Genomic DNA, 144,179 nt, shown 5'->3' on the forward strand with positions numbered 1-144,179 from the left:
GTCAGCAAAGCTGGTTCCTTCTGGAAGCTTCAGGAGAGCATCCATTTCCTTGCTTTTTCCAGCATCTACAGGCCCTTTTCATTCCTGGGTCATGGCCCCTTCCCCAATCTTCAAAGCCAGCAGTGAACTAGCTTTCAATCTCTTTCAGTGTCTGTTGTCATATCACCTTTTTCTTATTCTGACCCTCCTGCCTCCCTCCTATAAGGACCCTTGTGATTACATTGAGCCCACCAGATGTCCAGAATAATCTCCCCATCTCAAGGTCCTTAACTTAATCACCTCTGCAAAGTTCCTTTCACCATGTAAGGTGACATATTCACAGGTTCCAGAGACTGGGCCATGGCCATCTTTAGGGGGCCATTAGTCAATCTACCAAACCTCTCACGAAGGGCAGACCAATAATTTTCTCATTTTAATGGAAAGAAAAACAAATTCTAGTTTTGTGTCCGTATATTTGATACTAAAACTCTTTTTTTAAATCTTATAAATAAATCCATCAAACCTCAGCCAGCTTTGACAAATAAAATCCCCTTTTCTAGACTTTCTATACCTTTCTATATCCATTCAGGTTGTAACCTACACTTCCTTCTTTCTCATTCTGGAACAACCAGTCCGTTTACTTTAGGAAAAAATTACTTTTTTTTTTTTTTTTTTTTAACAAAACACATCCTGCATACCTCAACTCCCGGAAACATTCCCCTGATTTTACTGAGCCGCCATCTTCCCGGACCTCCACTCTCTTCTGTCTTTGCTGTTACAAAGTGGGAGCCGTCTTCCTTCTCCTATGTTCCCATGAAGCCTCCTCCCTCCTTAGGGACCCCCAGGCATCTGTGATTCCCTTCTCTTTCTTGTATCTTCAACTTCTTTAACTGTTCCTTCCCACAAGCACTTAAACGTGCTCAAGTCTCTGCTGTCTTCCAGACCCTCTCTTGACCAGGCCTTCCTCTCCACTTCCCTGTCTTGAAAGTGCCACCTCTACTCATATTTTCCCTCTCCATAGCTCCTGTTCACACCTTAAACCCACTGCCGTACGAGTGCCTCTTCACCCATCACTCCACTGGTACGGCTCTCTCCAAGGTCACCAAAATCCTCCTGTTGCCACATCCAACCGGTAACTTCCAACCTTGTGTCACTTGATCCTACTGTAGCACTAGACTGCTGACTATTCTTTCTCTGGAAATGTGTCTGTGGGACATTATGCTCTCCTGGTTTTCCTCCTATCTTTTGACTGCTCCTAGATGGCCTCCATCTAATGAATTAGCCCTATTATCCAACCAGTTGCCTATGTCAAAAGCCAGGTTTTCATCCTATATTCTATATTCTCCCCTACCATCTATATCCTTCAAATCACCAATTACTGCCTTCTAGATTTTTTTTTTTTTCCTAACTGATTCACTTTTTTTCCATGCCCCCTAGTTCAGGCCCCATTTCTCTTGCCAGCATGAAAATAGCCTCCCGCTGGCCTCACTACCTCTAATCTGGCCTTCTTCCCACCCACACTGCATGCAGGATCAGAGTGATGTTTATAAATCTAAAGTACAGGGGCTTCCCTGGTGGCGCAGTGGTTGAGAATCTGCCTGCCAATGCAGGGGACACGGGTTCGAGCCCTGGTCTGGGAAGATCCCACATGCCGCGGAGCAACTAGGCCCGTGAGCCACAACTACTGAGCCTGCGCGTCTGGAGCCTGTGCTCCGCAACAAGAGAGGCCGCGATGGTGAGAACTCTGTGCACCGCGATGAAGAGTGGCCCCCGCTTGCCGCAACTGGAGAAAGCCCTCGCACAGAAACGAAGACCCAACACAGCCAAAAATAAATAAATAAAAATAAATAATTATTAAAAAAAAAAAAAAAGTCTGGGGAAAGGTTTGAAGCTAGACTTTAAAAATAAATAAATAAATAAATACATCTAAAGTACAGATCTGAGCTTGTCACTCCATGGCTTAAAGTTTCAATGTTCATTCCACCCAACCTATCCCCACTGCCTTCATGTTGAAATCCAGTCTCCTTAACATGGATGATATGGATCTTCAAATACTGGAACTTTGTTTATCCTTCAACCTTATCTGGTGCCAATTTCCCTCTGCAATCCTGCCATTTGCGACAACATGGATGGACCTTGAGGGTATTCAGGTATTCTGCTAAGTGAAATAAGTCAGACAGAGAAAGACAAATACTGCATGTTCTCATTTATATATGCAGAACCTAAAAAAGATGAACTCACAGAAATAGAGAGTAGAATGATGGCTGCCAGGGGCTGCAGGTGGGGGAAATGGAGAGATGTTCATACTATATCTAATGTAAATATAATATATATAATGTACATATAATATATCACATGTGTAATGCACATAGAGATGTACACATCTAATGTACAGCGTGGTGACTATAATTAACAGAGAGTAGATCTTAAATGTTATCACCACACACATACACACAAAATCATAATTATGTGAGGGGGTGAAGATTTGAACTAACCTTATTATGGTAGTCCTTTTGCAATACGTACATGTATCTAATCACCATATTGTACACCTTTAACTTACATATGTTGTATGTCAATAATACTTCAGTAAGTCGGGAAAAAAAAAATGACAAATTAAAAAAATAAAATTCGCCTCTGCAAGCTCTAAGCTGTATATACTGTATATTCACTGTGCTTTCCTGCATTGGGTGCTATTCACATGATTTTCTCTGAGTATTTACCCCCATTTTCAACCGGCTAAATCTTATTTATACTTCATGTCTCACTCTTCTGTAATTGCTGGTTTTTTGTGTGCCTTTCCTGGACCACAGGCTCACTGCATGCAGGGGCCATGTATTGGCCCAATGTCTCATTCCCACGGCTTGTGCCCAGTAGTTATGTGCTCTCCATATGTATTTGTTGAATAAACAAAGTTTCAATGAGATTCAGAGCAGGTTTTGTGGGTATGAGGGTGTGGGAAGGGTGAATGGGTGGGAGGAGCATTTAAACAGGAGAGTTACAGAGTTCAAGCTTCAAAGGTAGAATCTTGGTGACTGCAGAGACCAGGATGGGGCTTACCAAGTGGTTGGTGAGTGGAGTGGAAGTGAAGGTCACTGGGGCAGAGAGTACGAGGGAACCATGACCTAATATATCAGATGAGTGGCACTTACGTTGCCCTGGAGAAGTCAGGCACAGGGTGGGGTGGGGAGGGAAGCTGTGACTCAGGCTTCAAAGTCCTTTCACGAGTGGTGTGATTAAGGCAGGGAGGTGCCTTTTTTCGATGGCCCAGCTTCAGCCGAGGAGAGGAAGGGAAATGAACGTGATGGAAGAATTAACACAGGACCAACACGGACTCCAGGAGAATGATGACCCTGCCGTGTGACTCTGAGGTCTGTGGACATAGCATGGGAGAGTGAGGGGCCTCTGTAGAGAGGGCTTCAAGGTGAAGAGGTCAAGGAATTTCCAAGAAAGAGGTCATGCCTCATACACTATACATTATAGAATCTATTATATAATACATATATATTATATTAATAGAAAGTGCTTGGAGTCCAGTAGAAGGATTGAGAAGATATCTCCCCAAGGGCAAATTCAAGTGCTCAGATGGTCAAGTGGTCAGATGCTGCTGTTCCTTTCACTTCGGCTTCAGAATTTGTTACAAACTCCTTTTTCCAGAAACTTCTGCCATCTTGCTGCTATAATTCTCAGCTGCAGTGGACTTATCCCAGTTAAGAGATTAATCTGGAATCCTGCTCTGACCCTTAAATCAAAGGAATCCAAACCTAGCATGTGGGATTATCCACCCCCATGCATTCTTTTATTCTGCGGGAAATTGGGTCCCTACTTGTTTTTGTGGAATGTCAGCACAATAAAGGCCACCTTTTGGGGGACTGCAGTTAAAAAGAACTCTCCTCTTAAAAAAAAAAAAAATGCTGTGGGAGTAAACTCCTCATTGAACAAAGTTTCAAAATTCGATAAAACTTGCAGTCTGCTCACTGAAGAGGGTGAGATGCCTCCCTTCCCTGGTAACTAGAGAGAAGCAGAGGCAGCCTCAGGAAGCAGCTTGCTCAGGGCTTGTCATCAGTTGATTTCTCTCTGAGCCTAGACAGCTATAGTTTTTCTAATAGCTTCTAATATGTTTGAGATCAATTGTCCTTGGTTGGAATGAACTTCACTTGTAATGTGTTATTATTTTACTTATATTTTATACTTTTTATTTAGGTTTTTCATATATATATTTTCACTGGCAAGATTAGTCTGGTTTTCTTTGTGTGTGTGTGTTGCATTTATTGAGGTTTTGGTATCAAGGCTATAACCAGAATAAGAATAATCCTCCCCCATCCCACCGCCAACTTGTTAGAAATGCCAAATCACAGGCCCCACCCTAGACCAACGTAATCAATATCTGCATTTCAGCAAGATCCCCTGGTAATGCACGTGGACCTTAGTTTGAGAAGCTGCCCCCCAGGCCTTGTCATTTACCAGAAGCTGCTTCTTCCATAGTCTCAGGGTAAGCAACCTGGCTCTCCTCCTTTCCAGCTCACTCGGCCTATGGCGCTGATCACACCATCCTTTCACCCATCATTCCTTAGATCCTGCTGCCACTTCCACAGGGTCTCTGCCCTCCCACGGCTCCCACCTCCTCCCCCATTTCCTCATTCCTTCCTATCCAGCTCGGAGGCAACAGTCGGCAATTATTATTATTACTTCCTTGTATATACTCTCCCCTTCCTTTCCCCTTTTTCTCTCCATGGAATTATCTAACAAAAATAACCCCGGCTGAATCCAAGCCCCCACCATCCTGTGCTGGCACCTTCCCAGCAAATTGTGGCCTCTGAAAAACAGACTAATCCCGCTGACTGGCCCTTCTGTACACCTTCCCCTCTCCCCTCAAACTTCCAACACCTCCACCTCGTCCACGCTCTAAGCTGATGACCTTGCTTCTATTTCCCTGAGAAAAGAGAAGCCCTCAAAGGGAACATCCACACGTTCTGGCACCTCTTCCCCGGGGCTGCCTGTCCTCCGTTACTGTGAGGGAACGCTTGCCTTGCTGGTCTCCAAGGCCAGACCCGCCACTGTGCGCTGCAACCTTCTCTTCTTGCTCACTCAAGGATAACTCTCCAGAAAATGCCGCCCCTCCCCAGCCATCATCAAATTTTCCCTCACGACTGAATCATTCCTGTCAACATGTAAGCTGGCTCTAACAGCTCCCATCCTCAAAACAAAACAAAATGAAATAAAACAAAAAATCTGTTTTGACCTCACTTTCCCTTCTGGCTACTGCCCCATCTTTCTGCTCTCCTTTAGAACAAAGCGTCATGAAAAAATTGTCTGCACCCATGGTCTCTCATTCTAGAGCCCAGTTCTCTCTACAGAGGTCTTTCTAGGTCTTATTCTTTCTAGAGAGCACTCCTGTCAGGCTTTGCCACCCACTTCTGCTGAAACAGCTCTTCCCAAGGCCGCTAGTTACCACTGTGGCACTGACACCAACGACCAATCACCACTACTAATCTTACTTGAACTATTAGCCACATTCAGAGCCTGGATCCATCCTCCATCCCTGATCGTCCAGCATGTGAACCTCTCCTGGGTCTCCTCCTGCCACGCTGGCTGCTCTCAGCATCCTTTGCTGGTTCCTTGTCATCTCCCTGACCTCTCAATGTTGGGGCCTTGGCTCACCCTTGGCCTTGTCTTTTATTAACCCTCTCTCCCTAAAGGATCTCACTGAGTACTGTATTGAGATTTTACTTACTCTGAGGACTCCCCCAATTCTATCTCCAGCCCAGACGTCTCCCCCAAACCCCAGACTTCTACATCAAGCTCCCTCCTTGGGTGTCTCACAGGCAGCTCAACTTAATATGCCCCCAAATGTATTTCCAAGTTCCTCCCTTCATATCTGTTTCTGTTTAAGTCTTCCCCATTTCCCCAAATTGTATCTTCCAGTTGCTTGAGAAAACAAAAGACAAAAAACCCCACGAAAAAACAACTTAGAAATCAGCAAAATCAGGCTTCCCTGGTGGCGCAGTGGTTAGGAATCCGCCTGCCAATGCAGGGGACACGGGTTCGAGCCCTGGTCTGGGAAGATCCCACATGCTGTGGAGCAACTAAGCCCGTGTGCCACAACTACTGAGCCCATGTGCCACAACTACTGAAGCCCACATGCCTAGATCCTGTGCTCCGCAGCAAAAGCCACCACAATAAGAAGCCCATGCACCACTACAAAGAGTAGCCCCCGTTCTCCACAACTAGAGAAAGCCTGCACGCAGCAACAAAGACCCAACACAGCCAAAAATAAATAAATAAAATAAATTTATTTATTTAAAAAATCAAAAAAAAAAAAAAAGAATCCGCCTGCCAATGGAGGGGACATGGGTTCGAGCCCTGGTCTGGGAAGATCCCACATGCCATGGAGCAACTAAGCCCGTGCGTCACAACTACTGAGCCTGTGCTCTAGAGCCTGCGAGCCACAACTACTGAAACCTGCATGCCGCAACTACTGAAGCCCGCGTGCCTAGAGCTCATGCTCCGCAACAAGAGAAGCCACCGCAATGAGAAGCCCACACACCGCAAGGAAGAGTAGCCCCTGCTCGCCGCAACTAGAGAAAGCCCGTGTGCAGCAATGAAGACCCAACGCAGCCAAAAATAAATAAACAAAAAATTTTTTTAAATGAATAAAATCTATCTTTAAAAAAAAAAAATGCAGCAAAATCATGTCAGCTCCCCCTTTTAAATGTGTCTAGAACACGACCACTTCTTTAGTCTTCCACTAGGCCTCGTCTGTCTTCTTGTCACTGGACTATTTCCAAAGCCTTCCAACTGGTCTCCTGGATGAAACTCTCAGGCCCTTCAGGCTGGGCTTCACACCACAACCAGAGTAATTCTTTTGAAATGTCAGACCACATCCTTTCTCTGCTCAAAACCCTCCAAATAGCTCCCGCTCTCTTTCAGAGTAAAAACCAGTCCTCACTTTGGTCTATATGGCCTCCCTCTCTTCTTATCTCTCCTCTCTCGCCTCAGGGCTCTTGCCTTGCTGGGCTCCAAGGCATTCCCACCTCAGGGGCTTGGTCCTTGCTGTTCCTTCTGCTTTTCCATACTCATAGCTCACAGCAGGCTCTTTCTTCAAGTAGCTGCCCCCTGTGGGAGCGCTATAAATAACAATACCCTGCACTCCCTCGCCTCCTTAGCCTGTGTGCTTTTTCTCCATAGCACTAAAAACCATCTGATGTCATATATATGTTGGTTTATTTGTTTATTGTTTGTCTCAGGAGCAGGTAATGTTTCATTCACTGCCCCACCACCTAGAACAGTGCCTGGCACACAGTAGATACTCAAAAATAGCTGTTCAGTTACAAATTAAAAGCAAAGCAACAGAAAGAAATGAAAATATACATGTATGGCATTTTTATGTACCAGAGTCTGTTGTCAGAGCTTTGCAATGCATTATCTCGTTCAACCGCATAAGGCTATGGTAACTGTGCTATTATACTTTTGTGTGAGTGTATGTGAAGGAACGTAGGAATAGGGACAGGAAATAGCCCATAGAGACTAAATGGTGGAGTTGAGATTTAAATTCAGGCTGTTGAATCCTATTAATATGGGTCATTCGATCACTTTCTACACTCTCTCTCAGAGGATGCTAAAATGAGAGTTATCTGTCCCTCGAAAGTAGGAAGGAATGAGTCTGCACAAGTCAGCCCTCGGCCTTTAGCAGAAATAGAGCTTTGTTAAGAGTTCAGGAAGTGGTCGTAGACAGTGGACGTAGGAGTCCTCCACGAAGAGTGCTTAGACTGACGAGACCGGGCTGAGCACCAACATCTAAGCTGCAGGTGAAAGGAGAGGAGGAACTCTCCTCCTCTGCTTCCGCTTTTCTCTGCGCCCCCTCCCGCTGCGGCTCGGCGCGGACTCCTACGCCGCGAGTCCGCCCGGCCGCCCGGGGGCGCCCGAGGCCGAAGGGGGCGTTGCGGCACCGCCCGACGTCGCGCCCTCGGCGGCTGCGCAGACGCACGTCAAAGCCGGGCTCAGGCCGGGAGCGGGGAGCGGCGAGGCCTGGGAGAGTCTGAGCCTCCGGGAGCCGGGCGAAGGCGGCGCGCGGCCCCGCAGCAGAGCCGCAGCCGGAGCGAGCGAGCGAGAGCAGCAGTGCGGCGGCCGCCGCGGGAGCCCCTGGGCCGCCGTCCGCTCGCGCAGCCGCCGCCGCCGCCGCGGGATCCTGTCGCCGGGAGCAGGAGCGGGCGGAAGACAACGGAGGGGCCGAGCGCCCGAGCCGCGCCGCGGGGACCGAGCGAGCAGCCCGAGGCGGCGGCGGCCGAGGACGGGGACGGCGACGACGCGGAGGCGGAGAGGGAGCCGCCCGGCCCAGCCCCGTGAGTGACCCCCGGCCCGACCCTTCTCGAGGCGCGGACGCCAGCCCGGCTTCCGCCTCCCTGCCCCGGCCCGTCAGCGGCCCCGGGGCTGCCTCCATTTTCTCGGGTGGCGGCGGCGGCCCCGGCCCGGGAGTCGGCGGGAGCGGCCCGGCCTGCCCTCTCCGCCCGGCCCGGGCCCCTCGCGGAGCCTTCCCCCCTCGTCCTCGCCGGCGCGGCGCCCAGGGGCCTGCGGCCGGGTCTCCGGAGGCCCCGTGCTCTCCAGCCAGCTTTCCGCGGTTCTGTGGCGGGGCTGGCGGCGTGGGGGCGTCTGCGGCCGGAGCCGGGAGGACAGGGGAATGCGGGCCCGGCCAGCTGTCACTCCCACTGCACAAGGGCTCCGGCCACCTCGCTCCTGGTCCCTGGTAAACTTCCTGTTATCGGGAGGCGGATAGCATCTCTGCGATCTTCATTTCGGGAAAATGCCTAACCGATTTCTGGTTAGGAGTTGTGCGGCCGGAGCGTTCCCGAGTTCGGTTGAACCAACCTGCGCGCTGAGTGCGTGCAGGCGCCCTGGTCGGTCCGCGCCGGAGGGATTCAAAGGGGAACCCGGGCCCGCGGTCCCCTCCCCCGAGGAGCTTACGCTCTGGTGCAGGAGATAAGGCGAGTACACAAATAACCACGATACCGGGAAGGAGATGATAAATCCTGTGAAAGAACTACAGAATGCTAGAAAGGTACCCAGAGAAGACCGGACTGATCGATCACTTCCGCCTAGCAGAAATCTGGAAGGCTTCTTGGGCGAGGCGGTACAAAGCGGGTCTTGAAGGCCCGACGGGATTTGGGAGAGAGGAGGGTTGCAGAAGAGAACGGTATGTGGAGGAGCAGCAAAGCTAGAGGACAAAGGTAAAAAGGTATAGTCTAGAAACAGTAGATAGTGCAGTTTGTTGCGTAGGGCCACGGTGGGGACTGGGGGTAGGCCAAAGAGTTGCTGGGGGGACAGATCATTGAATGCTGTAGAGGAGCCGTTTGAGCGGCAATTTAAAGAAAACTTAGAGCTCATTTCTCAGTGACTCATGGGCCCGGAAATGTAAGCTAGGGGATATTAAGGGTGCTCTTGTGAAAGAAAGGAGAGAAAGAGGCCCAGTAAAGAGGTGACATTCTGTGCCTTGAGTATAATGCAGTTTGAGATCGATTTTGACAGCTTCCCGGATATTCAAATAAATCCACGTCCAGGCTAAGCAAAGTACCTTTTGCAAAAAGCTTCCTTAGATATCAGGCTCTTAAGAAGTAATGGAAAGGTGTGTATAAAATGAGGTGTTTCTGTTGGTGCAGTTCACTAAAATGCATCAAAACTTCTCGCACTGTGTATTAGGTGTCTACATTTTGGAACTACTGAACTGAACAGAACTTAATTCTTTGAGATGGTTTTTGTGTAAGGCATTCTAAACTGATGCTTTAAAAAATCAGATTGTCACTAATAGAAAGTTGGACATAGAACCTTTTCTTAGAAAGGTAAAAAATTCTTTATTAGTTTTTAGTTATGAAAATATTTATAGGAGAGCCAGAAATGAAAGTCTGTGGCTTTATTTTGTTCCTTTTTTCCAGATTACTAGCAAATAATTAGCACCTTTATTCGAAGTCTAGAAATATGGTCTATGGAAGCAGCTTAGAACCTGTGTTGGTTTTGTAAGGACTTATTTGTTGTTTGTTTATATGACAAGTGAATGCCAACTTTTTTCGGTTAAAAAAAAGACTTGTAAAATGCAGGAAGTACTGTAAAATTTTTTTAAATTATCTTCTGTAATCTTACCACTTATGTTACTGTTAACATTTTCGCATATTTCCTTTTCAGTCTTTTTATGATTATTTTTTTCTTTACATAATGAAATAAGCTATATATATAGCTTTTATTAGGCTTTTCATTTTTGTCATTGAATATCTTCATATAAAAATACTTTTACTGAAGTGTAAGGGAAGTCTTTCTTCTTAAGTGTATTTTTTCTGACAAGATTGCTTTATTTACCTCAGATAAAATGCAGTAGTCATGCTTAATAACTGTTGCTGTGGACGGAATTTTTTCTAAAGGCTTCTTGTTTGAAGACTATTTTTTAACTTCTCTGTAAGATTTGGATCCTATTGCTTGTTGAATAAAGAAAGGTTTTATTACTTGGGATGTGTGTTGTCATCAGGTATGGAAGAGATCACACATTTCTGCTATATGAGTGGATGTACTTTTTTTTAAAAGGTACTATAAAAAGATTACTTTCATAGCTGGTATAATATCTCCTATACACTGTGATGCACCTCCCCTTCCCACTCCACCCCATCTCCCCACTGCCCCTAAAAAATAGTCTTTATACTAAGGCCATCCATATAGGTTAACTACTTTTTGATCATAACATCACAAAGATTCAGGCTAGATGTGTTTCATTTTTCTGTCGGTATTTCTTTAGTAAAATATAGAATTTGTTGTGAAATAATTTGCTGCTGTAACAAAAGGGACTTTTTTTTTTTCAAGGCAGGTCACTTTAGTTCATTAGCAGGTTCTTGTTTAAACCAGTTTTTTCCCTTGTGCTTTACAATCTAAACTATTAATGAGGTCTCTGTTTCTCTTTCTAATGGCATTTAAAGTGTGATGCTGAGTTAGACTGTATACATTTTCATAAAGTTACTGTAAAAGAAGAGCTGAGAAAGCCCAGTTTAAGTATGGGGCTTGGTTTTATAATCTGGTCTTATTTTTATTTATTTATTTTAATATTTTTGGCCGCGCCCTGAGCACGCAGGATCTCAGTTTCCTGACCAGGGATCGAACGAACCCACGCCCCCTACAGTAGAAGCACAGAGTCTTAACCGCTGGACCGCCAGGGAAGTCCTAATATGGTTTTATTTGAATCTTTATTTGTATATTGCAAATGTGTATACCACAAGGCATCCTTTATTACTTCTGAATATTTACTAAAGTATTTTTCTTTTGATCAACTTTTGTAGGTTATAGATTTCTGTAATTACTGCCATATTTTACCAAGCGTCTTTTTCCAAGAGGAGTTGTTCATTGATCATTCACAGTTATGCCATCTGCCATAAAATCCAGACACAAACCCAAATCCCACCCCCTACCTCCGCCCACCTCACCTCAGCAGGCAAAAACAAAATCCGGTATACAGCAGGATTTCATCATTTCAGGTAGTGTCTTCTGGTTACCTTTCTGGTGATGTCTCTATTTTAAACATCAATTTCCCTCTTCCATGGCTTCTTTTATTTAGAAATTTGATTTTATGGGTGTTGTCTGGTGTTAATAGAAGCAGGAGTCTGATAGGTGGATTAGTGTGTATAATGGCAAAATGTTGGTAAAACTTTGTTGTGTGATGAAATTGTGGAAAAGAAGATCAAATCTTAGAACCTCTGTGTTAGGTTGCTTATGATTTGTTTTGTTATTTAATTACTGAGATATAAAGATTTTGTATTTGTGTGAATGCAGATCAAGCCAAGTAGCCTAAAAATTGCATAACAATTTAGTCATCAGTCTATAATTTGTTTTTTATTGGAGAGAAGACTAGTATTGCAGCCATCCTTAATTAAAGAAGGAATTGATCTATGGGACTTCTTACTTTGTGTGTCTCACCACTCAAATGACTATCCAGCTGGACCCTAATCACTACCCTGTCAGTCCAGAGTATGAGGGCAGAGCACAGTGAGGCAAATATTTGTACCACCAGCATTTATAGAGTAGACTTGTCTGGGAGTAAACGCTAAATGTTTGTTCTGCTTCTGTTTCTTAGGCCTTCCAAGGATTCTGAAAAGAGTTATTGCAAGACTAGGTGGCAGATGATAGACTGTGGTGATGAAATTAAGGTTAACAGCTTATTGCAGTCAGCATTTTTGGGGGGGGGGTGTGCACACGCATGTGTGTGCATATGTACGTGTGTGTGTTGTCCTCCAGTGTGATTTGTTTTCTACCCCACTGAGCTTCCCTGGCGCCACTGTGCTTTTAACTTTTCTCTTGAGATAGAAGGGGTGAAGGGATGGCAGATTGTGGTTTTTTAGCAACTGTGATGTTAAGTTGGCAGAGGAAGGAAGAGTGGCATGCAGAGAATTGCAAGAAGTCAGTCAGGTGTGAAGTAGCTCCAAAGGAGGGAGGTCAAGCCTGCCCTGGCCATTTATGTTGGCAGTGTCTGGCACATACCTATTTGCATAACCCTTAATACATTGTGTCTAATTTGAGATTTCCATACTCAGAATACAGTGTTTAAGTTGTAGGTGTGTATGTGCTTCTTTATATGTATATATATATATATTTTCCTGTGCATGGTTACAGAGGCAGAAAATCTAGTTAGCCAATATTTAGTGACATTCTGGTTTTATATGATAATTATTTCTTAGGAGCATTATCCAGCAGATAAATTTTTATAACCAAGGAAGTATGATAATGTTAAAACATCACAACACTTTGATTATTTTAATAACACGTTTGAGAAACAAAATACACATTTTGTAGCTTGATCTTAATTAAGTTGCTGCTTTATAACTTTGTCAAATGAACTGTAGTTTGTTCTTTTACAGGGTACCATTAACATGTTAGTCACTGTTCTCTCCCTCCACAGTAGATTATGTATCAGCTGTATTTGGACACAAGGAAGAAATAGCATTAACAGTTTTCTGTTTACATGTCTATAGTTTTAAGGCCCACTCTGGGATTTATAGGATTCTGAGAGCCAGTATTACCTGTGATTAAAAGCACAGATGCAACCAGACTCCTGGATTGTTGAACCCTCAGCCCTCCTATGGGCTCTGTAACTTTAGACAAATTCCTTCACTTCTCTCTAGCTTAGATTCCTTGGATAGGAATGATACCATCTGAGAAGATTGTAGGGGGATTAAACGAGTTACTGTGTCTAGAGTGCTTAGAACAGGGCCGATTCATACTGAGTTTTGGGATGGTGCTGATGCTACACTGTTTCAAGTAGAAGAGAGCTTTAGGAACCCTGTAGTCGGAATGGTTCTTCCTGACCATAACTGGAGTGGGGTGTGGCTGACTTTGAGCTGTAACTGGTGGAGTTTTCTGCGAGGTGGAGTCACTTGCTTAGGGTTGTGCTGCTTATTAGTTGTAGGACTGATGCAGAGTCTGGTTCTTTGTTCTTTATCCAGTTTGCTTGAAAGAAAGTTAGTTTTATACTTTATGCAGTAATGTCTTCTTTGAATTTTTTCACTAGCATTTACAAAGATTGTATTCATATGTTAAATGCTTTATGGCACTTAATCGTTTTTTTAAAGGTGTTTGATATACTGATGTTTATAATCAATGAGGTAGCTGGCAAGTTTTTTTTGGAGAGGGGGTAGTTGTATGAATATAAAGTTGAAGTAGATGAAGAATCAAGTGGTATTATCCCCCAGCATCATTACAGATGGAAGCCAAGGTGAGGGCATGTCCAAGGTCACACAGACATTGCACAGTTGAGCTAGGATTTGAACCCAGATCTGCCTCACTTCAAAATGTGTGCTCCCGGAAACAGTATGACTCTCATATGACATAGTTTTATTTCAGTCCATAGGGTTTGGGTTTCTTGCTGACTTTTTTTGATTTAGTACTTTAGAATGAAGGTTTGTAAATATACATAAGAGGGTATTAATAGGTTTCTAGGCAGCAACCACATGTTGTAACGCAAAATGAGATGTTTTCTTCTAAATGCTCTAGTTGTATAGAGTCATAATTTGATTAGTGGTTATTAGGCCAGTAAGTAGTGTTTATTTTTCATGTTGGTCTTTTAGAGAAGGTGAGAGGCCTTGTGTTATAGTGGGCAATGCAGAAGCCTGGGAATTGGAAGATCTGGGCTGGGTCCTGACTCGTTCACTAATCATGTCACTCTGGGCAGGTCTTTCCACCTCTCTAGGCTTCAGTCGTCCCATTATTATACTACGGGGACCAGACCGAAAAGCCCTTTCAGTCTCTTTTGCTCTTATTTTCAGTGATCCTGTGTGTAAGCTTTCTGTAGGCTTTTTCCCCCTCTACCGGACACCTCTCCTTTTGCCTGTGGTCTTGAAGTCAGTTTCTTTACTTGAGCTCTGTGGCACGTAACCATGCTTTTACATTTTTTCTTCTGGTTGGTCAGGTGCCTCGTGTTATTTCACAGTGCAGTTTCTGCTTCAGGTAATGTTACATCAAAATGTATTTATTTTTCAAATTTTCTTCTTTTGTACTTATGAATAAATGGTTACAAACTAATGTTATGTGGTTGTGAAGTACAAGCTTAGTAAGTTAACGATTAACAAATCCTCAAGCCTCACATCTAGTTTCACTGTCAACTTTTAAGTATCAATACTATATGTTGTGAAGTGTTATGAGCTGTTTGTTTTGCAGAAAGGAAAAATATTAACTAAAGGCAATGTGAGTGGAAAAGAAAAGACCAAAAATGTAGAAACAGATTTGAAGATGTGAAGAACATGCTCAAGATAGTATTCTTTGGTTATAATTGGTACTAATTCTCCACCTGTGAAAGGGTGGTAGGCTGGCTTAGATCATAGGATGGTTTCTAGCCCAGGGTTCTGTCACTGATAAGAGATGAGAGTGATATTCACCACCCCTGAGCATTTGTAACTCCTCAAAAATCTATTCTGAATTAATTTGTTCCACAGGCAGTCTTTATTGCCCATTATGCTGGGTCCTGTTCTATATGTCAGTCTCAGAGGTTTCCTAGTCCAGGTAAACAACTCTTCCCCTCTTTGATGGCATGTTATCAGCCAGTTTACTTTTTCTGGATTCTCCAGCAGGGAGACAGAAACTCAGGTCATTAAAATGATCCTTGCAGATCGTTTGGCTGTCTGTTTACAATATGGTTTTATGAGAGATTAGTAGTTGGTAGGAGAGGTTCCAGAGAAATTTTAAGTTTAGAACGCACTGGATTAAAAACAGTTAATCAGTTTTTATTTTTTGATGATGGTCGTGTTATTGTTTTTCTGCAGAGCTTTTCAGAGTTTTTAATGACGTGCATTTTGACTGTCCAAGAGGGAAATGTAATGTACAGTATTTCCCAACTTTCGAGTTTATTTGGTAACAAGAACACCTCCTTTCCCCAGGAAATACCCACAAACACCTTGAAGGAGGGTTCTGTTGGAACATAATTTGGGAGAACCTCCTATTTCCATACTTAGTAGTATGGAATTCAAAGCATTTACTTTTTAATTGGAATGATTACTTACAGCAAGTTGGAATTCAATTAAGGTTGGAATAATTTATTTTCAGTTTTGTTAAGTAAAAGAATGAACACTTTATATGAGTGGCTTTTCAAGCCCACCCCCTTTTTTTTAAAACTTCAGCCCACAGTGAGAAATTCCATTTTTAATCAGTGACCCGGCACATATATAAACACACTGTCAAAACTGAAAAAGAAGTTTCATGAAACAATACTTAGACCTTCCTATGTACAGTGCATGCGTTCTGATACTTTTTATTTTGTTCTATTTTTAGATGTATGTTATTAGTTACTAAAATAATTCACCATGCAATTTGAGAAACACTGTGAGGTTACATGAATTTATAAACTCTTAAGATTTAGAGTTAAGATACTGTCAAGACTGTTTTGTGAGTGAGAAAACTAAAGCTCAGCCTAGAAGAGGAAGGGCTCTCGCTTTAGAATTCCTGGATTTAGATTCTGATTGTAGTTTCTTGGGCGGGGTGTTCAGTGTCCATTCTGCCTCAGCTTTCTCATCTGTAAAATAGCAAGAGTAGAACCTAAGGATGAAGTAGTCTTGAGGATTCGAGGATTCAGTAAGAAGCGCTTTGCATAATGTGTCTGATATGCTTTAAGTGCCCAATACCTTTTAGCTTTTATGATAACTGAAGTTCTAAAACTCCTTCTGCACCGTACACACTTTCAAAAATATTTTAGGACTTTGAAAGTGTTAAAGTGGCCTTCAGGTGAACCTGAACTCTTTTTGATCTGTAGCTGGATATATCATTTGTTCTGATATCAGTCCTTTGGAATGGTAAGCTTTAAAATAGCCGTAAGGACCCACTTAAAGTTGATTTGCCTCCTAATTGTAAATGGACTCATAATTGCTTCATGCCATATTATTGTATTTTTTAAACTATTTTTAACAGTATCTTAAGTTTAGAATAGTTTTTCTTTATAGCATGTAATTAAGTACAAATAAGTACGTACCTACATCAGTGGTTAACTTAGTATTCTTATAGTTGTAGTTCACTAAAAGAAGAACAAGGTAAAAGTTGTTCTCTCCTGTTTTATCTCCATTTCTGCATTTTTTAAGTTCCCCCATCCTCAGTATTTTATAATGCTACTGAGGGTTTAATTTTTGTGTCCTGACCTAAGAAAAGGAACATTTAGAGGGTATTAACAATGGTAGGGGCCAAATCCAGTTTGTAGACTGTTCTCCATTGTCCTGAACTTAGCTGGCTGCTTCAGTCATTTTTGTCACCTATTGAGGCATTTACATTGTCTATCCCTAATTAAATTTTCTCCTGTTGTTTCTTTTATTGCCCATTTGTCCTCAGTATGACCTGAAGTTTCTGAAATGAGAGGTTCTAATCAGCATCACTGAGGCAGACCAAGTCAGTATTAAAGAAGCATAAAGATTCTGTACTTGTGTAAGTAAGAGGAATGAGGTAAAAAGAATAAATGATTACTAACATGGCACATATATGTTACCTGCTGGTATAAAGTTTAAGACGGCTATATATGTTTACCTCATTTACTCCTTTAATAATCCTATTTTCATTCCCATATTTTCAGTTGAGTAAACAGAGAAAAAGAAACTAAGTAATTGGTCTGAAATCATACACCTAGAAAGGGGCTGTAAATTTGAAACCCTGGTCCCAGAGGGTGCACTTGTATCCCACCATACTCTGTTGCCTTCACCACAAGGTATTGAAATGTAGAATCATTCTGGAACATAGGAAATTTCTGTTACAGAAACAGATGAGATCAAGTTTTTTTGGTCAGGATGTGTGATATCCTAGGACACTGAGAGAACTTTCACATTACTAAGTAGCTGTCAGTGGTCTTTGAGGAGCTGTGAATAGAGAGAGCTGTGCAGGAAGAGGAGAGAAGCTAATGTACTGTTCTTCCAAAAGAGGAAAAGGTGGAATCCACAAATCATAGACAATGAACTTGATGATTGCTGGACAGATTCCAGAAAGGGGTGAGTCCTTAGCAAAGTGTCGACTTCTAGAAGCTACTGTCCATTTATTAACTATTTCTTTTCCTAATAGGATTCTGTTAATTGTGTTGGATAAGGATGTAGCCAAGATACGGATCCGTAAGGATTCATAGTTTCATTCATATTTGAGATTGTCTGAAAAATGTTAAATCATATAATTTAAGTTGGAATATTTTTTAGGACTTAGAAGTCATTTTGATGTCTTTACGAGATCATTTTACTTATGTTCATTGTATTAGAATATAGCTTTATAATAATACACTTTTCCTAGGCTGCATCTGGCAAATCAGTCGCAGATACAGTGGCCCGCATCCCTGTGCCTTGCCTTCTCAAGTAGGCGAGAAGGAACTAGAACTAGTACCATCTTCCTGTATGTGCACACAGCAAACTAAATACTTCCTAGTTTTATATTGTTAAAATCATTCACCCCTGTTCTTTCAGATTGGTCATAACCCATTTGTTTACTCAAGAGCTAGTCTTGCTCTTGTTCCTGAAGACTGCCTAGTGAGTGACTGGAAGTAAGTTGATGGAAGAGGACTGGACAATAGGGGAGTGCACTCCGTCCTCACAAAAGCTAAAACCTTATGTGAGGGGGTGGTTAGCTTTTTTCTCTTTTACCTTATGAAAGCTCCCCCACTTTTAAAATTAAATGTAGTGAGGGATGAGTGTCCTTAGCCTAGGATATCATAGGTGTTTGGAAAGGGCACAGCTATCTTTTGCAGATGCTTTTGTTGTTGTTAAGAAGAGGAAGGAATAAGGAATAGGGAAGAGGAACAAGGCATAGCAGTGCATCCGGAAGGAAGTGACCAGAGAGAAAGACAGTGGCTCTAAATTTGTATGTCACGTGCAACTTTGAAAGAGCTAATGATAGAAGTGGAACTGGTTGCTTTTAGGAATTGTCTTAAGAGCTGCCGCACTTGAATAGATTGTTAATCATGGAATATATTACATGTATATTAAAGGCCGTGGCCTCCCACCCAAAAAAAGGAGGGAAGCTTCAGACCTCTATAATATAGACAGGATAAGTTCTTTTAAAAATCTTGAAAAACTTATCAATAAACTATCTCATTTATTCTAGATTCTACAAAAATACCAGGAGGTATAAAATTCATGTTTAAAAACCAGCATGAACTCTTAAAAACATAATAAAATATAAGAGAGACAACCTGCCAAGACATTACAAAAGAAGAAAAGTATGTTTCGATTTCACTTGTGGAAATAGCCATGAAAATTCTCACTAAAACACCAGCAAATTTAATTAAATAGGAAATTCTCTTAATTAAAGAAGACAAATAATGCTTGGTATTTACTGTGTGCCAGGCATTGTTCTAATATATTATCTCAGTTAACAGTCCTCAAAACAGCCCTAAGAAAGAGGTTGTTATTATTACCCTAATTTTATGCGTGAAGAAATTTAGGCCAAGAAGTTAAATTATCTGTCCAGGGATAAATTGCCAGTAAGTCACAGAGCCTGGTTTTTGAACCCTTGGGGTCTGGTATCAGCATACATTGAACATGCGGTATCATACCAGTATGTGCCAAGATAACAATGCTAATTCAACAGTTCTTCCTGATTATGAACTCTTTAAAAGAATATCTGTTTTAAACCAACAGCAAACAACCTACTAAATGGGAAAAACATTGGTGGAATTCCCCTTGAAATCAGAAAATGAAACAAGCATGCCATACACCTTTGATGTTTGATATTATCCTGGCCAATGCAAGAATGCATCAAATAAAAGGTATAACTGCTTGAAAAAAATGGTGGAAAATAGCAATATTTGCAGATGTTGCAATCTTAAACCTAGGAAAACCAACAGAATCAACTGAAAAACTAAAAGTGAGAGTTCAATAAGATAGTTGCATACCACATAAAGATATTTAAATGTTGGCAGCATTTTTCTTGCTAGCAATACCCAGTTATAAAAATACTGGGAGAAAAATCTCATCATAGCAACAAAAAATAAAATTCCTAAGTTGGGGGGGTTGATACGAAATGTTTAGGATCTCTGAAGAAAACTAGTATAAACTTAACTGAGTGAAAAAAAGACAAGAATGGAGAGTTACCATGTTCTTGAATGTGAGTACTGAATGTTATGAAGCAAGAAAATTTCCCAAGTTAAATTAGTGTATTCTTGGCCAGAGAGTACAGTCAGATTTTTAAAAAGTCAACTTAGGGAGTTCAGCGAGAGGTATATATGCACCTAATACATAAGTGAAATCATCCATCAGTGGGGAAGGAGGAAGGATTGTTTCGCAAAAGATTTTTAGATAATTGGTTATTTGTTTTTTGGGAAAATCAAGTTTGATAATTAAGCCCTTTATGAAAATAAATCTGATGGGAGAATGAGAAAACAAATAAAAACATAAATTAGAACATTTATCTGAATATTTATCAGACCTTTGGATGAGAAGCAGGCTTATTTCCATTGCTGTCAAGTGATTGAAAGGGAAAAAGCACTAAGGCAAATATGTGAAAAAACTTTGCATGATGATAGACAAAAGGTTAATATTTACTTCAGTATTAGTAAAAGCTCATACAGACTGATAACTGCCATTTATTAGTAAGCTCTCCCTATGTTTTCAGTGCTACCCTGGGCATCTTATTCATGTTAAAAATTTAATAGTCATCCTATCATTTTGTAAATAATGGAGACTCAGAAGGTAAATATTTTGCCCAAGAGTTTTTGTGCACACTTCTACTAAATGGCGGGTCTTGGATTACAACTTGGGTGTGATGAGAGCTTATGTTCTCAACTCTTAAAAAGATGTTGTTTTTCAAACAGGTTGTAAGACTAAAAGCACTAGATAAATGAGTAGTCAATTCAGATAGCAGCTAAATAAAAGAAATTCAAATAAACAATGGGGCAGAGGCTATTAAATAGAGATTTTAAAAACTGATAATGCTTTATGCTACTAGGGTTGGGTTGAGACGTGAGATAAGGCAATTTTATGTACAGCCTGGCCCTCTGTATCCACAGGCAGGGGTTGAGCAGAGTTGGTTCCAAGGACCCCCATGGATACCAAATTATGCCCTTATGTATAAAATGGCATAGTATTTGTCTATAACCTTTGTACATCTGCCGGTATATTTTAAATCATTTCTAGATTACTTATAATACCTAATACAATGTAAATGCTATGTAAATGTTGTAAATACAGAGTACAGTTAACCTTTGGGGCAAACTAGATCAATTGCATCAGCTTGTTCTGATCCCTTCAGCAATGAGAGCAGGATAGGATGAGTCAGGATATTTAAGACATAGGGGAACTGGCAAATTGTTGACTACCTGGCCTGGAGCAGAGTGGTGGGAGATTCAAGAGTTAAGTTATTCCATGACATGGGCATATTCTTCCTGGTGAATTGTAGATGTTTGCTGATTTGGAATACCAAATATTGCTAAGAAAGACTTATTTTCATCATCACTGACAAATATTTATATGCAGGTGACCCTACTAGGCCTTGCTGTAGGTGGAGGGTGCTTTGCCTTTGCTAAATCAGAGTAAATGAAATAGAAAAGTTGTCTGGTCATAGGGGAGGCAAGATAGCCATAGTTTAGTAGGCGTAACCAAACGTCTTGGTTTGCCAGGAAAAGTCCAGGTTTATGCCTCGCATAATTATTCATTGTGTCACCCTTTATTCCCTGAATTGTCCTGGTTTGGATGATAAATTATGTCATCTAACATTTAGCAATTGCAAAACTAGCTGTCCTTGGACCCCTTCCCTGCCTTATTTACTTATTTATTTTTTTTGATGCTTAAGGAGCAGGGTTGTCTCTCATATCCTCAGGTGTCTCCTCCTAAAGTAGCCTGATTTTTGAGACATTTATTCTGGAGCCATGGCAGCTATCTGATTCTTCTTTTGAACCAAAAGACTTCTCTCTGAATGAGAACTCTGATGTTGTAACTCTAAAATGTTCTGCTTTGCCTCAAGTCAGACATTTGAATGGAGACATTCTAAGTGTAAACACCTTGTTTTTGCCCAAATTCCCTCTTTCACTCTTTCTCCACTCATACGTGCAGCTTCTCGGGAACTATTGAAGAAAGGAAGTTGCGGAGTTCTAGTTTTTAAATGGTTGATGTTGGATGCCATATAACTCTGAAAAAGACTTTTTTTAGAAAAAATTTGTTTTTGAGGTATGGTTGATTTACAATGTTGTGTTAGTTTCTGGTGTACAGCAAAGTGATTCAGTTATACATATATCCATCTTTTTTCAGGTTCTTTTCCCATGTAGGTTATTACAGAATGTTGAGTAGAGTTCCCTGTGCTATACAGCAGGTCCTTGTTGATTATCTGTTTTATATGTAGTAGTGTGTGTCTGTTAATCCCAAACTCCTAATGTACCCCCCCACCTTTCCCCTTTGGTAACCGTAAGTTTGTTTTCTATGTCTGTGAGTCTGTTTCTGTTTTGTAAATAAGTTAATTTGTGTCATATTTTAGATTCCACATGTAAGTGATTTCATGGTATTTGTCTTTCTCTTTCTGACTTAGTATCTCTAGGTCCATCCAAGTTGCTGCAAATGGCATTATTTCATTCTTTTTTATGGCTGAGTAGTATTCCATTGTGTGTATATACCACATCATCTTTATCCATTCATCTGTCAGTGGACATTTATGTTGCTTCCATGTCTTGGCTATTGTAAATAGTGCTGCTGTGAACATTTGGGTGCATGTATCTTTTCAAATTAGCGTTTTCTCTGGATATATGCCAAGGAGTGGGATTGCTGGATCATATGGCAACTCTATTTTTAGTTCTTTTAAGGAACCTCCATACTGTTTTCCATAATGGCTGAGCCAATTTACATTCCCACCGACAGTGTAGGAGGGTTCCCTTTTCTCTACACCCTCTCCAGCATTTGTTATTTGTAGACTTTTTTGATGATGCCCATTCTGACCGGTGTAAGGTGGTACCTCATTTTAATTTTAATTTGCATTTCTCTAATACTTAGTGATTTTGAGCATCTTTTCATGTGCCTATTGGCTATCTGTATGTCTTCTTTGGAGAAATGTCTATCTAGATCTTCTGCCCATTTTTTTTTTTTCTGCCCATTTTTTAATTGGGTTTTTTTGTTATTGTTACTGAGTTGTATGAGCTGTTTGTGTACTTTGAAAATTAAGCCCTTGTCGGTTGCATCGTTAGCAAATATTTTCTCCCAGTCTTTTCATTTTGTTTATGGTTTCTTAAAAGGACTGTTTAAAGAGATGATATACCTGTATTCACTACACTTATATATTTATGTAATCTTTAATTCTTAAACTTTCCCATATTTCTTCCACATTTCAGAGCAACTGTTTTCAAGGGAAAGAGCAGGGTTTCACAAAATCATCTTGAGAGTTCAGTTTAAGATGTCCATGGGAAAAAATTGCATTTAATTTGCATTCGCTTATATAATCTTGAGCTTTATTCTCAGTTTGTGACAATAAATGGACATATCTATTTACACATTTTCATTTTTTTTATATTACTTCCTGTGTCATTTAATGACACATTTCAGATCTCCAGCCCCAAAAGTAGGTATGTGGAGTACATGGAAGAGTAAAAGATGGTGCCACGCTCAGTCTTCACTACTCCAGTTTTGGCCTCTAAAAGGTTGAGAGAGCAATGTCTAAGCCCTACCGTTACTAGAGTTGCCTTTCTGAGGCACAGGCCTGGAGCAGTGATGCCTAGGAAGTAGCCCCTGTGTTACTTGGAACTCTCTTTCTTCCAACAAGGCAGGGATTTAGTGAAAGTTTATCTCAGGGAGGAGTCCAACACTCAAGGCAGAAACGCACTGGGGTCTCACCAAGAGTTCTCACCAGGAACACAAACTCTATTGTGAGTGTCCATCTGCCACAGCGTTTCTTTGTTTACTCACTGCCGTGGCCCCCCTCCCCCCAACATCCTCTCTCTGCAGACCAGCTTTCTCCACCTGATAGAAAGCCTGGCCACCTACATTTCTTTCATGGAGCTTCAGCCCCTCAATAGACACTTTAGCCCGGGGTCTACCTTCCCCTCTAGGTTACTTTGCTGGGGACAGCAGGGGTATGGTTCTTATAGGACTACAGCACCTCGTACTGGAGCTGTGTTAATGGTGTGGGGTGGGAGGGGCGGTTGCCAGAAGGGGATGGTGCTGGGGACCTTATGACCCTATAGAGTGACCCTATGATTTTCCCAACTGTGAGGATTGTTGGGATTCTTATCCTCCTATCTGATTTGTTTAGGTGTCCAAGATACAAGTTCTAAAGGACTTTTTGGTTATTTGTCTGCCCTGAGACCACATATTTCTTGCTATTCTTTTGTCCTTTATCTTTCTTTTTAGCCTTAAAAGCAGGCTCCCTCTTAGCTCCTCTGGCCATAGATATCCTCAAGGCCCAGAGGAGTCTGTAAAGAATTGGCCCATAGTATCCTAAAGGAAGTCCACCTCTGACTGAAAAGCCACTGCATTTGTATCAACAATCCTGGAAATACAGAAGGAGCGGCTAGGTGTTCTGCTTTTAGTCTAAACCAGCAGTGTTTGTTGATTGAGTAGCATTTTGATTTATCTCATCATTCTCAGTTTGTTTCAGCTACAGTGAAATGCCCTTTGCCTCTGCCCCCCCCCACCACCCCAAATGCCCTGACCCCTAGTTGTATTCTTGTTGTTTTTCCTAATTTCCTAGAAGACATTGGAATAGAATATAGAATAGAGGTTTGGAAGTACAACTCAGCCATTATTTTAATTTATGAATGGTATTTTTTACACTAGTTGAATAGAATACATTTTGTATAACTGGCTAAAAATATTTTCTGTGAACACAGCCATTCAGACCTTGTGTCTGTAAAGCCTCAGATAATAGGGGCTTGAAAAATATGTTGAATAAACTTGGAAGTATTTTTTATTTATCCTTACTTACCAAACGACGGGGACTGAATAGGAGTCGCATGCTGGAGTCAGAGCTCTTTGAGTGATGGAGGAGCTGTAACAGCCATCTCTCATGTTAGAAAAGAGGCCGCGGCCATTGTTATTCCTAGAAATTATTTGACTCTGAAGAACAGTGATGGAAGTACTTTATTTTGCTGCACACCACACACATTGATTGCCTCAATACACTTTCCGTGTTTGACTTAATTTAGTAATCTCTCCCCAGAAGGGATGTCCCCTTAGCAGTGTTACCTATTTCCACCTGAGCGAGAAAATTGACGCGCTAGATCTTGCAGTATTTAACAAGTTTATCATGGTGGTAAGGTTAAAACCACACCCTTATGTTAAGATTAGCTAGTTATTTTTTTTTCATGTTTCTTGCCTTCCATTTTAGGGAAATGGAAAAAAATAGGGGTATGTTTCCTTCTCTTTTCCCCTTTCTGTCCCATCCTCTCCCTCACCCCAGAGAATTAGATAAGGAGCAAAGGAAAAATAAGGAAAGACAAAATGATTCCTGGGGCAGGGTTAGTACACAAATAAATGCATGTCTTTTACACAAGCTAGGTGGGGACCACCCATTTGGCTTTGAGTTTTAGAAGCCAAAACAAAGAAGAAAACAAGATCAATTGCAAGGCTGTGTTCATGAGATAAAAAGTAAACCAGCCACTTAGGAGAAGCATACTTTTTCCAGGAATTGAGACCCTGTGGATCCTTTATTAATGAAGGCTCTGGGTCCTTGGTACACTTCTCTCTGTTCTCTAAAGTGTCTGTAAAAGTACCCAGTTCAAGTATAAGACATCTTAGTACAAGACATAGGAATAATGTTAGAGTGGAGCACAGTTTAATTAAATCACTACTTTTCTGATACTCTGTAGCTATGGAAATGACCCCCTATAATCATTCATGCCATTGAACTTTTTATGAAAATTGAGTACCAAAGAGGTCCAAGGTTATAGTTTTCTAGTAACTACTCTGCTTTAACAATTAACTGAGGGGGCCGGCAGCACTAATCATCTGCCTTTGAAAAATTGAATAGTTTAACCAGGACTTGATTTCAAATCTAGTTGTATAAATTGACTTGGAGGCCAGGTCATTGAATTCCTCAGAAAACAGTCTGTGTCCAACATGCAGACATGTTTTTTGGTTTTTAAATTTTATTTTATTTGGCTACACCGCGCAGTATGCGGGATCTTAGTTCCCTGACTAGGGATCCAACCCATGTGTCCCCTGCATTGGGAGCATGGAGTCTTAATGAGTGGACAGCCAGGGAAGTCCCCCAAACATGTTTAGTGGATAGTGTTTTACGTCATAAGGTAGTAGTTTTTTTTTAATTTGTTAAATTTCTGACACAGAAGCCCAACATAAAAAACTGATAGAGGTGAGATGTTTGGGCTAGAGATGAGGTGGATCCTCACCTGCTCCAGACCTTAGGGCAAGGTTTAAAAGCCACTGTGAGATTCAAGGCTAACACCATTTTAGTTTGGAAAAACTTCAAGAAAGCCTGGATCACCAGACTCCCACTTTTATGGAACAAACTCACCCTGTGTGCCCCCTACCCACAGAATACCTGCAGAAAGCCTAATTTTAACATTTAACTCATTAACTTCCTGTTTAAACCACTGTGATTCTGATAGGTTGGTGACATGGTGAGCAATAACCCAAACATTTGGTAGATCAAGTTAAAAACTAAGAAGGTGGATTTTTGAGGCCATGTAATCATATTCACTTGAGTTGGTAGCATTCTTCTGCTGAAACAGTAAAGGAAAAACAGAATCCCATGTTCAGAATTTTTGTAGAAGGAAATAAGTTGTTTCTTTTTTTTTTTTTTTTTTTTGTCTAAATCATGCTCCTGGCTGATGTGCTTCTGTAGAGAAGTTTCCTTTCTTCAAACGTAATCACGCCCCTGAGATCAGGCAATAGTCTGTTATTTTTGTCTTTCTTTTTTATTTATTTATTTTACTTAATTAATTAATTTATTTATTTTTGGCTGTGTTGGGTCTTCGTTTCTGTGCGAGGGCTTTCTCTAGTTGCGGCGAGCGGGGGCCACTCTTCATCGCGGTGCGTGGGCCCCTCACCGTCGCGGCCTCTCCCGTTGCAGAGCACAAGCTCCAGACGCGCAGGCTCAGTAGTTGTGGCCCACGGGCCCAGTTGCTCCGTGGCATGTGGGATCTTCCCAGACCAGGGCTCGAACCCGTGTCCCCTGCATTGGCAGACGGATTCTCAACCACTGCGCCACCAGGGAAGCCCCGGAAATAAGTTTTTAATGGAAGAAAATGTATCCTTTGTAGCTTTTCCTGAATGTTTTGCGGCCTCTACCTAAAACTTAACTTTCTATACTCCCTTGGGTATAAGATGTCTCTGTTGTGCATTTTCAATACAGCTTTCATATTAAAAAGCAAGTTTTCCATTGTGACTATATTGTGATGTCAACACTCACCTAAAAAGCACCACTCCATAAAGTGGGGAATGTTCTTTGAGCAATAAAAGAAGCCATGTGTTTATTCTGTAAACAGCACTTAAGTTTACAGTGAGTTCTGTAAACGCACTGCCTTCTGCCTTCCTTTTCATTCGACACTTTTTTAACCACCAGAGCTTGATGAAATTACAAAATAATTTTTGTTTCCTTATCAGAGCTCAGATTGTTGCATAAAGCTCTCTAATCAATTGTAATACATTTTCTGACTCTTATCCAAATTTATTCTGTCTACAGAATGCAGCTCAAGAAGCGTCTGCTCTGTTGAAGTGTGAGACCTTCAGCGCACAGTGCCCTGTCTGTCCTCTGAGCTTGCCACTCGGCTCTCTTATTTGGGTTTTGTCATGCAGGGTCTGGTGGCATGTATTAGTCTTCCATAGATTTCACTCTTCCTGTGTGTGCCTTGTCTCCCTAGCTGTATTCTGAGTCCTGGAAGAATTCCTGTGTGTACCACATGAGGCATGACCACATCTTTTGGTCCATGAGCTGAGTTTTGGCTGTAGGATTGAGAACTTTTTCCCTCCAAAAACACAAGCAAGAGTTTTTATATATGATCATGCCAATCAGGTGACAAATGAATTCAGTTACTTCCTCTGAAATAAAATGTTTTCAGCCTCATTATTTCATCTAGAGTTTTTCTCTCAACTCAGGATCAAGCCTCCATATGCCTGCCAGTTAGTGTGTTGATTTGGAGGGGTGGAAAGGAATGTTGACTGGTTAGAAGAATTCTCAGAGAAATCATCTTTGGGTAAAATGTTCTACATGATCCTCTAAAGGGCCATGCAACTGTGTATTCTGTGACTCTAAATATTTCTGCTGGAAAAAGTCTGTTTACACTGAATACCACCATACGGTGGCCTTTGAGCAGTTTTAAAAGAAAACAAACCTTCAAATCTCCAACTATGGTGCTTCAGCTCAGGCTGGTTTTGTGGCATGTTTGTGCTTTTGTGGGCATTTAGCCAGAACAGAAATAGCAATGCTGAACCTTGAAGGAGAGTGATTTTCCAGGTTTACATCTGATCCTCTAGAAATAAGTTTTAAGGTTATAAATTTTAAAAAGGAGTTTTTTTTCAAAATACAGTTCTTAATTGGAATGACTGAAAGGAAAAAAATAAAAATCATTTCAATACGCTCAGGTGTAACTTTTTAGAACCACAGTATTTTCTTACTTTTTCAATCTAAATTCTTTGACAAAAAAATAATTTTGGAAAAGGCTTTTATTTTTCTTGTTTGAACTTTGTTTCAAATTTTCTCACTTGTTTACTGTTCAAGTTTTGAATTACACAATTTTTTTAAGGAATTACCATCTTTTTAAAAGAGCAGGATTGGCTATTTGCTTTTTCTTCTTTACCAAACATGGGTGAGGCTGTGATGTTTTCTCATGGTTATATGGACTGTGCTTCCACAACCTTGTGGCAAAGTGAGTAGTAAACTTAACCAGAAGAAAAATGGATTTATAATTTTTTCCTTGAAGATTAATGGTTTCACATTTAAAAATGTGGACACTGATTAACCTTTCATATTATTAAATTCAGTGCTAATTTGTCAAGGAATAGTTGAAGTTCATGTTTCTGAAACTAATTCTAAAACTATGATAATGTAACTTAATTCCTTAGAATATCTGTGAATGAATCAGTGTAGATAAAATTAAAGATGGCAGATCCATACTGATAAAAGGCCTTTAACATATTCATGGAAATCAGTTAATTAGTCATGTATTACAAGTATTTCTAAATAATGCTTTGTAATATGTAACTATGATTTCAAGTCTTAAACCAAGTGATGAAATCTTTTTGCCTTGTGATAATTTGAGAAATTCAGCATTGTGAATAAGATAGCTATCGTTAGTAAATGAACTACTCAGGTTGATTATAAATGTTTTACAAACTTCCCGTCCCATCCTGTCAGTTGGTTATGAAATCAACTTAGTGGGCTGTGACTAGCATTTTAAAAGGGAGGGAAGGGAGCAGGGGACTAGGATAGAATAAAATAGAATGGAGAATGTCAGTGTAATTTTACATAGTGAGGATAAGTGCTGTTTGGTGGTACTTTGTGTGTGTGTGTGTGTGTGTGTGTGTGTGTGTATGTGATACATATTTTTTATGTACGAATATATGTGTGTCTTGAAATCAGAGAAATCTGTAAGCTATCGCTGCTAGTGGTAATGAGTTAGGTGGCCTGGTGACCTTGTGGTTGTTTAAATGACTGTACACACAAAATAGATAGTTAGTGGGAAGCAGCTGCATAGCACAGGGAGATCAGCTCGGTGCTTTGTGACCACCTAGAGGGGTGGGATAGGAAGGGTGGGAGGGAGATGCAAGAGGGAGGGGATATGATGATATATGTATACATATAGTGATTCACTTTGTTATACAGCAGAAACTAACACAACATTGTAAAGCAATTATACTCCATTAAAGATGTTAAAAAAAAAGAAAACCGCTAAGACTGATGTCAAAAAAAATTTAAAAATCAATGACTGTACACACAATACAAACTGATGGCCGGCTTTAATTGGAAGGTTCCAGTATTTGTACTGTGCTTTTAACAGGGAATAAAGGAAGACCTGTGTGACTTGCTGAACAGATTTGTATTTGACAGGAATCTGGTAAGGAAAACTAATAATACTCTGGATAACAAACTAGAGATCCAAGAAAAATTTTGAAATGTCAAATGTATATTGAATCTAAATCAGAAGCAATTTAATAGGAATAATTGTTCAGTCCAGCAGGTTATGTCCCAAAAGGCAGTAGTAAACGATGGGTGAGGATGTGGTTCACTACAGAACATACAGGTCAATTATGTTGCTCAGTAGAGAGCTACCATGTAATGTATCAAAACTATTAATGGAGTTTAAGACTACATTTATGAAATCTATGGATAGGTAGTCTTGGATCATGTGTGGAGTACAGGGTCTGGTTTGGAACACTACACTTCTAAGAGGGATGGTGACAAGCTGGAATCCTGGAGAATAACTGAGGGGAGTCCTCTGATTGAGTCAGCTCCTTCAAGTTTTATCTTCTTTATCTGTAGCAAAAGCACAACTGGATACATTTTATAGGGATTTGGCTGCCAACAGTGCTAAATGTAACGCAGACTGAATGGGAATATTACGGCTCTTGTTCCCAGACAGCTCACAGGCTAGCATGGTGATGGTAATTTATATATTAATATGTCTGATTAGGCTGTTCAAAGTGCTTTGAGTTCTTCTTTCTACATGACATCTAAAAATATTCTCAAATCACAGATTTATATTTTTGAAAAATATATCATTTAAATGTTTATTTGGCATCATCCTTATTTAACATGTATTTTAGTATAGTTACCATTTATAAAGAATACATTCTGTACCACCCCACCCCTCAATAACTTAATTAGGTGGCTATTGGAGAAAAGTCACTAATTCATGTTACTATAGTGGATTTCTTGATTGATTTTTCTCACAACTAAGCAGTGCTAGTGTGAAAGTTGCCTCACTGTCAAACTGGATATCATAGTGAGGTTTGTTAAATTAGATTCTACTAGAACTAATTTCAGAAAAGGATACCATTGTCTAACTGTAAATAATGTCTGATATCTATAATATGAAATCTTGCATCATAGTCAGTGTGCAGTTACAAGCCTGATAGGAAACCCAGAATTCGTAAAGAAAAAGATTATAGATAAAGCTATAAGAAAATGAGAACTTTGTACATTGACAAAAAGTTGGAATGCAAATGGCAAACTAACATATTTGCAAAAAAAATAACAGCCAAAGGGATAATATTCATAATTATAAGTATCCTATCAATCAATGAGAAAAAGACTCCAGACCCAGTAGAATAATGGGCATTAGAGAAGTACAAACAATTTTGCTAAAGAAATACAAATGGATAATAGGCATGAAAATGCATTCACTGTCATCAGTGATCAGCAATTCAGAGAATTAAGTTGATGTGTGGGGAAGAGAAGGAGGTCAAGAGAATAGCATTTTTAATCTGACAGACTGGCAAAAATCAAAAGGGTTAGTAGGGCTGGTTTTGGTTGGCTGGTGAGGAAATAGCTGCCGTCATCCACTGTTGATGACAGTGTAAATTGGCATAAGCTTTTGGTACAAGTTAAAATCTTTGTGTTTTGACCCCCAGGCACTCAGAGTCTCCTTGGCTTCTTTTATTCTGGTATCTGGTATACAGAACATTGTGTGGTCTTTTTGGGGCCAGAACAGCTCTTTACTTAGTCATTCTTTATAGAAATTGCTTCCAAAGGTGGGCCAGTCAGGGATCATTTCTTTTTTTTTAATAAAGATGAACTGACACATACTCAGTGACTGTCCTGAGTCAGATAGGTCTAGCTAGTAGAGAGAAAGACCAGGAGTTTCTTTACCCTCACTCATTTTATGTGACTTACAGGAAAGAGTAAAGCTGGGCAGACAAGTTGGGCACAGAAGAGGTATACAGTAACGCATTAGAAATAAAACCCAAAGCCTATGACCGGAGTAATTTTGCTGAAATAGTTACAAAACAGTCTGTCCTTTGGAGAAATGCTGCAGTGACCCCCTGCTGACTCAGAAAAGAGCTGTGTTGGTCCAACAATTTCAGCTATGAAGAGAGTATATATTTACTTCTATGATGAATTTAGAAGACATTGTTAAAGGTATATTTTGTGTGGAATTATTGATATAAAATACCAAGCTATGTTCATACAGATAATTGAAATGTAAGGACATAGACCTCAAGTTATAAAATTTGATTTTATTTATAACATTATTAAGTGGGTTTGGAACTTGATGTTCATTTAGTCACAACTAGAAAAAAAAAAAACATTTAGAAGAGTAGTCCCATTCATGACACTTATTTTAGTCCTGAGCAAACTACCTTTCTTTTAAACAACAAAAGATATTTGAAACCTATTATGGGGCCAATACTCAACTGGAGCAAAAAGCAGATGTATATAAGAGCAAACTTTTCTGCAGAAGCCAGGTTCAGTTAGTACGCGCGTGTGTGTGTGTATTTTTAAGGTTAAAATTTAAACTTATAAGAAAGAAGTCAGAGAGCTCTGAAACATGATACAGTCTTAACTCCTAAGAATTACTTAGCTAATTCCAGTTTGGTTAAAATACTTCCAACCATATCTTTAAGTGAATTCTAGAACTGTTTAAGTGATTGTTTATATGTGCCCTGCCCTGTTCCAGAAAGGATTTAAGGTAGCTTGAAGTATTCTGTTGTACTTAATTATCATAATTTTAGTCTTGGAAATCCATAATGACTGCATGATACACTGAGATTACCACAGTAAAACTTGACACTAGTAGTATGGTTCTCTCAAAAAGTGTTTGAGGTTTAACATGAGGTTCCTGTTTGTAAAATTAATACACATATTTTTTTTTTAAACGAGAGCTGGTGCTTTAAAAAATCCTTGTAAAATTACTTTTGTCTAAAAATTACTTTGTCTGAAGCAAAGCTCTCTCCTATAAGCAGGTGTCTCTTGCTTTGTTGTTCAAATAAAGAATGAACTTTATCATTAGAGCATATTTCATAAACATAATTTGACATTCACATGTTTAGTGTGAGTAAAAGAAACTTTCAAGGGTTAACAGAAAGCCTATTAGAAGAACACAAAAGTGAAATTATTTCTAAACATTGTATTTACTAAGCCCATTTCATTAAGTTCTCGATCTGTAATTCATACATAACAAAAGCTATTAATTTAAAATAGGAATTTTTTCTAGAAATTTAAAGTTATGGGAATACTATTAAAGATTGATTCACCTAGTGATTATTTACTACTTTTGATTACCAAAAATAATAAAAACAACAACAAAAAACAAAATTAATGGTCCATATGATGTATGTAATTGGTACATTTAGCTTTAGGGTCATGGAGAAAGTTCCACCAAGAATAGTCTACCCTAACCTACACTTCTAAATTCTGAAAATGTTAGAGATTTGAGGTCTCTAACAATCTCTTTTTAAAAAATGATCTGGAAAAAAAAATATTAAGCATATGCCTAAAGGAGCTTTGTTTTAGTTAATATGACATTTTCCCAAAAGATGAGTGGCTGGAGAAGTTCGTGGTCACTCAGACCTATACATGTGTTTGGGAGATTTTAGTTGGAACTGGAAGGTAGTTCCTAGCTCTCTATGCAGTGCACTTCTGATATTTAATAGAAAAAAGGAACTTGGGTTGTCAACGATGAGCAATAAAAATCCTCTCCAAAGCATATGGAACAGAGATATGGGCCAATTTTTGTTTTTTGTATTGTGGGGGTTTTTTCCGGGGCGGGGGGAGGGGACAGTCAAGGGTATCCTTTTCATATTTATTTAACTCATAATAATCTTAGAAACTGCCTTTTGTCTATTTGATCAGAATTTGAAGATCAATATTTTTAAAAAGACACTTAGTGAACATTTATTTCTGATTACTTTTTGATAATTAAGTCATACTTCCATGTTGTACATTTTGTGATACTTGATCTGTATGTAAGATGACAGGACAAATAAGTACAAAGAGAATTTGAAGTCAAAAGACTTGCCTTGAATTCTGATGCACACGTTCAACATGGGATCTCAGGGCTGACCTTTTATGTGAATCTAAAGACGTACAGCAAGTATTTACCATAGAAATTGGGGAAAGTGGGAATGGGTAGTTTCATGGATAGAAAGTGTTGGATTTAGAGAATACACATCACAGTGTAATGCCCAAGTGATCAGTCAATTAAGTTCATTCTAATTTAACATTAATAAAAAGTCAATGCAAAAAAGTTGTGAAGATCCAAAACAGGATGGTTCTACAAATCGTGCCACAATCTTGGGAACCCAGATCCACCCTTTCAGTATTTCATCTTGGTTAATTACATGAATCTATTACACTTTAGTCAGAATTTTGCCGTGTTTATATTCATGGCACAAACAACATACAAGTGGCAACATATAGATTGGAACAGTTAAGTGAGCAGGTGTGGGTCCAACTTTGTACATAGCAATAGCTGGATTATAGGTGCTTACCTAGATTTCCTGCTCACTTATCCTCCAACACCGTCTAGGTGGTGGCCCCGAACCCTGTTCTGGCTGGGTTTCAGATTAAAACTCTCTGGTTAACTCCTGGTTGTTTATGTATCAATTGTTTCTGTGGCCTTTTTTGTTTTGAGAACTGTTTTTCACTTCCAGTCAATACATGTGTCTGGAGTCTTATGCAAAGCAATATGCCAAATGTTACGAGCATGTAACATGTTGGCTGGTATTCAGTTTTGCCACGTTCAGTTTTGGGGCTTCCAGACTCATTGAGGGTGATACATATGTAAATAATAAAAGCACACTATAATCAAGATTTTGAGAGCTCAGGAGTGTGAGGGGGAAGGTTACTGTGGGGGTCTTCATGGAGGAGCTGTTATTTATAAGTGGAATTAGATTCGGGCAGGATTGTGGACAAGCAGAGAAGGGGGGCATTCCCAAGGGGGGGATACTCATGCTGGCATTGCTGTAGTTTTCCACGAATTTCAGGGAGGGGCACTATAAGTCAGCTGTTGAAGGCATTGCCTGTGTACCTGTTTCCTCTTTAGATATTCTTTTTCTGTGCCATCAGCAGATAAGTTTATTTATTGAATTACAGTGGACAAAATGACAACACGTATACATTGGAACAGTTAAGTAAGAGCTGTGAGACTATAGAGGAGAAAGGGTTGTTTTTATGTCAGAAACATGGTTTAAGGTGATCACTTTGCAGTTATACATAAATTTAACTTTGACCGTTTAGGCAAATAAAAGGGAAAAAAGCAAAAGCAAAGCACAATGGACATACCAATTACAAGAAACCTAACAATTCTTTAGAGTAAAAAATGTTCTCTATTACTGATTTTTAAAAATTATGAAAATGTTCAAGTATGTCAAATACTCTAGTATAATGAAGTTCTAGCTCCAACAGTTACTAATATTTTGCTCACCTTGTTTCATCTATTCCCACCACCTTACTGTTAGGGAGGGGTGGTACTGTAGTATTTTGAAGCAAATCCCAAATCACCTGTATTTCAGTATGTATGTCTAATTGATAAGGATATTTTTTACATATCTACTATATTATAATACCTAACAAAATTAACAGTAATTTCTTAATTATCCTACCCAGTATAATTTTCCTGACTTGCCCATGTATCTTTTGTATAGTTGGTTTATTTGAATCAGGCTCCAGAGAAGAGCCACACATTTGACTATGTCTAGTGAGTTTCTTTTATTACTTAACATTCTCCACTGCCTTTCCTGCCCCCCTGCTCTGCTAATGCTATTTGATTTGCTGCAGAAACCCAATATTCGTCTTGTCGAGGGGCCCTTGTTCTGGGTTTGACTTGGTGATTCCATGTGATGTTTAACTTGTTCCTTCATCCCCTGTGTTTCCTATAGACTGATAGGTCTAGGAACTTGATTAGATACAGTTTTTTTTTAAGTGGAGGAAAAGAGATCAAATATTTTTATAGATGGACCTTTGTACTTCCTACTGCATCCTATCATGAGACACATTGATGTCTGATTTTCCTATTTTTAATGATAAATCAGTGTTCCAAGTTATCAGCTCCAACGTATCTACTATGAAGTTCTCCATCAACCTTTCACCTATGATTTTAATGGCTGTTGATAATTGTTGCCTAGATCCCTTATTTCATCAAGGATTACAAAATGATAATTTTCTACTTTTCTTTCTACATTTATTAACTTTGTGAATCTTCTATAAAGAACTTTCCCTTTCAACTATTTGGTTACCCTCAAATACAGGCTACGCAGTAAAGACAGGATAAATGTGCCATTCCCTTTCTTTTATTTACCAGTTTTGGGGGTATTGAGTTGTTCTCACAAACTCTAAGGTGACCAATGAATTTTCTTTTTTAGTATTATAATTTTCATGGGTTTTTTTTTTAGTAAAATTATTAGCACCTTTAATTTTTATTTATTTATTTATTTATTTATTTGGTTGTGTTGGGTCTTCGTTTCTGTGCGAGGGCTTCCTCTAGTTGCGGCAAGTGGGGGCCACTCTTCATTGCGGTGCGTGGGCCTCTCACTATCGTGGCCTCTCTTGTTGCAGAGCACAGGCTTCAGACGCGCAGGCTCAGTAGTTGTGGCCCACGGGCCTAGCTGCTCCGCGGCATGTGGGATCCTCCCAGACCAGGGCTCGAACCCGTGTCCCCTGCATTAGCAGGCAGATTCTCAACCACTGCGCCACCAGGGAAGCCCTTCATGGGTTTTAATGTTTTATATTAACTGTATTATAGTTACTTGTACTACTATTAAATACATAATTTATATATTATATATGCAAATTTTAATTTGCATGTCAATTCATTGCAATAATTTTTCTTTTTTATGCCAAAATTGTACCATCTTAGGCCTGTGGGAGCCTTTCAGATTGGCTCCTGTGTCTTTTTTGGCAGGACCTCATCCATCTTTGCTTTCTGAGGTAACATGCCCTAGGCTCGGCTCATCTTATATATTTTCCTGCTCCTTCATGGAGCCCTGGTTCCTTTTATTGGGAATGATCTTGTACTAATTTTTTTTAATAGCACTTTTATAATCAGGAAAAAACTGTACATGTACATTGTAAATATTTAACATTAAGAAAAATTTAATATAGAACACACATTCTCACTACCCATTATTAACCTCTGATTTTTTTTCTCTTAGTCAACATATGTGTTTGCATATATAGAACACATGACTATTTTATATACATATATACACCCATATGTATATATGGTGCATATAAATATGTATATGCACCTTTGTATCTAAAGTGTTTTCAGTTAAAAGGAATTGTGGGCATTTTTTCACGTCAGTAGAAATCTTCAGAAGAATTGATTTTTAAATGAGTTCACAGTGTTCAGTTATATTTCCTGGGGCTTTTTCCCGTTTTTTCAACTGTCTTAAGTAATGATTCAGCTGCCATCTTGGTACATAAATCTAAGAGAAGCAGGTTTAAGAGAGAAGCATTTTTAAGTCTCCTGATACATAGTGAACATATTCATTGTCATATGAAAGACACTGGTTCATCTGATAGATGGTGCATTAACAGTTGGAGTCAAAACCTTGGAAGTCCTTTCTCTTCCACTTTCCTAACTAGCTTCATGGTGTTTGAACAAATTATTCAATATTTTTGTGTCTTAGTTTACTTATCTATAGAACAGAAAAAAAATAAAACTTAGTAATGAAGAATCAGAGAGTTCTACTCTTTCCTTGAGAATCAAAAGATAGTTTGCTCATTCTACAGATATTCTACAAGTGTGTTCTAGACACTGTTCCAGTGTCTGGGTATACAACAATGAATGAGTGAAACAAACAGAGTCCTTTTCCTGAGACATATAATGTCAGGTAATGGTAACAAGTACTGGAAGAGCAATAAAGCAGGATAAGGAGACGAGATTAGGGGAAAGGTGCTCTTTTGGAAACATTGGTCAGGGAAGGCCCTGTGAGTAAAATGAGGGAGAGAGCCATGGTGATCTGAGTGAAGAACTCTCCATGAACAGTATGGGGAATGTACTTAGGCCGGGCCCAGGAATGTCAAGCCAGACAGTGTGGCTAAAGCCTAGAGTGTAAGAGATGAGGACAGAGAGCAGTAGATCACAAGGAGCCTTGCAGGCCTTGGTCAGGAGTGTGGATTTTATTCTGAATGAAGTGAGAGGTCACTGGGGGAGGGATTAAACAGAGAAGTGACGGGGCTTTGTAAACTGTGAAGTGTAGTGCTATAGGAGAGATCTTACATTATTTAAGATACTGCTACTGTTACCACCATGGCAACCATCTGATTTACCATCTAGGCTATAAAAAAATGTCAGTCTGACTCTTGCATAGTATCCAGTGTTGCACATCATTGGCCCCTGAAAGTCTGATCAAGGTATATTAATTGCAAAGCACACTTTACAGGTCGTCTTGTATGCTCTTAAACACTTAATTTTGGTTTTGACATAGTTGATGATGAGCTATGTATATGGTAGCTTTGGTAATTAACCAAAGGTCCAGCTGCTTCTTAAAGCTATCCATGGTTTATTTTAATGGCGCTGAGTCATTGCATCTTGTTTGCAGCTTAGAAGGGCATGTAGCGTATCCTTCCAAAAACTGAATCAGAACTTTTAGATGCAGGTTTTAAAAGGATAAGATCACTCATTTTATATTGCTGTACAGTCTGTGTGGATACCTTTTTTAAAACCCATTTTGGCTCTGGAAACAGTAGTCATGAATCAGATTTTAGAAGAAAAAAAAAACCCATGTAATTATGCTTAACTGCTGTTTATTCAGATTTTACCATATGCAGATGCTGTTCTAAACACTTGAAACACATGCAATTCTTATACCAAGTTGTTAGGTCGCTATTGTTTCTCCCATTTTAGAAATGAGGAAAGGGGGCTTAGAAAAGTCTAAGTCAGCTAAGGCATGGTGAAACCAGGATTTGAACCCGGGTTATCTTTAAAGCCCATGTAATTAACTACTGTGCCTTATATAATTGCCCTACCTTACTATATGGGTAGTCTAGCACCTAACACAAGATCTGGCATGTTGTAGATATTTAATATTTATCTGAATCAAGTAACATTAACCCTAGAAGCAGGGGATTAGGTCTCAGAGCCAGCTATCTAAAAAATGGGTTCAGATGTTTACTACATTTCACACTTTCCATGACTGCTTAATTAAGTACCTTGATAGTCCTCTACAACAGTCTTATTATTGTACGTGGGGTTTTTTGTTTGCAGTTTTTGCATTTGACCACCAAGTTTATGAGTCAGATCTAACATACATGTTAGCACAGAGTCCTATGAACTCAACTGTCTAGGAATGTGGTGTCATTCAGGAGCTTTTCTGTATTATCTTAAAACATATACACCCACATCCATATATGCCAGAATGTTGTCTTCTTGAGAGCAGACACTCTTGGTGCCTTAAGTTTGTGGCACATAGTGAGTGCACAGTTGGTACTTGAATGAATGAATGTCCTAATTAGTGGCTTATGGACCATTTGACTACTTTTCAGTATTTATCAGTATATAGGTGACTAGAGTTAGCTGCATTTAGGGGTTAGGGGTATGTTGCACGAGCCCAAAGCAGTCAGATTGCCTAAGAAGGTCAGTGCCTAACAGTCCTAACTAATGGTGTTACCCTTCTAGTTTCCCAGTGGGTGTTCTGTATGTTCTCCAGCAGTTTCTTGGTATGGAGCTTTGTACTCTGAGGAGTATTAACCTAACAGACCAGTGACTTGAAGTTTTTGTGCTTTGTAAGATGGAGGTGACCATTTCTGCTATCATCTGGTCTCCATCTGTTTTAGAGAAAAGAGTAGAGTCCCCATGCAAAAGACCACAAATATAGAGCAAGTAATAAAAAGAAAAATATATATCAAACTGTTAATACTAGCTGTCCCTATAGGCTTTGCAGGTCATTTTCACTTTCTACCTTGAGTAGTCCTTTAATGTTTGAATTTTGCATGATGAATAGTGTAACCATTTTTTAAAAGCTGGAAGTTTAACACTCAGTGATGGACATAGATGCAGGAGTAGATAGAAAAACTTCAGTTATTCTGACTCCCAGCCTAGCCCTCTCCTCCCTACCCCAAGGATATAGAAGCTAGCTAAGGACTATGCTTATGTGAACAGTGGCACAAAAAGCAACCCCACCCACCTTTTTAAAGTGGTTTCAGTGGGTCAGTAAGTGTCCCACTCATCATGACAACCAAATTTTCAAGAACATCTCCTAGGGGTGATATTGGCCCCATTGACAACCACTGCCCTTTGTGGAGAATAGAGGGTCTACACTTGATGTCTGTAGGGATAGAGAGATTTAGAAAACAGAATTTACTGAAATTGTGAACTGATTATATGGAAGAGTTAATGAGTGGAAAGAGTCTGCTATGGTGACCAGGTTATGTGATTGGGTGAACAATGGATCCATTCACTGTGAAGGGGAATTTAGAAAAACAAGCAGGACTTGGGGATGAGGTTTGAGTTGCCTTGAGGACATCTATCGGAGCAGCGGTTAGAAATGTAGGCTGACTGGTCGGGGCTGGAGGTAGATTTCAGGTTGTTGAAAACGTGGGTAGATGAGATCACTCAGAGAATATAGGGTAAGAAGACAGCCAAGGTAGAACCTTAAAGGACATCAGCATGGAATAAAGATGAGTCATTGAGCTAAAGGCAGAAAGAAAGGGCATTTGGAAAGACAGAAAAACAAATGCGTGACACCTAAGGGGTGTAACAGTGCTAAATGTTCATGCAAATTCCTTTCATGCAGATTTAGCATGTTATTTCATAAATATTAATTTTAGTTTAAAAGCATGCTAAATTATTCCCCACCCCTGTCCTCCCTCCTCCCAATTTTCAAGTTAAATTTCCCCTCTAACTCTTCTTCACCTTTGGGATTCAGGCATACACCACTAAGTACCCATCAGGAGCAAGCTTACCCCCAGTTTGAGAGATGGTAGGTATGGGTTTCCACAGCCCTCTGTAATGCTAACAATGGCTGGCTTTCTGCCAATGGCATTAGTAGTTTTGACTCAGCCCAGGGAATCCTACTGAGGTTTATTATGAACCAATTTTTTTTTGAAGGGATGGGGAAATTAGTATTTGAAAACTAAATGAATTTTTTCAATTATAGTATGTATTTTTGTCCATTTCCTTCATGAACTCTAGTTGTCTGAAACATAGTTTAGGCAAAACACAGTTTAAGGAAAAATTTGAACGTACAGAATAGTTGAGTGACAATGAAAACCCATATATCCATCTAGATTTAAAAATTAAGATTTTTACCGTATTTGCAAGTCTGTGGTACTCTGGCTTAGAGGTAGTTGGCATGTTTAGGGAACAGAAAGGACCTCAGTGTGGCTGGACCTCTGTGCGAGCCTCTGTGGGCTGTGCGAGTTGCAGGTGGGTAAAGCTATGGTAGGGAATTTGGATTTTACCATAAGGGCAATGAAAAGTTATTGAAGGGCCTTACTCAGTGAACTCTTGCTGTTATTGTTCCCTAGAATTCTCTCAAACACTTATGACAAAGGAAGAAAGTGGGAAATGAGAGTCAGGCAGGTGAAAGGTGTCTTGTAACCGTCTTATCCCTTGTTTAACCATTGCTACTTCCAGCTTTGGCATCTCCATATTCTCGGGATTGTCAGTTCCAAAACTCAGACATGTGCCTGGGTGTTTCACATCCTTCAAGGACACAGAACCCTGTGAATAGTTCTGCTCGATGGTGGACCAGGCCCCTTTCAAGGCACCGTCTCCACTCCTGGGAGAAAGCAGTGTGGGCTGGAGAGTTCACTCGCAGTGGTGCCTTTGCTATCATTTGAGCACTGTTGGAAGGTCATGAGTTGTTCTGTGAAGAGATTCACTTCTATTGCTTGTAAGGACTGAGGTAAGGAGACTGAAGCTTCATGCTCAACCCTTAAACTAAGTTTGTATGTGGTTGTTCATGTGGATTTCAGGTTCTTTATTGTCTCTGAAATTAGTTAGTGATTCATGAAATCTAGGTTAGTCATCCGTATTTTTTTTAGCTGTGTGTGTGTGTGTGCACATGCACATGTGTGTAACATTAAATAGCTTTCTTACTTATAGATCATGATCAAAGTTTGCTGGTTTTATTGGCTCTGACTTTGGAGATGAGTAAGATTAGTAAATTGGCAGCCTTACTTTTCTGTGTCATTCAGCCTTCCATGGAAATGTTTTATGAACAGTACTTTTTATGTATTAAGGATAGATTGTTTTATATTATTTATTGATTTCTTTCCACTTAGTTTTATGTTTATCAAATTATACATGTGAAATTGAAGGGTGCAAATAGTTACAAAAAGGGCTTGTAAGAAAAAATACCAGTCCCCCACTCTCTTCCTGCTCCCCAGAGGTACTCCCTCTTCTGATAAATTGTTTTGGGATCTTTCTCCCCATCTTTGATGAACATGCTTATATGACACATCCATGATTTCACCCTATTACTCCGAACATTTGCCTCAATAGCTGCTTTTGTTTTCTTTATTAAAGTCAGTAACACGATAAATACTTAGTAGCTCTGTGCATATTAATCTAACATGTTTATTAAAACTTTTATTTCTTAAAGCATTTCTCAGCCTTTTAGCAATGTGCTAGGCACATGTATTGGCTACCTACTTGGTCATCACTTAGCAGCCATTCGTGAATTTTAAACTTTTCTATGTTTTCAATTAATTATTTAAAAAGTTGGAACACTGAGTGGCATACATTAGCATAAGCTTAATGCAAAGCAAACTTAGACATAAGAAACAAATTCTAATGCAGAAGTTTTAAGGGGTATTATTTCCTTATTTTTGCCCCCCCAAATCTTAGTTGTGTTGATTAAGAATTGGTGGATTTGAGGACGTAAATGAAAGAAATAAAAGGATTTGTTTAATTATTGCACTCAGGCTTTAAAGTAAGAACTATATGATATAGTTTTTATTTATACATTTTATAATAAAGTTATTTATATAGTTCTTATTTATTCTTTTACTTTTTAATTATACTTAGCTGTATTTTTTAAACAATAAATCAAAAGAATATTTAAAGCGTGTGTATGAGGGGCGGGGAGGGCAGAGAGAAAATAGAAGCATGTCATGAACAGCTTCAGCATTGGGATTGGATTGGAGCCCGCTGAGGAGTGTCCACTTCTTGTTTTGGGGACTTGTTACTAACTGTATTTCCTCAAAGTATAGTTTTATTAGTTTATATGTTCTGCAGAATCTTGGCTGCCTAGTGTATTAATTAAGAGGAATGAGTGTGTCATGCTTCCCCTTTCCCTCACAAAAGCATTTTATATATGTATTCTCTTCTGCAGCTGTACTCTTTTTGCTATGACCACTATTTGGTGTGTGGTAGGACTTTTTAAAACCCCCTTTGCCCTGGAAAGTCACTTCTTCCACCATTGAGCCAGAGCTGAAAATACCTCTGTTGTATGGCACCCTAACATTTCCTGCAAAATACCATTAAACATTCCTACCCTTTACCCAGCATTGACTTGTAGCATCACTGCTATTATTTGTGGAGTACAAATAGGGAAGATTATATTTTCATAGGACTTATCGTGAGTGTGAATCCACTCTGTTTATAGAGAAGCAGGCTGCACTGCCCCCCTACCCTTCTTCAAAAAAATAAAATAAGATAATTTTAAAAAATAAATAAAAAGAAAAAAGTAATGGAAAAGAATGATCCAGAATTTGGGTCCCATCTTGCCAGGTAATCAGAGAGAAAATATAACAGCCACCTGTAGTTGATCCAAACTTCTTGTCGTAGAAAAAATATTTAGAAGTAAATTTAGAACCTGTGTTTGAGGACATTTCACTTTGGTTAATGAAGATGTGGTTTTAATGTGATCAAAAGAGGATTTATAAGCTGACAGAAGGTGAACTATATAGGTGATATTTGGGTATAGAGATTGGTCAAAACAGATCATATCAAAACATGTCAAGAAATAACATACTTGTTCATGATTTAGTTGTAAGCTTCTTGTTAGCATTCATTTGCACGTTCTTTTCCCCTAAATGTTTATTTGTAAACAGATATGCAGTTCACTGTATCTCATACTTTAGAGAAAAAACATTCCAATACTTTCTTCCAGTGAAGTCTTAGGCATAGGTCAAAGGAAGTGTTACAATGCTATTCAACAGAGATATTTTATGTTGATGGGGAAAAAAAACCAAAGTAAGGTTGAGGTATCTGAGACCCACCTCTCCCCACTTTGGCAGAGGTGGGCAGTGGGTGCCAGGGATGGTTAAATATAGGAGTTTGGAACTCACAGTTTGAAAATCACTCATCTAAGTGATCTATAAGTTTCTTCGGAAAAGTGTTGTCTTTTGGTATCTTATATGAGATTGTTTAATGCCTCTGGGTGTAACTTCTTTTAGTTTATTTAGTGAGAGAAATTGTGACTTCTGACATGTTCCCAAGTTACTTTCATTGTTTATCTTGTTAACTTTGTTTTTTCATGGTGACTTTTTGGAATAGTTGATGTCCTCTTGCATGATGTAATATTGTGGTTTATGTGGTTGAAATGTTGTTTTCTGCTACCTGCAAAATTTTAAGAACTTCCAGAAGTTCATTGTCCCCAGAATTTGTCCAGTGAGTTCCTTCATGGGATATAGTCATATCCAGGCAGAAAAAGTACACGTTGAAACCGTCACTTAAAGAATTTGAGGACCTGATGGGAGATTTGTCCAAGGCTCTGTCCAAGGTTCTCTCCAGCCCTGAGACCATAGAACTGACCGAAGAGGAGGAAGGGTGTACCCACAGGATGCTTAGGAGGAAGCAGCATCAGCATGAACACTGGAAAAGGCGCATCTGGAGAGACCTAGAGAGTGGGTCTGTTGCTAGTGCTTTTTGGCTAAGCTCCTTACCTAACTTTTTACCTCAGTTTCCTCAACTGTAAAATAGAGATATCTATTAATTGGAGGTATAGTGTGGTGATTAAGGAAGGACGCTTTGGCTCAAGACAGACCTGAGCTGGTTTTACCCCTGAGTACCTTGAGGCAGTTTCTTACCTGTAAATGGGAGTAGAATAATGTCCTCGGGGAATTGTTTGAAAAGATCCCATAGGTGATGGATTCAATTGCTTAAAAGGTTTTTGAGAAGTACAAAGTGTTCTGTAATTTTCTTATCATTTCTCATATATTTGTGGGTTTCCTAGTACTGATTTTGAAAGCGATGTAAAGTAACTTTCTCACACTGTTTTTCTTCTCAGATTAGGGTTTAGAAAGTATGTCTTCTATCCACCTCACTTTTTCTCACTTGTACCCTGTGCTGTGTCCCCAGGTGAAGCAGGCAGAGCGCAGTGAGGCGCCGGTCGCTGCCGCCATGCCGTTCCCATTTGGAAAATCGCACAAATCCCCTGCAGACATCGTGAAGAACCTGAAGGAGAGCATGGCCGTGCTGGAAAAGCAGGACATTTCTGACAAAAAAGCAGAAAAGGTATGTATTTGGCTTTATTTTATATTTTTAATCTTTTGATTAGGAGCAAATGTAAGACAAGTTATGAGGTGATTTCTAAAAATCAGTAAATCCCAATTTGGGTTTATTTGGGGTTTTTAAAATTTAGTCCTAAAGTGGCATTTGCTGGTGCTTAAACACCACGTGTTTTCTCCTGTACTACCATCTAACAAATATATTTTTAACTTTTTTCTCAGTTTTTCATTTGAGGTTTTCAAATGGTTTATTTAAATTTCGGGGGTTTTTTTTGCATTGTTGATGTAGTTTATCTCATTTCTGAAATCAGTGTTTCCACTGGTAGTCCTCTTAGGGAGATAACCTTCCTGATTTTCTTTCTGTGTTCTCTGTATCCATGACAAGTATCTTCTTCTACACAGTCACCACAGTCCAAAACCTGGCTTTCATACCAATCTGTCCCCCCTCCCCCAAAAAAATCATCTTTCAATAAATACTATGAACACCTACTTCCTAAGGGGTTTATGAATTGATCCTGACTTCCATTCCTACTTCACGAAAATTCTCATGACCTTTCTTATGGACCTTAGCAATAGCCTCTTTAGGGCTCTTTCTGAAATATCTCCCCTGCTTTAAACCTTCAGTTCAGCCTTCTCACATAGCACACAAGACCCTTTGTGACCTGGCCTGTGCTTCTCTAGGTGAATTTCAACCCCTTTCTCCCTTTTTCTGTATGCTCTAACAATCTCAGCTTGTCTCTGTTCATTGAAAGCAATTAATAGCAAACAATCAGCCATATGTCTTTGTCTTGTTTTCACCCCTGCACCATTTTCCCCTCAGCCCCCATTCATTTTTCAGAACCACCCAATTCATTTCTTTTTCCCATATGGCTACCCAGAATACTCCCTCTCTTGGCCTTACCCTTACCCTCTAAAATGAATCTACCATTTGGCCACCTCCTTTGGAAATGGCAGGAGTGCTGCCATCTTCAACATGATTTTATTTGTGTCATATTTTTGTCTTCCTTACTAGACCTTGAGCTCTTTGACCCATGTGTCATTTCTGGCCCACCTGTGCCCTCCACAGTACCTGTCTCCCATGGGCTGGAGGCCTGATGATTCATTGGATGAGTGTTTGATTGGAACAGGATTTTCCATCCTATCTTTTATTTTAGCAGGTTGTTTTTTGTTTTGAGTTGACACTTAAACTGCTTAATTTCTACCATCTTTTTAAGTCTAAGACTGTGGTTTACCTGTATTCTTATAAAGAAAGGAATTTCACACACATGGGATTAAGATTTGTAATTATAGGCTATTAGTTATATCTTTCTGTCATTGGAAGCAATCTACAGTTAGTGAAATTTTCTATAATTCAACTTTACTGTAGATCTTCCATGGAAATTCTAGACGGTTTCTTGCATACCTTAGTAAGAGATGTAGATAAATGTTAATAATATGATGAAACTAACTTCTTTTAAAGATGGCTGTTATGTTATTTTGGTTGAAGTATATAAAGAAAATCTGGCCTTATACAGATGCATAATTGGAAAAGAGATGAGTATTTTATAATAGCCTTTCAGATAATTTTGAATATTTTTTAATACCACAGCAAAATTCAACAGTTGATAGTTTCTTGGTTGTAATAGACTCAAACTGTATAAATGAACTTTTCGTACTCTGTACTTTGAAAAGGTCCTTTATCCATGCATGACTTTGTAACATGCACTGGTCATTTAGAAAATATTGGATCACTGAGTTACATACATCTTCCAAAACATTGACACATTATTCAGTATCAAAAATTCACATTTTAAAATATCACCACTGTGATCTCATCAGAAAAGTGTAAGTTTTGGAAAGTGGTCAAAGTTACTTATGTTGTATTCAAATTTCAAAATTCAAATCTGGCAACAAATACTGTTTGTTGGTTGTTTTCCTTAAGGAGACAGGTTCACTTTGTTTATTTTTGAGAAAATGTCTGCCAAATATACAAGCCTGAATAATTTGTCAGTTTTTCTTTCGAGGAAAAGTGATGTTCCATAAAGAAAATAGTTTGTTCAGCTCATAGCTCAAACATTATCATACAAGTACTTTTCTTCAAGACAAGCAGTCATATTTCAGTAAGGGGCAGAAGGTGCTTTATGTGTACTTCCTGTTTATCACACCAAGTTGTATGTATACTCAGAGGTCAAAATTTAATAAAATGAATTTTTTTCCTGCTTTCTCATGACACTCTTAAGTGAAACAGTTTTTTTAAGCTGAGTGCGTGATGATGAAAACTACGATAACTACTACAGTTTGTTGTCACTGCCTTGACTCAGGCTAGAGGTCAACACCATCAGTGCAAATGGCAACAGTGGAAAAAGGCAAATTATGTGTTTACATTGATATGAAAACAGTTGTGACCTCATGGACTCCTTGAAAGGGTCTCAGGGAACCTTTTTCGGTAACACAGAGGTTGAGAATTCCTGCTCTAAACCTAAGCAAGAATAGACCTCCTGCTAAATAAAGCAAAGAAAATTAGTTGAATTTATGAAAAATAAATTTTATTTCAAGGGAAGGGGACAGCTCTGAAGATTGGAGAGCAATCAATGCAAATTACTTATCCTGAAATAGATTAGAAATAAGGAGGAAAACCCTGAACTTTCTGATTTCACTGTCTTATCAAGATTCAGAAGGAAATAGCACTAATGCAAATGGTGAAGAGGGAATGAGACCTGAAAACAATGGAAAGATGAAAATATAACCTCTAAATTAAAAACCATGAAAAACAACTTTGTCATCATACTTAAGACTGAAAACTTGAATGTAGCCCCATTAAAACCAGGGTGCTTGCTATGACTTGTTATCTAGAGTTGTTCTGGAAATTCTAGGCAACACATAAAGAAACGGTTTAGAAATAAAAAACACAGCTATTTCAAATAAAGAGGGGAAATTACAATGTTGAGATATTCATATATCTTTACAAAACACAAGAGAATCAGTGTGAAAATGAGAGTTCACTAGGGCAGCTAAATACAAAATTCATAGCTTCCCTAAATACCATCAAAACGATCTAGAAATTGTAATTTTTTTTAAAAAAGTATTTTATTTACAGTAGCAACAACAGAAAAATAAGGTGTCTGGGAATACTTTCATCAGGAAGTACGCAGAACCTATATGAAGAGAACTATAAAACCTTATTCAGAGGTACAAAAGAATACTTCGTCCATGTTATTGGATGGAATATAGTTAAGATGACATTTCTTATCAAATTAATTTTTAAGCTTAAAGCAGTTCCATTCAAATCACAGCAGGATCTTTTTGTACCTTGACAAAAAATGATTCTGAAGTTCTGAAAGAGTTAATAAAGTAGCTACAAAGTTATGCTGGAATTTAAGGACTCTGAATTCTACTTTGTTTTGAAGCAAAAACACACATTTCACACATCCACTCACAGTCTTTCCGATCATGGTTAATGATATGCCATCCTTCTAGTTGTTCAGACCAAAAGTCTTGAGTCATCCATGACTCCTTTCACACTTCCCAGATCCAATTCATGAGCAAATACATCCACTTTATTGCGGGGGGGGGGGGGGGAGGGGGGTGTTAAAAAGCCAGACTCTAATGACCACTTCACCCCATTTTCTTAGTCACCACCTGGGTCTGAGCTGCCATTATCTTTGCTCTGGATTACTGCAGTGTTCTTCTAACTGGTCTCCCTTGCCTTTCCACAGCCATAGTGATTCTTTCAAAACGTGAGTCAAATAATATTTCCCTTAGAGTAAAAGTCAGAATCCTTACAAAGGCTGAACTAAGTTCTACAGGTCAAATCCTGCCTAGGCCTGTTTTTGTAAGGCTCATGAGCTAAGAATGGTTTTTACATTTCTAAAAGGTTGGTTTAAAAAGCAAAGAAGATTATGCAACAGAGACTTTATGTGGCCTATAAAGCTTAAAATATTTCCTGTCTGGTGCTTTTGCCAAAAAATAAATGCCCACCCTTGCCTTGGTCAGTCAGGCCCGTGACCTCAATGGTCCCTTCTCCTAGTATTCCCCCCACATTGGCTTGCTTTTCCTCGTGTACTTCAGTCACACTCCTGCCTTATGGCTTTTGCATTGGGCTGTTCCCTTTACCTAGAATGTTCTTTCCCCAACTCTCTGCTTGGCTAACTCCCTTATTTCCTTCAAGTCTTAGCTTAAATGTCACTTTTCACCCAACCCCCTATTTAAAATGCAGCCTAGTCCCCGGCATTCCTGTTCCCCCGGTCTTGCTCTGGTTTTCTGTGTATCACGTAACATCTTTAATATACTTAATGATTTTTTTTTTTTTACTAGTTCTTCCCTCTGTTAGAACATAAGCCTTCCAAAGACAGCTCAATAATTATTTTTTATTTATTGAAAATGGAATACTGAGTTAACATAGTTCTGTCAACTTGTAACTCTTCTGAACTCTTAATTTCTACTGAATAGGATAAAACATGTATTACTGAGAGTGTTGTAATAATTTGTATGTTGAGTTTATGACCAATAAGAGGGTATCCCAGCCAGGTATCTTCTGAATTTTATGATGGTGGCCAAGTATCACATTCCCTTGTAGTGCTACCACCCACAGAAATAGTGAGATAAATGACCCTTCTCAAGAGATCTACCCTGTTGGTCCAAGTATCTTCCATATAGTTTTGTGTTTATTAATTATCTTCCCCTGTAGTTCAGGATGCTTAGTGGACACTTTTCATGATTGGATGAATAATTATACCCAGTGGATCTGATTAGTGGATAACTCTGAGCACCTAGGCAGGGTTTTGGTGATCTGTTGCAGGATACTGTCCCCAACTTTAAACTTTTAATAACATTTATTGTCACTGATTTATCTGAGGAGAATTAAAAGGTTTAATTAGCAGAGCTTGTGACTGATAAAAATTGGAGAAGGATAGAAAACTCTATAGGTGACTAAATCAGGCACCAAAGAAGGGTCAATTAGCTGGGGGTAGTGGGGCAGGAGTTGGAGGAAGGACATGATTGTAACTGATAAAATGCAGTACAGATAAAAGTATAGCTCTGTACTAGGGTCTAAACAGATGAGATACCAAAGGAGAAGATACAACATAATCACTAAAAATATTTGATTAAACCAAAAGAAGGCAGAAAAAGAGGGGAAAATGGCATTAAGGAACAGATGGAACAAATGGAAAACAAATAGCAAGATGATAAACTCAAATGTACCATATCAATAATCACATTAAGTATAGATGGTCTGAATACCCCAATTAAAAGGCAGAGATTGTCAGGTTGGACAAAAAAGTTCTATCTGGATGGACCTAGAGATTATCCTATTCAGTGAAGTAAGTCAGACAGAGAAAGACAAATATCATATGATATCACTTATGTGGAATCTAAAAAAAAAATGATATAAATGAACTTATTTACAAAACAGAAATAGACTCACAAACATACAAAACAAATTTATGGGTACCAAAGGGGGTATAACAGGGATAAATTAGGAGTTTGGGATTAACATACACACATTACTATATATAAAACAGATAAACAACAGGGACCTACTGTATAGCACAGGGAACTGTATTCAATATCTTATAATAACCTATAATGGAAAAGAATCTGAAAAAGAATATTATATATATATATATAAAACTGAATCACTTTGCTCTACACCTGAAACTAACACAACATTGTAAATGAACTATATTTCGATTTTAAAAAATGGTTAAAAAAAAAGAGAGAAAATCCTAACTATATGTACCTACAAGAAATGCACTTTAAAGACAATGACACAATTAGGTTACAAGTAAAAAGATGGAGAAAGATATACCATGTTAACACTTGTCAAAAGAAAACTGGAGGGGCTCTATTAATATCAAACAAAAATAGATTTCAGAGCAAGGAATATTATCCAGGATAGTTATTTCATGATAAAATAGGGGTTAGTTAATCCAAGGTATATAACAATCTTAAATGTTTATGCACCTAATAACAGCTTTAAAATAAAGCAAAATAAAACAAAGCAAAAACTGATAAAACTAGAAGATGAAACAGTCAAATCCACAATTATAATTGGAGATTTCAGTACCCCAATCTCAATGACTGATAGAAGAAGTAGGCAGAAAATCAGCTAGTAAAAGGCTAAATGTATGTGACGTATACCTGTGATCACAACGGAATTAAATTAGACATCAATAACAGAAAGAGCCTTGGAAATATTCCAAAATATTTGGAAACTAAATATCATACTTATAAGTAACTCATGGATCAAAGTTATTTGAGTGGAATAAAAACATATCAGAGCTAGTGAGATGTTGCTAAAGCATTACTCAGAAATTTTATAGCACTAAATGCATATGATAGAAAAGAAGAAAGGTCTCAGCTTCTACCTTAAGAAAGTAGAAAAAGAAGAGCAAATTACAAAGTAAGGAGAAAGGACATAAATAAAGATCAAAGCAGAAATTAGTTAAATAAAAGCCAGAGAAAACAATAAAACCAAAACTGGTTCTATCAGAAGTTGAATAAAATTGATAAAATCTAGCTAAGACTCATCAGGAGAAAAATATCTGGAATATCTAGAATAAGAGAATAAGAGAGTGGAATAAGAGAGCTGACCAATATCTGGAATAAGAGAGCTGACATCACTACAGATTCTACAGGTATTAAAAGGGTAATAAGGAAATATTATGAACAACTATTTGCCAACAAATTTGACAACTTAGATGAAATAGGCAAATTCCTTGAAAGACACAAATGGCTCAAGCTCAACTCAAGAAAAAAATAGATAACCTTAATAGCCCTGTATCTATTAAAGTAATTCAAAATTTAGTTAATAATCTTCCCACAAAGGAAAATCTAGGCACAGATGCCTTCACTAGAGATTTCTACCAAACATTTAAGGGGAAATATAACACAATTTCTACACAAACTTTTCCAGAAAATTTAAAAGGAAGGAATAGTTCTTAACTCATTCTGTGAGTCCACGATTATCCTGATACCCAAATCAAAGACATTACAAGAAAACGATAGACTAATATCCCTCATGAACATAGACGCAAAAATTCTAAACCAAATTTTAGCATTCCTGATAAAAACTCTGCAAACTAAGATAGGAGAGAACTTCCTTGACCTAGTAAAGGGCATCTATAAAAACCCTATGGGTAGAGAATGGACTTGAGGACAGGGGGAGTGGGAAGGGTAAGCTGGGACGAAGTGAGAGAGTGGCATGGACATACATACACTACCAAATGTAAAATAGCTAGTGGGAAGTAGGTGCATAGCACAGGGAGTTCAGCTCTGGGCTTTGTGACCACCTAGAGGGATGGGATAGGGAGGGTGGGAGGGAGGGAGATGCAAGAGGGAGGGGATATGGGGATATATGTATATGTATAGCTGATTGACTTGTTATAAAGCAGAAACTAACACACCATTGTAAAGCAATTATACTCCAATAAAGATGTTTAAAAAAACCCCTACGGATAGCATTATACGTAATGGTGAAAGGCTCATTTCATTTATCTCTAAGATCATGAATAAGACAGGGATGTCCACTTTCACCTCTTCTATTCAACTTTGTACTTGGAGATTGCAGACTATGCAGTCAGGCAAGAAAAAGAAATAAAAGGCATGGAAAGAAAGAAGTAAAAACTGTATTGATAACATGATCACCTACTCAGAAATGCTGAAGGAATCTACAAAGAAGGTAGTTGAGCTACTGTATGAGTTTAGCAAGGTTACAGGTTATATAATATTGATATACAAAGAGCCTTTGTATTTCTCTGTAGTAGCAATGACAAAAGCAAAGTTGAAATTTAAGAGTATCATTTGGAATAGCATCAAAAAATATGAAACACTTAGAGATACTCTGACGAAAGAAATGAAAGACCTGCACACTAAAAACTACAAAATATTGCTAAGAGTTGAAAGACCTAAGTAAGCGAGAGATACACCTTATTCATGGGTTGGAAGACTCAATATTGTTAAATGTCAGTTCCCTCCCAAATGATTTATAACTTCATTGTAATCCCAGCGGACTTTTTAATAGAAATTGACAAGTTGGTTCTAAAATTTATATGGAAATGCAAAAGACCTAGAATAAAATAACTTGGAACAAAAAGTTGGAGGGTTCGCACCATCTGATTTCAAGAATTATAAAGCTGGAGTAATCAAAGCAGTGTGATATCAACATAAAGACATATTAGATAGACAAATAGATCAGTAGAACAGAATAGAGAATCCAGAAGGAAACCTACACATGTATGGAAAATTTTTGACAAAGGTGAGAACGCAATTCAGTGGAGAAAGGACAGTAGTTTCAACAATTGGTGCTGAAACAATTTGATAGCCACATGTGCAAAAAATATGTTGGACCCATGCCTCATACCATATACAAAAATTGATTCAAAATGGATCACACAACTAAATGTAAAACCTAAAATTATAAAGCTTCTAGAGAACAGGAGAAAAATCTTCATGACCTTGGGATAGGCAAAGAATTCTTAGATACGACACCAAAAGCATACTCAATAAAAGAAAAAAATAATAAAATGGAATTCACCAACACTAAAACCTTCAACTCTTCGGAAGACACTGTTGAAAGCATGAAAAGACAAGCCACAGACTGAGGAAAATTTTTACAAAGCATATATTTGATAAGATTACATCGAGAATATGTGAAGAACTCTCAAAAAGAAAACAATCCAGTAAAAAAATGGATTAAAATATACAGTTCACCAAAGTTGATACACAGATTTCAGATAAGCACTTGAAAAGATATTAATCTTAGGAAATTTGCAAAGTAAAGCTATGATGAGATACCACTTCACACCTATCAGAATGGCTAAAATTGAGAATACTGGCTATGTCAAATGCTGGTGGTTATGCAGAGCAAATGGAACTGCTGGTAGGAACGTAAGATAATACAACCACTTTGGAACAAAGTTTGGCCGTTTCTTGAAAAGCTAAACTTACATCTAGCCATTTTACTCCTAGGTATTTACCCAAGAGAACAAGAAATATATGTCCATACAAAGACTTCTACATAAATGTTCATAGCAACTTTATTTGGAATATCCAAAACAGGAAATTGCCCAGGTGTGTGAATAAACCAGTTGTGTCACATCCATAGAATAGAATACTACTCAGCAATAAAAGGAATGAACTATTGCTGTACACAACAACATGAATGAATCTCAAAATAATTGTGTTGAGTGAAAGAAGCCAGACTATAAAGAGTACATAATGTATGATTCTGTTTATATAAAACTCTGTGAATAGCCATAATGACAGAAAACAGATCAGTGATTGCTTTGGGGTTGGCAGGGATGTATGTGGAGGGTTAGAGTGGGGTTGGTGGTATGAGAGGATTACAGTGGAATCATGGTGGTGATGGGCATGTTCACTGTCTCGAGGGCTTCAGAGGTGTGTACATAAGACCAAAGTTGTCAAATTGTACTCTTTAAATATGTGTGCTTTGTTGTATGTTAATTATAACTCAGTGAAGAGAGAAAAAGACTCTCCGTGTACCAACTGAGATATAGGTGGCTTAGAAACCACAGATGTTTGCCCTGAGAATAAATAGATCATGTAATAAAGCACCTAAAAAAGACTATTGAAAACCTAGGTTGCAATAATAGAAAAACACTAAATTCAAAGTGATCATCTTCTGCTCTGTGTAGATAAGTCCGTATATGAGGATGTAGAGAAACCAGAGTGTATGGAGAGGGGAGTGACCAGGTTAGTACAGAAATTCAAAGTTCTGCCATAAGAAACAGTTGAATGAACTGGAGATGTGATGTAGAGAAAGAATAAAATTTGAGCCCTAGAGCTCTTAGTAAGATGTTTTTAGGGGATCATCTAATATTAGATAAGGGAAGCTTCCAGACAGTGACAGGAGATAGAATTAAGGCCCCGTAAGTGGAGGAAAAACAGGGAGTCCAATTTCATCCTGATATTAGGGAAAATAATAAGTGGAAGTTGGCTTCCATGGGAGATCGCAAGGTTCCTGTCTCTGGAGGTGTATTGGTGTGGGCTAGGTGGTCACTCAGGTCTTTTAGAAGGAATTCAAGCTTTGTACGATTGACACATTGTTATATCCAACGCCATATTTTGCAAGGTGCCTTTGTAGAGAATAGGCCTCCGTCTTATTTTGAGGTAGAATTATTTGTTGTTATTATTCTCATGATCCACATGAAGAAAGCTCTTGTTTCCTAGGACACCTGTTATATTAGAATCAGAGGTGGTATTCACTCCTAGCTCTGCCAAACCCATGGTAAAATTTTGTCTGTTTCTGCTTTATTCATTATATCCATGGGCATTTTCTCATTCATTTCTTGTGATCTTGTAGACAAAATGATAAATATAACGTTTGAGTGTTTCTTTCTTTCTTTGTAGTGTGTTGATGTTTTTACATGTTCTGTATGGTACACAGTTGCCATATTAAGACTTGTCTATAATACAAATAGATTACTCCCTTAGGGACTGTGCCATACCTTTTAAAGAATTTGAAAACTACTTTCCTTATACTCTTAGAAAACACGGTTTATCTTACCATCCCCATTTTTAGGTAATTGGGGCATGGGAGTGGGTTGGAGTGGAATTTGTTCTTTCATTGCTGACAGCCCCATAGACCTGCATGCATAGTGACTGGTTACACACTCTGCTCACTGCATGCTGTGTAAAGAAGGTATAGCTGCCTTGCTCAGCTTATCCTCGGTTCCCTTCATCACTGTGAATGCATGTGTTCACAGTGTTGAGTAGCTATATTCACTCATTTCATGAGAGGAGTAAGTTTGCTGGCATATTTAAGAGGGGGGAAGGGAATAGCCTTTTCATAGCATAGCCATTTAACAGTGACTCATGGTTACTAAACTTGTTTAGAGTAATCTTTGACACCAGAAGGTTATTAATAGGTTTTTTTTAGTCCATGATCTTTCAGCTTAGTATACTCAGACATTTTCTTTAGTAGAGAGGCACGTATGTGTGTAGGATTCTTTTTTAATTTAGAAATTATATGATAATAGAATTGGTCTCATTATTAAGTATTTGGTACCAGCAATATTTCTCAGTTTACTTTTGGATGCCATCTCACATCCTTTATCTTAATTTACTTTAAGAACTTCCTTTTTTTAATGAGATCATCTAATCCCTTTTTGAGAATGAATTAATATTTAAGGCAGTAAAATAGATTGGTATATATTTAGAGAGCTGTTTAAAATGATTCTTTTGCTACAGAGTGGGTATAAAGAAACTCAAAAAAAGAGAAGAATATAAGACAAAATAATAAATGATTTAAGCCCCCTCCTCCTCAAAAAAATCTGGGTTCTTTGAGGCATTTCTCAATAATAATAACTAGTTACATGTAAATTATAATAAACTTGATTGTGTAAACTAATAGGGAACAGAAGCAAGGAAAATTCTGCTTAATCATTTCAAAATTGTTTCTTAAAAAGATGACTCTAAAGAATGATTCGCATTTGAATTATGTTTCCTTATGCTGAGTTCCATCCTTAACGGTAGTTAGCAGGACAGTTTTTTTGCAAAAGATAACAATAGGAGTAATTACTGATATCACTTCCACTGTCATCTTTTGCAAAAGATTCCCAACTTGATTGAATCCATAGACATTTTAGTGCCCTTATATATATATATTGGCAGATAGATGGACACATGGATCAAGTTTTGTCCCTGTTCTTAAGGAGTTTATAATCTAGTAGAGGAAATAGGTATGTAAAATAATATAATATAGCGTAGAGATACTTGGTGGAGGTATGAGTGAAATTCTGTGGGAACCAAGAGGATAAAGCAGTTACTACCTCTGTCAGAGATGGGTACATTAGATAGCATTAGGTGACATTTGAAGTGGTTTAAAGGTGTTTGGCAGGCAGAGAGTGAGAGGGAACAGAATGTGAAACAGACTAAAGTATGGCATATCCAGAAAACAGTGACAAGTTTAGGGTGACTATAGGAGTTACTAGAGGAGAATGGTAGGAAGTGAAACTAGAGATGTAGATTGTGGTAGATTGAAAAGCGCCTCATATACAACTGAAAGATAGACCGAGGGAACTGAAGAAATCTGTGGTTGTTGTTGTTGTCCTGCTTTGTTTTAAATCTTTATTTTTAGATAATTTTTAATTCACAGGAAGGTGCAAAAAAGTATACAGGGAGAGCCCATGTACCTTACACCCAGTTTCCCACAATGGTAACATCTTACCTAACTATATACAGTATCAAGACCAGGAAGTTGATATTGGTATAGTCCACAAGCCTTATTCACATTTCACCAGCTTTACAGTTTTGTGAGTGTATGTGTGTAGCTCTGTGCAGTTTTATCACACGTGTAACCACTACCACAATCAAGATGCAGAGCTCTTCCATAACCACAAGGCCCCCTCTTGCTATCCCTTTATAGCCACACCCATCTCCTATCCCCCATTTCTAACCCTTGCTGGCAACCACTAATCTGTTCTCCCAACCTATAATTTTGTTATTTCAAGAATGCTTTGTAAATAGAATCCTATAGTATGTAACATTTTGAGATTGGCTTTTTTGCCCATTCAGCTTAATTCCCCATAGATCTGTGCAAGTAGTTGTGAATATCAATAATTACTTTTGATTGCTGAGTAGTATTCCATTCCATGAATGTACCATAGTGTGTACATAGGGTAAATGTTTAACCATTCACCCTTTGAAGGACATCTAGACTGTTTCCAGTTTGGGCTATTACAAATAAAGCTACTATGAACATTTTCATACAGGTTTTGTGTGAACATAAGTTTTCCTTCCTGTAGGATAAATGCCCAAGAGTACAATTCTTGGGTAAGATCATGTTTAGTTTTATAAGAAAACCACCAACCTCTTTCCCATTACATTCCCACTAGTAATGTTTCAGAGTCAGAGATGGGGTGAGATTGGAAGTGTTGTAAAGATGGACATAATGGCAGAAGATTAACTTGATAAGAGGACTCTGATGACAAGGAAAGCTTAAGGGTAAGGAGGGGAAGCAAGATGTGAGACTAGATTTCTGAGGGAGGATTGAAAGGATTTGATGGGTGTCCACATTTAACTTCAGGTTCACATATCCTTTGGCCTTTCCTTCTACCCACCAGATATTTTTCAGAGTATGAGTGAATAAACTGTGGCCCAGGTCAGCCCATTACTTGATTTTTTAAATAAAGTTTTATTGGAACACAACCATACCCATTCATTGACACATGGTCTGTGGCTGTTTTCCTGCTGCAGTGGCGGAGTTGAGTAGTTGTGACAAAGACCATATGACCCACAAAAAGAGAGCTACCTACATATCTAAAGAAACTTGATAAGATACTTTTTAAAAAAATTTATTTATTTATTTATTTATTTTTGACTGCATTGGGTCTTGGTTGCAGCGTGCGGGCTTCTCATTGCAGTGGCTTCTCGTTGGGGAGCACGGGCTCTAGGCTCGCAGGCTTCAGTAGTTGTGGCGTGCGGGCTCTAGAGCGCAGGCTCAGTAGTTGTGACGCACAGGCTTAGTTGCTCTGCAGCATGTGGGATCTTCCTGGACCAGGGCTCGAACCCGTATCCCCTGCACTGGCAAGTGGATTCTTAACCACTGCGCCACCAGGGAAGTCCTGATAAGATACTTCTGATGAGACAGATTATAGCAGGATTCTTATTTCATTAGAAATCGGGGTGTGGTGTGCAAGGAAAGTGTTGTTTTGTGTTTGTTTCACCTTGTTTTTTAAGGTTTTTTTTTTTAACCATTTTTAAAAATTGGAGTATAGTTAATTTACAATGTTGTGTTAGTTTCAGGTGTACAGCAAAGTGATTCAGATATATATATGTGCGTGTATATTCTTTTTCAGATTCTTTTCCATTATAGGTTATTACAGGTATTGAATATAGTTCCCTGTAGTGTACAGTAGGTCCTTGTTGTTTATCCGTTTTATGTATAGTAGTGTATATGTGTTAATCCCAAACTCCTAATTTATCGCTCTGCCCTTCCCCGCACTGTCCCCTTTGGTAACCATAAGTTTGTTTTCTATGTCTGTGAGTCTGTTTCTGTTATGTAAATAAGTTCATTTATATCATTTTTTTAGATTCCACATAGAAGTGACATCATATGATATTTGTCTTTCTCTGTCTTAACTTCACTTAGTATGATAATCTCTAGGTCCATCCATGTTGCTGCAAATGGCATTATTTCATTCTTTTTTATGGCTGAGTAATATTCTTGTTTTGCTTTTAAATTTAATGTTCCACAGACGTGCAAAGGGTGCTCTGGAGAAGCAGGCAGGCCATGGTTTCAGGTGTTCTTTCTCCCTTCATCCACTTTTTCAGTTTTACCTTATCCTTATTTGTATATTAGGGTTCTACACAAGATCTTTACTTTGAAAAATGATGGCAGCAGGATTAGGAAGTGTGATTATCAGTGGCCTCAAAAGCACTTAAAAACCACTGATTTCGATGACCTCTGACATCTCTTCAACACTTAGGATATTGTGATTCCATGCTGAAGCATCCCTTCAGACTTAACATATTCAACTCAGAATTCATTTTCTCTGCCCCAGAATTGGTCTCTCTCTTCCTGACTGACTGGTTTAAGAAATATTGCCTTTCTGGCTCAAAACCTTAGAGTCATCAGATTCTTCCTCTTTACTTCAGTATCTTTTTGACGAAGTCCTGTTCGTTTGAAACCATTACGTGAGGGGAGAGGAGGCCGAAATTTGCAGCTTCTCCCTCTTTCCCTTTTTGTAAGCACTCTGTAGGTAATGTGGGAGCGTGGGTGTGTGGGTACATATGTGTGTGCAAGAGATCTTCATTAAGCCTGATAGTTTTAATTGATTTCTATATTTCTGTCTACATGAAGTATTATGTTTTAGTAATATGTTCATTCCAAAAATTCAGAAAATTCAACAGAGTATAAAAGGAAAAATAAAGCTCATCCTAATTCCACTCCCACATGAAATGACTACTGTTAAGATAGTGGGATATCCTCACAGATTCTCATGCATATTCTAGCTCTCTCCCTCTCTTTCTGGGGCCGGTAAGTTACTAAACACAAGGTCATGCTATTCTAGGTCCTGGTTTGTTTTTTAATTTTTAAAAAATTTTTATTTATTTTTGGGCTGCGTTGTGTCTTTGTTGCTGCGCGAGGCTTTCTCTAGTTGCGGTGAGCGGGGGCTACTCTTCGTTGCAGTGCGCAGGCTTCTCATTGCGGTGGCTTCTCTTGTTGCAGAGCACGGGCTCTAGGCGCGCAGGCTTCAGTAGTTGTGGCGCACAGGCTTAGTTGCTCTGCAGCATGTGGGATCTTCCTGGACCAGGGATCGCACCCGTGTCCCCTACATTGGCAGGCGGATTCTTAACCACTGTGCCACCAGAGAAGTCCCTGTTTTTTAATTTTAATGTTAACATCTTTGCGTGTCAGTATAGATCTACTTAATTGTTTTTAAAGCTTGCCATAATCTTCCGTTTTATGGGTACACCATGATTTAACCAGTTCAGTGGGGTAACTTTTAGTTCTGATCATTTTCTATTGTAAATGGCACTGCTTGTACTTAACATCTTTGTGTAATTATCTCTTTCCCCAGGGTAATTCCCTAGAAGTATAATGGGTGATTCAGAGGGATTGCACCTTTTAAGGCTTTTTGATACATTTTGCTAAATTGCCCTCCAATAAAGTTGTACCAATTTCTTTTTCCACTACCGGTGTATCTTCTAGAAGTCGTTGCCTCTGATAGGAGGGGAAAAATGTTTCATCATTTTAAGTTAATATTATGATAAAGTAGAATATTTTCTTTTAAGGTTATTAGCCTTTTAATTTCTGAATTAGCCATATCTATACTTTAAACGTTTTACTCTTGCTGTGTTTAAGTGTGCTTTATATATTGGTAAGTTAGGCTTAATAAGTAACTTTATCTATTGAAAATTGGAAGCCAAGGAGAGGGCAGACCCAGTGTTGTATTCCAGCAGATAAACCCTGTACCTCCATCAGTGATTAGACACCTCCCACCATAAGGCCGGTTTGGGATCGACTGAGTAGTTGGGCCTTGTTGGGTCCAGAAGAGGAGTGGGTGATAAGGGCCGCGAGCACGTCAGGGATGTGGTCTGGAAGCATTAGCGGGTGAGTGAGTAGCTCCTCTGGTCTTCTAAAAATCTGTTTTTGTATCACTACTTGGTATCTGAGTGGTTGCCACTGATGACGGTAAAATGGTACAAGGATGGGTACTGTGGAAACATTGGGTTTAAGGCAAGAGATTTAGTATGAAATCTGAATTTTTGGAAGTCTTGAAATAGGCCACTTGTACAAATGTTTGGCTTGCTAGTTGCTTTTTTTTCCACCTCGTTGTATTTTTTTAAAGAGAAAGCAGGCAGTGGGAAGTCTCACAGCCTTAGTTCTAATTGGGGAAGTCATTATGGGCACGACGCTTAAAATTTTGAAGTAGTTACTTGTGTCCTCACCCTGCGAGGGGAAGAAGTATAGTTCTGATATTGTTACTAGTGAGGTGAGAGTAGTAGGTGTGAACTTTGGAATATTGGTTCCTGCTTAAGTAGATCCTGTACCTTAAATTGTTTAATTTTTAAGTATTTTTTAAAGATACTAATTAGAAATAAAGTCATTACCAACTGGCTGTTTGTGGAAGTCAGTGAGGCTTCATGGCACAGGATTCATATGCCTCCCCCGCACCCTACCCCGGCCTTGACTCTGAGAAGCTCTGCCAAGCCTCAGACTCTTTCCTCTGTGACTCTGCTCAACTGGGTGTCCCCAGACGCCCACTATATATATGGCTGCTTAGTAGAATCATACAGGGTAAACCACTTCTCGAAAGCCGCAAGAAGACAATCAGGAACTTAAAATTCTGTGTGTCTCACCTAGACGAGTCAGCGGTGTGTGAGTTAGTGAGGCACAGTCCGCATCATTTTCCAGTCAAGTGAGCAGGCTTATCACGAGGGGGCGCTTCTCTCACATGTTTCTCTTCATCACCATGTATTTATAAAAACAGTTGGCTACTGTTAGTAGACTGTACCCATGAAACATAATATGAGGCTCACTGGCCACATAAGTGTAGCATCTGTGTCTCAGAACACCATGTTCTACTGACGAAATGTCCTAGACAATTCAGTCATTTAACAAAATCATGAAGTCAGACCGTGTGTAAATCACTGTCTCAGTCACATTGGAGGGAGGAGGGTATAAAGAAGTGTAAGCAAGCCCTTTCTAAAGCCCTTGAATGTATGTTAGGGAAATGAGAGGTGCAGATGAGAAGATAGAGCACTGCAAGGCCAGGGGCTGAGACAAGGTAGCAACTGCTGTGGCATCAGGAGGAGAATGGCAGGAGGGGGGGAATGGGCTCTGAGAGGGGAAGGGAGTAGTGTGAGCATTTGGGGTCACTTGAGCAGAGACAAAGCCTCCAGGGCGAGAGAGTGAGAGTAGATGACGGGGCAGAAGAGAATTGGGAGAACCTTTATTTGGAATTTGAGATCTTAAGAAATGGAATAGATCCCACCAGGCGTCGGGCCCAGCAACCTTGCATGAGGCCACACAACTGGCAAAATTGCAAGGGGGGACTTGAGGCAAGGCCAGCCTCCTTTTCATGTAGGGGCCCTTTCCCCAGCACACATACATAAAGCCATCAGCCTGGGGATTACGGAGGGCTGCCTCTTACCTGTGAAGTAAAAGCAAAATAAGAGGATTGATTAGCTTTTAAGACTGATAAAATGATTGCAAAAGAGTACCCTTCACCCTGCTTCCCCAGATGTTAACATTTTATGTAGCCACGGTGCAATGATCAAATCAGGAAGTTAACATTGATACAATACTGTTGACTAATCCACAGACTTTTTTCAAATTTCCACAGTGTCTGCTAATGTCCTTTTTCTGGACCAAGATCCAATTCAGAATCACACGTTGCTTTTAGCTATAACATCTACTTAGTCTCCTTTAATCAGGAACAGTTTCTCTGTGTCTGTCTTTGACATTCGTGACCTTGACACTTTTGAAAAATACTGGCCATTTATTTTGTAGAATGTTCCTTAATTTGGGTTTGGCTGATGTTTCCTCATGATTCAATGCAGGTGATGCCTTTTTGGCAAGAAAGACCACAGAAGTGATGCCGTGCCCTTTGCAGCGGGTCCTTTCAGGAGGCACACGAGGCCAGTAGTCTCAGTACCGTTCTTGATGATCACATGGTTAAGGGGCGTCTCCATGTAAAAGTACTATTTTTCTTTTGTCATTTAGTAAGCCTCTTAGGGGAGCGAGCATCTTTGTTTAAAATTTCCCCAGGTGATTCTGGTGTATCTCCAGGGTCGAGACAGAGGATGGCAGAAATACATCAAGGTGGATCAAGGAAGTCGAAGATGTTTTCATTAGAAAGTCTTATTTCAGTATGGGGGAGGTGAAGCTGATGTTCGGATATGGAGCAGAGAAAGAGAACTAAATTCTGTTGTGGAAAGTGAAGCAGTTTTGAAGTATTTGCTGCTGGGAGTAACTGGTTGAAAAATCAATCCAGTTTGAAGGAATGTTTCTGGCTGGAGTGAAAGCAGTTGAGCAGCATGAATTTTAGTGAACCAGCTGTGCACAGGTTCCGTCACTTTCTCTACCCTGGGGGCTGAAGTAGAGAAAGTCTTCAGTAAAGGACATCCCACATTGTTTAGGGGAGCAAGAGACCTGGAGCTGTGAGCACCGGCAGCCCTGAAACGTCCAGTCTTAACAGGACAGGTAACATGGTCATTAAGGAGCCCAGTGGATTAGGTGTCATGATGATCTCAGCAGCTTGATCATGGTACAGTGTGTGAGGAGCTGTAAGTGTGAATAGCTTACTTAGTAGGTGTGAGGGGACAAGCAGGGAGGTGGCAGATAAGGAGGATGTGGTCAGAGAGGCAGAGAACATACTGACATAATGCAGGCTGGCCAGAGAGGGGGGAATGGGCAGGCTCACTAATGTGCATGCTGATGAAGGGAACCAAGGGAAATCTGAACAAAAACAGCCAAGTTTATTTATTCTGCATGTGGTGTCTTCGTTCAGTAAATTCTTGCTGCATCACCTTTTCTGGTGAATCACTTAATTTCATAAGCTTTTCTGATCATCTTTTAGTAATATTTAGTCATATTTATTTCTTTTTCAAGCTTTTTTAAAATCAACTTGTAATTGTGTTCAACTTGTAATGGGGAACAGAACTCACACAAATGGTTGAAATATACATGAAATTAGAAGTCCTCAGTTGAAATATGAACTTGATTGCTCTCATGTATCAGGACTGTTAATGAACAATAAAGTTGATGAATTTTAGTTTTCCTTTTATATCATGCTGCTGATTATCCTGTGTCAATGGTAACTAACCATGGGAATACCCAGGTTTGGAAGTCACTTGTCCCCAGTGCCATTCTCTACTTCTCAGTAGTTTGAGTAGCCTTTTATCTGTTAAGCCCAATTCTAGTCTTCAGCTTTCTATCTGGCAGTGTTTGTGGCACTGGTTTTCAAGGTGTGGTTGGTAGACCTATTTACGTGTGTAGACCTATACGCGATACTTAGTTATTTGTTAGAAATCTTAAAAATTTAGGGGGGATGTGTGGGGAGGAGTGAAAGGAGGGAAACGGAAGCAGAAATTAGATAAGCCAATTGTTACCAACTTCGTGAACACTTTGATCTATTTCTCTCATTCCCTTTGTCATTTTGCTCTTAAAAAATTAAAATATGAACTGTAGAACATTCAAACAAATCTGAAATACAGAAAGTGCAAAGTGAAAGTATTCTTCTTGCCCCTCCCCATAGGCATATTGTACTCAGTTTGGTGTGTATCCTTCCAGACTGTTTTCTCTGAGGAAACAGGGAGTTAGGTTCCTTGCTCACCACTGTAACTCTGTCAGGTAGATTCCCTTAACTTTTCTTGGTGAGGCGTTGCAGAGTGTCCTTCCTTCAGGTCCCTGTATCTGCACTACTTTTTTAGAGGAATTCCTTGACTTTATGGTGTGAGAACATCACATTTCCCTACATCCAGTGTTCATCTGGATTTTACATCCCAGTGATCACGTATACTCACGTTCAGCCACTCATCAAGCATGTGTGGAGCACCTGCAAGCACTGGGCTACTGATGGAGCAGAAGGAAACAGACATTAATCAGAAATACAAGGAAAAGCAGAGTTATATACAGATGTGAAAAACACTGTGAAGAAGTACCAGGTAGTAGTAGAATGTATGATAGAATTGACTTAGAAAGACTTCTCTGAGGAGGTGATCATTGAGCTGAGCAGTGAAGGAAGAGTGGGAGTTGGCCAGGAGGGGGAGCAGAATGTGAGCACAAAGAGCGCTGTGGGCATATGGGCAACCACATGTGCAGGGGCCCGAAAGGAGCCCAGTGTGGCCAGAGCGTTGGTGTTTGGATGGTGGGGGAGGAATTGCAGTGCAGGGCAAGGTCAGAGAGGTAGGGTCAGACCACGCAGGGTTTTATGGGCCATGTTAAAAGGGAATTTTCTCCATCCTAAGAGCAATAGGTAATTGAAGCATTTTAAACACAAAGATTTAAGCATTTTAAGACAAAGGATTTAAGCACAAATCTTAATCATATTTGTGTTATGAACAGATCGTTCTAATTGTGATGTGGAAAACAGACTGTAGGGGATTCAAGGAAACCAGTCAGTAGGCTCCTTAGTAGTCCAGAGAAGAGTTATGGGGACTTGGGTGGTGGTGGTGGAGTATATAAATGGATGGATTTTGGAGACTTGGTGATGAATTAGGTATCGGGGCAGGGTGAGGAAGAGGGAAGAGTCGAGGATGAATCCTAAGTTTCTGACATAAGAGCATCAATAGTGGCATCTCATTCCCAGAAATAGGGAACAAGGGAAGAACATAGGCTTTGGGGCGAGAGCATGAGTTCTGTTCTAGATGCATTAGGTTTGAGGTACCTTGAGACATCCAAGTAGAGACACTTCTAGCAGGCTGCTTAATATACTAGTCAGAGAACTGGATTAGAGATAGGAATCTGTGAGGCATCTGCATTTAGGTGTTAATTAAAGTCATGGGTGTGGGTGAGGTCACCTAGGGAGAGATGATAGAATGAGAAGAAGAGGGCCCTGTACTCTGCCTGGAGGAATTCCCAGTATTTAAATGGCCCACTCAAGGAGGATGAGCCAAAAAGGAGACAGAAGGAGCAACCAGGGAGACAGGAAGAAAAAAAATAGGGTGTTGGTAAGCCACAGAGGACAGGGAGGAGAGGTTTTAAAAGCAGAGTGTAATAAACTTCAAATGCTGCCAAGAGCGCACGTGTGATGAAGACTAGAAATTGTCTTTAATGGCAGGCAGGTCATTGGTGACTGTCTAAAAGCTATAAAGTGCTAGCTGTAGAAGCCTCACGGGATTGGGCTGAAGAGTGAATAGGACAGAGATGTGGACTGTAGCAGACACAGGGAGGTGCTCTGAGAGGTTTAACTCGGGCGGGCAGTAGCTGGGAGGGGATTATGGAGTCAGAGGAGAGCTTGTTTAGTTTTGTTAGTGGGAATCTAATAGATCATATTTAAAACTGAGTTTGGGGGAATCAAGTAAGAGGGGAGTCGACTATATGAGGGGATAAGATAACAGACAGGATGAGATCCTGAGAAGGCAGGAGATGAGTGGAATCCAGAAGCAAGGAGGGTTAATATAGGTAGGTGAGTATAATGGTTAGCAGAGGAGAGAATTCGATGGTGTTTTCCTCCCCACTTATCATGTAGGTGACAGTGTCATCTGCTGAAAGGGAAGAAGAGGGCTTTATGTGTGAATCCAGGGTGCCTTTCATCTTAGAAGCACCATAAGTAGCTTTCTATTTCCTTGCTTCTCTCCTCCATTTTTTAAAAACAGCTTTTCTGAGCTACAGCTTGCATATCATATAGTTCACCCATCTAAAATGTACAGTTCAGTAGTTCGTAGTTTATTCACCAATAATGTGCAACCATAAACAACCACAGTCAATTTTTAAAATTCCATCTCCTCAAAAAGAAACCCCATACTTTAGCTATCACTCCCCTTCCCCCGAACATAGTGAACATTTTGATCTTCATCTTTTGTTCATAGTGAGCACTTCTTCTTCATCCTTTGCTATTAGAAAGCATAGAGTATGGTCTGATCTCAGATTTAAAATCATATCACGGGGGCTTCCCTGGTGGCACAGTGGTTGAGAATCTGCCTGCTAACGCAGGGGACACGGGTTCGAGCCCTGGTCTGGGAAGATCCCACATGCCGCGGAGCAACTAGGCCCGTGAGCCACAATTACTGAGCCTGCGCGTCTGGAGCCTGTGCTCCGCAACAAGAGAGGAGAGGCCCGCGCACCGCGATGAAGAGTGGCCCCCACTTGCCACAACTAGAGAAAGCCCTCGCACAGAAGCGAAGACCCAACACAGCCATAAATAAATAAATAAATAAAAATAAACCCAAAAGTTAAAAAAAAAAAATCATATCACGATTTCAAAGCAGAGTATACACTGAGACACATGAAGGGTTATTAAGAGCCTCAAAACTTTGATCTAGTCAGAGAAGCAGAGGGGGTTAAGGTCTATGACATAGGGTCACTGAATAAATTCAGCAGAGATAATATACTCAGAAAACCTACTAAATGTCAGATTCTTCCTGGTCAAAGAGAATCATCTTAAGAAGAGAGATTAATAAAATGAAATTGAAAAGGCAACACGTGTAATTAGAATATAAGAGAACATTTACTGTTGATAAATGATTTTTATCTCCTGGCCCAGAAAAAGTACATTCTGGGGTACTCAGAATTTATATATGGGATGACAACAAACTGCTGTCAGAAATCTAAGACATTAACAGAATAGGGTAGTAACAGCAGACTCAAAGAGGTCAAGATCCTGCTTATATTGATACTGAATAAGGTTTCATAATGGGATTATTAGGAAGATACTTTGTAAGCATTTAGAAAAGAAAGCAGTAGTCAGTAGAAATCAGCATAGACTTAAGTAAAACGGTCGTACCAAATTAACTTTATTTCATTTCCTTATATTAAGGAAATGTGGAGGAAATAGTATATTCTTATTTTATCAAAGTATTTAACAGAAAGCCTTTTGAATATCATTTGGAAATAAGTGTATATGTAAGTGGCTGAGCAGCCATGCCCAAAGATTATTTATACATTGTTACTGAGAAGAGCATGATGATTCAAAGGCATAATGTTAGGCTCCATTCAGTTACTTCCTTTTCGGCATTTTGGTTAATGACTGAGGCCATGGGAGGCATACCTACCTATCAGATGTCAAATGATACAAATATGGGTGCAGTCAGAATTAAGAAATACCTCCACAGTGTTGAATGATGGGCTGTTAATGAGATTAAATTAAACAGTGAGAAGAGTTAAAGCCATCATTGCAGTGTTTATTCCGAAGATCTGGCTTTGAATGAATTATATGATATAATTGCAAAAATTCTTAAAGGTAGCCCTGAGCTACATTAAATTTGCAACATTTGCAGGGAAATGGTGGTCCGGTGTCTTGTGCATCATTCCATCTGGATAGAGTTGAAACATTAATCCTGTCTTTCTCAGGAGGATAGTTAAAGTAGCTGAGAGGAGGTTTTTCTGGAGAAGACTATTTAGGGAAGACAGACAAGCTGTTTTCAATGAGGAGCCTTTATGTGGAAGAGAAGTTAAGATACTGCCTTATCTGCAGTGCAGACCCAGGACAGCAGACACTATAGTGAGGCAATGTTTGTTTCACTATGAAATTTTCTAACAGCTGTCTGATTCTAAAGTCTGCTAATCCTGCATTACTGGACACTGGAAATATTTAAGGTGAAGCAATGTGATCATTTGGTAAGAAGATTTAGAAGGTTGTAGAAGGGAATACCGTGGACCTAGATGATTCTTTAGGTACCATTAAAGGCTGATGTCCTCTGAATCTGTGCTAAGTAATCTCCCTGAAGTAATTTCTGGTCATAAATATTTCAGTTTATTTAGCTTTTTATAGCCTTTATGTTTTTCATATATCTTTAGTATTCTACTTTGTTGGCTTATTAGCTGTAACTGTTTTGGTTTTTTTAGTGGTTCTTTTAGGACTTACAGTGCATGCCTTTTAACTTGTGGTTTGTCTTCAAGAAATATTATACTGCTTCATGTATAAAAACCTTAACACTGCCCCCCCTTGGAGCTATTGTTGCCACATATTCTTGTTCTACAGGAACCCCAAAATACAGTTACTTAATGCTTTAAACAGCCAGTTGTCTTTTAGAGACTTTTTTTTAATAATGGAAAAATCTTTTCAATTTATCCACATTTCTGTCTCCAGTGCTCTTCATTCTTTTCTGTATACACAGATTTTCATCTTGAATCTCCTACCTGTAGGACTTCCTTAAACATTTCCTATAATGCAGGTCTGCTGGTGACAAAATCTTCCAGCTTTTCTGTGTCTTAAAAATTCTTATTTCACCTTCAGTTTTGTATAATATTTTTACTAGGTATAGAATTCTACAGTGACAGTTTAGTTTTGTCTTTTCCCCAGAATTTTAATGATGTTCCTCCACTATCTTTTGACTTGCATCATTTCTGTCAAGAAGTCTGTTATTTTTTGATTCTTTGTCTGTAATGTTTTTCCCCCCTCTGGTTGCTTTTTAGGATTTTCTCTTCACTGAATTTAAGCAATTTGATTATTCTATGCCTTGGCGTAGTTTTCTTCCTGTTTCTTGTGCTTAGGATTTTTTTGAACTTCTTGGCTCCATAGGATTATAGTTTTCATCAAATTTGGAAATTTTTTAGCCATTATGTCGTCATATATTTTGTCTGTCCTTCCGCCTCCTCTGGGGACTGCAGTTACACATGTATTAGACTGCTTACAGCCATCCTGTAGCTCACTGCTGTGCTTTTTTCTCCCTCTCTTTGTGTTTCATTTTGAATAGCTTTTATTGCTCTGTCTTCATAGTTACTAACCATTTCTTCTGCATTGTCCGCTCTGCTATTAATCCCATCCAGTGTAATTTTTATTTCAGAAATTTTAGTTTTTATTTTTAAGTGTTTGATTTTGGTGGGGTTTTTTTATGTCTTCCATACCTTTATTACTTAACATGCTCGTTTTTCCCCTGAACGTACTGACTATAGTTATAGTAACTTTTAATGTCCTTGTTTGATTTCTACCATCTGTGTCACTTTGCAGGGCTGTTACTGTTGACTGTTTTTCCTCCTCATTATTGGTTGTGTTTTCCAGTTTTGATTCTTTCCAGGCTTGCTTGTAAGCTTTTTGGAGAGCAGAGTTTAGTCCAGGGCTTATTTTTTATAACAGCAGAGACAAAACCCTTTGAGAGCTCTGCTTTCTGCCTGTGAATGTGAGGTTTTCCATCAGGTCGATGGGAGCCTTGCGTGAGCTCCATGGCTCTGCTCCCTGGCCTTGGGTACTTTGCTCACACGCGCGTGCTTACCAGCACTCAGATAGAGTAGCACGCGAGTCTTGGCAGGTCTCTAACACTCTCTTCAGTGTCGCTGTCTCCTCCCTGGTACTTTGCCCTGCAAAAGTACCAAGTCTCCTTGGCCTCCATAGATTCCCAGCTCTGTCTCCTCGCGTGGAGATTGCCTGTTCTGCCTGGCTTCCCTCTCCCTGTGACGTGGCCTGGGAATTTTCTCCGGGCAGGCAGTAAGCTAGGGCAATTGTGAGGTGCGCTTCATCTGTTTCCCTTCTCTCAGGAATCACTCTCCTGTGCTGCCTGAAGTTCAGTGTTTAAAATTCATTGTTTCAAATATTTTCCTCCAATTTTTGGTCTTTTTCATGGGGGAAGGTAAATCTGACCCCTGTTTTTCATCTTGCCAGAAGTGGAAGCTTTTTAGTGACTTGTTATTTATTGCTAATATTTTAGCTTTGCGTTCAAAGCCTCTTTCAGCTTCGTTTCTTCTGTCACTCCCTTATTCCCTCCACACCTTTTCTCTGACAGGCCCTGTGCTGCTTCCTCTCCCTCGTCCCCGGTTCATGCCATTCGTTCCCCTCAGTCTCCTTCTCCCCAGCCAGTTCTTGCTTGTCAGTGTCTCTCCGTTCTCAGGGTCAGCTCAGGTGCCTCCTCCATGTTGTTTCCCTCCCATTTGAGCAGAACTGAACTTTTTCTCCCTGTTCTGTTTCTACTACAACAACATTGTTTTCAGCGGTCAAGTATACAGGTTGTGAATCTGCTGGCCTTCCCTGTCGAGCACATATGTCAGTCCCCACATGAGCGCACACATGCAGTTTTTGACTCCTGAGGGCCAGGATGGGGCTTGCCGACCTGTGTGTCTTGTACAAGGGTCTGGGGGTATGTAATATATAGAGAAGGTATTTAGCAAGTGTAGGTATGTTATATATATTTGTGAAAATGAATTTTCTCCTCTCCCCCAAAATCAGGCTACAGAAGAAGTTTCCAAAAATCTGGTTGCCATGAAAGAAATTCTGTATGGCACAAATGAAAAAGAGCCACAGACAGAAGCGGTGGCACAGCTCGCTCAAGAACTGTATAATAGTGGGCTCCTTAGCACCCTAGTAGCTGATTTACAGCTCATTGACTTTGAGGTAAGAAATCAGTTTTTTATTTTTCAAAAACACTAACTGTTCGTAGTCCTTTTCTGCATGTTCTCTCCTCTGAAACATTTTAAGATTCCTGTTGGGCTCTTGGCTCAGGGGTACTGACCTGTAAGTATACCCGGGCTGCCTGCCTAATGAGCGGGGCCAACGCAGGAATTCAAGGGTATCTCGGACTTAGGCCAGGTTTTTTCTCCCTCTTTCACTACATCGTATATGAAGTTTTTTAGGTATTTGTTATGCCCTTTCATTTAGTCTGTATTTAATAAACAGCTGCTGGTTTACATAATTCACTGGTTCTTGACTCTCAAGGAATAAACAATCTAAAGAAGACCATAGAGTGTTAGAATTTTTGAGGTAGATGAGATCGTAGAGAACATCTAGGTTTTTTTGTTTGTTTGTTTGTTTTTAACCTGCTGAGAACTCATTACAGCAGAGATTATATGTGTTTTGTTTGCTTGGCACTGCTTTTAAATATTTAAATGAGGATAACATTAAAACAGCAGGAGATTTTATACACAATTGTGAATTTCTGGCTTCCCTTGAAAAATTTGGCAACATTGGGCCTTGTAGTCTTGTATGGCCCCTCAGCCCGTGACGTTGGCATCCACACTTGGGTGAGCCACAGACGGCACAGCTTGTTTTTTCTCCCTCGGCCTGCTGCGCTCATTTGCATTTCCTGCTCGTCCCTGGTAGGCGTTTGAGATTGGTGCCCAGGCTTATGCAGCCAGATCATCCCATGTTGGATATTTAGTGCATTTATTAGTGAGAAAAATGGTCCTTGATACCAGTCGGAATAAACTAGTCTGAGAAGTGTGTAATGAGGGGCTCTGGCGTGGTCATGAGCAGTCTCCTTGTTGACTCTTTGTGGCTGTGCTTTGTTTAAACCCCAGTGTTTATCATCCTGAGGGATTGTATGTCTATTCAGGTACTTGGAAAACCAAGGGAGAAAATGACAGACACCTGTAGCCAGATTCAGTTTTAGAGAAGGGTGGGGAAGATGTGGTTCATAGGTTACTTGAATGTATTATCAATAGATAATAAAAGAGAATAAAAATTTATGTCTATCTTTCAGAACAGACAGAACTATGATATTTCCATTTATATAGCTGGTTTCATGTATCTTTAATAGAGTGTCAAATTCCAACAACAACGATTTTTACCTCCACTGCAAAGGTGGGAGTGCACTGGACCATCCAGCTCCTTCTCCTTCGTCTACCCACCCCACTCCCCAACCTGGACCCTGAATTTAATGTTCATTTGGGACTTTAGAGACATAAATTTAATTTAAAAGAAATGTGTGCCCTTGAGACTGGTTCTTCGAGATTGCCATTACTACTCCTGACCTAGCACAGGCCCCAGGGTGATCTCTAGTACTGGAAAGCTAGCGTTTCACTCACTCTCCTGCAGACTTGTCAGCCTTATAAAGTGGCAGTTCTGAAACATCTCTTGGGGTCTACTTCTCCATTTGTTACTTTCTTGTGCAGCTTTCTGATTATAAGTTTCACTGTATTGTGTTAACATCTACCTATTTTGTTTAGTGAAGTACAGTGGTGTAACTCTGATCTCTGAACTATTGCATCATGTGATACTTAGTACCTTAATTATCTATATATAAAGTTTTTCCCAAGTACACCTTTAATAGGAGGATATGTCTACTTGCCATTAAAGCTCAACTTCTTACAGAATTCTTTCATTTTTATTACACTAACAGTACAGTTTCTCCTTCCATCACTATGAAAGGAAGCTATATGTATTGTTTACAATACAAGCATCCTATTTGAAGCTGCTTGGATGGGAATCAGATCCCTGAACAATGTAAGCATATAGCAAGGTTTTGTTTTTCATATCTGAGTCAGCATGATTCTGAGAGTTAGAAATCATTGAAATTATATATAGTAAGATTTCACTTTGTCAACACATTATTCATGTCAAAAATACTTTACTATTAAAACTTAGGGACTTCCCTGGTGGTCCAGTGGTTATGACTTCACCTTCTAGTGCAGAGGGTGCGGGTTCGATCCCTGGTCGGGGAGCTAAGATCCCACATGCCTCGAGGCCAAAGAAACAAAACATAAAACAGAAGCAATATTGTAACAGATTCAATAAAGACTTTTAAAAAATGGTCCACATCAAAAAAATCTTAAAAAAAAAAATTCACTATTAAAACTTAGAATTTGAGATTACGAAGGAAGAAATAAAATAAGAAAATTTAATGTCTGTGAACATTTTAAAGTCAGACATTCAGTCCTAATTATAAATATACAGTACCTAGATTTGAGTTTATTTAGGGCATTTTGGCATTTAGTCAGGCATTTTGATATTTTTGTCTTCCTTAATAGGGCAAGAAAGACGTGGCTCAGATTTTCAACAATATTCTCAGAAGACAAATTGGTACAAGAACTCCTACTGTTGAATACATCTGCACCCAACAGAATATTTTGTTCATGTTATTGAAAGGGTATGTATAAAGTATAATAATGTAATAAGATTTATATTTTTGACTTGAAAAATAAGAAAGAAAGATGGTCTTGGGCAAAAACAGGATGGTGAATGTCAGAAAGCATTTCCTCTGTAGTTTCATCAGCTCATTTTCCCGTAGTTCTGGAACACATTTCCCTCCTTAAAATTTACCCTGTGAGCTAAACTGAATTTGAAAATGCCCATGGGATTTTAAAGTTAGGTGAATTGTGAGCCTTTAAATTCTCAAACCATACATGACTGAAGAAAAAAAATAAGTCCTCTGTGTTCTTGTTTCTGTCCTCTAAGATGTAAAAACCTTAATTGTTGAAATATCAGCTAAATCATGTATTTAAAGACATCTTCTTTGGACGTACATGCACACTGTACTGCAGTAAAGGCTTCCCAGTAAGTGGAGCTTGGATGCTATATAGCTTAACCTTGTTCAGTCAACAAAGTACGTGTTTATGACGTACTTCCCTTTGCTTTTCACCTGTGTGTGTCTACTCACTAACCCACTTAATTTGGTAATTCACAGTGCATCTTCCTGGAATTACTGTTGGACTAAGCAGGCATTTATCTTTGGGTAGCCTGTCAGTTTCAAAAAAAAAAAAAAAATCAAACAAAAACCAAAAAAGCCTTAAAACTAAAAGTTAAAAAAAAAAAAAATCCTCTTCTCCCTCATCACTGATTGGCAAGGTAACCTCCTGTTGTTTCACACCAGAGTTGTTTGCCAGCTCTGGGTACGTGTGCACTGGTGGTGTTCTGTTAAATTGGCGGGCAGCTGTTTTATTGGCATGACTGGTGGTGTGAATCAGCTTGCTCTCCTACCCCAGCTTTATAGCTTGCCTCACTCTGATTCATATCTCTGTGGTTCAACACTTCCCCCAAGTTCAAACTCGTGTAGGCAAAGCATGAGTCAGTGCGTGTGTTGGATGCCAGCATTCTATTTCCTTCTTTCTAGTTCTAACTATCTATGTCGCTTCTTCAGATGTTGCCATACGGAATTTTTGGCATCTGATTTTTTGTTGTATCAATCCAGAGCTGCGTGTATGAACATGTAGTGGGTAGTCTGAAATTTTAGTGTTCTTAGAGCAGCTGCCAGATGCTTTTGTGTATTTTTAAAGCCAATCTTCCTTTTTCCATAGAAAGTAGCGGTTATTAAAATCTATGAATTAGTTACTTCTGCCTGTGTTTTCACTTTAGAATGGCCAGGGGTATGATATGAACATTGTTTAATGTCATGTAAAGTAAGACTTTTGAGGTAATATTTAAAGAAAGGTTTCAAGCTCTCAACTGAGCTGACCAGAGCAGAAACCTCAGCTTAGGGAGGCGAGGAGAAGCCACTGGTGTTGGGATCCCGCAGAAGCCCTCCCCCCACCCCTTACAACCCCTTTCCTACCTGTCACCAGGCTTCAACAATTACTAACATTTATTAACATTCTTGTTTCATCTATTTCTTGCCTCCTGTTTTTCCTCCTCAAACATAACATCACTTCAGTATGCATCCCTAGTACATAATAAAGGATTCTTTAACATAACCATAATATCATTTAAAAACCTAATATTATCTAATGCCCATTCAGTGTTCAGGTTTCCTTGATTTTCACCAAAAATGTCATTTTTCATTTTGTTTAAATCAGTTTTCAAGCAAGGTCCATAAACTGAATTTGGTTGATATGACTCTTAACTCTCTGTTAATCTATAATAGTTCCTGCCCCCTTCTTTTAACACCATTTATTTGTTGAAGCAACTGGGTCATTTGTTTTGCAGGAAAACCACATATTTGGGATTTGCATCCTGTGGTTTCACCTGTAACCATGTTCCTCTATCCTCTATTCTCTCAAGTTAGTTTGATTAGATTCAGCTTCAGTTTTTGGGGGGACAGGAATTCTTCATGAATGGGATTGTGATGGGATTGCTTCCTATTGGGCAACGCAGGTTGTCCTACTTCTGGTGATATTTAGATTGATCAGTGGATGTAGGTGTTGTCGGTCTGTCCATCATAAAGTTCTCCATCAACCCTTCACCTAATGGTTTTAGTATCCATTGAGGATCATTGTCTAGGTTCAAAATGGTGATTTCCTAATTCTGTTATTCCTTCTCTGTATATTAAATGTGTTTCGTTCGTCAGCAGTGACTTCTATAGGAAAGACAGAATAGATGCTTGATTTTTTCCACCGTATCATTTTTTAGTATAATCGATTGGTGCCCTAGCCACTTCCTTAGGTGAGCAATGAGTATGTTATTGTCTTAAGCACCATTATGACCTCAAGTTTTAGGAGGTTTTAAAATATATTTGATGTGTCTCAATCCGTTGCAGTCATTATGACCAAATTGCCCCATCTTGGGCTATTGGGAGCTCCTTCAAATTGGCTCCTATGTCCTTTTGGCAAGACCCCATTCGTCTTTGATGGCTTCCTTGCTGTCTGGCACAAGATGTCCCTTGCTCATTTTGTACAGATCCTGCCTCAGACCCGGAAACAGCCATTTCTTCCACGGGCCCTGTTGAAACTACCTGTTGAAGATGTTTCTGCTTTTTGGGAATTCCCTGACAATCTGGTAGTTAGGACTTGGCGCTTTCACTGCCCAGGGCCCAGGTTCAATCCCTGGTTGGGGAACTAAGATACTGCAAGCCATGCAGCGTGGCCAAAAAAAATAAAAAATAAAAAGATTTTTCTGCTTTTCTTGATTAATTAGTTTGGACTACTTTAACGCAATGTGATTATCCACTCAGGCTATAAGTATTGACACTTTGATGTTAGACATTTGGGGGAGTTATGCTAACAATATTAGTGTGCAGTTGAAAATAATCGTGTTGCTAGTGTTAGTCTAAATCTGGAGCAGTCGTTTTTTCCACTGGCGATTTAAATGTTAATGTGCTAACAGGTTGTACAGCGTAACTGTTTACCTTGTACTCACTGGTTTACGTTTAATCATTTAAGACAAGCTTGACAAACTGCCATCAAAACCTGCCCAACCTGTTGTACCAAAGTGTCTTACCCTTGTCTTTCTAGTCTCCTGCCTGTTACAGATCAGCACAGGTGAATTGTATGATCAGCCATGTTGTGAACAGACATTTTAATCACCTAAGAGCCAGTAAGCATTCTAGCTGCCACGCCATAAGTGATACAAAGGAACGTGGTTTTGATCTTGTTGAGGATCTGTGATGAACATATGTACAACAGAAGGATAATACTACTAGATAACACTACTAGTGGATTTCAGGGGATAAAATGTGGGTTTAGTCAATAAGGCAAGAGTTGGTAACAGAGATGGACTTAGGATTGAGGTTCCGGATAGTTTCAAATTTGCATAGGCAGAAAAAAGAGTGAGTACAAGGGCAGGAATGAACACAGTGATTGACAACAGGAAGGAGATAGTCGGAATGTTTTATGGCATAGTGGGAGAGGAGTTGTACCAGAGGAGTAGCTATGATGTGGGGAAGCCTGGACATCAAAGCCCAGACGTTTGTCTGTTTGATTAGCAAGAAGAAATCATTTTAAGCTCCTAAGCTGGAAAGGCTATTGATACACTAGTCGTCGGATAGATTTGTTAAGACAGAGCTTGAACAAAGGTGCTGGTTAGGGGTCACTTGACTGACTAGGTGTGACTTCATGCAGCACTGGGAATGGATAAAAGAAAATGAAACTGAGATATTGCAAAGAAGTATTTAAAAGGAGTGGTGGCATTGAGGATGGGAAGGTTGGGAGTAGGTGAAGAGGGGAAGGTTTAGAACTGTGCTGTTCAATACTGTACCTACTAACAACACGTAATTATTTAATTTTAAATTAAATTAAATGACATTTAAAATTCAGTCCCTCAGTCATACTAGCCAGATTTCAAGTGCTCAGTAGACAGCATAGTTATAGAACATTTCCATTATCAAAGAAAGTTCTGTTAAACCTGTTTTAGACCCAGGTATTCCATTATCAAAGAAAGTTCTGTTAAACCTGTTTTAGACCCAGGTATCTGAAGCAAAATAGTGATGCCATATTAGACTTGTAGAGTTTATGGTAGGCCTTTAACTGAAGTTGTCCAGAAGCAACAGAAAATGCCTAACTACAGCCCAGGGTAGATCTGAGCTGGGGCAATTTAGGAGCCATGGAGGGAACCATGAGGTCGTAGGAGCGTTCACTAGCAGGCCAGAGGCAACAGAGGAAAGACCTCAGCCAGGCAAGAAACAGAAACAGAGGAGGTAGAAAGGAGAGCTGGGAGAATTTTTCTTTTTTTTAAAGAGAGAGATGCAAAGATCTGCATTGTCAGGAAATTAAATAGCAGAATTTATGAGAAAAGACCATTCGTTTTAGCGAAGTGGAGGCCTTTACTAGTAAAACGTTAGGAAATGGATTCGATGGCAGGAAACTAGAGGCACTGAGTGGGGAAGGAGATTAAGTCTGTGTGTGCAGCTTGAAGGGGGGTGGAGGAACAGAGTGGTGTGTTTGAGCAGAATGGCAGAGTCCAGTCCGAGAGGTTTGATGTACATCAGAACGGAAGAGTCTGCTGGGCTGAGAGGAAAACAAGGTTCTCTTTCTGATCACGGGGAAGGAAGAGACGAGAGACATTGAGATGGGTGTAGAGGAAGGCTGTGCGGAAAGCTGGTGAGGGATGCCGTGGAGTCCCCTGTGTCCGCTGCAGGCGCCCTCGGCCATCCCTGACTAGGCACTCGGTGACATCCTCTGTCGCATTTATGTGTTGCTGCCAACGGTCTTGAAAGTACTATTTTGAGTACTGAATTGAAACAATGAAGTATAAATGCTGTATATTTGATAGACCCGTGTAGATACTATGAATTTTAGGAAACTATTTTGCTTATTTCATATTGTTGGTTTTTTTTAATTATTTATTTATTTATTTATGGCTGTGTTGGGTCTGCATTTCTGTGCGAGGGCTTTCTATAGTTGTGGCAAGTGGGGGCCACTCTTCATCGCGGTGCGCGGGCCTCTCACTATCGCGGCCTCTCTTGTTGCGGAGCACAGGCTCCAGACGCGCAGGCTCAGTAATTGTGGCTCACGGGCCCACTTGCTCCGCGGCATGTGGGATCCTCCCAGACCCGGGTTCGAACCCGTGTCCCCTGCATTGACAGGCAGATTCTCAACCACTGCGCCACCAGGGAAGCCCTCATATTGTTTTTTGATTCAGCTTTTGGTTTTTCTGAATTGATGAGAGCACCACATGTAAAACTTAAACCCTGTTTGGAGGTGTGACCCTGTAGGCGTCTCTTCAAGTCTTTTAGCTTAAGTAATGAGCTTTTGTTCTCATGATCGCTCTCACGGCTGTTATTTTTCTTTGGGTTGAAGCAGTCACCACCAACTAATGTGTGTGTGCCCTCTAGACTAAATCCCTCCGAGCACATATTCTACTCTGAGAGAGATGCATTTCGTAACCTGCTCTGTCACTTAATTAGGACATGTCTGAAGCTTCCTGTTCTAAAAATTGGAACTGTTAGAGTTTTTAAAAGAACAGTGATGGGGAAAAAAAGCAATCATGTTTGTCTTTTCTTTTTGCAGGTATGAGTCTCCAGAAATAGCTCTAAATTGTGGAATAATGTTAAGAGAATGCATCAGACATGAACCACTTGCAAAAATCATTTTGTGGTCAGAACAGTTTTATGATTTCTTCAGATATGTCGAAATGTCAACATTTGATATAGCTTCAGATGCATTTGCCACATTCAAGGTAACATAAAAACTATAGAATTCTAAATATACATACAAGTGAGATTAACAGGTGTGCTGTTCTTCCTAAACCTTCTCTACCCTCCAAGTCTATACATGGCTGCCCTCTAGTGGGAAGAGAGAAGATATATTTAAAAGTGTATTGTGACTCAGGTATACGCAGTAGAGTCACAGCTTAAAAAGGGTAGAAAAGTTAGATTCTAAAGTCTGTCTAAAAGGCAAAACGTCCTGTACGGTCAAAAGTACACTTTTCTGTTAAATTACCCATCAAGTATGGTATATAGATATGCAGTACATGTGAAAATCAAATTTTTCTCCTGTGTTGGAACATACTGCAGCAGTTTCTTTGATTCAGCATCAGACAAAGTAGTTGGCTTCTGTTCAGGGCCGTTGTTAATTTGCAGTATACTAGAACCACACTCAGGACAGAGATTTCCCTATTGTGGACAGGCCCAAGGGCACAGTGGACTTCTGTCTCCCATCTCCTGCTCAGACCAGAGCTTGTTTATTAAACACAAGGGGTGGGGGGTGCAGAATCACCAGTGCTCCTCCTCCCCCCACCCCCCCCCTCCTACCTTGTCTCCCTGTTGTGTGTTTGTGTAAATTAAATACACAGATGATATGATATCACTGTACAACATGCACATTTTTGTTCTGAATTGCGAAGTTCTGTGCTATTTAAGGTATGTAGATAAAGCAGTAATGTTTATTAGTGTTTTTCACAATGAGAGCAAGCCTTTATACGTTATATTCCCTTATGTAAAATGTCTGACCTCATAAGTGAATATTTAGAACTGTAATTTTAATATAATCAGAATTTAATATACTAACCTGCAGACTGCTGTGCTCAGAAACCAGGAACACTGTTAACGGTGAGAAGTGGCCACTGTTTTTGTGAAGGTTCACTTTTATGTATAAAGAGCCATTGAGATAATGAGCACTTGTCTTGGTCTCTGAATAAAATTTGTCCCTCAGGGCGATTGAACACCCTCAAAATGGGATGAAAGCCTGGGAACCTGGCTATTAGGCTTTCACTTTGAATGAGAATAAGGTGAGAGGTGCCTAGGGATTCTTGGAGAGGATGTCAGAAGACCTCAGATATTTATATGTTAATGTACAAAGCAAAATGAAATGAATTTGAGATTATAACATAGAGTGGTAAGTATGACATCTTAGGTATCACTGCATTTGGTGGGATGGGACTCATGACCTGGGATATATTGATGGAAGGGGACGCCCCATTCAAAAGTAGCAGACCTGTTATGAAGGGAGATGTAGCAGCACCACGTGTCAAGAAGGGATACTCCTGGGTGGGAAGAAAGCCAGAAGCCTGAGCCTGGGACACTCTGGGAGGAGGAGGGTGAGGGCAGAGGAGAGGAGCAGCAGTGGGGTGGGAGAATGCAGCCAGACTGCCTAACCAAGAAGAGGACACAGGTCACACGCTCCTGGCACAGTTGGCTCAGAGGTGAGAGAGATGTGCTAATAACTCTGTGCCACAGATGTGAGTCCCTGATTGGCCTTGCTGATAATTCCATCTCAGGATTGCTTCTTTGAATGAAATTCTCACCAAGAAGAAAACGGTGGTGATGGAATCACTGCGGGTAAAGCAACCCTGTCGGGTCGTGGTAGCCAGAGAGGGAAGGATTGGGCAGAGTCAGGCAGGTATTCCCTACCTGAAGAAGGGAAACTTTAAAACCATGTAGGATTCTAAGGCTGAGCTCTAGAAGAGAGAGCAGTGAGGAGCGAGCGTGGCTTCTGTATCTCAGCTGCTCCTGATGACACAGAAGGGGCGGAGCTAATTAAAGAGCCTCCTGAATGGAGAGCTCTCCAAGAAGCAAAGCTAAGTAGAGCCCAAAACTAAGACAATATAGGAGAGGCACAGACCTATCAAGGTACCACCCCACCCCTCCTTAAAAAGTCTGGTCGGCTCTGGTCTCACCTTCACACCAGAGGTGCTGACAAGAAGGGAAGGAGGACCGCTCCTCTTCTGGTTTGCTAACGTCTTCTTTGCAAAGAACATTTTTATAGCAGAAAAGAATAGATGGTTCGTGCTCTCCTTCGAGAATATGACCAGAGCTACCTTCCCAGAAAGTGCACTCTACGCACAGAAACTTTGAAACAAACGCAGCTTATCCATAACCCTGGATTTAAAGTCCAAGGAACAGGTGCTGAGTCTTAAAAGGAAATTAAAACTACCTGCGTGAAATATGTCTTAAGATTCATAGCTTGAATGAATGGGGTTCTGAGATAGTAAATCAGTGGCCAAATATTTGTTCGTGACTTTTTTTTTTTTTTTTTTGAGAAATTAAGGAGATGGGGAGGGACATCAGAAGGCCAACAAATATATTTCCAATTTTCCAGAGTAAAAGAAGGTAGATTCCCCAGAGAGGCTTGTGGAGCTCGATATTATACCTGTGTAAGGTACTAGAAAGTATTGCTAAAGAGATGATTTCTGAGCATTTTGGAAAGGAAACCGTGTACCCACAGCCAGCATGGATTCACTAAGAGTAAGTTCAGTCATACTAATCTCATAGACGCCAGTAGATCAGGGGGCTAAGGGCGTGGCTGCCTGGATTCAGTTCCCAGCTCTGCTGCTCGTTTAACCTCAGTCTTTTCATCTGTCAAAATGTAGGTAATCCTAGTATGTCAGGGTTATTGTGTCTTCACATAGTATGTGTGCAGTGAACAGTAGCTATTAGAATTATTCCTTTATGACAATGTGGATATATTAGATGTTGAATAATTGTACAGGTCTGTTTTCATGGAAACAATGAAAAGGTAGGAGCTAGATGGGGTTTCAGGGTAGCAATTCATAATTAATTGAACGCCATATCCATAAGGAGCCAGAAAATGGATTGCCACCCTCCTGGAGCAAAATTTTTAGTGGATTTGTCTTTACTCAGCACAGCTGAACATTTTTATTAAAGACTTAAAGGGTGATAACAAATGTATACCATGAAGGGATAGAAGGCAGATAACAGAGATCCTGAAATAAGGCCTCATAAAGATCCAGAGAGGCCAGAAGATAACAGGTTGAAGTTAAATACAGATGAACTGAGGTCTTCCTCCTGAGGACTCAGCTCTGTGAATATGAGATGTGGGAGTAAGGCATAATAATAATAGGTAATGCTAGGTATAATCGTTACAGAGTGTAATAATGACTAAAAGGCAGGTAACGTCATATCATACTCAACCCTATGAAGGAGATATTGTTATTATCTCCTTTACAGATCAGGAAACTGAAGCCTAGAAATGTTGGGGGAAGTCAGACCATAAATGGGGAAGCCAGAATTTGAACCCAGGCAGTCTGACTAGAGAGCCCACCCTGAGTAAACAAAATTCTGAGTACGTCCCGTAAAATTAAACAGCATGATGCTGCTGCCCTGCCCCTAAGCTACCTGTGACCACATAACGCGTGACCTGAGGAGCTGTCGATGGTCTCACCCCACTATAAGCTTATAAGGTAACAACACATAAATGTGTTCCATTCCAGGCGCTACACTTTAAGAGGCACATAGACAAATAGATGACTTTCAGAAGACAGTAGATGGTGAGGGGGACTGAGAACCTGTCATTCGAGGAATGGTTAAAGGAACTGGACGTATTTAGCCTGAAGAAGAGGAGACTCGGTAGGGACTTGCGTGAGAGCACCGCTTGTATTTAAAGTGGGTCCTAGAGAAAATGTACTAAACCTAGTTCTGTTGACTCTGACAGTTTTCTGGAAATAACCTGGGGATAGGTTTTGACTCTAGCACAGGAGGAACTTTCTAACTTTCAGAGCTCCAAAGGTGAACCAAACAGTTGGAAGAACTGAGTCTCTTGTCCTTGGACATAGACAGTCATCAAGTACGAAATTGGGCCACATGACTTGCCAAGCCTCTGTGAAAATAGCCCCCGGTGAGCAGCATTTCTTCAGGGATTCCAGGGCTGTCTTTGTGACATGATGTTTGGGACCCAAACTCACATAACTTTTAGGAATCTTTTTAATTCAGCCCACCCTAAAAGTTGGCTGCTCAATCTGCTGGACTTGGGAGATGATCCCTGACCTTTCTCCAGGTAATACCAGGGTCTTGGCTGTACTGGAATTTAATAGATTGGGAAGTCAGAAATCATGTTCTTTCTGTCCCCCTGCTGGCTGGCCCAGCAGCTCTGCTGATCGGGGACCGCGTGCACCCTGTCCGCTCTGCAGGTCGCTTACCAGATGCTGGCTGCATGACCACTTGCCTTCGTTTTCTGGTCTGTCGGTTTCTGTCCCCCAGCCTGGTTTGAGCTCTCCAGAGCTCTCGGCTCTAGTTCCAGGGGTAGGTCTTTTCCCATCTCTCAGGACACAGAGGCTCTGCGCAAGTCCCCACTTCCTCTTTTCCCAGCTTAGTATCAGCCTTTTTACTCTGTGCCGGCTCCCAGCAATTGTGCCTTCCCTGCTAATGTTTTACTCTCCTTAAAGAAGGGCTGCTTTAGCAGCCTCAGCACCCCTCTCCAGTCTCTCCTACCCCAAGGCCATGGAGATGTGATTCCTAGATTGGCAGTGGTTTCCTGAGCTTCCTGGTCTCTTTAAACCAGATGATAACAAGTAGAATCTCTGATGGGGAGATGTTTGAAGTTCCCCCTTGTCGTGTGTGGCCCAACTGTGAGCCCCTTGGTGCTGCTGTAGATACAGCTTTCAAGGTAAATAGTCACCTTACTCAGACCTAAAGAAAAAAACTCTGGCGCAGCATATTTAGGGTCTTTGCTTTTCAGAGTAATACTTTCTACCTACCTGTTCCTAAGAAACCAACCCCAGTGGAGAGCCGTTGTCTCTGAGACCCCCTCCTTTGGCATTCTCTTTCATCGTATCATGACAGAGCGGTGAGCCCCTGCCTCCCGGCTCTGTACTTCCTCACAGTGGCCTTCAGAAAGACCCAGCCACAAAAAAGTAGACGTGACCCTCAGTCTTGCATGGATCTAGCCACAGCAGTCCTTAAATTCACTTTTTCATTGTTCATTCAGTTCATTCCACAAGTCTCGTGAGTGCCTGCTCGTGTCTTTAGGTCCTGAGGTTCAGCAGTGATCTCTCTTTTTTTTTTTTTTTTTTTTGGCCACACTGCATGGCTTGTGGGATCTTAGTTCCCTGACCAGGGCCCCCTGCAGTGGAAGTGCAGAGTCCTAACCACTGGACTGCCAGGGAATTCCCAGTTCAGCAGTGATCTGTCCAGACAAACACCTGCCCTTGAGGCTCCTAACTCAGGAGAGACCGTCATAGACCACACAGTAGTGTGTTAGAGGCGGGACACACTCTTTAACAAGCATGCTTGATACATTCCCTTAAAGTTCTCATGTTCCTGTCTCCCTCACATCTGACCCCATGGACCAACAGATAATATGAATTCTTCTAGCCCTGCCATCTCCTCCTTCCCACGTGGGGAAGCCTCATAGCATTTCTTTCCAGATTCTTGAAGGTACTCAAACTCCAGGTTTTCTAATTTTGCCTGTTTAACCCCCAAGGGGGATTTGGGAAAAATTGGGTAGACCTTCCATGGGCATAGGACACATACCCCATCCAGCAGTTTGAACACCTGTAAGTCTTTGGGGTGGAGTTAGAAGCCTTCTTAAAAGCATACTTCGAAGATTGCTTAATGTGCTGTTTTCCCAAACATGTTCCCTGATTCTGTTGGTTCATTCATTTATTTATTAAATATTAAGCTCTTACTGTGTGCTGAGTACTGCATAGGTGCTGGGGATTCAGAGGTTAGTAAAAATAGACATGACCCTTGTATTTATAGACTTCACAGCCTATCATGAGAGAGACATAAATAAAATAATGCCACAGATGTCAGGTCATAACTGTGACCATGCTTTGGTGCCAGTGACCAGTCAGGAAGGGTTCCCCATGGAGGCGATGTTTGAGTCGAGGTCCAAAGGTTGGAAGTAACTAGGCCAGGGGAAAGCCTGTGCAAAGGAGGCCTCTCAGGGAAGGGTGCTAACAAGCAGGCAGCAGAAGAGCTCCCTGCGAAATCTCTTGAAACCTGGTGGATCCCCATGAGGGAACCAGAGCTGTAGCTCTTGCCTCATTCGTTGACCATGGAGCATTCCTTAGAGCATTTCTCAGAACATACTTCAGGAAACACTAGTTCATTGTAACCTGGGTAAGTCAAACATAAACAGCAAAGAAAACAAGTTAAAGGAAAGTTGGTTTGGAGAAAGGGGATTATTGGTAGTGACCTCTCCAGTGGGCAGCTCTAAAGGAATTTAATTCATTAATTCACCAAAGATGAATTGGCTGTTCCTGCTGTCACATGTTTCCATTCTTGTTCCCACCTGGTGAGACCAAGGCTAGTTCATTGCTTAACTTCTATGTCCTTGAAGGCAAGGACCATATCTTTTTTCCTTTGTAGCCCCAGCACCTAGAACTTTATCTGGCACATAGTAGATGTTTTCTGAATGAATGATCCTTGAGTTGTTTCCAGGGAAATTCATGGGGTGAGGCATAAGCTCTATTTCATAAGGGTGCACAATTGGACTCTAGGTCATACTAACTTTTGGTGCTACATGTTTGCATCATTAGTCTGCTTACTTAGGAGCTAATGTTTATAATATGATGGGGCTTTTAAAAAAAATTCTACCTCTGAAAAAAGATTGCATTCAATATGAAACTGAATGTAACTGAATTTAGGAGGAAGAAGATGGAACCTCCAGTACTTTTTCTAATAAAAGAAATGTCTTCTTTCTCCACCAGGAGCAGTATACTATTTGACATTTTATCACAACCGTTTACTTTTATTTCATTTCAACTCTTGATTCCCTTTCTTTGAGTTTTTATCTCCATTGCCTTATAATTTTTTTTTTAATTTTTCCTTCTAAGAGCTGTAGACCTGTGACACTCATAATCATTACAATCACAATTTGATTATTAATGATTTTATTTGCTCTTACATAGAATCAACATTTTCAGTACAATTCATGCTCAAATGTTTTTAAGTATAGTAATTTTTAACAACAGTTTTTATCAGGTAAAATGGCGTGGAATGTTTAGGATTCTCTTTTCTAAAAGAACTTGAATGCCAAACAACTGTAAAAAGTGTATTTTCTTTTTCTAGGATTTACTTACAAGACATAAATTGCTCAGCGCAGAATTTTTGGAACAACATTATGATAGAGTAAGTACATGAAACACTATCTTAAAATAGCACATTGTAAGTTTTGTTACCAGAAATTAAAGATTTTAATTAGATTTTGTACCAAAGTATTTATTTTGGAAATACAATGTTTTTAATTGGTACTGTAATCATTTCTCTACTAAAATGAGGTATAGAGCGTTACGTGGTCAGAAACAGAATTTTATCTTTTTGACGACACACTGCCCTTTGCATCTTTTTTCGCTTTAGAAGAGGAAAATAAAGCACTTTGCTGCTGAATGATAATATACAGTTAAGATAAAAAGAAAATTACTGTCTGACTTCTTATCTTCCCCTTACTTTCCGTTAGTTGCTCACATTCCTGCTGCTTACAAATAGAGAGAAAGGGGGACAGCAGCGGGTAGATGGGCAGAACTCTAGCCTAGAGGACGCAGCAGCCAGTTCTGCCCTTGCTCTGCTGCTGACTCCAAGACCAAGGCCCACTGGGGGACTCAGAAGTCCGTCCTTATTTGTAAAATGAGGACATTGGATTAGCCCAGCCTTAAGGCCCCCTCCAGATTGAGCTAGTAGTAGAACCCCCAGAGGTTTGTGAATATTGCTGGGTGCTCTGATAACCTGGTTGCCCTTGATCACCACAGCAGTAGCGTCATGTGTTCTCTCCCACCACGTGTCAGCTCTGCTCTCCACGATTCCCACGAGCGCTTCCTTATGCCGTACTAGTTTAAGGTAGGCATTGTCCAAGATCTCATAAGTGCTCCTGGAGAAGTTATGATAATAACAATCCACTTAAAATTTCTATCTCTCCCTCAAGATTTGGCTTAGGTTTTCATTCTTCCATTAGTTGTTTGAATTTTTAAAATCCTAGGTATTGTTAATACTTCATTGTTCACTGTGCCATTGAACTAAATTAGAAGATTCTTGGAGGCAAAACCTATGCTTTCTAATTCTCTTGTGTTCCTTTTCCCGTCTTTCCCTCCCACTCCCAGTAACATCATAACACAGTGCTGAGTACATAGTAATTCCCTCATAAATAGCCTCATCAATGGCTTAAACATAGCTGGTCATTTTTTTTTTTTCTGCCCGTGTACATTGGGATGTGGGTGTGTTTTTTTTTCCTGTGCATTTGTTGGTTTAAATCGGAAGCACAGTCATTTTGTTGGTGCCTTTTACATTAGTTAGAAGCGTGGGCTTTGGCACCAGGCTGTGTGGAGTTTGGCTTCAAGTCCCAGCTCCACCGTGTGCTTCCAGCTCTTGGGCAGCAGCCTTCATTCACCCTCTGTGCCTTTAGGACCTTCAGCTCTAAAAGAAGGCTCATAATAGCACCTTCTTACTACTGGGTTGCTGTGAGGATTAGATAAGAATGTGTGTGTCAAATGCAAGACACAGTGCCTGGAACACAGTAAGCATTTAATAAACATTAGCATTATTATTTCTATTACCACATGGTCTCCCAGGTTTTTTCTTAGTTAAACATATGAGTATCTTGATTTAAAACCTACCAAAGATAAAAACTAATTTCCCAGAAATTTACTACCGGCAATGATGTCACTTTAATTTTGCGATAAAATATTTTCCTATATGTTATTAATGGGTGACATTGGTTAACAGGAGTTTAGCAAATTTATGTGCGGCAGCTGACAGAAATGTGCATGCAGTGCAGTCAGATCCAAGGAGGAGAAGGAGAGTGGGGAGATGCAGGCAATTTAAATTAAGCGGAGGTGGAGTTACTGTGCAAAAACACACGCTCTAAAGTCTGTACACTTGACTCTGAGCTTTCTAATAATTAAAGCATAGAGGGAAACAAAACCAAGGAAAAGCTCACAGTATCTGTCAAGCTTGTTCAAAAGAAACAGCCTTTTCTAGCACTGGGACCTGGAATAAATTTCTCCCATTGACATTCTTAGACGGGGATTGAATTACAGTGTCATGTAGCGGACGCAGTCACGAGCGTGCCTCTGCAGTAAATAAAATGCTGAACTGAAGTGCGCTCACGGAGAGCAAATCTTTGAGGAGCCCAAACAGTGCCTGTCCTCTGTCTGTCTTAGTCGTTTATTGCCGGCCCAGGGATAAAATCTAACCAGGCAGTTCTCCTTGAGAATAATTTCTTGCAACCAAGCTTACCCTAAAAATTATGCGGCAGAAAATCTTAATTTGCATTTTCTGTCGAGAACTTGACGTGTTGCTGTTTCTGCATTGTTGATTAAAGGCAGACCCAACTGTTTGATCATTGGGTTGACGATCATTTGAGAGAAGGTAGGGTTAACAGCCGTCTCTGAAGAGAGAAGTTTTAGTTGCTTGCATACTAAATAGATGGCCATCCCACCTCTGCCTAGAGATAAGCAAAAGGATGAATGCATAGGCAGTTCTGGTTAGCTCTAAACCAAGGGCTGGAAAACCTTTTCTCTAAAGGGCCACCCAGATAGTAAATATTTGAGGCTTCATAGCCATGGAGTCTCTGTCAGCTCTCCTGTCTGTTCTACTGCAAAAGCAGCCATAAAGAGTTCATAAACTAAATTTATTTACCATACACAAACGAGCATGGCTGCGTTCCAATAAAACTTGTATAAAAACAGACAGTGTGTTGGATTTAGCCCATGAGCTATAGTTTGCCAACCCCTGCTCTAAACCACAGACGAATGGCTGATGAGAACCCATCATAAAGCAAAGGTAGAAACAGTTTTAGCATGGACAAATTACAAAGCAGGCATCCTCTACCACCCACCACAACCAAGGAAAGGTCTCAGTAAAGCACTGATACCCAACAGAGTCATACTGGTACTGCAAAATTTTGGAACTTTTAAAACCTGTCCATAGTTAAAGAGCTAACTGGCCTTCTCTTCTGACTTTTGGGAAGTGTGGCCCTAGCCCTTGTGTGCCCCTCACTTCTATTTCCCACCTCCCCGCTTTCCTCTGCTTCTGCTCCTTACCATTCCAGGGACACTGTTCTTGTTAGGGGGCCCTTCGCTCATGCTGTGTTCTTCCCTTTTTATCCCCCAAGAGTATCTCTTCTCCCCATTTCTGAACGAAATCTCTCCCATTACTCAAGTTTGAGCTCAAGTCCTACCTTCTTTGGGACACCTACCTATTTAAAAGTGCTGATTTTCTCCTCTCTTCTATTTTTAATTATTTTCTCTTCTTGCTTTGAAAGAACAGGCAACTTTTCTCTTTGTGCTTGTGCTCTGGACTAGTTGAGTTGTTAAAAATAGGAATTTTCTAATCTAACACCAGGAAATGAGAGCTGACTCAACAGTGAGAAAACAGTGGGGGGAAAGGGAGTTATGTTGTGTGCATATGGAGTTTGGACAGAAGAGGACCAGATTTAAGCTATATGCGCACCTGGCTAGAGCTGGGAGGGGGCCGGGAGCCTTCTTCATGGAGGTAACCAGTGGGTATCACCTTGAGGATGGGTGTGAAGCAGACAGGAGGGGCTGAGCTTGGGCAGCGATTGGCCTTTGTGCTGTTAGAAGTTTGTACTCAGGCTTTTTAATGTTATCTACTGGTCTTTAAAAAAATAACTCTGATACGTGTTTTCTTGTCTTTTAGTTCTTCAGTGAATATGAGAAGTTACTTCATTCAGAAAATTATGTGACAAAAAGACAGTCACTCAAGGTATGACAGATTATTGAAGTAGTTCATTTCTCTCCACCCCTTATTTGAAATGTGTGTTTGGGGAAAGGGAGATATGGTGCTATGGGTTCTAGACCTTTGCAGGGAAAATGCATTTGCCCATGGTCAAGATTTTTGTGGAAAGGAGCGGGTGGGGTTCAGCAGTGGTTCACGCGGGGCAGCTGCCCCTGCTCACCTCCTCATGTGTTAGAGATACCAAAATGGAACATACAGAATTTTGAAGAGGATTTAATCACTTAGTAATGAGGTATTTTAGATTTTGGAGCCTATTGTTAAAACTTAGAATCGTATCACCGAATTGAAGGCGCTGCAGGTGTTTTGTTCCCCAGAATGCTGCCCAGATGGCACAAGCTTGCTGTGTGAGGGGAGGGGGGTGGCCGTGAGCAGTGACACTGTGAACCGCAGATGAGTTTGGCTGCTTTGTATCAAAATAGGATGTGGACAATTCCATTTGAAACTTAAATAAAAATTTAAAACTCTAGAACAGGGTTTGGCAAACTACCAAATCCAGCCCACTGTGTATTTTTGTAAATAAAGTTTTATTGGAACACAGATGCATTCTTTTATTTACATATTGTCTGTGGCTGTTTCGGCTACAACAGCAGATTTGAATCGTTGCCCCAGAGACACTGTATGGCTAGCAAAGGAATGGATATGAAGCAAGTCTTTCATTCCTACAGTTTCTCATGAACACATGGAGAAATTTTGAGGACCAGTGGTACTCTAAAAATGTACTTTAATTTGTACTCTCTTTTTTACTGCCACGTTGGCATTTATTTATCTCTATATTTATTTTACCAGCAAATTTGTATTCCCTGTACCAAGCTTCAATTTATTTATTTGTTTGTTTGTTTTTGTTTGTTTATTTTTGGCCCCGCTGCATGGCTTATGGGATCTTAATTCTAAGACCAGGGAATGAACCCTGGCCCTCAGCAGTGAGAGCGTGGAGTCCTAACCACTGGACCGCCAGGGAATTCCCCCAATTTTTTATTTTATGTCCAAAGAAATTCTTTAAATTACTGGTCATCCTTCTCTAGATAATCACATTGAAATGAGTCATTTTCAGTATTTCTTTGGTTTCTGTGACAGAAAATGAATACCCAATAAGTCTATACATACTTAAGAGTAAATACTGGGCTTCTTACTTTGAAAGTTGTATATTTTGTGATTCAGATTTGATGTGAAACCTATCTGAGCTTTTGAATTCTTCCTCTAAATTCTTTATAAATCCTAAGTAGAATAGATTTGTTTTCCTGCACATCAGGTTATTTTTGATTTACTATGATGACATGTTATTTATCTAGAGATCAGTTATCTGGAAACTTCAAGTATCTAGAATATAGCCAGGAACCCAGAAAGGAATTAATAACAGCAAGTAAATCATGGCAAAGTAGCTCTATCCATGCATTTTCCTTCCCTTAGACCTCACTCCATGTCTCTTATTAGACTCGGGTCCAACGTGCTTTGCATGTATTCATGCTTTTATTTCTCACTATACTCTCATAAGATATAGGTACCATTATCCACTCCCATTGTACAGATGATAAAACTGAGGCACAGAGAAGTTAAATAACATTCTCAAGGTTATAGAACTCACAGGGAGCAGGGAGTCAGGACTGGAACCCAGGCAGGCTGGTGCCAGGGGCCAGGCTCTCCACTGTTCTGCTTCTGCCTGTGTCCACAAGGACTGCGGCTTGGTCCCTGTCCCCAGGCAGGTTATACCACCTGCACACTAGTCCTTGACTAGAAGTTGGCACACTGACAGCATGAAGAGGTGACTGCTGGCTTCAGAAAAAGAGAAATCTAGAACAAGCAGGTACGATTTTAAAATTAAGGGCTGATACGGTATAGTCAGCTCCATAGAACTCAGGAAGCACAGACTTAGCTGAAGGCACGGACTTTTTTTTAGCTTAATTAATGTCATTTTTAGTGATGTTGAGGAGTCACTAAGAAAAGCTTAGAGTATCTTCAGGATACCTTGCTTAAGAAGGAACAGAAAAGTACTTGTTTTTATAAACCTTTCTGAATCAGATAAGATAAACTGATAAGTTTGGTGTGTTTAGGGGTAAGTATGTGGAAAACTTTGTACATGAAACCCTTTGTCCTGTAAAGTTCGGATAAATAAAATAAAAAATAGTAAAATTATTTTTAAATTAAGCTAAGGTATATAGTTATTCAGTAACTTATCGTCTGACCAGTTTCTTTGATAGTTTCTTTTTACTGAGATAACACAAATGCATATTTAAAGAATAGGTTCTGACAGGCTCAGATTCTGGGCCAAATGTGACTTGAATGTCCTCTTCAGAGAGCAGTTTCAGACTCACCATAGGTTTAAACCCCAGAAGAAAAGGTAGGTGTTCAAGTAACAAATAGGAGGCACTCGTTAGCTTTTAGGTCATAATTCAGTTCATCAGTCTGTTGAGTGCCTACTAATACTCTGTGCTTAATAATGATGATTATTTAATGAATTGTTTTTAAAACTTTGGTTTTACTTCAAATCTTAAATGATAATGGAAGAGTAATTGTTTGTCTTCTCAGCTTCTCGGTGAGCTACTATTAGACAGACACAACTTCACAATTATGACAAAATACATCAGTAAACCTGAGAACCTCAAGTTAATGATGAACCTTCTACGAGACAAAAGCCGTAACATCCAGTTTGAGGCCTTCCATGTTTTTAAGGTAGAGTACTAAAAGCATAAACACTAGTTGTTCATCCCATTTCATTTACAAATTACTAAAGTTTTATTAGGTTCATTTTGGTAATCTCAGTGACACAGCTCAGTTCAGTCACTTTTCATAGTTGTGTGGTACAACATTTAAACAAAAATAGACCCAGAAACAGGGTATATACCATTTGCCTTTGGGAACAAGAGAAGTTTATTTGTAGAGGGGTGTCATTTATCTTTGGCATAGAAGATTATTAATCACAAATAAAGGGTAATCCATTTCTTAATGCTTTCCACGGAGCTTTTTGTTCTTAAAATCCATTCTGACCTCCTCTGCCCAGAAATAACTCCTGCTCATTTTATTCTAAAATCAAAGTCTATATTTAATACCAACTGCTGAGTTTCAGAGCATGAGTGAATATGTCAGTCCTTTTTGTGCTAAAACATGTAATTCTCCCCCTTTTTTAAATTGTAAAATAAGGTCTTCCAAAGTGAACACCTCTGAATTAATAATCCTGGCTTCACCACAGGCCCCAGGGAAGCACTGGATGTGTATAGCATGTGCTCTGCTAACTGCGGCATAGATGTCTCCGTGTCTTGTTCTTTCCCTGTGGCTGATGTTGATTTTTCTCTGTGCAGGTGTTTGTAGCCAATCCTAACAAGACGCAGCCCATCCTAGACATCCTCCTCAAGAACCAGACCAAACTTATAGAGTTCCTCAGCAAGTTCCAGAATGACAGGACCGAGGATGAACAGTTTAACGATGAGAAGACCTATTTAGTTAAACAGATCAGGGATTTGAAGAGACCAGCTCAGCAAGAAGCCTAATTTCCAATAAACATCTAAAATATTAAATCCAAATTCAGCATTTGCTGTTAGCTATTCAGCATCAGGCACTGTTATCGATTCATGAGGAACATTACTGCTAATCTGCTGTTAAGTGAACGGTTTTCATTTTACCTTGTTTGTTTTTTTTAGTCCAAGTTGGAGAACGTAGCTGCTGCTTTCTTGCACACTAGAGCACACGTGGACTTTTTCTTGATCTTTGTGTCATTTCAGAATTCAAAGACTCCGTTTGCTGTAGAAGTTCTGAACATGGCTAGGTTCATGAAGGCAAATGCATAGATGATAGTGTGTGTTAGGGGAAGAGGGCACTGATATTATCAGAGCAAACCTGCTTGTTTGCATTTATCTTTGTTAAAGATCTGGGTGTGGATTCTTGGTAAGATTATATGCCTTCACTAATGGAAGACTGTGCAGAGCTTTATTTGAAATCATAGGGGAACTATATCCAAGATGTGAGCTTCTTGGGTGGATAAAGTTGACACACGAATAAATTGATACTGAAACTTAGCAGCTTCTCAAAATTGTGAAGCTTCGTAAGGTCATAAGGAAAATGTATATATGCTTTTCACAGCTTTCTAGAATTTTTTGACATTTGATTTTCTTGAGACTTGTAAACCTGGATATGTTGAAGGGTATTTGTTAATTTTACTTTTTGAAGGTATTTTAAAACAGTAGAGCTAGCAACGACACCTCGCATTTCATTTCAACAATGCTTAAAGTTTTCTTTTGTATATAATTCTTAGAATGCTCATTTCTTTTAAATGATTTAATTTGTACAGCAGAGGAATGTTATTGTATTAGTATGTAACTATTACCTAATATTGAGTTTTTGCAAAAAATGAATGCTCATATGTAATTGAAATACTTAAGATCACCTGAAAATGCTGATTTAACATTTAAGTATCACAGCATTAAAAGAAAAAGTAAACCAATCCTTTGTATTCAGTTATCCAATGGGGTGCCATCAGTAGGCTACAATACAGACCTGGAACTCAAGTCAGCTACACTTTGCTGCATAATATTGGCCTTATTCATTTAAAATGAGTCATGAGTTCTCCAGATCTATGAATGATACCGATTATGCTAAATTAACGCCGATTCTTTGTGTGTGTGGGAGACCTCTGTAGAGCACCTTTTCTTTCTTAAAGTAATCCAGTACAATAGTTGTGAAACTGAATAATTAAAACTTTGGCTTCTCTTAGGAAAAGAAGAGTTCCTAGTCATAGGTGTCCTATGGGGAAATTTATTTTTTTTAATGTCCTGTTCCTTAATGCTGCAAATTATCAGTATTTATAAAGTAACTGATTTTGCACCACTTTTTTGTTACTGTGACCACGGCAGAACGTCTCCTAGAATATATCTATGTAAAGTTATTAGAATGGCATCTGTTCATCTTAGTGATATGAAGATCACAACTAACAACTTACAAATCAGAGTTTGCCAGTTCGAATTCAGCATGGCTGTAGCTGATTAAGAAATTTATATAATTATTCTTTGCTAGCCTCTCTCACTAATTGAATTATTTATCAGCCAGTAAAGTGAGACTCCCAATTGATGTTTCAGCAGGCTTTAAGATCTCCTTCTAGGAGCACCAGTTAGGAAAACAGCTCCAGAAAACATAGATGTATTTTATTCTATTTAATTGAAATGGCAGTCTACACTTATAATTGGTTTTCCTGAGGCTGTCTTTATCAAAATCTGTGTAAAATGATTCATGTTTTTCTATCGGAACTAGAGAAAGCAATCCAAGCTCCTTGAAATGAAAATATCCAAGACGTTTAGGAAGGCAGACTTGGCTGCGGTGCATCATTCTGTTCTCGTGGTCCAGTGCTGGGTATCTGGATTTCGTGTGCAAACATTAATTACACCAAGTGGAAGAAAGGTTTCCTTGCCAAGCTGGTTCTTAGAACTTGAAACAACAGCTTCCACTTTGGCAATGCTGTCATAGCACTAGAGCCTTTGTGTGGAAGACAGGGGTGCAGCGTGTCAAAGAAAACACTGATGTGTTACTATCGCATTGGAATCTGGGGATAGTTAAGACTTTTGGTTTTTTGTTGTTTTTAAACAAAAATGTGAAAACATTCAAAGTTGAAAAGTTGCATTTGAAGTTATGATCATTTAATATATTCATATTACCAAAATTATTATACCGGAAGTGGTTTCTTTTTGTGTTATAAAGGTTTCATTTTACATAAGTCAGTTACTCAATGTGATTTTTAACCCTTAAAAAAAGGTGGAGATGTATACAGTCGTTAACAATGCCATGGAAGCATTTCCTTTCTCTTGAGGAAAAGTAAATTTCTTATCAGATTATCTGGCTGGCCCTGTAATTTAAATTAAAATAAAATTTTGGAGAAACAGCCTTGTGGGTTTTTTGTTTTTATGATGTCTTATAGATAAATTCATTTGTGTCACTGTGAACACCACCATCAGGAGACACACTAGCACAGACTTTGTCACAAACTGTACCCAGGAACAGTCAATACACAAGCCTCTTAAGTCTTTTTTTTTCCCATTCGAGGTTTTATTTTTGTTGTCAAAAATGTGGTTTTCATTTAGGTCATAGCTCCCTGGCCCTTCCTTTCACAGTTAAGTATTATTAAGCCTTATACAAGCGTTGCTTCTTAGACCGTAGCATTTGGGGAGTAGTTGCTTCTTAGACCGTAGCATTTGGGGAGTAGATCCTGTCTCTGATTCTGTGATTATTAATACGCTAAGATAAAAGTGAGCACTTGGCAGGACTATTTATAAATTACTTGAGTGAAATTATATTTTCTTCTTTTTTTTGGGGGGGGGGGCTGTGTTGGGTCTTAGTTGCTGCCTTGAGGTGCGGGAGCTCAGCAGTGGCCCTGCGTGGGCTTAGCTGCCTAGCAGCACGTGGGAGCACGTGGGAGCTCAGTTCCCCCGCCAGGGATTGAACCCGAGTCCCCTGCATTGGAAGGCGGATTCTCTACCATGGGACCACGGGCGAAGTCCCTTGAGTGAAACTACAATGAAGGTTGAAGGAACTATGGAAGCACGGTGTTAAACGGCACCTGCAAGGAGGTCTGTCCTCCAGGCCACCTGCTGAGACGTGGCACACAGCCCTGCCCTCGAGGTTTACTGTCACCCTTGTCAGCGGACGGGGTCTTCGTCCTCCCCGACGTGTTCTTGCCTGCCGAAAGCACTCATCTGAAATCTGAATAACAGCGTTTTGCTTGTTATCATCTCTTATAGGTAATTCAACCCACGTGTCCGTCGTGCTTCTCCAAAGACGACGGCGGGACCAGGCGACGCTGCCCCTCCTGAGGGTGAGCATCACGCAGAAGGAGGGTCCACACCGAGGCCTGGATTCGGGCTCTCGCGCGAGTTCCGCTTCCTCCTTCAGGCCCCCGCCCCGCCCCCCGTCCCCCGCCCCCCGTCCCCACGCCCGCAGCCGAAGTTACCCGGCCTCTCCCTTCTTCATCCGTGAGGGTCAAACAGACCGTGGTGGCGAAGGCTCGCGGAGGGCGGCCGCGCTCACGCGCTTGTTCTGGAAGCCGGAGCCGCCGGAGGCCGTGAGTCCCCGCGCCCAGCGCGCCCCGCAAAGGCCCCGAGGCGGGCCACCGGCCACTCCTGTGTCCTCCTCACACCTCACGACCCTCCCGGCAGAGAGGTGAAAGCACGAAGGACGAAGCGAGACTCCCCCCGCCTCAGTCTCAAGGTCCTCCCTCCCGCCGAGCGGCGACCCCACTTCCGGCGCCAGCGCGCACTTCCGGTCCCTCGCAGCCGCCGGGCACGCAGCCCCGGAGGGTTAACGCTACCAGAGCCTTCCAGCTGCTCGCAGGCACTGCTGCCTCCCGGAGTTCACGCCTTCCGGGGCGCCGGCTGTGGCTGCGCGGGCCGCGCGGCCCCGCGCTTTTACGAGGCCCCATAGTGACCCTCGGGGGATGGCGCAGCCCGGGTCCCCGCGTGGCCGTCGGGCGGGGGCCGCACACCGGGCCTCGGCTCCCGTCCCCGCTGCGGCGGGAGGGTGCAGAGCGCGTGCACGGAAGGCCGATGTCCGCGCGCTGCCCGGGGACCCTCCCTCGGTTCCCAAGCGGTGTCTGCGCAGGAGGTCGTGTGCTCTGAGATTATGAAACACGTTTCTAGGTAGCCCTTCAGGAAGACGGGCACCAAGATTTGGGGGAAGGCTTCTGTTTTTCACCGTCCTCCACAAGATGAGCAGCAGCCCGTGAGCATTCCTGTTTCTTGGCGATGACAGTTGTATCGCCTGCACACTCGCTGTTCCGTGCGAGCAGCACGCTTCCGCTCCGCTTTTCAGTAGCTGGGTCCTCTGTTCGTTGGAGATTCAAGCGCGTGCGGAGGCGGCGGGCAGGGCCCAGGGAAGTTTCCTAAGAGGCGGCGGGCAGCCGGCTCCCTCTGCTTCCTCCCTGGCGGGCCTCCCTGCAAACCCCCTCCACGCCCCTCCTTGCAGCTCCCCACCTTACAGTCTCCCCCGTGTGCAGGAGGCGGCCACGGTCCCAGAGGCGCCGCTCCTAACCCGACAGCGCCCGGTCCTGCTGGGCTGAGGCCGCCCGGGACCAACTCCCTGGGGCTGAGTAGGTGGGGGCCGGTGGCGACCCCCATCACACGGACACACCAAGAGGACCTGGCAGGGCCTCACCCCAGTCCCTTGGCACCCCCTTCTGCTCTCCGGAAGCTGCTTGCTGTGGCCCCGGGCACCAGAAGTGCAGCAGTTACCGTCCCCAGAAGGCGCCCTCACCCAGCGCCCGGCCCCTCCGCCGGGGCGTGTGCTCCCCAGCAGCACTCGGCTCGAAGCCGCCGCGTCCATGGTTTGCTGACACGCCTTTTATTGGATGCTTTCCCTCCTCTGGCTCACGTCCCGCTCGGTACGGGGTTTCCTGGGATTGAGACCCAAGCAAATGACTAGCACTTGAACCCTGGTCCCAGGCTCTGCTTACAGGGACACCCCACTGAGACGTGCTTGCTGTGTTCCTTCTAACCCCGGGGCATGAACTGCCACGCCCGCGGGCGGCCAGGTGAGGGGCCTGCCTCAAAAAAGGAGGCCTGGGACGGCGGAGCAGTGCCGCCCGCCCTCGGGAAGCTCCCTTCCGGTCCCGCTCGCCTCGGTATTCGGGAAAGACCGTGGCCGGCACAGCGAGGCCGCTCAGGACCATCGCCGCTGCCGCCGGAGGGGGCGGCTGGACAGGGCACACCCACGGCCCCAAAATTGTTCTCCACGGTCGTCAAAACTGCTGGCAAAACGGAAACTCCCAATCCCCTCGTGCTCTGCCCCCTTCCAAATGAGTTTTTTCTTTTTTTAGAAAAGTATAGTATAACCCTACAAAATGATTGCACAGTTGGGAATCGGGGCCAGAGTTAGGAAATATCCGGGTCTCAATTAGAGTTGAGATGGGTATCAGTGGGGAAGGGACTAGGGTGGAATCAACTCTGGGCCTCCTTCCCGTTTTCCTGCACTCAACGCTTTACTTTTAAAGATCCACTAGGTGACAGTAGAGCTCTTTGTTTTCAGCAGCTGCCAAGCCTGGGGCATGGGGCATCGAGAGAGCAAATCCAGCCTAACAAATGGGAAGGGACCCAGAGATCCTGTGGCAGTTGGGCGCCGGGCGGCCTCGGGCTTCCTGAGTGCCGTTTTGAGCAAACAGGAAGAGGTAGTCAAGCGAGGCTGTTAAAAAAAAAAAAGAGGATGGGGCAGATGTGTGATAAAGATGTGAAGTGTGATAAGGATAGTAAAGTGTGAAGGGTAGGATTTACATGATGGGTATATGGTTGTTGTGTTAAGAAACGTTACTTTTTAGAAGCGTTTTAGTTTTACAGAAAAAAATTGCAAAGATAGTATAGAGAGTTCCCTTATACCCCGCACCTGGTTTCTCTATTATTAACATCTTAAATTAGTATGGGACATTTGTCACAATTAATGAACAAATACTTATGTGTTATTATCAACTAAAGTCCATACTTTATGCAGGTATCCTTCGTTTTCCCCTAATGTCTTTTTTTCTCTGCCAGGATCCCATCCAGGATCCCACATGACATTTAGTCATCATGTCCCCGGAGGCTCCTCTTGGCTGTGCAGTCTCTCAGACTTTCCTTGTTTTTGATGACAGTTTTGAGGAGCAGTGGTCAGGCATTTTGTAGAATCTCCCATAGGTGGGATTTGTCTGATGTTTTCCCCGTGATTCGAATGAGATTATGGGTTTCGGGGAGGAAGACAAGTGAAGTGCCATCCTCATCACAGCATATCAAGGATGCACAGTATCACCAGGACATATTCCTGTCGATGGTGACCTTGATCTCCTGGCTGAGCTAGTGTTGTCAGGTTTCTCCAGTGCAAAGCTGCTCTTTCATCTTCCGTCTTTCAATTCTGTCCTCTTAGGAAGCAGTCGCTATAAGCAGCCCACACTCAAGGGGTGGGGGTTAGGCTCCATCTCCTTGGAAGCAAGTATCTACGTATATTTCTTGGAATTTTTCTGCATGGGAGCTTTGACTCTCCTCCCCCATTATATCGTTTTCCCCTGTAAAATCCTTTCAGTTTTCTGCCTGAAACGTTTTCTGCTTGAAACGTTTCATAATAAAACGAAACAAAATCACTGATCCAAAAAACTGGCTGAGGGTGGGGTGTGGTACACACCCAGCATGTGTGGCTGAATGCAAGGTGAAAGGCCACCCCGGTTTTCAGGATGTGAGGGGACAGCAGCACATGCAGCATCTTCACCGCTGCACGTGTATGTCCAACGGATGTACCAGGTCCAAACCAGAACTCATGCAGGCCTCCCACCCTCCAGGCTCAGGGCTCTGGTTGCTTAAATCAACAGTCATCCTTGATTCCTTGCCTTGCCTCCCACCATCTCCTCCCATCCAGTCGACAGCAAATCCTGTTTGTTCTGCCTCCAAATGCTTTGGTCTCAAGGTTTCGAGTCAGATGTCCTTGCAACAATTATAACAAGACTTCTAAAATTATATAAGAAAGCTTGTTTTCCCTTCTTAGGAAACAGACTTAGAAATTTAATTGTATGATGATGCAATACAGAATAAGTATCAACTTTATTTTTGTGGTAACTGGTAGGTAAATATTGGGCTGGCCAAAAAGTAAGATGTTACGGAAAACCCAAACGAACATTTTGGCCGGCCCAATATTTGCTAACCGTCTCCATCTAAATCTTCCTAAAGCACCCATGTCAACATTCTTTCAAGGTTCTTCATTAACTGCCAACGATCCTCATTAATACTGACTGAGTGATTACCAAGCATTTTACAAGGGCTAACTCACTTAATCCTTATAACACTCAGATGCTTAGGCCCTCTATTATCCTGATTTTACAGAAGAGGAAACAGAGGAACAGAGAGGTTAAGCCACTCAGCCAAGGCCACACAGCAGTAGGTAGCAGAGCCAGAAGTGGACTCAGCAGGCAGCATCTCTTTTCTTCTTTCTCGGTCTTACACTCTACATTCTCTTCCAAGTGCCTTCCTTCCTCCAAAATTGGCAAGAGCAGATAATTGAGGCCCAACGAGCAGTGGCAAAGTGGGTCTCAGAATCTCACCGAATCTGACCACCTGTTTACATTAAATGCCCAGGAGGAGAGGCCGTTTGTCTGGCACCCTCCTCACAGGTTCCTGGAACCATGAGGCAAGGCTAAGAGCAGCTTCTCAACCTGATATGAACATGCCACTGGGGGGTGGTGGGGCGGGGGGCGGGGGGGCGGCCTTGATTAAAAGCTGATTCGCATCCAGTCTGTCTGGGATGGTGCCTGAGATCCTGCTTTTCTAACAAGCTCCCAGGGCGCTACGGCCCCAGGACCACACCTGGAGGAGCAAGAGAGGGCAGGTGACAGTTGCAGGTGCCCAGAAACAAGTGTCGATTACCCAGCTCCTGGGGTTGGCCGCAGAAACAGCTGCTGGCGAGGCCTGGCAGGGCAAGTGAGTAAGGAGGAGCAGCTCCAGCAAATGTCCGGGTTTGAGATGGACGGGCCTCTCCAGGATGAGGACAGGCAGGGGGCCGGGCGTGGCGGAGATGCCGGGTCTCGGAGAGCTCACTGAGCCGTGGCCACCAGAGAGGCCTGGGGGGCTGGGCTGTGGTGCGGACCAGCCTCGGGGGCCAGAGGACTGAGTCAGGCCTGAACCCAGCTCCCACAGGGAGCTGTGCACGGCCACCCAGAGAAGGCGCGGGGCTGGGCTGGGCGGGAGAGTGATGCAGGGCGCCCGCAGCGTGTTGTGCATCCCTCACCATGGTATCGCGGTTTATTTTTATGCGTCTGTCCTCAGACCAGGAGCTTCTCAGGATCAGGAATGGGGAACGGCCGGGGGGGAAGGGATATCACTCACCTTTATGTCCTCCGCCCTCACTCAACGCTCAGCTGAGAGGTACAGCCCACTAAGGCGGCCGCAGCTGCACACTTTCAGGGGGCGCCATTCACATTCGGACGGTCTCCAGGTTGTCTACTTAATTCGACGCTTCTCCAGCAGGCGGCAGTGAAGCGCCTTTATTTCAGCGCCCGCGAAACACCGTCGGGGCCGCCTCTCGCTGACCCAATGAATGAACAAAACCCCAGTCGTCCCGTAGCTGCGGTCCCCGCCCCTGGGGCCAGGTGCTCAGACTTGCTGAAGAGGGAGGCGGCTGCCCACCCACCCTGGGAACTTGAGATCTCCTGGGTCCTGAGGCCGAGCGGCAAACTGTGCTGGAACAACTGTGAACCAAGCCTTAACGAAGGTCCAGCCTCTGGCGGTGGGGACAGGTGGGCGTCCACCCTGCCATCAGGCCTTCCGGGAGGGCCACGTGCCTCCAGCACGTGGAGGACATTCCCGAGCTGCCACTGGCCGCGGTTTTGAGTCTGGCTGGTAGCAGCTTCACCGGCTGACACGGGGGCAGCAATCTCTGTCCTGCTCGAGGTGCAGGCAGACGAGGCTTGAGAGGGAGCAAGGCTCCTCCGGGCTCGGCTGTCCTTCCTCATTCCGCACCAGCCCGTGTGGGTGCAGCGCAGAGCGGACGCCCAGGGCTGGGCCCAGGGAAGCACGGGAGGCGCTCGCTTCCGCCGAGGGAGTCCTGGGAGGGCTGGGAGACCTCTGGCAGCTCCAGCTGTTCCTCCCCAGCTCAGTGTGCAGCTCGCAGCGACTCAGCTGGAAGCAACTTGCAGGGGCGGGGTTTCCTTCGCTGAGGCTCGCCCTGTTGCATCCACCCCACGCATGTAACCCACTCCGCCCAGGAGCGCATCGGCCGGCTAAGGATGGTGAGCAGGAGGTAGATGTCCCGGAGCCGTGGAGCGCTTCTGACTCGGCCCAGGCCTGGGCACCCCACTCCGATTGTTTGTAAGTGACAAGAACACACCCTTGTTTGATCCAGCCACGCCACTGTGGGCTTCCTGTCACATCCATCCAAACACCACCCTAGGGAAATGGTCCCTGAGGCCCCTGTAGGAGAGGTTCAACACTCCACTGCAGGTGTGGGCAGTGGGAGGGATGGATAGCTGTTCCCAGGGACACCCACCAAGTGGCTGCTCCCTGACATCGAGGGAATGTCACAGAGGCCAGTGTGACGGGAAATCCTTTATTCCTCATGCAGGATGTTGGACTTTGCCCCAGATGTCTTAATCCTCTCAGTCTGCTATAACAAAATGCTGTAGACTGGGCGGCTTACAAACAACAGACATTTATTTCTCACAGTTCTGGAGGCTGGAAGCCGAGATCAGGGTGCCAGCATGGTCAGTTCTGGTGAGGGCCCTCTTATGGGTTACAGATGGCCACCCTCTCCCTGTGTCCTCACACGGCAGAAAGAGGGTGAGAGAGCTCTCTGGGGTCTCTTGTATAAGGGCATTAATCCCATTGGTGAACACTCCACCCTCGTGACCTAATCACCCCCCAAAGACCCCGCCCCACCTCCTAATACCATCACATTGGGGGTTAGACTTTGACATATGAATTTTGGGGGACACAAACATACAATCCATAACACCAGACCTGCACTTGTGAAGGTCAGAGGTTTAATAACTGTCTCAGTGAAAGGATGTGTCAGTTTAAATATTACTGTATTTTGAAAATGTATAAGACAAAAAGTCAAGTTCATACAGGACCTTAAGTGAAATTTCCGTATGTGCATTTCCTCTCTCCTTTGTCTACTCATCCCTTTATAGGGGGGAGGGTAAAAACCCCCTCTTAGACTTTCTATGAGGATGAAACAAGCCCGTGTTTATGAGGACTTAGGAGCGTGCCCAGCACATAGTAGGCCCTCAATAAATACTTGATTGGAAAAACCATCAGGTGTCACATTTTTAGCAGTGTCCTTCAGAATAATACTGCCTTACCCTGATTCATCACACTGGCTGATGGTTAAAAGCAAGTCTCAGGAACATCCCAGCACCTGCCCTGCCCAAGGCCACCGTGCTTAGTAATCATCGCTATAGCTACTGGTTGTTGAGCACTGCCTGCCTGCCAGTCATGGGGCTGAGGGTGTACGTGCATCAGCTCATTTAATCCTCACAAGAGCCCTATGAGGTCAGGACTCAGATAACAGTAGAACAGAGTGGTTGAGAGCATTCATTCTACAGTTCAGTACACCCAGTGGAAACTCCAGATTTGACCTCTGCTTCCAGCCAAGGTTTACAGGTCTCAAAAGACTTTATTCCTGTGATAAGAAGAAGGAAAACAAACAAACAAAATTGAAATTATATGTTTCTATGAAGCTAGCAAAAAGTGAACACAAGGAAGCCTTGATGAACTAAATTCCCAAGAGGACTGAGACTTTCATAGGTGAACGGGAAACTGAGGCAGCTTCCATAACCTGGTCTGGGTAAGAGCAATGCTGCCGTAGATGGAGAGACTTTGCAAAGATAAGGGAAAATCAGCCAGATCTTGGAAAACAGAGTCGGTTTGTGGTACAGATTGGAGTCTGGAAGAGCACCAAACACAAGGACGCTTGACCCAGAAATTTCCTCCTCTGAATTTTGCCAAGAAAACAGCAATAGGGTAGAGGATGGTAAGTAGAAGGAAACAGCATAATCCCAAGCATTCTTATGGTGATTGGATTCTGGGGCTCTGCTAGAGCTGAATCCAAAGATGCACCAAAAATATCTGTAATTGAAGCCAAATGCCTACCAGTTCAAATGATAAAATAAAAAAGTCAGTGGCCCAGGAGACTGGGGGCTGGGCTAACCACAGAGAACATGGTTGAGTTCAAACTGCAGCCCAGTCAAAGCTCGTCCTGTTCTAGGAGGAATCTGAAGGATCACCCCTGCACCAGATGGAAGAAAGTGCTTATAGTCAACATGAGTGTGTATACAATAATATTATTCTACACATTCAAGAAACTCAATGAATACCAAGTAAGATAAATACAAAGAGATCCATATACTAGGACCTCAATTATATTGAAACCACAAAGAGAAAATCTTAATAACAGCAAGAGAAAAACAACTCGTCGGCAAAGGCAAACAACAATACAATAATAGCTGATTTCTCTCGTCTAAAAGGATGGAAGCCAGGGGCAGTGGAATGACATATTCAGAATGCTAAAGAAAAAATTGTCAGTCAGGAATTGTGTATCCAGTAAAACGATTCCTCAAAAATGAAGTAAAATAGAGACATTTTCAGATAAATGAAGACTGAGAGACTTTATTGCTAGCAGACCTGCCTTACAAGAAATATAAAGTCCTCTGGGGGAAAGGAAATGAATCCAGATCTTAACTTAAATCCACGGGAAGAAGTAAAGAGAAATAGAAATGGTAAATATGTACGTTTATGTAACAGATAAACATATTTTTCTCTTATTTCTTCCCTTAACTTCCAAAAGACATAAATTTGCATAAAGCAATAAGTATGACACTGTAGTGTTGTGTTTATAACATACATACATATGGATAGATATATAGGTAGATAGATAGAATGATTTGTTGTCTATGACAATAATAGCACAGAGGAGAGGGGGATGGAATTGGACTAGACTGGAGCAAATGTTCTGTGTTTTACCAGAATTGAGTTAGTATCAATCTGAAGTAAATTGTGGTTAAATGCATAGTGTAATGCCTAAAGCAATCACTGTGGGGGGAAGAAACTTAAAATGTCATTTAAAAATCAACAAAAGAATTAAAAGGGTATACTAAAAATATGTATTTAACACAAAAGAAGGCAGTAATGAGGAACAGAGGGGGAAAAGGCATACAGAAAACAAATAGCCAAATGCCAAATATATATCCAAACATATTAATAATTACATTAAATGTGAATGGTCTGAACATCCCAATCAAAAGGCAGATACTGTCTGACTGGGTGAAAAAGCAATATCCAGCTAGATTCTACCTACAGAAGATACACCTTAGATTCAAACACACGAATAGGTTGGAAGTAAAAGGATGGAGAAAGATAAACCATGCAGTTAACATAAGCTTACCATGTCACCCAGCAATTCCACTCCAAAGAATCTTCCCAAGAAAAGTGAAAGCATATGCCCACACAAAACCATGGACCTGAATGTTCACAGAAGTATTATTCATAATCATGAAAATCTTGAAACAATCCAAATGTCCAAAGACTAATGAACGTATAAACAAAACATGATAGACTCATACAATGAAATACTATTCGGCAGTTAAGAAGTACAGACATAAGCTACAACATGGATGAACCTGAAAAAAATTATGCGAATGGAAAGAATCCAGACAAAAGATTACATATTATCTGATTTCATTTACATGAAATGTCCCAAATTTATGAGAGAGAAAGCAGATCAGCAGTTGTTTAGGGGTGAGGATGGGAGCAAGGATGAATTGCCAATGGGCATGAAGGACCATTTTAAGGTGGTTGAAATGTTCTAACACTGGATTGTGAAGATGGTTGCTCAGCTACAGATTTAATAAAAATTATTGAATTGAAAAAAGTGTACATTTAACAACCAAAAAAAAAAGATATGTGACAGAATATTTTGCTTCTATCCATCTGCCTTAATGTTTGGAAACACTTTAAAATACAAATAAAAATTGTTTGTATTTTTTTCTATTGCCTAAATATAATCCATTGGGAAATAAAGTAGTAATTGATAATGCACTTTTTCTAGTACAAAGTCATGGTAAAATATCATTGTAATATGGGCATAAAGAAGAATAATTTCTATTTTACAAAAAAAAATTTAATTAAGGTGAAATAAAGACATTTCCAGAAAAATTACAGCTGAGAGAATTCATAGCCTGCAGACTCGCAGTACAAGAGATGCTAAAGGGAGCTTATTAGGCTGAAGTGAAATGATACCAGATGGAAATGCAGATCTAATAGAAAGGAATAAAGAGTGCCAGAAATGCAAATACACGGGTAAGCATAGAAGACTATTTTCTCTCTTTCCTAATTTCTTTAAAAGGCAGTTGACTTTTTAAAGCAAAAATAATGCCATATTGTGGAGTTTATAACATATATAGAAGCATGGTATGACCCAGGTGAAAGACAAGAGAGGAGTAATTATATCGTTGTAAGTTTCTTGTGTTATGCAGAAGTTCCTTAATACTAATTAAACATACACTGTAAGAATACATGCTTTATTTAATCTCTGAAGCAACCACTAAAAAAAACTCAAATAAATGAAAATTAAGAAAGTACAGCTGCAAAATCAACAATAGAATACTACAACATACCTGATTCATTCAAAAGAAGATGGAAAAAGAGAAACCAGGAACAAAGATCAGATAGGATAAATAGAAAACAAACAGCAAGATAATGGACTGAAACTCAACCATATAAATACTTACATTAAATGTATTAATAGACTGATAAAATTAAAAATTAATTGTCAGACTGCGTAGAAAAGCAAGACCTAACTGCATGCTGTTTATAATAGGTGCAGTATAAAGATACAGATAATTTAAAAGGATGAAAAAATTACAATGCAAACACTAATTACAAGAAAGCTGATGTAACCGTATTAATATCAATAAAATAGACTTTGAGGCAAGAAGTATTACCAGAGATAAAGAGGGATATTTCTTAATAATTAATAGGTCCATTCATCAAGATGACATGACAATCCTAAATATGTCTGTGCCTATTAACAGAGTTTCAAAATATGTGAAATGAAAACTGACAGAACTAAGTGGGAAATAGTTAAATTCACAATCATCGTTGGATAGGCAACTCCCCTGTGGTAAGATTGCCTCCAAAGACGGCCAATACCAGTTCCTCCAGCCACCAACCATGTGCCATGCCTTCCAACATGAGATGGAGCGGTTTTCCCGCTTCTTCAACCCGGACTGTCCTTGTGACTTGCTTTGACCAACTGAATTTAGCAGAAGTGACACTATATCAATTCCAGCCCAAGTCCTTAAGAGGCATGGAAGATTCTCTTTCACTCTCTTGGACTAGACTATTGAATATGAGAGACAGGGAAGCCACGTGGAGGACAGCTGTTGCATCCTAGGCAACAACAAGTACCAAGGCCTCAGACATGTGAGTGAGTCTTCCAGATGGTTGCAACTGTACAGGTGACACCAGCTAACACCTCAACAAGAAGAAACGTCCAGTGGACCCACAGAATCATGGGGAACGATGAGTTGTTTTAAGCCATGAAGTTTTGGGGTGGTTTGTTATGCAGCAATCCATCATCGAAACACACCTTTCGTAGTAGTTGGTGGAACCAGCAGACAAAAGCCAGTGAAGACAGCAGCTTTACCGCATGGGGACAGCATCCTCTGTATGCCCACACCCCCACCCACACACTGCTGCAGCTGCCCAGCCCAAAGGAGGGGTCGTGGGAAGTCCCCAAGGAGGGCCAGTGACTCTGAGAGGTGGAAACAAGAGAAGATGAGGAGCAAGATGTCCATTTGGCTGAGATTCTGGAGCTCTTACTGCAGCTGTTCTTCCAGGGCAAGAATGAAAGGTATGTAACCTTTGGACAAGGTGTAGGGGGGATGATGGCACAGCAGCAGACGTAGCTTTGACGCAGATGCTGACTTCCTCCTTCATGAAAACTCTATGATGGTCAAAAACTAGCTCTCTCAGAAAAAAATGGTCCCAATCCTGCCAAGGAGGAAGTGTCCACACTCGCTAAGCTAGGGATTTTTTCATGTGTTTTCTATTGTTTAGTGGGTGGTGAGGTGATGCGAGCCACAGAAACAAAAGAAGAAATGGGTCCAAACTCATCATATTGTATACATTAAATATCTATAGCTTTTTGTATAGCAAATATACTTCAATAAAGCTGTGAAGGAGGAAGAGGAGGAGGAGAAAGAAAAAAAGGAGAAGAAGAAATGGGTAACTACATCTGCTCTGCTCCTACTCTATATCCTGGTTTCGGAAATCTACCATCTTCCTGGGGATGATGACTTCAGGAAGAGAAAAGAAAACGCCGTTAAAAGAGTAGTTGACATCTTGGAGGCGGATGAGAGACACATGGCTCTTCAAGAACGTACAGGCCAACCTGAGCAAGGAAGGCATGATTTTCAGTTTTTCCTGCAGGAGTGAGATGTTTGATGAGGAAGAAGCCCTGAGGGGCTATTACTAGGTGCTGGGTAGAGCTCGGTGGCAGGAGCTCTGGACCACCTGAGCTCCCTTCAGCAACTGGAGGCTGGTCCCTGGGCCATGGCAGCCTTGAAGAGCCAAGCACCCAGCTAAGCCCTGCCTACCTCAGCAGACACCCAGCCAACCCTGAGACACACGAGCAAACCCAGCCAAGATCAGCAGGGCCACCCAGCCCATCTCAGCATCAGTCAACCTCCAGCTGACCCTGAGATGCAGGAGTGAGCCCAACTGAGGTCAGCAGAACTGTCAACCAAGTTCAGCCCAAATTAGTCAATCCCAGTCAACCGGCAGATTCATTATCAACAACATCAAGCTACTCATCAAGCTGGACAAGGTCTGGGTGCCCCTGGCAATACACTGGAGGAGAGATGTTTTTTTCAACAAATGGTGCTGAAACAACTAGACATTTACATGCAAAAGAAAGGAAGGAAGGGAGGGAGGGTTGGAGAGACGGAGGGAGGGACTGAGAGGGAAAGAAAGAAAGATCTAAACACAGACCTTTCACCCTTCACAAAAATTAACTCAAAATGGATCATAGACTTAAAAGTGAAATGTAAAATTATAAAGCTCCTACAAGATAATATAGAGAAAAACCTAGATGACTTTGGGTATAGTGATGACCTTTTAGATACAACATCAAAAGCAAAACCCATGAAAGAAATTATTGATAAGCTAGATTTTATTAAAATTAAAGACTTCTGCTCTGTAAAAGACAGTATCAAGAGAATGAGAGAGGGACTTCCCTGGTGGTGCAGTGGTTAAGAATCCACCTTCCAATGCAGGGGATGCAGGTTCGATCCCTGGTCGGGGAACTAAGATCCCACATGCCGCGGGGCAACTACGCCCGCACGTCGCAACTACTGAGCCCACGCACCTCAACTAGAAAGCCCGTGTGCCTCAAACTACAGAGCCCACGCACTCTGGAGCCCCCACGCCACATGGAGAGAAGCCTTGCACCACAGTGAAAGATCCCGCGTGCTGCTACAAAGACCCAACGCAGCCAAAAATAAATAAATAAAATAAAAACAGAGAGAACAAGAAGATAAGCCACAGACCGGGAGAAAATAATTGCAAAAGATATATCTGACAAAGTACTATCATCTAAAATATACAAAGAACTCTTAAAACTCAACAATAAGAAAGCAAACACCATGATTAAAAAAATGGGTCAAAGACCTTAAGAGACACCTCATCAAAGAAAATATTCAAATGCAAAATAAACATATGACAAGATGCTCCACATCATATGTCATCAGAGAAATGCAAATTAAAACAACGTGATACCACTACACACCTATTAGAACGGCCAGGATTTTTAGGGCAGTGAAAATACTCTATATGATACTATAATGATGGATACAGATTATTATACATTTGTCCAGACCCACAGAATGTACAACACCAAAAGTGAACCCTAATGTAAACTATGGAATTTGGGTGATAACAATGTGTCAATGTAGGTTTATCGACTGTAACAAATGTACCATCTGATGGGGGATGTTGATAAGGGAAAAGGCTGTGCATGTGTGGGGTCAGGGGGTCATACTGGAAATCTGGATACATTTCATTCAGTTTTGCTGTGAATCTAGTCTCCTCTAGAAAATTAATTCTTAAAAAAAGAAACTGGAGGACATTAAAGAAGAGCTGGAAACTGACAACTCTTTACTTGGGCTTAAAATAGGAGCTTTTAGAAAAGGATGTATCAAAGAGAAATCTAAACATCCAGAAAAAGTTGAGGTGATGACTAGCATTACAAGAAACATTCAGTCTTTAGAAGATTCATCAAAACACATCCAATATCAAGCACCTGCAACTGAAACAGGCTTCAAAATGCATCAGAAGAAAAAAAGAACAGCTTTAGACAATGCTAAAAGATGCTTTGGATGAAAATGATGATTTTTAGGGATGCACGAAGCTGCTTTCACAAGAAGCCAAAGAAGGAAAAGGGAGAGTGAGTGAACATATTAAACACAATGAAATGTTAGAAAATTCTGCAGAAAATCTGATCAAGCCTCAAAGTGGCCACTTGCTACAGAGAAGCACTTGGCTGGCGTCCTTAGAAGACAACATGGATGGTGGGAGCTTGGAGTTAGCTATAACGAATGCAGCAGAAAACAGGAGACTTCTTAGATGATGAATCAAAAGGACTTTTGAAGAAACTGATTGATGCCCCTCAACGAAAGGGTTATTTTAAAACACTTTAAAAGAAGTAGAATGTACGCTAAATTCGCTGAAGAAGATGAAATAGCCAGTGCCCTCATATTTAAAGTCTTCAAACTAAGAAAGCTTCACTGAAGTTAGAAAAACACAAAAAGGGAGAGGCAATAATACCAGCAGAAATTTCAAGTCCTTCCTGAATTACAGCAAGAAAAATAAATGAATGTTTGCCAAGTATCCAATCTAGAGAGAATTTGCCCTTTAACGTTATAGGAGAATCTTTCCAAAGCAGATGGCAAGATCAGCTGGGCTGGATACCTACAGAGTACAAGCCAAAATTCCATCAGAAGAATTCAAAAGACTCATGGGCTATTACTAAAGCCAGCTTATTTCCCATGAGAGAAAAAGCTCATGATAATGTGGCTAAGAGCTCTCTTGGCTGAAAGAAACCTTGATAATGTAAGAAAAGCATTTCATACATCAGACAAAAAATATTGAGGAAGAACTTTAATCTTTTGAAGACCACCTTATGTCCCTGATGTTTCAAATGGACATATGGCAGAATCCCAGAGGACCACTAGAGGGGGGTACCAGATGAAGTACAGGACGCCTGGTTAAACTGACAAATATTAACCCAGCCAGGTCAATATCATCAGCCATAAATGATGCTGATAATATATATCTTTGATGTAATGTGATGAAAATGGCACTTTACCTCTGTGATCTTCCTCCCCCAAACCCATAACCCCTATCTAATCATGTGAAAAACATCAGACAAATCCCCTCTTAGAGGGACATTCTACAAAATATCTCAGAACTGTCCAACAGTCATCAAAAACAAGGAAAATCTGAGGAACTGTCACAGCCAAGAGGAGCCTAAGGACATGTGATAACTAAATGTCCTGTTGGATCCTGAGTGAGATCCTGGAAGAGAAAAAGCACATTAAGTAAAAACTAAGGAAATTTGAATAAAATATGAACTTTAGTTAATAATAATGTATCAATATTGATTCATTAATTGTAATAAAAGTACCATACAAATGTAAAAGTACCATACAGAAGGGAAATGGGGTGTGAGGCATATGGGAACTCTCCGTACTATATTTACAATTTTTCTGTAAACCTAAAACTGTTCTAAAAAAAGTTAATTTTTTAAAAAGTCTGTGAGAATACAGGAGATTTGAACAATATTATCCTGTTGTAATTGACATTAATAGAACTTTAAACCCCAAACTGCAAAATACACATTTTTTTCAAGTGCACATGGAATGTTTGTCAATGTCTACTATACACTGGACCATAAAGTGATTCTCAACAAACTTGAAAGGAAAAGGATTGAAATTATATAGCGTATGTTAGAGGATATTCTTGAACACAGTAGAAAGAAATTAGCAGTCAATTACATAAAATCTCTCTCACATCTCCAAATATTTGGAAATAAAAGAACAATCTTCACAGTATTCCGTGTGTCAAAGAAAAATCACAAGGAAAGTAAGAAAATATTTTGATATAAGTGAAAATTTAAACCTAACACAACAAAATTTATCCTGGCCTTTGGCTTCTCCATCTATGATTTATGATGTGATTGGGACCGCATCCAGTCCCATGACTTTAAATTCAATACCTAAGCTGCTGTACCCCAAATTTATATCTCCAGCCCAGCCTCCGCCCAGAACTCACATATCAAATTATTTGATGTCTCCTAGATGCTTGAAGGGCATCTCAAACCCAATATGGCTAGGAGAGCTCTTAATTCTCCTCCCTACAGCTTCTCATTTCACCACCATCCATCCGGTCCTTTGGCCCTAAACCTACGAGTCATCTCTCTCCTTCCCACCTCCCCACACTTCCTATCTCTCTCCAAGTTCTTCTTATTCCACCTCCCAACAGATCTCGAATCTACCCACTTCTCTCCATATCCCTCACTGTATGTCTCAGAGCCTGGGACAAAGTAGATGTTCAATAAACAGAACTTGGGGTGGGGGATGGACCCCTCTTTCCCAGGTCAGGGGACTTGGAAAGCTAAATTAGAAACCAGAAGGTTGCTTAGGATGGTTTGATGGTCTTTTTCAGCAGAGTGTGGGAAAACCTGACGGCTTCACCCTGTTGTCTAGTTTGCTCCTGACTTCATGCGTCCCTCCCTTGAACTTGATTCACTTCTATCCTCTAGCAAGTAGGTGACACTTACTTGAGTTGGCTGAATGGATGAGTTTCTGAAAGCTGTCTGGTCCCTGCCCGTTGAGCTCCCTGTTCTGCCTCTTTCCTGTTAATAGTCTTTCCTCACCCCGCCCGGGTGCAGCATGGTTAGTTAACTCTCAGCTTTCTTGGGTTTCAACACATTATAATCTCATGGCCCAACCCTAGTAGGATGCTGCTCAACCTTCTAAGCCCAAATTTACAAGTATTTCTTACAATAAGTCACTTATTTCAACCACTATACTTTGATTCTTTTAAATTTCATTCTAAAGATAACATTCATCTAAGTATATGAGTTTGCTAAGGCTGTCATAACAAGTAACAGAGACCGGCTTGTCTAAACAACCGAAATTTATTTTCTCATAATCCTGGAGGTAGAAGTCCAAGCTCAAGTCAGCAGGGCTGGTTTCTTCTGAGGCCTTTCTCCTTGGCTTGTAGACAGCCGTCTTCTCCCTGTGTCTTCACATGGTCTTCCTTCTGTACATGTCTGTGTCCTAATCGCCTCTTTTTTAAAGATATCAGTTATATGGGATTAGGGCCCACCCTAATGGCCTCATTTTAACTTAATCACCATGTTAAAGGCCCTCTCTCCACCTACAGTCATATTCTGAGGAACTGGGGGTTAGAACATCAGCATAGGAATTGGGGAGGTGACAATTTAGCTCATAACACTATGAGTTGTTAATTCCTAGACTTTCTTTTTAGTATTGACAGCAATAATTACAGAAAAAAAAAAAATCCTTAAGCACAGCCTGAAAGACAGCTCAAGGTCTAAGGCAAGATGCGTCCCACGCCCAGGTCAAAGCTGACAACATCCACATTCCCTGAACAAGTACAAATGGCGGGGTCTGCAGACAAACAGGAACTTCACTCTTACCTTGTGGGTGAAACATAGCTGCATCGTAAAATATGAATATGAAAGAATGGACAAGGCAATGAAGACACATATATTCCACTGTCTCCTGATTGAATTTCCACTTCTAAAAAAAAATACAGGCTCCATATTTGATAAGAGGGTTAACCTCTAGTCCAGCTGTCCTCCCGCAATGACTCCTCACCATCCAGCTCTCCACTTCAGTGACACCTCCTCATGGAAGCCCACCCTGACCCCTTCTCCATTCTTACACATCACTGTTTTATTTTCTTCAAAGCATGTAACACTCGGGAATAATCACATTTATTTACTTGATTATTTCTGGTCTCTTTTCATTAGAATAGAAGATGCAAGGGAAAGGTAGGGTCCTTGCCTGTCTTGGTTCACACCTAAATCCTTACAGCCCGGCCCATAAGACACCCTCCATCAGCGGGTGTTGAGTGCATGAAAAAATAGCTGCTACATTTGAGTCGATTTGACTTTACAGTGACTTTTTCAAGTTCATCTACCAAATTGTACTTCTCTGAATCAAAAACGTTGAAAATGGTTGCCTTCTTTGATGAGAGGTGTCTCGAAATTCTAGCAGGGAAGTAAAATCGAGGGGGGTGATGCGAAGGTGAAATTGAAAATTAGCAGAAGCGCCGCCCTGGAGGTGGCCACCAGGAGGCGCCACCGAATCGCCCTGAGCAGGCTGGGGAGGTGCCAATCTCAGCCCAGGCCGGCGGACCCTGGGCGTGGCCACCGCCACCTCCAAGTTCTTCGTTCCCAAACGTGCCTCTCCTTCCCTCCAGGTATCCCGACGGAAGGAAGAGGGGCCCGGCCTGCGATGGGGTTCCCAGGAAGAAGGCTGGCTGCAAATATATTTCCCTCACAAAAGCAACTACAAAACAGAATTCCTAGGAATCAGCTTTATGACCTGTGTAAAGAAAGGCAAAGAACTTTCCTGGGGACCATAAAGCTTAAATGGCGAGACAAACCATATTCCTGGATAGGAATGTAGACTCTCCCCCAAATTAAAGCAAATCCAATAAAAATCCCAATAGGTTTTTGCAGACAAGTAGAAAATTCATTCTAAAATGTCTTGAAAAGCCAATACGTTACAATCGTCAAGAACTTTGAAAGAAAAAGAAATGACAAAGGATTTCGATATTCTACATATATAACAATGCTAGAAGAAAATATTGGTGAATATATGTTTAAAGAGGAGAGAGTCTTTCTAAGTGTACAGGCAAGGAAGAAACCGTAACGGAAAATTTGAGGGATTTCTATATCAAAACAGTCCATGAATGCAATCAAAAGGCAGGTATCGAAGTGGAAAAACACCAGTGACTTCTGATGGACAGAGCTAATATTCCTAATATACAAAGAGATCTCTGTTTTTTATGAAGAGAAACACACGAGTAGAAAAACTGGGAAAGGACACAGGCAGAACCCTGAAGAGTAGGGTCAGAAACCGCCTGGCCAGGGCTGTGGGGTTTATCCTGAATGAACAGAGAAGTCAGAGGCAGGCTTGGGGAGAGGCAGGGCTTGGTTGATTTACTTTTTAAAGTGCTCTCTCTGGCGGCTGAAGGGAGAACAGATTTTTGCGGGGGCCGGGAAAAGTGGGGAGGACCCTGCAAAGGGTCAGGTGAAAGACCAGGTGAGATGATGGCGTGGACCAAGGTGGGAGAAGCGGTCGGATATGGATAGACTTTGGACCAGGGAACTTGCTGGTAGATTCAGTGCAGGGTGTGAGACAAAGAAGAGGCACCAGGACGATCAAGATCTGGAGTTAGCTGCTAGAACAGAGTCGTCCTCGCTCAGGTGTGGAAGGCTGGGGAGGGGCAGGTATGAAAGAGTAAGTGCTTTGATGAAGGGAGTATAAACAGTCACAGCTTTTCTGAAGGGCAGGTTGTCAATATGTATCAACATATTTTGCGAGAGGTAGGCCCTTTAAACCAGCAGACCCACTTGTAGCAATGTATCTTCGGAAAATAGCAAGCTAGGAAGCAGGGAAGCACACAGCATACAAGTATCTTCATGGCTGCTTTGCTTGGAAGAGCAAAATTTTGGAATATTCTTCAATCAATAACATATGGCACATCAAAGGATACAATTCTATGCACTCATTAAACTACAGTCTGTATTTGATGACATGGAAACCTGTTCAGAACATTTTGTTAACTGAAAAAAGCAGATTAGAAAACTGCATAATTCCATTTTTTACAAGATAAACTTTGTGAGTATATATATGCATGTAGAGAAGGCCTAGAAGAATATACACCAATTGTGTATCGATACTGATAACAGAAGTTATCCTAGCGAAACGTAATTTTGGACAAGGCTGCTGCTATGGGTTGAATTGTGCCCCCCAAATTCATATGTTGAAGTCCTAACCCTCAGTACCTCAGAATATGACCTTATTTGGAAACAGAGGTGTTGCAGATGTAATTAGTTAAGATGAGCTGATGAAGACGGGCCTTAATCGAATATGATAGGTGCCCTTATTAAAGGGGAAATTTGGACATGGACATACATATGGAAAACTCCATGTGAAGATGAAGGCAGAGATTGGGTGATGCTTTTACACACCAAAGAACGCCAAAGATTGCCAGTTAATCAGCAGAACCTGGGGAGAGGCATGGAAAAGATTCTCCCTTCCAGACCTCAGAAGAAACCAACCAGGGCACTATGAAACTATGAACTATGAAACAAAAAATTTCCATTGTTTGAGCCACTCAATGTGTGATACTTTGTTATGGCCGCCCTTGCTAACTAATACAGCTGACTTCCTATACTGTCTGAAATTTCTCTAATATGCAAATATTTACTGCATCCTCAGACAAACAAGGTATTTCCATTGTAAATTTAAAAAAATTTTACTAGAAATCAAGTCTCATATAACGTGATGGGGGTAAAAAAAAACATGATTCAAAATATATTTCAAATTCATATACCTGTTGATGATATTTTTATTTTTTCTGAGCCGTGTTCTGAAAAATTCAGATAAAATAGTACTACTCTTTTTCAAACGATTTAAATGGAACCTACCTCCCACCCCCCCCCACCAACTGGGGAGGCTACAGAGAGGAAGCAGCAGTAGTGGCAGAGCTGGTGGGCTTTGAACTGGATGCCCTTTGTGAAGAGTAGTGAGGATGTTCACTGCAGCATTGTTTATAATAGTGAAAAACTGAAAGTAATCCCAACAATAACCGGCAGCAGAAAGTTATTTGAGTTATGATACCTCCAGTTCTGTGCTGTTTATTATCTCATTTAAGCCTAATGTTCTCACTTAATCATTATTACCTATGAAATAGGTAATATTTCCCCCAATTGGTAGGCAGAGACATAATGAACATGAGAACAAATGTTTTATCTTCACTAGTAATAAAAAAAAAAACGTTAAAGAAGAAGAACAGAACAAATCTGAAGAAAAAAGAATATTCACCTTATAAAAGGCAGAAATAAAGTAACTAGAAAACAGAAAAAAACAGAATTGATAAATCTAAGACGTAGTTCTTTTAAAAAATACATAATTAGCAAATATCTGGCACTTTAACTTTTTTGAATAAAAAATTGACAAAATGTTATATTATTGAATAGAGCTACCATATGATCCAGCAACCCCGCTCTTGAGTATACATCCAGAAAAAAATGAAAACTCTAATTTGGAAAGATACATGCACCCCAGGGTTCATAGCAGTACCATTTACAATAGCCAAGACATGGAAACAACCCAAGAGCCCATCAACAGACGACTGGCTTAAGAAGATGTGGTATATATACAATGGGATATTACTCAGTCATAAAAAAGAATGAAATATTGCCATTTGCAGCAACATGATGGACCTAGAGAGTATCATGATTAGTGAAGTCAGAAAGAGAAAGACAAATGCTGTATATCACTTATATGTGGAATCTAAAAAATAATACAAATGAATCTATATACAAAACAGGAGCAGACTCACAGATGTAGAAAACAAACTTATGGTTACCGAAGTGGTGGCGGGGGGCAAATTAGGAGTATGGGATTAACAGATTAAAAACTACTGTACATAAAATAGATAAGCAACAAGGATTTACTGTATAGCACAGGAAAATATATTCAATATCTTGTAATAACCTATAATGGAATATAATCAGAAAAAATAACTGAATCACTATGCTGTACACCTGAAACTAACACAATATTGTAAATCAACTATACTCCAATTTAAAAAATTATAATGTTGAGGTATATGTTTTTACTTATCAAATTAAAAGACACATTTTAAATGACTTCACCAAAGGTAGTATAGCCACTTCTCACAAATATGGCTGATGATAAATTGAAAAAAAAAAAATTCTGGAGAGGACCACGGCAATGTTTGAAAAAAAAGTCTATGAGATGAGACAAAGATTTACGCACAAAGAGGTTCATGAATATGAGACAATTTTTAGTCATGCCAGATGTATTTGTTTTATATTGTTGCTGTAACATATTATCATAAATTTAGTGCAACACAGCTTCCCCATCTCAGAGTTCTGTAGGTCAACAGTACAGGTGGGCTCTGCTGTTTCCTCTGTGCGTAGTCTCACAAGGTCAAAAGCAAGGTTCCAGTCAGCTTGGGCTCCTTATCTGGAGGCTCTGGAGGCGCAGAATTCAGTTCTGTGTGGGTGTAGGATGGAGGTCTCTGTTTTCTTGCTCTCGGCTGGGAGCCTCTCTCCTGGCTTTAAGGGCACCTGTTTCCCTGACAACACCTGCCTCCAGCCCACATCATCTTCAAACCAGCAACGGCACATCCAGTCCTTCTCATAGTTCAAATCTCCATCCTCCTTCTGCCACATCTTTCTCACTCTAACCAGAGAAAGTTCTCTGCTTTTAAGGGCTAGTGTGATTAGACTGGGCTCGCACAGAAAATCCACGATAATCTCCCTATTTTAAGGTTCATAACCTTAATTACATCTGCAAAGTTCCTTTCACCATGCAAGGTAACAAATTCACAGGGTCCAGAAATTAGGATATGGGGAGCGGGGGTGGGTGGGTATTCTGCCTACCACATGAGAAAATGCTGAAATTATTTTTAAAAGAAAAATGACAGGATATTAATCAGGGTTTCTCAACCTTGGCACTATTGACATTTTACACTGGATAATTTTTCGTCTTGTGCATTAAAGGATGTTCAGCTGTATCTCTTGCTTCTCTGCCCACTAGAGGCTGGTAGCACCTACCCTGCCCCCTCCTCCTCCCCCACTGTGACAACCGAAAATGTCACCAAACATTGCTAAGTGTTCCCTGAGGGTCAAAATTGCCCTCAGTTGAGAACACACACACACACACAGGCATACACACAAAATGTGGTTCCAGTTTTGTAAAAAAAACACAGCACAAACATACACACAGAGAGTAAAAAATATTGGAGAAAAAATAACAGAACACTAACAGTGGTTATTGTGGGTTTTGTCATAATAGTTGTTTTGTTTCTTTATGCTTTTCTCTGCTTTTCAAGTTTGAATAACTATTACTTTTAAGCATTATTTTACAAAGCAATTTCTCCCCAAATAGATTTCCAAACACGAAATCTGTGTCTTTATTCTTAGGAGAAGTCCTACATGGCATTTCACTGTTCTTGTGAGGTACTGCTGAATTTTTGTATCTCTATTCATAACTAAAATTATGTTTTTCTCTTTTATTTGTCAGATTTTTGTCTCAGAAGATATAGTCTATACCTAAAACTAATCAAAGCATCAGTGGAATTAACTATGGCTTTAGCTGGAAAGAATTATCCAGTTAAGTGGTCTGGCTGCTCAGAACCATTTTTTGAGATAATTGCTTGAGAACTTTTTCCAGTAGTTTCCTTTATTATAGGGCATTGTGATCTTCTACTTCCTTTTTTTTTTTAATTTTTGGCTGTGTTGGGTCTTTGTTGCTGTGCGCGGGCTTTCTCTAGTTGTGGTGAGCGGGGGCTACTCTTCGTTGTGGTGTACGGGCTTCTCATTGCGGTGGCTTCTCTTGTTGCAGAGCACCGGCTCTAGGGGTGTGGGCTTCAGTAGTTGTGGCTCACGAGCCCTAGAGCACAGGCTCAGTAGTTGCAGCATGCGGGCTCAGTAGTTGTGGTATGCGGGCTCTAGAGCGCAGGCTCAGTAGTTGTGGCTCACAGGCTTAGTTGCTCCACGGCATGTGGGATCTTCCCGGACCAGGGCTCAAACCCGTGCCTCCTGCATTGGCAGGTGGATTCTTGACCACTGCGCCACCAGGGAAGTCCCCTTCTACTTCTTGAGTACGTTTTGGCCATTTATACTTTTCCATAAAATCATCACTTCAGAATATATATATTAGATATGATTGTATATAAAATACATTATAATTTGTAATATCTACCTTGTCTATAGTTACGTCTTCTTTCTATAGGATATAGAAATGTATTAATATTTTCTCTCTTATTTATTAGTTAGATCTTCCAGAGATTTGTCTCTTTCTACTGATTTTTTTCAGCAGAACGCTCTCTTTGATATAATTAGCAGGTATAGCCATTATGGAAAACAGTATGAAGGTGCCTCAAAAAATTAAAAATAGAACTACCATATGATCTGGCAGTTCCACTACTGGGGATATAGCCAAAGGAAATGAAATCAGTATCTTGAAAAGATATCCGCACTCCCATGTTCATTGCAGCATTATTCACAATAGCCAAGACATGGAAACAACCTAAGTGTCCATTGGTGGATGACTGGGTAAAGAAGATGTGTGTATATATAAAATAGAATACTATTTAGCTGTAAAAATGAAGAAAATCCTGCCATTTGTGAACAACATGGATGAACCTGGAGGATGTTATGCTAAGTGAAATAAACCAGACAGAGAAAGACAAATACTACGCGTGAACTCATTTGTATGTGGAACCTTAAACAATCTAACTCATAGAACCAGAGACAGCACGGTGGTTACCACAGGCTGGGGGGTGGAGGAAATAAGGAGAGGTTGGTCAAAGGGTACAAACTTTCATTTATAAGATGAATAAGTTCTGGGGAGCTGATAGAACTCGGAGGGTCGTGGGTATACACTTGTCTGAGACCATTGCATTTCCAGTAAGCCGCTCCACTGACCTTCTAGGGCTTAATTACCATCGTTAAGTCTTAAATAACCAGTGCTTTCAATTGTAATAAACCAGATCTTTTTTTAAGAACGGCACTCAACTACTCAATTTGGGGAAAGAGGTAAAACACATGTAAAAGTTCACATTTGCGGTTTTAGTTTTAAAATGAACTGTTGCAGGGGTTGATTCCAGGAGACCTTCCTACTGGGGCCAATCCTGGCTCCTCAACTGGGTTGATGGGGAGTGGGAGGAGTCACAGGTGAGGGCGCGGTGGAGCAGCCCAAAGGCATCCCAAGTAAGATGGGGACTGAGCCTCCAGACACACTGCCCTGCGGGTCTTCCCATCACACTTGCCATAATCCTCCTGCGTGGGTGAGAAATGGCCAGCAGGACCCTTCACTCAGCAACTGAGGCCACAGGTTACACAAGAGAGTCAAAGAGCAGGGGCTGCCTTCATTTCTCTGCTCCCAGTGTCCTCCGCATGCACGCCCAGGAAGGTTCTGCAGGAATTAAGGATGAAGGAAAAAGGATGATGGAGAATGAAAGATGTGTAGATGGATGCAGGATGCAGGATAAAGGCAAGCAGTTGGGCACCTGGCCCTGAAGCCTCCTGCCAGGGCCCAGGACGCGTCGGAAAAGGAAGTGGGAGGAGGGAGCTGTGTGAGCAGGTTCAGTGGGGGCTCCAGCATTTCCAAAGAGGAGGGTATGAAGTGGGATAGAGGGCACCGGGAACTTGTCTAGAAGATGCATTTGCCTGGCAAACACGGTTTTAACAAAAACTGTATGTTCTGGAGATGCTGGTCTTGGAGAGGCAGCTGGAAGGGATAAAGCAGCGATGGGGACTGAGTCCATGCCTGATTGGATGGATGGATGCGATGGATGGATGGAGTGAGTGAGTGAGTGGTTAAGGGAACCTTAGACTTCCCCAGGACGGAGCAGCGCGCCCGGCAGGGGTCACTGCGAGCCCCGCTGGCGGGAAGGGGGCGCAGGCGCGCAGGACGCCAAGGCCCTCCATTGGGGGGGCGGGGGCGGGGGCGGGGGCGGGGGCGGGGGCGGGGCGGGCTGGGGGTGGGGTTAGAGAAAAGGACCCAACGCGATCCAAACTTCCGGTGCCTGCGGAGAGCCGAGCGGCTGCGGTACAGATAGAGGCTGCACAGAGAGCGGCTGCACGGCCGGAGGCTGCAGGGCGGACGCGCGGCCCGGCGCAGCCATGGTGAAGATCAGCTTCCAGCCCGCGGTGGCCGGTATCAAGGGCGACAAGGCCGACAAGGCCGACAAGGCTTCGGCCTCGGCCCCGGCGCCCTCCCCAGCCGCTGAGATCCTGCTGACGCCGGCTCGGGTGAGAGGGACCGGGGGTCTCAGGCAGGGGGCGGGGTGTCAAAGCGCGCCTTGCCGGCTTCGGCGACTACCCGAGGCGCATCGGGACCCCGGAGCCTCGAGCGGAGCGGGGGTGGGATTCCGGAATGGGTCAGCCATCCCAAAGTGGGGAGGGGCCTTGGGTCCTGGCCTTCAGCGGCAGCCGAAAGCGTAAGTCTGAAGAATGGGAGGGGGTCCGAGTCGCTGGTCCCAGGTGAGGAAGCGCTCAAGGTCTCTTCCAAAAGTGGACCGAGCCCTAGGCGCCTGGCCCCAGAATAGGGGAGGGAGCTGGTCCGGAGAGGTTCGAGGAATGTCGGTGGGGGTATGTGTGTCTGGTTCCAATCATGGAGGAGGGGCCGCGGGTCGAGTCCCCAGGTGGGGGATGGGAGGAGGGTTGGACATTGTTTCCCCAAAGTAGGGCGGTGGGTTGTGATTGGTGGGGAATGGGGAGAGGGGGTCTGGTGCCAACGAAGGGGGCGGGACTATTGATTGCGTCCCAAACGGGGGACTGCTGGGGGCAAGGGATGTGCTGTTAGTCTGCACCTGAATTGGTGGACCAGAAAGTGATGATACGTGAAATGGAGATAAACCAGAATCCGCCTGGCCGCACGTCCGGGATTCGAGATTCGGGGTTACGAGACTTGGATGCCCTGATCCCACCGCCCCCCCCTCCCCCCGCCGCCTGGGCCTTCCTGCCCTCTTCCTTCCCCTCCCGGCTCCCTCGCGCACTGGGCTACCCCCTCCACCCCGCGGTGCCCTGGTGCCCTCTAGCACCCAGGCTGAGCTTTGTGGAGGCGGGCCTCGGTGCACCCCGCCCCCTCCAGTGGCCTCCCCTCCTCCTCTTTCCCTCCGGCCTGGGGGAGAGGAGGCATTTCCGCCGTGGAAAACTGTCTGAGTTGCGTGGAGTCCGACCGGAGGAGGGCCCAGAGGGGGCAGGACGCGTGGCGGGCAAGGAGGGGAGGGAGAGAGAGCTGGTCCAGCCTGGCTCTGTGGTGCCTCGGTAGAGGCGTCTACGCTGCTTCCACGCGGCCGTCGCTCCTGGCGTTCTTGGGGCGCGCCAAGCTCCCGTCCCCCCGCTCCCCCTTCCCGTTGCTGGCTTATGGGAAGTCTTCCTCAGCGCCAAGGCCCCTCCCCAAGTTGATGGCTCAAACTAAACCTTGCTTGGGGGTATGGGAGGGTGGGTGCTTCAGGATGACCTGTGCCCTGGAAGAGAGGACACAGGAGAGGGTCCTCAGAGGTGGGTGTTATAGCCAGAGCAAAGATACCTAAGTGGGGAGTTCCAGGAAGAGCCTTGGCACGCTCCCCTGCCCTGGTGTGCCCGCTGCAGCATCAGTGACCCCCAGGGCTGGGTTTGCGGGGGGAGAGGGGTTGCTCTGCAGCCCCCACCAGAGCAGCTCCATCTTCTTCTGATGCTTAGATGGGGGGGACACTTCATAGTTGAAGGCATGGCCTGCAGCTTTAAAAGTTTGCAGGGGGCCCTTTAAACTTCCTTCCTCTCTTCCACTTAGCCCCTGGAGGGTGCAGGGCTGGGGGCCCAAGGCAGCACCCTCACCCCTGTCTTCTCCCAGCTGCTACTCCCAGGGCCGGGCACCCAGCTGAGGCCTGGAAAACTGGACCCTGCCTCCAAAAGCTGTAGGATTCGGGCAGGAGGGAGGACCAGCCAGACAGTGGAAGGATGGATTTCAAACTCCACCCGAAGGTCTGCCGAATTTCACAGGAGTGGCACATTCTCTGCCAGCAGCCTGCTGACGGTGTCAGGCGGGATGGCAGATGCCAGCATTGCCTTGGCGGTAACTGACATCCAGCTTCTGGCTCCCAAGTCAAGCGTCCTCTCTTCCCCCTCATCCAGCGTGAAATGGAAATATCAACATTTTCCCTGTGCTGTTTTCATTGGCTTCGAGCCTGCTGAGTGTGCCTCCCCCCCAGACCTTGTTAGTTGAGTAGGGTCCCCTGGCTCTCTTAATTGGCAAGGGGGAGCGATGGGGCCCCAGGAGGAGGATTAAAATCCCAGCCCCTTTAGGACAGATCTGCTTATTAGTAAACTTTCACAGCTCACTGGCTCTCAGGGGATCAGGGGAGGCTTTTGGGTGTCGCATGTTGGCTCTGCCAGTCGCCTGGTGGAATCGGAGCCTTGGGAAGAGAGTTCACTTCTGTGAGCCTCTTGTGGCCTCGCCTGGCCAGTGGGTACGTTTCCCCCACATCCAGTGCCCGACGTAGAGCAAGCACCCCCATTCTTGCCTCCTACCTCGCCCAGTAAGCTCGGCAGGCGCCCGGCATTCACAGTAGCCCAGGACAGCGTCAACCCGGGGCAGGCAGACTGGGAGGCCCCAGGAGCTGCTTCAAGACAGGGCATGTGGGTTTGTCCCGTGCTGATGGGCCTGCCACAGGAAAGCTTATCAGAAGGTCTGTTCTGGCTGGGGGTGACCCTGGAACCCTCCTTGGTTACTGAACTGGACTCGAAAATAAGATTTAAAGCCCTGGAAGGACCACCCGATGAACAGATGAGTTCACGAGTGCCTTTCACCAATGACCCACCCTCTAGCTGTCCTAATAAAATTTCAACCTGTGTGCAGGCCCCAGGGGCCAGGGTAGGGCGGCAGGAGCACTCTCACACTGGGCCTCCCCCTGCTTCTGAGTGAAAACTGAAACAAGGAGGATTTTGTCCCCAGACATGCCGCTGGAAGGAAGTGCCTCGGTGGGCCAGGAAGGGATGGGTGTGAGGGCCCAGCTGCGCCTCCAGCTGCCCACCCTCCCCACGTGGTGCTTGCCTCCCGGATAATGCTGCGCTGATGGGCAGCTGGCAGCAAGCCAGCCTGGAAAGTGGGCTGCACGGGAAGCACCCCCTCTTAGTACGCTCTGGCCGGGTCACTCTTCCCCTTTGGAGGCCCCCTGGCCTGCCCTGGGCCTCTCAGCCCAGTTCCCCTCTCCCCACCATCTGCCTGTGTCTTTGCTCCCCCATGTGTGCGCACGCCAGCACACACACACACACACACACACACACACACACACACAGAGCCAGGTGTGGGCACGTAGAGACTCGTGAACAGTCGGGCCTGGGGGCCTGCAAGAGGAGAGAAACATGTACAATACAGTCGTCTCAGCGCTGTAATTTTCTCCTTGGCTTTTGCCTTTGATTAATGGCCCCTGTGTCACCCCCTCCCCCAGCCCGCATACCTGGGGATCAGATTTCACTTTCCTCGTCCTGGCCTCAGGTCCTCGGCAGGAGGGAGCTGAGTCTCCTGGAGTGGTTGGGGGAGGGTCCTGCCCCAGTGCCCCATCCCCGCCAGCCCTGCGGCCTGGGCCAAGAGGACCTTGGTGAATGGGCAGTCCTGCCCTTTGCCCGCCTGCCCTGGGCCTTCCCTGAGGGGCTGTGGCGTCTGGACTTGCGCCACAGTGGCTTTTCTGCTTTCTCTCTCATTTCCCTCTCTTCTCTGTTCTCCCCGCGGCCCATCCTTGCATGTTTCAAGGCTGTCAGCAGATTGCCACAGAGGATGAGTTTCTCTTCCCATAAAAAAAATGTTTATGGTAAGAGCAGCGAGGCGCAGCCCCTGCAGTGTCTCTGAGCTGTGTCTCCCCCAGGAGAGCTCTTCCAGCCACAGCTCTGCTTCTCGTCCTCCCCAGCCTTTGTTCTCTGGGGTCTCACCTTGACTGTCAGGAGCAGAACAGAAGAGGGAATCTGCCTGGCCCAGCCAAGCAGCGCAGAGCAGAGCGCTGTGGAGAGCGTCTCGGGGTCCACGCCCTTCTTCCTCACACGGCCTGCACCGTGGGCACCAGTGGGTCACAGGGCAGGAGTGGGTTTCCCTGATGACAGGTTCACGATGCCTTGTCCGCATTTACCCAGCTGACGTCTGTACGTCTGAGCGCAGCTCTGCGTGCTCGGTGGGCAGAGGCCCAGCCCCGCCCCCCCCCCCCCCCCCCCGACCCCTGCTAGGCTTGTCTGTCTGTCTCGCTCTCTGGTGCCCTTGCCTTTGTGGTCTGCAGCCTGGGAAAGGAAGATGCTGAGGAGGGGGCACTGGCGCTGGGGAGGTGAGGCGACACCCGCCCCCAGCAGCCTGCGACTGTAGTTAATCTGCTTGCAGTTAATTTCGACATCGTTACCGAGGGAAGGTAGCTGGGGAGCTCTGTCCGTGAGCCCTGCGGGTCTTCTGAGCTAATGCTTAAGTTGGCTGAGTTCCCCCTGACTCTTCGGGCCCTGGCTTCGCCGAATCATTTAAGGAGCTCCACCGCAGGCTCCGTGAAACAGGCAGGCCGAGGCCTGGGCCCCTCTCGGGTCCCCGGACATGTGGCCCACGTGCCCCACACGAGTGCACAGCGAGGCCTGTGGCTCAGGAAGCCCAGTTGCCATGGAAACAGTATTTTTCTACTTTCTGGAAGCCCCCCAGGATCCTAAGGGGTGAGGCCCGAGGTTCCAGCCCAGGCTGCCTACAGGCTTCCCAGAGGCCTCTGAGGGCTGACCTTTCAAGCACTGACAACGAGGGCAGGATTCAGGGGCCTCCCGCCCACGTGGGGCTTTACGTCCCAGTCCCAGTGCCTCTGTCTCGAAGCCGGGACACCAGCAGCCTCTGGGCCTGCTTTCCCTTCCATCCCCCCTGCTCAGCCATGATGCTTCTGGGGGTTTGGCCTCCGCATGCCAGGCAGAGGGGTGTCGGGTAGGGAGGGGAGCAGGGCCTGAGCCGTGGGTGTGCCCTAGAGGTGTCAGTAGGAGCAGGATAGGAAGCCACTGTCCACTGCTCTGGGAAAGGGGGGCATCCCCAGCCTTCACAGGGACCCCCACAGAGGCGTGTGAGGACACAGGGTGGCATCCAGGGGTCCCGGCTGGAGACTGTCCTCAGCCACGTTAGCCTTGCCTCATTTTCCTCTGGAGCCGCTCCTCACTCTCCGTCCTCCCTGACCTCCTCCTCCCCACCTGGGGCAGCCTGGCCCCCCTGCCCGGCCCCTCCCCCAGGCACATAGAAACACCTGACCCAGCCGGGAGCAGAAAGGCAGCTCTAAAACTGGTAGGCCTCGCCTTGTCTGTGAGCTTCAATTGTGGAGCTGGCCCTCGGGCTCTTGCTTTGTAGCCCATTGACTTTTTTTTGTTTTCTGGTTTTTTTAAAAGCGATTCTCATAAGCTTGCTTTTGCTCCTCTGGTTTTCCCGAACGAACAAACGCAGGAGCAAAGCATGGCCACTGTGCAGCCTTGACAGCTGGCTGGTGGTGGCCGTCACAAAAGAAAAAGGAGAGCTTTAGCTGATAAAGATCTGGTGTTTTTATCTAACACTTTATCCTTTACAAAGGGCTTTCAGGGTCTCTGTCTCCTTCAATCCCCACAAAACCGTGTCAGGAAGAGTCTGCTCACATTTCACAGGAGGACCAGCAGAGGGTCGGAGGGTCAGCAGGCTGGGATGCTCCCACGCACGGATCGCAGCCGCTGCTGGGGGCCTCCGGGTCCCTGCAGCCCCACTGCTCTCGCTGAATACAAATGTTGTGCCCCCAGGGCAGGATTCCCGGTGGGTGTGGCGCCTGGCCTTTCTTCTGCGTCACCCACCTTTCCTTAGGACCCACTGAGGATGGCTGGAGCCCCTGGGTGGCTTGTTCCTGCGAGACGCTGGCAGAGCTTGGTCATCGGGTCGCCCCGTCCTGGGCTGATCCCGGGAGCCCGTTGGAAAGTCAAAACGCTTGCAGTCCCCCACCCCCTCCCACTGGCAGCTGTCCCTGGAGGCCCTGTGGGCAGTGGCCACCCAAGTGTGCCAGTGACCTTGGTTATTGCCCCCAGGGAGCCCCAGCATGCCGAGGAGATGCCAGCCAGGGGGGTGGTCTCACCAGGTGCTTCTCCGGTGTCGATCGCAGCACCCCTGCAGCGGGGCCAGGGTGGGGAGAGGCCCCAGGCCTGCAGATGGCCCAGCCTGTGAGGGGGTATGGCATGGGCCGGGTCACCTCTCCATCCTGTGTCTCCATCCCATGGTGCTGGAGGCTGCGGGCCACTGGCCTGGTGATACATGTGCCTCGTGATGGGGGGCGGGGTGTGTCTTTCAGGCATTTTCTCCCCTTTTCCTGCGGGAAGGGTGTGGGGAGAGAGGAGGGCCCCAAGCAGGGAGGCGTCACCCGCTCTGACGGCATGCGCGTCTGCTCCCTGAGGCCGAGGCCCCACACCCCCACGTGCCCCAGCACAGCAGGCTCTGCACCCCACCCCTACCAGCCTGGGCCCCCTGTGTGCCCTGAGAATAAAGGCCTGGCCTGGGTAACTTGGGCCTGAACCATGTCCGCACTGCCCGCCCTCCCGCTAAGCAGGATGAAGGAAGAGTGGAAGCAACCACAGAGGGCTAAGCAGACGGTGAGCGGCGGAGCCGGAGTGAGAAGGTCCGGCTCCCCGCCTGCCCCCCGCCTCTGCCACGGCTCCTCGAGGTTGGCGGGGGCACTGGCCTCTACCCTCACCCGGCTGCATCCGGGCACCGTGGAGGAGGGACTGAATGGTGGATCCCAGAGGCAGAGCCAGGCCTGGGGCTTTTGCAACATCTCCAGTGTGAAGGAGGCCCGGGTTAGGGCAGGGGTGCCGGCGAGGAAGGGCATAAAGACAAGCGACGGCCGAGGTCACACAGCTGGGAAGAGCCTGAGTCAGGAGATTCTCAGTCCGGTGCTCCAGGGAAAGCGGGGCTGCTGAGTTTTACACACACCTCCATCCACTGGCCCAGACGTGTGTGGACTGGAGTCGGGTCAGCTTGGCTTGCTGCTTCTTGGCAGTCCTGCAGCTGCCGTCCCGAACCTGAGCCTGGCTCCCCAGGGAGGGTTTTTCCAGGAACCTCCTGCCCTGGCCTCCCTGCCGGCAGCCACGTTTCCCTCCTGGCAGAGGCTTCCGGAAGCCTCCAGACTTCACCCTGCGGGCCCTGCTCCTGACAGCCTGCTCGACACCAGTGCCCGTGTGATGCCATCGCCGCCCCGGCAGGCTGACCTCTGCCCAGGGCTGCCGGAGGGCGCGCGCTTGCGTGCACAGACCCCGTGGGCCTCCCGGGGCCCTGTCCCCACTGGTCAGCCATTGTTTCCCGCCGCAGCTTCCGCGGAAGAGCCCAGCAGGCTCCCCACCCCCGCTGTCCCCATTCTGGTCCCTCTGGGCACTCCAGCTTTCAGGTGCATCTTGTCACTTCCTACCTCAAAAGCCTTCCTTGGTCCCCACTGCCCAGAGCAGCGGCTCCCGCCCGCCCAGTGACTCCAGCTCCTACAGGTTCCTGGGCCTGGCTCAGTCACCAAGGCCATGTCTGTGCCTCCCCCCTCTCTACGTTCGAAAGAATCTACTGTGGTCACAAGTGGCATAACGAAGGGGACTAATGGCGTGGGTGATTCAAAACATGCTTGCTTAGTCCCCGTGGGTCCAAGGTGGGGCTCCGTTTCTCTTTAGATGGGAACAGCCGGGGGTCCTGGTAATGCTTTCCTTTCCTTCCAGAGACAATGCTCTGTGTGTCCTGAGCGTTGTCCCCCCCTCCCTTTGCTCCAAGGCTCCTTCCCAGCCAGCAGCGTGAGGTCTCATTTCGGGAAAGGGGTGGCGGGCATTCCCAGGGGTGCGGGACCACCACGGGGCTGACCCTGCACTGCTGTCCCCAGGAGGAGCGGCCCCCCTACCACCGCTACAAGAAGGGGAGCTCTGTGGGCGGCTTGTGCTACCTGTCGATGGGCATGGTCGTGCTGCTCATGGGCCTCGTGTTCGCCTCTGTCTACATCTACAGATACTTCTTCCTCGCTCAGGTGAGGCGGGGCGGAGGGAGGCGGGGCCTTGGAGAAAGAGTGGCGTTTCAGAGAGGGAAGGACGAGTGTTTGCGGTGGGTGGGAGCTGGCAGGAGCGGGCACTGTGAACGGCGCAGAGCCAGGTGCTCGGGGCTGTGAGGAGAGGGCAGCAGGAAGCCCTGGACATGACCCCTAGGTGGGAGGGGTGCCCAGGCAAGCCCAGAAGACCTGCATCCTTCTCCTCCCTGGTCTTGGTCCAGGAGACAGGACCGGGTCCCCGTCTTCTGACTGCCACGGGCTCCAGAGGAGTGTCCTTACCTATCTCTTTGGATGCATCTGAGGCTGACAGGGAGCTCTCCCAGGAGCACCGTCGGTGATGGGGGAGCCGGGATCGGAATCTGGGCTGTGAGGTCCACAGCCCCTTCCCACAGCGTCACCCCAGGTCATTAGCACCAGAAACTCAGGTGCAACAGAAATTGGAACTCTGCAGTCCCTTCAGAGCCCAGCCCCTGTGCCCATGGGTCTTGCTCTAAGGACTTACATTCCATGTGTGGACATTTGGGCTATAAACCGTGAAGGGTGGAGGGTGGCTTATAGACGGTCACCTCCACCTACGATCACACCCTGGTTATCTGCTCACACAACCAATCTGTGCACGAAGCTGGGCCAAAGAACTGGTCGTGGTCACAGCAACCTTGCGATCAGCCCAGGCCTGGGGAGGGAGGCAGGGCCACCAAGCTCTCAGAACTGAAAGTAGTTAAATGAAAGGTTGCCTAATAGAATAACCATAAACATAACGAATGGGGAATCTCGGTGACAAAAAGGTTGGGAATTGCCAGTCATTTATGACCCAAGTGACCTCTTCCCACCCTCAAGCACTGGGCTTTGACTTTGTTGTCATCCAGTTTTTCTACGGTGGAAATGACTGAAGAGTTTGCAGTCCATGTGACCTTACCCTGGAAACCTCAGCTGCCCTCCGTCCATGGCCTGCTTCCCCACCTGTTCCTGGTTCTCACTTTCTGGGGACTTTTCATGTTGCGGCTGTGGCCCTGCCCTGGACCTCCCCTCTGATCCCAGCCCCCCTCATGCCCTCTTGGGGTTCCTCACCCCACCCCAATTCCCAGGGAGTAGGGGAACCTCAGAGCAGCCTCTGGGTCTACGCCCTGGAACAGTATGATTCACGTGTGATGACTCATCCTTCTGGGACGGCTTACACTAAAACAGAGAAAAGGGTGTCTGCCCATCATGGGCCGGACCTGGAGGAGGCCCTGGAGAAGCAGGAGGGGCCCGCGGTCCACCGGTCAGTCACGCAGCCTCAGTCATGCCAGGCTGCCTCCCTTCCCTTACTGATGGAGTGATTAGGCGTGCCCCTCAGATAGGGGACACCGTGTTTGTGTAGGTTTCTCAGGAAGCACAGGATCCAGGGAAGGTGGTGGGTCCTTGCTTGAGGTTGGACACGGTGCCACCAGAATCTGATAACAGGGCTGCCTCTCAGCTCCTACCCCTTCCTCCCGTGCCCTCCAAGGTCTGCAGGGCCTCGCAAAGGGGGCAAGAAGGGCGGGCGAGCACCCCTTGGTGGTGGCGGAGGGTGGCACCCTGCAGGGCCCAGCCTGTCCAATCCAGAGTCCCCCTGTTTGCCCCTGAGGACACCCCTCCGACCCCAGGCTCTTTCTCAGGTGTCTGTCCCCCCACTGGTCTGCCCCATTTCCCAGCCATAGACTCGTGGACTCAGAGGCCAGAAGGGGCCTGAGGGGTCACCTTGTTTTACAGATGGGGAAACTGAGGCCCAGAGAGGTCATCCTCCTAGGAACTGGCAGACCCGGCTCACCCTCCCTGACTCCCCATGTTTCTTAGTTTCTCCATCTGTGAAATGGGTGTCACAGACCCATCCTCCCTGCCTCCCCAGGCCTTCAGAGCTGGGAGTGGTTCGGCAGGCAGCAGTAGTCTCACGGAGGGCGCCGTGTGACCAGACTCACTCACTCTCTCTCTCTCTCTCTCTCTCTCTCTCTCCCCCCCCCCCTCCCTCCCCCCGCCCCCCCGCCTTGCTCAGCTGGCCCGAGACAACTTCTTCCACTGTGGCGTCCTCTACGAGGACTCCCTGTCCTCCCAGGTCCGCACTCGCATGGAGCTGGAGGAGGACGTAAAGATCTACCTCGAGGAGAACTACGAGCGCATCAACGTGCCGGTGCCCCAGTTTGGGGGCGGTGACCCCGCAGACATCATCCACGACTTCCAGCGGGTGAGGCGACTTCCCGCGGGTGAGGCCGGCCAGGGACCGGGGCGGGGGCGGCGAGGAGGGCGCCACAAGGAGGAACAGGTGTGAAAGGAGAATGCCCACGCCCCTTGTACAAACTTGGAGTACATACCGTGTCATATAAACCATGGAGTAGATATCTATGGTTTAGGTCAATCAGGGATTTAAAGAGACCGCTTTTATCATATACGTCATGCGGTTGTCACTGAATGTGAACTAGTCATGGTTGATTTTCTCCTTGGCCACCTGACAGCTGCTGGCTGTAACGGGCGAGGCCAGTGTTCCTTTTTACTGAGCTCTTTCCGTGTTGACATCTTACCGAGATGCAGCACACGGCGCTGGGAGGAGCATCTCTCGCTGGGGGTCCAGGCTGTCCATAGGGGTGGCGGGACCTCCCAGCTTTGGTGAGATGCACAGGTGGGACGTTGCCCTGAAATTCGAACCTCAGCTGTATACCCCCAAGAAGAATCCTTGTCACGACCGAAGCATTTAATAGTGTTTTCATCTAGTGAGTGGAACCTGCTACAAACACAGGCTAGGAGAGGAGCGGGAGAAGGGGGCCCCGCCCCGGTGCTGAGGAATCTGGGTGCGTCACGGGCGCGGTGGGCGCGGTGGGGTTCGTGCCTCGTACAGCCCGCCGGGGCCAGTCCCTCGCCTGCGGAGACTGACGCGGCCCCCTCTTCCTGTTCAGGGTCTCACTGCCTATCACGACATCTCCCTGGACAAGTGCTATGTCATTGAGCTCAACACCACCATCGTGCTGCCCCCTCGCAACTTCTGGGAGCTCCTCATGAACGTGAAGGTGAGCGGGGCCCCGGCAGCATCTTGTCCCTCCCTTGCCCCCCCTCCATGAGACAAGGGAAGGATGGGGGGCCTGGCGTTGCTGTCAGCTGGGCCCAGCACCCCAGGTTGGTCCCCCCGCCTCCAGCTCCCTTCTCCCACATTCAGAGTCAACACCTCTCCTTTCTGCCCCCCCCCAGCCTCCCCCTTCTGCCTCCCTCACTTGGGAAGAACCCCAAGACCAGCTTCCTTAGTGTTCATGGCCATGCCCCACGTCGCCCCGTGTCAGCAGTGCAGGGAGGAGATGGGGGCCATGCCCCCGAGGGGCGCTCCCCCTAGGGTGGGAGACCAGACTCGCACACACGTGACTCACGGCAGTGCAGGTGCAGGTGCAGGAAGTGCCTGGGGACGTCAGAAAGGCGCGCCGTGCGGCCTCTGGATGAGGAGGTGGGCGTGTTGGATGGGCACTGCAGGCGCTGGGGGCTCAAGTGCAGAAGGAGGGAGGCGAGGGCAGTGGGCAGTCAGGGACCGAGAGCGGCGAACCCTGGTACTGACCCAGTGCTGGGGCCGCTCCCTTTGCAGAGGGGGACCTACCTCCCGCAGACGTACATCATCCAGGAGGAGATGGTGGTCACGGAGCACGTCAGTGACAAGGAGGCCCTGGGCTCCTTCATCTACCACCTGTGCAGCGGGAAGGACACCTACCGGCTTCGGCGCAGGGCCACCCGGAGGCGTGAGTGGCTGACTCCACCCACCTTGGCCCCTGCCCTGAGCTCCAAACCACGGCCACCCTCTGGCAGTGCCTGGCCGAGTAGCTGGAGACCAGCTGTCAGAGAGCTCAGACTGTAGCAGCAGTAATAGCAGCTAATGAGCACTTACTCTGTGCCAGGCACTGCTTTACACTCTTTACGTCCTCCTCAGAGAGTGTAAGTTATCATCGTCCTCATCCTTGTCATCATTATTCTTGCCGCTCCTTTTAAAGATGAGGAAACGGAGGCACAGAGAGGTTAAGAAACACCCCTGAGGTCACACAGCAAGAAGGTGGCAGAGCTGGGAGGTCTGACTCCAGCTTTCAAGCTCATGCCGCTTTACTGCGCTGCCTCTGGGTGAAGCTGGGTTTCGCTTCCTGGGCCTCCTCCTCCCCGGCCCGGGTCCTGAGGCCCTGCTCAGGCTCTGAGGCTGGTGGCCTTTGTGGCCCAGCCAGTTCTAGGCCAGCACACAGACCTCACTGGGATTTCTCTGTTCTCTCCCAGGGATCAACAAGCGAGGGGCCAAGAACTGTAACGCCATCCGCCACTTCGAGAACACCTTCGTGGTGGAGACGCTCATCTGCGGGGTGGCGTGAAGCCCCGCCCCTCCCTCCAGGCCCCGCCCCTGCCCTCTTCCATTTTCTCTTCTGGCCACTCTGGCCCTTCCCCTCGCTTAGCTTGTACTTTGGACGCCTTTCCATAGATGTGACGTGTCTTCCCGTTTCTCTCCAGCCCTGCCCGCCTCCCTGTACCAGAGCTGTAACCTCTCAAGGCCTCACCCTCTGCTGCCCTCCTGGGTCTGGGGGATGGAGGGGGCGCCCCAAGATGGTTTCTGTGACCACCATCTTGAGGTCAGGTTCCCCGGGGGCCTGGCCCACAGTTGCAGTGGCAGCCCAAGGGGGAGGACTGGAGGGAAGGGCCAGGCATGCTGGGGCTCTGGCGAGGGGCGGGCTGGGGGCAGGGGGGTGGAGGGGGGTTCAGGAATGTCTGCACAGCTGGGAAAGGCCTGAGAGGCTTTTTCCGTGCACAGCACACTTCCTCCCCTGTCCTGACTCCCGGGCCTGAGCTGAGGCTGGAGGGAACGTACCCAGGGTGGACCCGCCCAGAGCACAAGGGAAGGTGGCTGTCCTGGGGGTCTCCCCAGGACTCCTGTCAGTGCCTTCAGCCCACCAGTGGGAGCCTGGAGTTTGCGGGGTGGGATGAATCCGTCAAGCACAACAATCTCCGGGTGGAACCAAAGAAGGAAGGAGCCAGGGCTGGGGGCCCTGGCCCCCCAGGAGCACAAGCGGGGTCCCCGCGGACACAGCCAGGGAAGGAACAGGGCAGAAGTGGGGGGATCTCTTCCTGTCCACGGCCAGCCCTGCGGGCTGAGCACTGAGCAGGGATGCACCGTGGGTCCTGCCCAGTGGGCGGGGCTCCCCGCTTTCTCCAGCTCGGGGCCGTTTGAGAGGAAAACCGGGGGAAGGGAGGGAGAGCCACCTGGTACTTGTACACCCTGCCTCCTTGTTCTGAAATTCCGTCCCCCTCTGCTTTGGGGGAACACAGCGTTATTTTCCGTTTCCTTCTCACTTTTGCATGTTTTTACTGATGATTCGATGTGCTAACCTTCTCAGCCCTGAGCCCCTGAAGAGGAGGGCTCCGACGCCTCCAGTCAGACTTCGGTGCTCGCTGGAGATGAAACTCTTAAATGCCTTGTATATTTTCTCAATTAGATCTCTTTTCAGAAGTGTCTGTAGAACAATACACATCTTTGACTTGTGATTCTGGCTTGGGAAAGGCGGGTGGGGGGCGCGGGGCGGGGTGTTGGCTTGGTGACGGGTGCGCCTCCAACCCGTAGGCTAGGCAGGTGTCCCTGGGGGGGTGGGGTGCAGGTGGGCGTGGTGGGAGCGGCAGGAAGGAGAAGCTCACTCAGGGCTTGGCGTCTGGTCCCTGAAGAGGTGGGCCTGCTCCGAGGTTCAGCCAAGGAACGTAGGTGTCCCCTTCGTTCTGTCACTCCCCGCCAGGTAGATTCACATTTTACAGGCAAGGGAGGAGGAAAGGGACCGCAGATCATGCAACTTCCCCAAGGTCTGGCTGCTTTTAAGTGCCTATAAACCACCCGTTCAGTTCTACACGGAAGATGACATCATTATTGCTTGTCCTTAAGCACAAGGACGGTGTCGTGTTCGCCACACTTTCTGGGCGATTAGTAACCATCTCGGTGGATCAGAGGTAGGGTTTGGCATGAGTCACAGGGTCACATGCTGCAGAGAAGAAGGGTGTGGGACCTGCCTGGAGCCTTGGCTGAGTGGACCCCAAAGGTGCGACCTGGGTCTTGCCCTGGGGGTAAGGATGGGTGTCTACACCCTTGGCTCACAGACTCGGTAATCCTGCGAAGGATGTAAAAGATTCAAATTATTGCAGACACACCTTGTTCTCAGATTCAAAGGCAATCTTGCAGAGATGTTGGGTTCTGTTACATTTCCCAATCTAAATGCAACGCAGTCACAATTAAAATGCCAACAGGGTTTATTCTTTAACTGACACATTCAGTTATTTGGGGAAAGTAAACATGGGGGATAGCCAGGTAAATCCTGAAAAGCGGGGGAGAACAGTCTCCAAATATAAAATAAAGAGTTTGGTGTAGCAAAGGAAAAGATCAATGAGGCACAATGGAGTGCCCAGAAGTTGATTTAAGTACAAGGAAATTCAGGTTAGTGGGGTACGTGTGGGTTCTTTTTGTTGGAACTGGCTAGTCATTTCGACAAAAAATGAACCTGGGTCCTGCTTCCCTGTAACAAAATTAATTCAAATGTTTTAATTATGAAATGAATCTTAAAAGTACTTGAGATGATTTAAAAGATCATCTTGGAGGAGGGTAATCTTTTTAAGCGTGATACCTACCAGTAATAATAACTTGGACTAATAAAAAATTAAAATTTATGTGCAACAGAACATACCACAAAGTCAAAAGTTTTATAAGTGGCAAGCTGGGGGAGATATTTTAGAAACACAGGACATAAAAGGGCTATTTTCCTTAATATGCTAAGTTCTTATAAATCGATATGAAAAAATGAATAACCCAATAGATAAAGGGGCAGAGAATAGGAGCAGGCAGTTCACAGAGAAATACAAATGGTTCATTGCTCAAACATGAACAGATGTTTAATCACAGTTGCATAGAAAATACAAATCAAAACTAGGGAGATAACAATCTGATAAATTGGGGGGTTTTTCATATTTTATATTGTGAAACATTTAATACGTACAGAATACTATATTTAAATCACCAGCATGTAAGTTGTGAAGTACAATGACCCCACAGCCAACCCACGAAACAGAAGACTGCCAATATCACTGAATTCTTTGCACGTCCCTCTCCCCTTGCTTCTGCATAACAAGCCACCCCAGAACTTGATTCTGCAGGATGGCTGAGTTCCACACTGACTGTTGTCAGCCCTTGTGGGCTAGCTGCTCCCTCGTGCTTTGCACTCAGCTGGAGGCTTCGCTGGGCTGGACCATCCAAAATGGCCCCTACTGTCCAGCGTATGGCTACAAATGGGTGCCAATCAATACCCCGGCCTTCCTTACAGCTTGGCAACTGAGCTCCAAGTGAGGGGAAGGGTAAACTGCCAGTCCTTTTAAAGCCTGGAATCTGAAGATCCAGAATATTACTTTAATGCATTATTGGTCAAAGCAAGTCACCAAAGTAGCCCTGATTTAAGTGGAGGAGAAGTAGACCACCTCCCAATATGGGGAGAAGCATTCATGCTCAGGAGTGAAACGAACTGTTGGCTCCCATGTTCAGAGGCTCCCACATCATCCCAGCCTCTACTTCCACCCCCCACCTCTATATCCTATGAGGGACATTAAAGATACACCTATTTTTAGATCCAAAGACAATCATGAAGATATACCAATTTTCCATCTATTAAGCCAATCTTTGTATATTAATTAACGAATCCAGGTAACTCCTATCCTGAGTTTCTCTGCTTTGCTTTAAAAGTCTTTATAACCACATATCTATGAAGCTCTTAATGTAGTATTGCTTGGATTTGAATACTATAAAAGTAGTAATAAAATACATGTATTATTCTCTGATTTGCTTTCCTCCCCTCAACCTTATATTTCTAAGATTCAGCCATGTTGACACCTGTAATAGTATTTAATTCATTTGTACTGCTGTGGATCAATCCACTATGTGAATATATAATTTAATTGCCTATTCTAACAATGAATATTTGGGTTCTTTCTGATTTTTTACTATTATTACAACAATGCGTTAATGAACATTTCTTCTACAAGGCTTCTGTTCACCTCTGCAAGGTTTTCTCTATTATATTCACCTGTATTCCCTAGAGAGGGAATCTTTGGGCCACATAGTATGCAAATGGCCAACTCACAAAAATTCTACCAGATTGGGGACTTCCCCGGTGGCACAGTGGTTAAGGCTCCGTGCTCCCAATGCAGGGGGCCCAGGTTCAATCCCTGGCCAGGGAATTGGATCCCACATGCATGCCACCACTTAGGAGCCCACGTGCAGCAACTAAGGAGCCCTTGAGTCGCAACTGAAGGAGCCCGCCTGCCGCAGTTAAGACCCAGCGCAACCAAGTAAATAAATAAATAAATATTTAAAAAAAAAATCTCTTCCAGATTGTTTCTTATGCGTTGAACCAATTCACATTCCCACCTGTGCTGCATAGGCATCCTCCTTGTTCCAAGTTCTTGCCAACACTTAATATTAACAACACTTGGGATTTTTTGTCAATAGATTGAGAGTAAAATTGTATTGCATTATGGTTTTAATTTTCACTTCCCCGATTACTAGGAAAGTGAGTCAAGTTTCATATGTGTATTGGACCTTTTATATAAAATGCCTGTTTGTGTTCTCTGGCCTATTTTTCTATTGGATGCTTCATTTTCTTCTTACTAACTTGTAGAAGTTCTTTATATATTTTATATATGCTTTATATATTTTATCATTGACGTGTGGCAAATACCTTACCCAAGTTTGTGACTTGTCTTCTCACTTTTCGTTGTGGTCTCTTTGATGAGCAGAAATTATTGATTTTTGTTGTTGTTGTTTTTTGTTTGGCCATGCCACACGGCTTGCAGGATCTTAGTTCCCCAACCAGGGATTAAACCCGGGCCCTCGGCAGTGAAAGCTCGGAGTCCTAGCCACTGGATCACTGGGGAATTCCCAAGCAGAAATTATTGATTTTAATGTAGTCAAATGTATCCATCTTTTTCTTTATGGTTAGGGTTTTGTGCACCTTGTTTCAGAAATCCTTCCTATCCCAAGAATGAAAAGAGATTATCCTATATTTTCTTCTATTCCTTTTAAAGTTTTGTATATTACGTTTTAAAATCCCCTGGAATTTATTCCCAGGTATGGTGTGAGGTAGAAATAATCATTCGTTCTCTTTGTGGTGGATTTTTTTCCTTTCCTCACTGAGCTGCAGTGTGTGTCTGCAATGATCTAGTTTCCATGTGCATAAGGTCTATTTCTGGGCTCTCTAGTCCGTCCTATTGGGTTTATTCTTTGAGCCATAACCACAGTTAAAATAAGACATGCACATCTGACTGTGCAAGTCTCCCACCTTAATTTTCTCCAGCAGTGCCATGACTATTCTTAGGCTTTTGCTTTCATATGCATTTCAGAAACAATTTATCAAGTTCTACAAAACGTTCTGTTGAGGTTTTTATTGGACTCATATTAAATCTATAGATCCACTTGGGGAGAATTGAAATTGTTATAATACTGAGTGTCCTGATCCATGAACATGGTATTTTTAAAATTTATTTGGATTTTTAATATCTTCCAATACAGTTTCATACTTTTATCAGTAGAGGTCTTGCACAGCTTTCATTACATTGATTCCTAAATCTCTTATACTGTTGATATTATAATTAATAATTATAACTCTTTGTTGCTAGTGTGTAGAAATGTAACTTATTTTTGACTATTGATCCAGCAAATTTGCCAAGCCATCTTTCTTATTCTGAGAGGTTACCCAAAGTTTTTTTGTGTTTTCGATATAAGCAATTGTATTGATTACAAATACTTTTTGTTTCTTCCATTCAAATAATTAAAACTTTTATTTCTTTTTCTTATCTTACCTCCCTGACTAGGAGCTCTGGTACCATGGAAATAGTTACAAATCTTGTTTTGTTCTTGACTTTAAAGGGAATTCACCATGAGTGTAGCTCTAGTATAGATATTGGGAGAATACTCTTTTTTTTTTTTTATCTTTATTGGAGTGTAATTGCTTTACAATGTTGTGTTAGTTTCTGCTGTACAACAAAGTGAATCAGCTATACATATACATATATCCCCATATCCCCTCCCTCTTGAGCCTCCCTCCCACCCTCCCTATCCCACCCCTTTAGGTCGTCACAAAGCATCGAGCTGATCTCCCTGTGCTATGCAGCAGCTTCCCATGAGCCATCCATTTTACATTTGGTAGTGTATATATGTCAATGCTACTCTCTAACTTCATCCCAGCTTCCCTTTCCCCCCAATGTCCTCAAGTCCGTTCTCTACGTCTGAATCTTTATTCCTGCCCTGCCACTAGGTTCATCAGTACCGTTTTCTTAGATTCCACACATGTGCGTTAGCGTACGGTATTTGTTTTTCTGACTTACTTCACTCTGTATGACAGTCTCTAGATCCATCTACCTCATTACAAAGAACTCAGTTTCGTTCCTTTTTATGGCTGAGTAATATTCCATTGTATATATGTGCCACATCTTTATCCATTCATCTGTCGATGGACACTTAGGTTGCTTCCATGTCCTGGCTATTGTAAATAGTGCTGCAATGAACATTGGGGTACATGACTCTTTTTCAATTATGGTTTTCTCAGGGTATATGCCCAGTAGAGGGATTGCTGGGTCATATGGTAGTTCTATTTTTAGTTTTTTAAGGAACCTCCATACTGTTCTCCATAGAGGCTGTATCAATTTACATTCCCACCTACAGTGCAGGAGGGTTCCCTTTTGGGAGAATATTCTTTTTGAGGTTAATTAAAGAAGTTGTCTTCTATTTCTAGTTTTTATTTTTAATCAGGAATGTATGTGGGTTTTTTAAAGATTTATTTATTATTTATTTATTTATTTTATATGTTTGGCTGTGTCGGGTCTTAGTTAAGGCATGCGGGCTCTTCGTTGCAGCGCACAGGCTTCTCTCTAGTTGTGGTGTGCGGGTTTTCTCTCTCTAGTTGTGGCGCGCAGCCTCCAAGTCATGCGGGCTCCAGTTGAGGCACGTGAGCTCAGAAGTTGTGGCGCAAAGGTTTAGCTGCCCCGTGGCATGTGGGATCTTATTTTCCCGACCAGGGATCGAACCCGCGTCAGTCAACGATGTATGTTGCATTCTTTTATCAAATGTTTTTTCTGCATTTATTGATATGACTACATGTTTTTCCCTCGTTAATTTGTTAATGAGGTGAGTAGCATTAATAACTGATCTGATCATGATGTATTACCTTGTTTCTATGCTATAGTATTCTGTTTGCTAATATTTTGTTTAGGAGTTTTAGGTATATGTTTATTAGTAAGACTGACCTGTAATTTTCCTTTCTCATACTGTCCTTGTCAGGCTTTTGTGTTAAAGTTTTGCTGGTCTCATAGTATGATTAGGAGAGATTGGTTTTGTCGTTTTGTTTTGTTTAAGTTTAATAATGCCCAGTCTTCCCAAGTGTGTATAAGTCTTCTTGTGTCAATAGTGGCAGTAAATTCGTTTGATAAGAATCACATTGTAAAATCTCAGATTGTAAAGTGCAATGCGTGTGACCCAGCCATTTCACCCTGGGGAATTTATCCTATGGATATACTCAGACAAGTATACAGAAATATATGTACGAGGGTGTTTATTGTTGTAATAGCAAGAAACTGAAAACCAAAGACCTTCAGATGAAGAATTAGTTTTAAAAAGAGAAATGCAATATTTTGTTGCCATTATAAAGAATGAAGTAGATCTATTTGTGCTGATGTGTAAAGTTCTCCAAGATCTATAATTAGCGTAAAGCAGGTGGCTGAGCAAGAAAAAAAAAAAAAAATATATATATATATATATACACAGACACATATATACCATTTGTGAACTTCCTAGAAGCTAGCTCTGTGGAGGTGCATACACTACTTCTGGAAAGATTCTCAAAGCCTTGTAACACCAGTTACCTCTGGAGAGCAGGGGTGGCAGGGAGCTGCAAGACTTTATATCCTTCCACGTCATGAAGATGTGCTCTTTTTATCACTTCAGTGTGTGTATGACTTGGCAGATGTATACCATGCAGCTGGGATGGAGGAGGGCCTGCTAGGTGAGGAGGTGGCCTCACTGTCAGCTAACTGCACAGTGTTTCACCTGTTTCCCCTCTGGCCCCTGAGGTCTGTCACCCATCCTAGAAAGGAAGCTCTGCATTAGTTCCAGGTTTGGCCTGAAGACTGAAACAGTTGGAAATGTTAAGTTGACATAAGGAAGCGCTGTAACCTCTTGCAAGCGTTGCTATGGAAACCAGAGCCTGGGCGGTCTCCACGGAAACCATTCTCAGCCTTCCCCCCTGAAGGAGTTACCACCCACTGGTGCTAGTCTTACTTATTGGAACCTCAGAGCATCAGTAAATGCTTAGGGAGGGAACGCTGGATTGGCTTCTGCCCACCCCGGGGATGCCTGGTGGGCTCTGGGCACCACCTGCTGTCCGCCTGAGAAGGAGAAAGAGACCATCCCCATGGGACGTGCCCTTGTGGGGAGGCACAGCACCCACATATGAAGCAGACACGCGAGGCAGTGCACGCAGCATCCCAGGAGGGAGAAGGGGCACTGGAGTTTGGGGGTCCAGGGGTCTGGACTCTGCCACTGACCACCGGTGTGGCTGTACAGCTACAGTGGGTTAACACTGTCTCTGGGTTTCAACCTGCCCCTGTTTAAAGTGGAGAGTTTGGACTAAGTCATTCTGAAAAGGCTAAGTCTTTTCCAGCTTTAAGAACACTGGTTTGCATGTGGCCTGGCGGCATGGGGCTCAGAGGAGAGAGACCAAACAGTGGCCAGGGCAGGCTTCCCGGGAACTCATCTGAGCTTTGAAGGATGGTGAGGAGGAATGGTGCGGGGGAGGGGGGGGGAGGGCAAAATGCAACAGGGACAAGAGGTACGCCCTCCATGGGCCAGAGGACATGGCACCTATGGCCCTCCTGGGGCTGAGTCCTCTGAGGGAGGCTGAGGGATCGGAAGGGAGGCTTGGAGTCCAGGGCTTGGGGGCACCAGGGATGGGTGGTGCCGTTCCAGGGGTGGGTCCAGAGCATCGGTGAGGCCCCGACCCTGCCACCTACCACTGGGTCTCCTGGCCCTTGCTGTGTGCTGCACATGCTCCCAGAGCACAGAGCGAGCTTCCCATCTGTGAGACCAAGTGCTCACATGCCCTGTCTGGCCCCGCAGGAGTGAAGGGCCCTGCCCCTAACTGGGCAGCAGTGAGACAATTGGGTGGGGGGCATGGGGAGGAAGGGAAGACCATGACTTTGACCAGCATCCTTGTCCAACACTTACTGAGCCCGGACCCATTGTGTACAAGCACATGCCAGGGACTTTCATTGATTCATTTGTTCATTTCTTGCCTTGTCTCTGGGGTGAATACGAATCTCATAGCTGCAAACTCAGTCATGCAAGAAAGTATCTTTATTTTTCTATAATAATCTATCTTGTAGAACAATCTAGTTCTCAAATTCTCATTTAGCCTGGTGGCAGAAAATGTCATCTTGATAATTTGGGGGTGAATGCAGCTGTTACTTCCATTTTAAGAGTGATCAATTAAGGGTTCACCCTTTTCATAGATTTTTGCCTGCTCCCCTCCTCCAGGGCCCAGCATCTGAGTCACGGGCTTGTATTTGGCGTTTTCCCCACCAACGGGGCTTTGATGGGAGATGGGGGCTGCCTCCTATCACAGTTTCTAGGAACACGTGAAGACTGCGTCACCCAGTGCCCTGTGGGCAGAGGGAGGTGGTGGCATCCTCTCTGGAGTTCCCTTTGTCACCATGTAGTTGCTGGAGCTGCTCCTTGAGCCCATAGTG

General features: G+C 42.9%; 2 protein-coding genes and 1 long non-coding RNA gene across 9 annotated transcripts; 2 read left to right on the forward strand and 1 right to left on the reverse strand.

The window, feature by feature from the left end:
• The first annotated feature begins 8,182 nt into the window (after nt 1-8,182).
• Nucleotides 8,183-95,902, forward strand: CAB39 (calcium binding protein 39). 6 transcript variants are annotated; one of them, XM_036857004.1, is made up of 11 exons: nt 8,183-8,321; nt 16,807-16,899; nt 19,086-19,213; nt 44,573-44,728; nt 70,992-71,156; nt 73,508-73,626; nt 79,136-79,304; nt 86,377-86,436; nt 89,959-90,024; nt 92,581-92,724; nt 93,351-95,901. In XM_036857004.1, exons 4-11 carry the CDS (start codon nt 44,615-44,617, stop codon nt 93,537-93,539), a joined length of 1,026 nt encoding a protein of 341 aa, XP_036712899.1. In that variant the 5' UTR covers nt 8,183-8,321; nt 16,807-16,899; nt 19,086-19,213; nt 44,573-44,614; the 3' UTR covers nt 93,540-95,901. The 6 variants fall into 6 exon arrangements, with proteins under 6 accessions (XP_036712899.1, XP_036712900.1, XP_036712905.1 ...); XM_036857005.1 differs by lacking the exon at nt 19,086-19,213; XM_036857007.1 differs by lacking the exons at nt 16,807-16,899; nt 19,086-19,213 and adding an exon at nt 8,803-8,960 and having other exon boundaries at nt 8,210-8,321.
• LOC118897729 lies at nt 93,911-98,604 on the reverse strand. The gene is made up of 2 exons (XR_005020540.1): nt 96,983-98,604; nt 93,911-96,735 (listed from the first exon to the last, which is right to left on the reverse strand). It is a non-coding gene; the product is annotated as an uncharacterized LOC118897729 (long non-coding RNA).
• A 23,794-nt stretch (nt 98,605-122,398) lies between these two features.
• Nucleotides 122,399-135,902, forward strand: ITM2C (integral membrane protein 2C). Of its 2 annotated transcripts, XM_036858071.1 has the most exons (6): nt 122,400-122,646; nt 130,239-130,379; nt 132,409-132,597; nt 133,304-133,414; nt 133,975-134,125; nt 134,646-135,902. In XM_036858071.1, the coding sequence occupies exons 1-6, from the start codon at nt 122,518-122,520 to the stop codon at nt 134,735-134,737; spliced, it is 813 nt and encodes a 270-aa protein (XP_036713966.1). In that variant the 5' UTR covers nt 122,400-122,517; the 3' UTR covers nt 134,738-135,902. The 2 variants fall into 2 exon arrangements, with proteins under 2 accessions (XP_036713967.1, XP_036713966.1); XM_036858072.1 differs by lacking the exon at nt 130,239-130,379 and having other exon boundaries at nt 122,399-122,646; nt 134,646-135,098.
• The last annotated feature ends 8,277 nt before the right edge of the window (nt 135,903-144,179 follow it).

The sequence above is a fragment of the Balaenoptera musculus genome, chromosome 7 (assembly GCF_009873245.2).
Source record: "Balaenoptera musculus isolate JJ_BM4_2016_0621 chromosome 7, mBalMus1.pri.v3, whole genome shotgun sequence".
In the NCBI taxonomy this organism is placed as follows: Eukaryota; Metazoa; Chordata; class Mammalia; order Artiodactyla; family Balaenopteridae; genus Balaenoptera; species Balaenoptera musculus.

Bases quoted from the DNA above. Each gene is read 5' to 3' on its own strand.
- ITM2C (XM_036858071.1), top strand. From the start codon at position 122,518: ATGGTGAAGATCAGCTTCCAGCCCGCGGTGGCCGGTATCAAGGGCGAC. The intron at 122,647-130,238 runs GTGAGAGGGACC...TGCTGTCCCCAG, and splicing joins TCCTGCTGACGCCGGCTCGG to GAGGAGCGGCCCCCCTACCA. The intron at 133,415-133,974 runs GTGAGCGGGGCC...CTCCCTTTGCAG, and splicing joins AGCTCCTCATGAACGTGAAG to AGGGGGACCTACCTCCCGCA.
- CAB39 (XM_036857004.1), top strand. From the start codon at position 44,615: ATGCCGTTCCCATTTGGAAAATCGCACAAATCCCCTGCAGACATCGTG. The intron at 44,729-70,991 runs GTATGTATTTGG...CCCCAAAATCAG, and splicing joins CTGACAAAAAAGCAGAAAAG to GCTACAGAAGAAGTTTCCAA. The intron at 73,627-79,135 runs GTATGTATAAAG...TTCTTTTTGCAG, and splicing joins TTGTTCATGTTATTGAAAGG to GTATGAGTCTCCAGAAATAG.